Below are 131,830 nucleotides of genomic sequence, written 5' to 3'. Positions count from 1 at the left end.
AAACAGAGCATCTGCTTCTCTTTACAGCTCCTCACTCCACCAGGGCTGATTGGCACTTTCTGATAGTGCGCAAATGTGATGTATGTAATGCAGCAGACATACAGACAACTGGACGGTCCAAATGTTGGCCTACCTATCACTGGCTAAGGTTTTAGTAGAGTTGTGGCTGAACCACATAAAAATATATCATTAATTTTAATCTCCTCAATCAATGATAATGTTATGTTGGAATGTTGTTAAAGAGGGTCAAAAATGTTTCAACCCAGTTTGTTTTGCAGATTCTGTATAGCAGCTTTAATATAGGGAGGACACAACTTCCAGATTGTGTGAGTAAAATCAGTTTTTTTCTCTTTTTCAGTTTAACAGTTTCTGTTTTGCCTGTCACTGTTCCCTGTCTGTTTTCTTACCTGGTTCTTCCTGACCTTGCCCTTTCTCCTCACGTTCCCTCTTTCCTCTCTCCCTCTTTGGACTGACAATCATACACAAATAGATTGTATTCAATTAGATGAAAAATTAAATTAATTTAAAAAAATACTATTAAGATCACTAACAAAAAGTCCTCTCTCAGTGTACTTTCAACCAAAAGGCAAATAACCAAACCACATGAACATCTAATAAAAGATATAAACATTGAAACACTGATCCAACATTATTCTTGATTGACGGATCATTTGATTTTACACTTTTACCTGAATGTGTTTACCTGAATACCCCTCCTTGAATCGCTACCTTATCGTGGTGGAGGGGTTTGTGTGTCCCAGGGATCCCAGGGGCTATGTTGTCTGGGGGCTTTTGCCCCCTGGTAGGGTCTCCCATGGCAAACTGGCCCTGGGTGAGGGACCAGACAAAGAGCGATTCATAAGACCCTTATGAAAAGGACACCGAGGGAACAGTTTACCCTGCCCGGGATAGGGTTACCAGGGCCCCGCCCTGGAGCCAGGCCCGGGGAGGGTGCCCGAGTGCGAGCGTCTGGTGGCCGGGCCTTAGTCCATGGGGCCCGGCCGGGCACAGCCCGAAGAGGAGACATGGGCCCATCCTCCCGCAGGCCCACTACCCGCAGGAGGTGCCATAGGGGTCGGGAGCACTGTGTGCCGGGTGGCGGCCAGGAGCGGAGGCCCTGGCGGACTGACCCCCGGCTGCCAAGACATGGAATGTCACCTCTCTGGTGGGGAAGGAGCCTGAGTTAGTGCGTGAGGTTGAGAGGTACCGGCTAGATATAGTCGGGCTCACCTCTACGCATGGCTTGGGCTCTGGAACCAGTCTCCTGGAGAGGGGCTGGACTCTGTCTCAGTCTGGAGTTGCCCCTGGTGAGAGGCGGCGGGCTGGGGTGGGTATTCTAATATCCCCTCGGCTTGCTGCCGGTACGTTGGGGTTTTTCCCGGTGGACGAGAGGGTTTGTTCCCTGCGCCTTAGGGTCGGGGAACGGGTCCTGACTGTCATCTGCGCTTATGCGCCGAGTGGCAGTTCAGAGTACCCAGCCTTCTTAGAGTCCCTGGGGGGGGGGGGGGGGGGAGAGGGGGTGTGTGCTGGAGGGTGCTCCACCTGGAGACTCTGTTGTCCTGCTGGGAGACTTCAATGCTCACGTGGGTAACGACAGCGAGACCTGGAGGGGCGTGATTGGGAGGAACGGCCTCCCTGATCTGAACCCGAGCGGTGCTTTGCTATTGGACTTCTGTGCTAATCACAGTTTGGCCATAACGAACACCCTGTTCGAACATAAGAGTGTCCATAAGTGCACGTGGCACCAGGGCGCTCTAGGCCGTAGGTCGATGATCGATTTTGTAATCGTATCAGCAGACCTGCGACCATATGTTCTGGACACTCGGGTAAAGAGAGGGGCTGAGCTGTCAACTGATCACCACCTGGTGGTGAGTTGGATCAGGTGGCGGGGGAGGACGCTGGACAGACCTGGTGCACCTAAACGCGTAGTGAGGGTGTGCTGGGAACGTCTAGCAGAGGCCCCAGTCCGCGAGATCTTCAACGCACACCTCCAGCAGAGCTTCAACAGCATTCCGAGGGAGACTGGGGACATTGAGTCTGAATGGACCATGTTCAGCGTCTCCATTGCCGAAGCTGCTGCATTGAGCTGCAGCCGCAAGGTGGTTGGTGCCTGCCGTGGTGGTAATCCCCGAACCAAATGGTGGATACCAGAGGTGAAGGGAGCCACCAGGCTGAAGAAGGAGTCCTATCGGGCTTGGTTAGCCTGTGGGACTCCGGAGGCAGCCGACAGGTATCGACAGGCCAAGCGGAATGCGGCTCGGGCAGTGGCTGAAGCAAAAACTCGGGTGTGGGAGGAGTTCGGAGAGGCCATGGAAAAAGACTTTCGGACTGCCTCGAAGAGATTCTGGCAAACCATCAGACGTCTCAGGAGGGGAAAGCGGTGCTCTACCTGCACTGTGTATAGTGCTGGCGGAGCGCTGCTGACGTCGACTGGGAAAATTGTCAGGCGGTGGAAGGAATACTTCGAGGACCTCCTTAATCCCACTGACACGTCTTCCGAGGAGGAAGCAGAGTCTGGGGATGAGGGGAATGACCCGCCAATTTCCGGGGGCGAGGTCACTGAGGCAGTTAAACAACTCCTTGGTGGCAGAGCCCCTGGTGTTGATGAGGTCCGCCCCGAGTTCCTGAAGGCTCTGGACGTTGTAGGGCTGTCCTGGTTGACACGCCTCTGCAATGTTGCGTGGAGATCAGGGGCAGTACCTGTGGACTGGCAGACCGGGGTGGTGGTCCCCATCTTTAAGAAGGGGGACCGGAGGGTGTGTTCCAACTACAGGGGGATCACACTCCTCAGCCTCCCTGGGAAAGTCTATGCCAGGGTGCTGGAAAGGAGAGTTCGTCCGTTAGTCGAACCTCGGATACAGGAGGAACAATGCGGTTTTCGTCCTGGTCACGGAACACTGGACCAGCTCTTTATCCTCTCCAGGATACTTGAGGGTGCATGGGAGTTTGCCCAACCAGTCTACATGTGTTTTGTGGACTTGGAGAAGGCATTCAACCGTGTCCCTCGGGGTGTCCTGTGGGAGGTGTTGCGGGAATATGGGGTGTCTGGCCCATTGCTACGGGCCATTCGATCCCTATACAACCGTCGCAAGAGCTTGGTTCGCATTGCCGGCAATAAGTCGGACTCGTTCCCGGTGGGTGATGGGCTCCGCCAGGGCTGCCCTTTGTCTCCGGTTCTGTTCATAATTTTTATGGACAGAATTTCTAGGCACAGCCAAGTGGCGGAGGGCTTTCGCTTTGGTGGCCTCAAAATCTCATCTCTGATTTTTGCAGATGATGTGGTTCTGTTGGCTTCATCGGGTGAGGGCCTCCAGCTCGCACTGGAACGGTTCGCAGCCGAGTGTGAAGCAGCGGGAATGAGGATCAGCACCTTCAAATCTGAGGCCATGGTTCTCAGGTGGAAAAGGGTGGAGTGCCCACTCCGGGTCGGGGATGAGTTCCTGCCCCAAGTGGAGGAGTTCAAGTATCTCGGGGTCTTGTTCGCGAGTGATGGGAGAAGGGAGCCGGAGATCGACAGACGGATTGGGGCTGCAGCTGCAGTAATGAGGACGCTGCACCGGTCCGTCGTGGTGAAGAGGGAGCTGAGTGTAAAAGCGAAGCTCTCAATTTACCGGTCGATCTACGTCCCTACCCTCACCTATGGCCACGAGCTGTGGGTAGTGACCGAAAGAACGAGATCGCGGATACAAGCGGCAGAAATGAGCTTCCTCCGAAGGGTGGCTGGCCTCTCCCTTAGAGATAGGGTGAGAAGTTCGGCCATCCGGGAGGGGCTCAGAGTAGAGCAGCTGCTGCTCCACATCGAAAGGAGGTGGTTCGGGCATCTGACAAGGATGCCCCCTGGGCGCCTCCTGGGTGAGGTGTTCCAGGCATGTCCCACCGGGAGGAGGCCCCGGGGCAGACCCAGGACACGCTGGAGAGATTATATCTCTCGGCTGGCCTGGGAACGCCTTGGTATTCCCCCGGATAAGCTGGAGGAGGTGGCTGGGGAGAGAGAGGTCTGGGCCTCTTTGCTTAGGCTGCTGCCCCCGCGACCCGGCCTCGGATAAAGCGGATGAAGATGGATGGATGGATGGATGGATACCTGAATGTGGCTCCTTTTTCTGAAAACACTTCCTCATATCCATTATGAACCTGGCTGTCTTTCTGTACACACACACACACACACACACACACACACACACACACACACACACACACACACACACCAGGAGTTATAAGGTTAATGGGCATTCAGTCAGTTAGCTAGTTAGTTAGCTAGTATCCATTTCAAACAGGACAGTGGTAACAACAGCAGGCTACGGAGAATTTAAAGTTTTAGTTTTTAAATAGTCTGCATACATTTAAATGGGAGCAACAGGACGGTGAAATGTCGCTGAATTTACTACAGAGCAGGACGGATTGTAGGGTAGCAAACATCGTTGGAAAACACGTTTTCAACACTGCAGGTTACCTGGGGCCCGTTCTTCGTACGTCGCTTACTACATCCAAGATCAAATGACACATCCAAGATCAAATCATCGCGCTAACCGTGAGCTCGCTAATCCGGTTCCCCGAACACACCTGCTGTTGACGATTACTACAGCTGGACGCAGGAATGTGACATCACTGGGTGTCGTAAAAGGGGCTACGCATCGATAGTAGAAACATTGATCGGCAACCCGCTGATTGGTCGGCGAAAATGTCGAAGGGGCGTGCTCGGTATTTTCCGGCAGCAGAGCAAGAACTCTTGAGTGAGGGATTTCAGGAGTTTCAGAGTTTAATTAAAACGCAAGAGAACACTGCAAAGGCTGCAAAAGCAAGGAGAGAGGGCTGGCAGAAAGTTGCTGACAAATTAAACTCGTAGGTAATTTAATAATAATAATAATAATAATAATGGATTGGATTTATATAGCGCTTTTCAAGGCACCCAAAGCGCTTTACGATACCACTATTCATTCACTCCCACATTCACACACTGGTGGAGGCAGCTACGGTTGTAGCCAGGCTGCCATATCGCGCCATCGGCCCCTCTGGCCAACACCAGTAGGCGGTAGGGTAGATCTATCATATGACACTATATTGTCCAATATCATATGGCATTATATTATATTATATTATAATATGTTATATTATATCCCCTTTCACATTAGAGCCACAACAGGACCCACAAGAACATGGGAACAAGTAAAAGTGGAATACAGGAGTATTCTACAGAATGGTAATATTTATCTCTTAGATTGCTTTGCGTCTCTTGGCAAGGTAATACTGGCCTGTAATACTCTGTTAGTTTGTTCATAACAGCAACCAAGAAAAGGGCAGAGGAAAAAAAGACAGGTGGTGGTCCTGCACCCCCTCGTCAACAAGTTGGTTAATAAGTAAATAATACCCTCACGGGAATATCGATATCTCTCTATGAGCACACTGTCGCGCTGAGCTAAAGGATCCTGTCTGTCCCGCAATATACGCTGAATTCTGAGGACTCTCCTTATCAATCTTGCACCTTCCGCAATGGGTTGGTCGCGTATACGGACAGGACATGGCTGCGACAGGCTTCCCAAATCCACCTTCACTTTTATAGCCGTGGTCTCTCATCTTGATTACACGAAGTAATTTACAATTACTACTCTGAAATATGAATTACATCTGTAATAATCACATACATGTAATAGAATGTTAATAGTACATTTCCCTTTTTTAGGAAATGACCTGTATGTATCTGTGTGAAATCAATAAAAGGATCAAGTGCTGCATTATCTTTAGTTACATTGATAATATTTATTTATGGTGAAACAGTGGAAAAATATCGCTGTTGCTTTCGTATAAATGAAGCGGACATACCTGCGTGGCCGCGATCTAATCCTGTTTACATAAAGTAAACCTGCTCCCGAGCAGGTTTACGCTTACGGCTCTGTTGCTATGACAGCAAGTCCCGGATGAGCTTCGGGGAACCGAACGATCCAGGATCACGCGAAATCGTCAACAATCTAATCCGGCTAACCTACTTAGCGAGGTACGAAGAACGGGCCCCTGGTGTAATGTTTTTCAGCTAAAAAGAAACCTGGTCTGACTCCTACCAACTATATAAAGAGTAACTGAAGGTTAAATGCAGCTAATATGTCCTGTTTTAAGCCAGGCACTTCCACCTCAGCTCCGCTGCATCTTAGCCACCATCGCTAGAACCAGAGCAGGGGAGAGTTGGAACAAACCATTTTGGGAGGGGGGGTTATCTATACTTTTGTTGTTAAAATGTTACGTTTCAAACAAGTACAGTACTGTATGCTTTTTATATTTTTAGTAGTGTGTCACACAAACAGCAAATATTGCCAAAAAAGTAAGAAATCTGCTGAAGCACCCCCTAAAATCGCCCCTGCTTTTCTATCCAGATTGGCAGTGTCTTTGGGATCATTGTCACAATGAAAAATAAAGTTGTGCCAATCAGTTGCTTTCCAGATGGTATTGCATGATGGATCAATATCTGGTGGTACTTTGCTGTGTTCATAATTCCATCAATTTTGACAAAATCTCCAAAACCACTGGCTGAGCCTGAAGCATGGCAGAGCTTTCACTGTGTTTTACAGATGGCTGTAGACCACAGGTGTCGAACTCACGGCCTCGAGGGCCGGTAAACATGTCTTGCAGTTCTCCAGAGGCCTGGTAATGAACTAATCATTTGATTCAGGTGTATTGACCCAGGGTGATATCTAAAACCTGCAGGACACCAGCCCTCGAGGCCTGGAGTTCGACACCCCTGCTGTAGACACTCAGTGTTGTACTTCTCTCCTGACCTGCTCTGTACATACCTAAATTCATTTCAATTCTTAATTAAATTGTATTTGTATAGCACCAAATCACAAGAACGAGGTTTTAGGGACGGGCAGCCATCTGCTGCAACCGATTAGGGATGGGGGGAGGGGGGGGGGGTGAAGACAGGACAATGACATGCTGTGGATGATGATTTCAAGCAATGGTCAGATCCATCACTCAAGACTTGCCACATTTCTGATTTTCATACTTCAGCCTTTTCTCCCTGTTTCCCTTCCTTAAAAATGGCTTCTTGACAGCCACCCCTCTACTGAGACCCTTTATGATGAGGCTTCAGTTAACAGTAGATGAATCAGCTAAAGGTCCAGATGCATCCTGTGTCAGGTCTTTCCTTGATATGTTCCTTTGTCCTAAGGTCATGACTTTCAGATACTCTTCATCTGCTGTAGTTTTTAGGCTTACTATTTCTTCTTTTGTGTTTTTTTTAGCTCTGTCAAATTACAGATCTTTTTTTAACAACAGGCAGTATGGTTGCACTGTTGCCTCATACGAAGAAGGTCCTGAGCAGTGTTGGTCAAGTTACTTGAAAAAAGTAATCAGTAACTAATTACTGATTACTTCCCCAAAAAAGTAATCCCATTACTTTACTGATTACTTATTTTCAAAAGTAATTAATTACTTAGTTACTTAGTTACTTTTTAAAAACACGATTTAAAAACCTGAATAGGTGATAAATCGATAGATCTTTCAGCCCAATTCTACTTTTTCTGCATAATCAGAGCGTTCTCACTCCCGAAGCGTAACATGTCGACGTTTTGTCACGTCCCGCGGCTTTCCCGAGGAACGCGAAAGGAGACCTTCGGCGTTCTTATGGTACGCGGCGGGTTATGGCTGGAATCCAGTGCAATGACGCTCCCGCGGTAACAGACGTTCCAGCCCTGTATTCCAGCCCTAAACCTAACCTTATCCCTAGCCCTGACCAGAACCTTATTCCTGACCTTATCCAGGACTTTAATGATGTTAAATAGCGTGTTTCTAAGTGATTTGAAGAAAAAGAGCGAACATGTGTAGATTCAGTCCAGACGGTTCTCATATTCCTCTTTTTTCCGAGGTCGTCATTTAGGAACGTGGTGGGTAGCCGAAAACGTAATATGGTGACGATTTGTCACCTAGCGTAAAATGTTACGCTTTGGGAGTGAGAACGGTTGGCATAATCCATCATACAAAATGTAATCAAATGGAAAAGTCTCTTTTTTTTAAACTTGTTTTATTAGTTTTAATCTTTTAACTTCAGGCATCAAGCAAACATTTAATTATATACAACATTCACTGACTGGAAGAAATTTGTTTAATATTTAAACCTATTTTCTGCACATTCCAGCACATAAAATATATATTTTTTGTGTTTACACTCACTCTTTCAAATAGATTCAAGTAAAACACAGCAAAAAATAAATAAAATCAAAGACTAGCGGTCCTGTTGCTCTATTTTCACCTGTAAAGCAGGAGTAGGGTAGGCGGAGATTTACCCTGGTGCAGGTGTGCTGCAGCGGTCAGTGGAAGAATCCGCGAGTTTCTCTGTGAATTTCCCATTACGTCATAGCGCACTCGGTGCTTGTTTAGAGGGTTTTTTCGCTGTAAAAAGAAGTTTTGTTCCCACGCACAACAGACACTAATGTTTTTGTCACTTTTTATGGAATCAAACTCAAAATAAGGTCAGTACTTCCACGCTTTAAATGCTGCATGCTCATACTCTCTCCCACACTCGATATATTATCCATTGTTGATCTGCACACAGCTGTTGTCACTAACAGCGCACTCGCTTACGTCACTGTCATGAGACATTCTCGCAAAAAAAAATCACGGTTTTAGTAACGCAGTAACGCAGCGTTCCTACGGGAAAGTAACGGTAATCTAATTACCGTTTTTGCAATAGTAATCCCTTACTTTACTCGTCACTTGAAAAAAGTAATCGGATTACAGTAACGCATTACAAGTAACGCGTTACTGCCCATCTCTGGTCCTGAGTTTAATTCCTGTGGAGTTTTCTAAATTGCCCATAAGTGTGAAATGTTGTCTGTGTGTTAGCCCCATGGCAGGCTGGCGACCTGTCCAGGGTCATCAACGTGTCAGAGTATAATCATTCCAGCACGTGCTGTTTTTATCATATCCTGTTAGTGTTTAGATTTCAGACACACAGTTTGCAGTAAAAACATGTTGTAGCTTTGTGATGCTTTATACGATTTGAAACTGTTTTTAAAGTGTGGATTAAAACGAGTGGAGTCAGCCAACATTTGAGCTTACCACATCGTATCTTACATGTTTTTTTTAAACATCAAGGCAAAATGTTTGTGTAGGTGTGTGCCCCATTTTTTAAAGCTCCAGTCAGAACAGCTGAGTCACTGACCATATCCCACTGCAGGCTTAAAAGAAGGTGGCTTTTAAGAGGACACCCACATTATTTTTCTTCTTTCTGAATCAGACTGATAAACAAGTAATCAAAGAACTGAACAAAAAATTCTCATACAGACAGCCATGGACACACACACACCTCTGGGTAAATAAAGGTGAAAGAAAAGAGAGTTGGCTGTAGATTTATGGCAGAGTGTCAAGGAGAGGAGCCACTGACAGCTGGAGGACTCCCAGTCCTGATGCAATTCAGGTCACGCAGGCACACATTAAAGAAAGACACATCCACAGGTCAGTCCTTGGTCTGCTTTTTTTCTCCTTCAGTGAAAGGCAGACTTTGAATAGAAAACTAATTCATTTCGAAGCAGTTTATTTTAGCCCTGCATGCCATTTGAAGCTGAACAATGCCCATAATTCTATTACTGCTGTGACGTCCGCTGAGGGGAAAGAAGCTGCCTGTGACTCAACCGTCTGCAACCCTCCTGCCTCAGACTGCATCAGAAAGTAACCCTTATTTTTTAAAGCACTCAAAGCACCAGGTATCTATTTTTGGTGCATCCTTACCAAGGGTTGCCAACTTTTTAACTATCAAAGAAGGGATACTCTTGTGCTAGAAGCACAGTGCACAGCCAGCTGGGCATAGTGTAAATATGCACTGCATGTTCATATTCTTATAATAAAAACGCAGTAAAATGTTGGTATTCAGTTTAATCATTACCTCATCTAAAACAATAAAGAAAAATACAGTACATAATAATTTGGGCATTTCCTTTCAAAAATAAGCAAATAATAATAATGATGATAATAATAATAATAATGTAAAAACTAGCCAAGCCCCTATCGACTAGCATACTAATAGAAGCTAGCCAGTGTTAGCTCCTCACCTGCAGACTGTCTCAAGCAGGTGAGGAGGAAGCTTATGTTTTCTTTTATTTTCTACAACAGCATGCCGTTATCATTAAAAAAACAAACTGGCATGTACTGTAAATGTGCAGTTAGACTTCTTAACCAGGGGTATTAAACATAAGGCCCAGGAGCCAGAATTGGCCTAGCAATGTCACCAATCTGGTCCACTGGGCGGCTTTGGAAAATGTGAAAGATGGTATAAATTCTCAACTTTTAACTTTATTTTCGTACAGTTTTCCCACTGATAAAGACCTCCTGGATAGTCATCCATACTACATTTAGGTAGCAGATAAACAAGTAAATGATGACATCTACTAGGGAAATGTCTTTATAAGTCCACAGAAAAAAGGACATTTTGTATGAATTAACAAAAGCTTTGTGTTTTATAATTACGGGACAGTCTGGGCAATGAGCCACTGCACTTTTTTCTGTACTTTTACACATTTATTTCTTACAATTTAAGCCCAAAAAGTTGTGCAGTAATTTTTCATTGCTTTTCACTTATTTCAGTATAAAATCTAATTTGCACTGTAAATGTTAAACTTCATGCATATGGCCCACAGTATAAAAAAGTTATGACATCCCTCTTCTTTACACTGACAGGATAGATTCACTGACTGGTGGATTTGACATTGCTGACTTTGAAAGTCATTTTGTTCACATCTTCAAGCAGTTTTGGGGCAATGTTTAGTTTATTTGAGCCACTAACACCTTAAAAAAACACCTACATTTCCTTTCACCCCTCACACCCCCGCTCACTATTTCTCTTCTGATAGTCATAGACTCCCAAAGGCTCGTGAGCCATATGGCACCATCAGGGATCCGTGTGCACTTGCGTCCCAGTGTGTTAGTGTGCTGGAGAGGGAGAGCAGCCGTGGCTCAAGGTGTCAGCAGGCAGGGTGGTTTAAATTTAACAGCAACAGGGCTGATCTCTGCATGGCAGGTCCTGTCTCTCCCCTTCTGCTCTCTCTCCTCACACACAGACACACACAGTCTGTCTTCATAGTCACCAGCCACAGACATCATCACACACAGCAGCAGCAGCAGCTCCCTGTCAGGAGACGCACCTCTTCGTCCTCTTTGTCCTCTTCCTCTCTCTCACTCATCAGACCACCTGGATTGTACTAGAGGCCAGCTGAGGACGCGGCAGCAGCAGTGACGGCAGTGGAGGAGAGAGAAGGGACGCTCAGCGTTGCAAAGGGAAGGAGAGCGGAGCAAACATTCACACTGAGGATAACACTTCATCCGAGCTGGCAGGCTGAAGGCACAGCCAGTGGCACTGCAGAGGCACATCAGCACCGTGGGCTAAAGATTTGCTGCGAGAGGTAAGGCTGGAGCTTGGCTATGAGACAGTGTGTGTGTTTGTGTCATAAGATGTGTGTATATCATCTGTTTCCTTTGGAGGCAAATACACAAATGCAAAACGTTGTGAGCCTGTGTGATTGTGCATGGATGTCATGGAAAATTATCACTGAGTCATGTTTGTAATAAATTACAAGTATTTCATTTTCAGCCTAGTCAGCCTGGCATTTTCAAAATTGTATTTTATTTATTAAAAAAAATCTTGATTTAAAAAAAAAAAATCCTGAATTTATTATTGAAGTATAGTCTGTATTTCTGCAAAGCCTTTTGCGCAGATGCGCTGAACTTCAGTGGATTTTCAGAACAACCACTGAGCAGAACATAATCTGCATTATGGCAGCTTTTCTGCAAGGTTGCTGCTAATTGAATAGATACAAAGATTAGAGGCCAGAGGAGACCCGAGGCTCTGAGGAGGGGAGGGCACAGTGAACTCCTGCTGATCTTAATTCAATCTAATCAGGTTGAATTTGCTCTAATTAGGTTTATTTCTTTGGCTGGGACAGACAAGGCTCTCACACATTTGGGTTTCTTTTTGCGGTTGGCTCTGCGTGACACTTTTGTTTTGCTTTCTTGGAGGGAATCACCATTACAGCTGAATCTGCTGATGAGGGCAGAACATGATATGGCCCCGGCAGTGGCAGCATGCCTCGTGATCAATTTGCCCACCACATCAAAGCTGGCGGTGATAATTCATCCACTCCTGTGCGGTGACACTAGCTCGAGCGGACGCTGGTGTTACACGGCGGGGTTGTATTAGTTGCAGCCGGGGAATTTCCAAAGGGCAGCGTGTCCATGAGAACCCACAGCAGTGTCATACAGTATCTGAGACCAACCAGAAGGGGTGGGTGACGGGAAGAAGGGAGGGAGGGAGGGAGTCAAGTTACCAATCTTGGACTCAAGTCTCAGATTGAAAGACGTGGGCGAGACTGGTAGCAATGAAGCATTTCCACTGGTTTAATTATGAAACTCTCACTTTATTATTTTCTCCTTTGGCTTATAACATGCCAAATCTTTCACCATATTATGGGATTGGGGAGGTGCTGTGCTGGCATCCATAGTTTGATGACGTGCTGGTATGTGGTGGTCAGCACAGTGAGAGCGAGAGATGTTACTAATAAAAGGATTAGCATAGCCTTTAAAGATCATCACATAACATTTTGGTTTGTGGTTACTCACAGGATGTGAACGATGATGGCTTGAGGCTGGTATTTATAGGTGGAATTTGGGGCTCTTTTTTGGGCTCCTGGAACAGTTGGCCATTTCCACCTCTTTTCTTTTTTTCTGATGTTTAAAGGTCTGCAATAAAAGCATCGACAGGTGTTCGAAGCACTCCTTCCCGAATGGAAGAAACCTTCTTCCTGTGAGTAAATATTTGGGCAGAAGGATGCCTTGCCGTTCAGGTTTAAACGGCTTGCAGTTTAGCTTGTGACCGGAAGTGACCGGTTAATCGGGTTAACCATGTATGATAGCGGGGCCGAGAGCCACGGCCTTCTGGTGCTTGTAATCTGCTTTAAGACAACAAAAGGGGGCTGGCCAGCAGGATGATCAGCAGGTTTAGTGTGAATGGTGTTTATAGTATGTGTGTGAATGATTTATAGACAGTTCACCATAGGCCCTGATGGGAGTGTCGAAGCAATGACAGGCCCCTCACATGTCAGATTTTAGATTGACAGAAACTTTTCAAACTCCAATTTTTTTTTATACCTGTTTTGTATAAACTCCTTCAAATGACTTTAAAAATGACATCCTGCCCTGCTAGAAAGTGCTTTGCTTTCAGTCTGATTGACAGTTTGAGGGTAGTGGGGCAGAGATCGCTAAGCAAGACACGCATTAAGGCAAACCTCCTGGCACCCTGAGCTTCACCAGCTGTAGACTGGATTAGAAGGTCTAGCTCAAAAGGTCTTATTGAAGGTGTTTGATTCATCAGCAGGAAGCGACTGGTGGTTAAATTCAGGGTTTAAAAACATGGATCAAAGATGCTTGAAGTTTACTCCTTTTTCATCCCCTTGGAAACTGCAACGGTTAGGCGAGTACAAACTTATAACCTACTCCAACCTAATAACCCCTCCAACCTCCAAATGTGGGCTTTTATACTTTCTAAATAGAGAAACTTTATCTGTCAGTGTCTAACAATGCTCAGGCAAGTCTGTGACCTAAAACAGTATTTGATTTCCCTGGATGAGAAAACCAAAATAAGGCTCCTAACTGACTAGCCGCTTGCATTGTGTCAGTTATCTGAACCTAACTTTAACCATGACAGGAGTCTGTAATCGTTACACATAGTCTACCTGAACACTACAATCCTTATTTCTTGCTTTTTCAAGGCAGTTTAAATTAGTCTACTAAAAACGTGGCAGTAATCGTCAAACGGCCATTTGTGAAGGAAAATTAGGTGATTGCCGTTTAATTTGGAGCAGGGGCGGATCTACAAGGGTGGCATGGGGTGGCAAGTGTCACCCTAAAATTATCCCTTGCCACCCCAAGTGCCACCCCAGGTTTTCCATATGACAGTGTTGTTTATTAAAATAAGATAGCATTAACAGTTTGAGCATAGTTACAGTCAACGGTGAATATAAATGCTAAAACTGATTGCATAGTGTTTCCCCCCACCACCATTAACAAATGGTTCAGCCCATAGCAGGACTGGATTTTTTTCTTGTTTTCAGTAGCAAGCGATGTTTATGATTGTGCCAGAGCACATTTTGAACAACATCATGGGAATTTCACTTTTTACACAGATGTTACACTCTGGAAATGGAAGGAAGGTGAATGTTATTAACCCTCTGTGGTCCACGGACACGCTGCACCTCCAAATCACATGACTGATGTAAGCTGACATAGCAACAAGCTGCAGCCACGCAGCGAGACAGAGCGAGTGAGAGAGAGCGAGAGAGTTTTTAGATGTGGGAGATTTGTGACGTTTAGTGTGGAGTGTATACTTAGTGTGTTGTGTTGTCTTGTGTAGTTGTTCTGTTGTGTAGTCGTTTTGTTTTGTGTGTCAGTGAGGGCACTAATGAATGTCACAGAGGCACATTTGCAACGTAAACACTGTCAACCAGCGGAGTGATACACCTCCTGTTGTCAGGCCTGCAGGTTTATCCCTGTGCTGTTCTGTCTTTTGGTGGACAAACTTCTTTTTTACTGGCACACATCATTTGTGGGGCATCCTATTGCAACACCTGATTGTTCTCTCATTTTAGTTTTAGTAATATTTTTAAATGGTTGTAGAAAATGAAAAAAACAAAAAACGGCAGGTGTATTGGCTGCATTTTTAGATAAATAGTTGTATATGTTTACAAAACGTACAATTTCTATTTGCATTTCAAGTTATAAAAATTTACTCAACATGTCTGTGGTTTTTTTTACAGTAAAAAAAAATACTACTCGTATTTTTAAGTTCTTTGTGTGATTTCAGATCAGTAATACTAATGCAGTATGTCAGTGAAAAAAACAACTAAATTCAGTTGAGCTGAAAAGAATGATACCAAACAAGGCAAGGGGAAAAAACCAAAATGAAACAATTTGAGGGTGAAATACAAGCGTAAACTCAAAAGGAATCAAAAATGGGCAGTTGTATTTCAGACCTCAGTGGGTTAATCCAACAAATTAGGTTTAAATTTTGGTTCATGACAGTGCAGATTTCTGACATTTTGTGTAATTTAAGCATATAACAATGTGATTGTTTTCTAACAAAAAACAGTCTGAAGCTTAATTAGACTTGTGTTTGTAAATGAACCGCCTCATTTTGTGTAGTTTTCTGGATTTTATAGTTATTGGGCTACATATTTATTTATTATAAAGGCTATACAGTACATAAGATCAAAACTCACATGTTTTATGTAACTAAAGTGTGTCATTATGTGGGCTACAGACAATAATTAAGTTATAGACTATATTTATATGAAAAACGTGTATACTTACTGCATTTGAATTATTTTAACCATATGTAACCACCTGCATATGTGTTTTAAAAAAAGGCTTTGATTTTGCCACCCCATTTGATTTCTTTGCCACCCTCATGCCACCCTAAGAAAATTTCTCTAGATCCGCCCCTGATTTGGAGGACTTGTTGAATGAATGTATCAGTACTGAGCGATTAGCGGGGGATTCGGCTTCTCAGTTTGATGGTTGAAAGTGGCTCCTTAAAAAGCTTCAGGGCTGATACGCAAAAACTGCGGGTGTTGCAGATTGTTTAATTGAGCTGGGCGTAGTGGGGTCGACAAGTACAAGAAGTGCATGGGTAGTGGGCCACATGGTGCTTGGCTGCAGGAACAGTGACTCGTTTCATTGGTGGGGATCCTGTTTCTCTCACAGAATACCAACAGCTCACAGCTCTGGGAAAAGAGCACTATATATACGCGACACTGGGAGAAACCCCAGTGTTGTCCAACATTAGTCTCTCTCTCTCCATTTCTCACAGCTTGCCTTCTGCTGTCAAGCAAAGTCAAAATAAGCCAGCCGAGATCCATTTTTCAGGCAGGGGTGGGTGTGGGGGGGCACTGAAAGATCAGCTGGAGTGTGCTTTCGCAGAAGACATTCCCATGAGAGCAAGGCAAGACAAACAAACAGAGTGTCGTGGACAAGTGGCTATAAAAAAAGTGAGAAAGGTGCACTGGTGACCGTAGATGGTGTGTTTAGTGCAAAACACATGAAACACACTCGGGATGGGAGCTAAATTATCTTTACGCTGCTTCAGCAAAGCTTTTCTTCCTGCAGGTGCTTCACTACAGGAACAGCTCAACTCCAAGCGCATAAATAATTCACCAGGGTATCTCCAAGCCTGTTCTGCTCTGAGCGGTTACAGCATGATTTGCTGCGGCAGACACGGTCGTCGTGGTCGTCGCTCATCTCCGTGCAAGAGTAAAGCAAGTAACACTCGAGGTGCATTAGTACACCGTGGAGCATTAGTGACGGATGACTGCCTGTGCTGCATTAAAAACTATCAGCAGGAGGTGGGGGGGGGGGGGGGGGGGGGGGGGGGTTGGCTGGAGGCTTCAATTATATGTGTGAAAAAGGCAACATGGTGAAATCCCAGACCCAAAAAACTCTTTGAACTCACTTTGAAGTTCTGCATAATCTGCAAAGTTCAATAACTTGCCAGACAGCTCAGATCACTTTCTTTTTGTCAGCTATGAGTCATATGTATATACTTGTAACCATTCATTCTCATTTGAATCTTGTATTGTGTCTGCATATGTTGCAACAAATGAAGAACGCTTGAAAAGGAACATCAGAAGCAGAATAAACAAAAAAAAGATTTGCGTTGGCTCTCGAGAGACGTCCTAAACTACAAGGGAGTCGCTACTTTGAATCGAACTGGTGCTCTGAACAAAACACACATCGGAAGCTGAAGCTGTAATAACAGACAAATATGATCTTGCTCAGCCTGTGAAGATTAGCTATGTTAGAGGAACATAGCTTAATATTGTTAAGTAATATAAATAGACAACTAAAATCTATAAAACTCTCAAACAAGGGACAAACTCTACTAATGTGTAAATTATCAAAGAAAGCACAATATTTATTTGTCTACAGGTCGTAACCCATTAAATATGTAACAGGAAGACTTTTATCACTTTTACCTTGGTCATATTATTAACTGCTACTTCATACAGCACCTAATGAACTATAGGACTCTGATACACATGAAAACTCGACTATGTGTGCTTATTACAAAGAAACCAGAAAACATTTGTCACCTTTATCGGATTTGTAACCCTGGCTGTCTTTTCATTTCCTCGTGCTGTGAATGTTCGTCATTCGCATTGTTGGGATTTGTCAGCGCGTCATCACCTTTACTTTGTTTAGTCCCTCTACTCTAAGTTAAATATACAATAAGGGGCCACTGCAGAGCTGTTTCCATGATGCAGCAGAATGTGTCAGGATGCTAGCTGAGGCTGTGGAGTCTGAGATGTAGGTTTTGGCATCTTTCAGTTTTTCAGACGATTGCTTTATCTGACTTTGGGGTGAATTTGCTGGGACGTCCACTTCTGGGAAGGCTGACATGTGTCTTGAATGTTCTCCACTTCTAAATAAGCTTTCTCACTGTAGAATGATGGACTGCATACTGTTTGGAAATGACCTTATAACCCTTCCCATGTTGAAGCAACAATTGCTGTTCATTGCTCTTGTCTTTCTTGGCATTGTGCATTCAGCACACACCTGAATTCTGACAGCAATAGTTTTTCTTACTGGAAGAAAAAGTAAACACAATGATTGTCACACTATGGGATAAATCTATGGTTGACTAAAACATAGCGTGTCCATGGGTGTAGCTTAGCCTGCTTTGTGGAGAAACATTATATAAATGTGATCTCTATAGAGCTCTTTACAATCCAACCTCAGCATGAACCAGCTCACATCTTGCTGCTATATCTGCATTGTGTTCCCCTAGGGGCCTTGGCTTTGCTTGTGAAATTCTTGGCATATGCAACACGATGGGATAAAGTGACAGAGGTGGCAGCCTGATGCTAAAAATTCTCTGCGGGGGAAAAAAATAAAACACCCAAAGGGGTCCGTGAGTGTGTCTGTGCTCCTCTTTGGGCCTAAGCCTCCATTGTTGCTCCTGTCTGTGTTTGGTGTTGCCATAGAAATGGTCCTAGTTGAGATGCGGGCTTAGCATGGATCTGTAACTGTGAGTGGCTTTTGCATTCGTTAAATGACGGGGTCAGTTATCAGACTATTTTCTGATGATCCCCCCTCCCTAACATTTTCCCTGCTACCTCTTATTTAAGAGAAGTGAGGCATGTGGAGAGCAAACAGGGGCAGAAGTGGAAAGGACACAAGTGTCACAGTGAGAAATGTCACTGTTGCACCCTGGGACATATTTGCTTACTTTCGCCTGGATGAAGTGGGAAGTTGTCCTAACTGGGGGTCTTTTGCTCACAGAGAGACTGTATTTGGCACGAGTGCTGCAGTGTCCGTCTGGGACGAGGCCAAAGGCTGGACAGCAGACAGTGTTGGTGCGGATGAAGCGGAGAACGCTACACCCCTCTGCCAAGATGACTCATAAGCAGAGCGGGCGGGGGGTGGGGTGGGTGGGCAAAGCCACAATAGTGCTTCAGAGTTTGGTGTCCAAGTTGGACAGGATGAACTGCGGTTTTCCACAGCTCATCATGAAAGTGTTGCGGTTTTATTATAACCTCTCGTCCTCTCTAGCGCTGCGATCCCTGTGCCTGAATCAGGGATGTGTTTTTTGCACGACATGTTACGTTGTTTTTGTCAACTGCTGTGCAAAAAAGTACATGAATGCAGAGGCAGCTAACTTGAAGGATTTATAATTTTCCTCAGCTGATAAACCGCACTGATGACTCAAAGAATAATAAACAAAAAACAAAAGAGATCTGCAGCTCTGTTCTTTACAAATGAAATGCTCAGATCTTGTTCAAAAGAAGCCATGAGTCAGCTCCTGGAGAAATATTGCTTTGCTGCTTGGATGCAGCATAGCCACTAAATATTGAGTTGATACAACCTCGGGACAAACCTCATCTTGTTATGTATGATGATATATTTTTACCTATGATGATTAACCTATACGTACTTGTCAGTCACCTCTAATAGATTAAAATGAATGACCAGCACAGGTGAAACTGAACTCACCCCACTTTCACTTTAGGAAACAAAACCAAAAATCCTGATCACACATAATGAAATTCCAATGAGACGTTTCAGACAATCACATCTATAATACCTGTTTGTCGATCAGACACATCCACCCGGTTTATTACAGTTTTCAGTGGCATGTTGTGCTGTAATTACAGCTTAGACATTTGACTTGTAAATTGCCCTTGTTGTGATTCACTGGACAGCTTACTGAGGATGTTGCTGGGCAACTGGGTTAAGTTAAAAACTGAATAAAGATGCTTAGGGAACCATAACTATCTCCCTTCCCTACATAGTGGGTAATTATTTTTCTCAAAATTAGCTTTTGTAATAATTTTATACAATTTTTTACAATTTTCAACTGCATTTCTGTCTTAAAATGATCAAAATGTATTTTTAATATAGAATTATCATTTTAATTGTTATCGTCAATCCATTCCTGCTCTAGTGAGCAAATAATTATGTGTGACGAGGTCATCTTTTCATCTAGAGGTTAATCAATACCAGGATCACAGCAGAAATGTCAGCTTACCAGATAACCAAGGTGTTAAAGCAGCCTAGCCAAAGATAAAGCTATTTAACAAGAAAATAAATAAGTAGGATCACGAGATTTGAAAGTAATAAGGGGACTAATACAAAGGTAAATAAATAAAAATGATAATTAATTCATGCATTTGTAAAACTATTTGACGTGTAGATCTGGTGTCAGTATTTTATGGGATTTTGATTTATTTTTATGTAGTCACTTATTAATTTTATTTATTATTATTATTTGACAGCTTCAGTCCTCTATAGAGTGCAGTACATAGCAGCAGCTCAGAGATTTCTCCAGTTTTTTTTAATGTTTTGCTGCTATTATTCACTAAAGATGATGAATTTTACTTTGAGGAATATCCATAATTTGTAGATGCAGTTTTTTTGCAGATTGATGACCCTCTGCCTTTCTACAGTGCTACAGCAACATTCACTAATTAGCTGCAAAATGTTCCTCCAGCTGTTTCTCTGTAGTACCACTTACTTTTACTTTTTTGAGATGTGTTGCTGGCATTAAATTCAAAATGAGTTGATATTTTTCAGGAAATAGTGAAATGTCTGTGTCAACGTTCAATATGTTTTCTTTATTCTGTTGTGAACATAATACAGGTGAGTGAAATTTGCTAATCACTGCATTCTGTTCCTTTTCCCATTTGTACCAATTCATGTACTCTTATGTATGGCACACAGTACACGTGTGCACACCTGGATACATGTTACTTGTATTGCTGCAGCCAGTACTTTGGCTCTCAATATGCTGTAGCAGGTTCACTGCGTGTGCTTTTAGACTTTAAATGAAGCTAACAGACTGCTAACCTTTCTGTAATCACCGACTGACAATCTCACATCAATTAAAAAACACCCAAATGTGAACTAATTTAAAATGCACAAAGGAGCAGCGTTGTGCACCTTTAAAGCTTTCAGTCCTCACACATTTTTAGAAATCATACAAAACTTTCCACTTCTTCAAACCCAGCCTGGTTAGTGACTCAGGTTTTCTTTGTGTTCACTGTGCTGTTACAGTAGCAGCTTCAAATGTCCCATTTAAGTTTATTCAAACAGCTTATTTTGGAATATAGGACAAATCTGCAGCAACCACAGGTCTAGTGATCTAGGCCAATCAGAGAAAAGCACCTTCAAAGCTTTCTAAATGAAACCCTGGCTGGAGCTGACTAGAGTAGAGTTCTTATCTGACTTCTTGCCTTCTCCTCACCTCTACCGTGCAGGGGATTGGGTGACCTACTAATTTTAGCCCAGGCTGATTTGTTGGCTGCTGGACAGTTTGGATTACAGGCAAAAAGGAGCTGACACATCAGTCATAATTCAGAGGATAAAGAGGAATATCACCACATATGTGCTTCATTTATTATTTACTACTACTATAATTTTCCAATTTAAAAAATCTCACTTATTTAGACAAAACGACTCCCACAAGAGTAAATCATCACAATGACTTGAAGCAGAATAAAACGTGTCCAATAATAGTTTTACCTTCTATTTCATCTGTAATGTATGACCTCACAGCTACGCTAGCATTACTCAGAGGACTTATAAAGCACAGCAATGCTCCTCTCACACTGACAATGCTAATATGCTGCTGTTTACAATGTTCGCTGTCTTAATTTTAACTTTAACATTCCCTGACGAGCACCACACACTTGGAACAGCTGAGGCTGGTGGGAATGTCAACAATTCTGCTGGTGTTTTTACTCAGTTCTGCATTAGGACTAACATCATGGCTAATGAACATGAATACAATTGATTTAATGCCATTTGATGATCTATGTGTTGTCACGCCCACCTTCCGTTACTGTTGTAACATGTATTCAGAATTCTGTGTCTTAATACCAAAGCTCACATTCAGATTTTGGACTTTTCAGTTGATGTTGACTGAAGACTTTGAGCCAATCTGTGAGTCATTAATGAGTGACAGGGAAAAGCCCCCTGCTTTAACAGAGGTAATCTGTTAATCAGTGGCATTAGGTGTGAGGGCAAAGTGACACCATGTGGGCCAGCTGATCGATGCTGCGAACCTGTAATCCTCTACTTTCAATCTGCTGTCACTGCACAGACGGATGGACTGACTGGGATCACATGCATGAATGAACACTTGCATGCTGATGCCTTGTGAGGTTTGTTATGTAGCGAACGCTAAAACGTCCAAGAAAGACACACCCTCAGATGTAATTATTTATGTCATGAGTGATGCGGCAGATTTCCATGACGAGACAAATTAACAGCCTGCTTACCAGCTAATCTGCCCTCAGACCACAGTCTGGGATAGACTGTGAACTCACAATACATTAAAATGTTGGGGTAAACCCACAGACACTAAGACAATCCTTTAACAGCCCAACTTGTTCATTGATTGGTTAATCTGTGAGAGGGTCAGGTCCATGAAGGGATCTGACAATGAAAGCTGCCACCAATGCAATGATCCTTTTACAACAGAGTAAATTAGACAGCAGCAGTGGTAAACAGGAAGAGCAAAACACATTCATGCTACATAAAAACAGACACTGAATGCTAAAATGAATAAGAAAATATTGCTAAACTCCCTAACACTCCCTAACAACTATGTACAGTGAAGCCAGTGGTAGTCTATGTAGCCAAATGAATATCTGATAATGTCCAGAAGTTCCACAAGGCCACTCCCCAAAACACAAAAAAGTGCTGCCCTCTGCTGGCTGTTTGAAGCAGAGGTTCCTATGAAAACTACTTTAAAACAAGACTCCACTTTAACCTCAAATTAAGAAAGACTCCAGCTGTTAAAACAATTTAGAAACATTTATAATGCTATAAAACTGCTGTTAAAAAGAGTGAAACACCAAAACAAGAAAAACATTTTGTATCTTTTAAATGTTTAGCAGTGCAGCTCTGTAGCTCATTGCCTTTGAGTAAATAAAAAAAATGTAAATCATATAACACCTTCATAATACTTGTGGCAAACACCAGACCAAATTGGCACCTACATGATGATATGAAATTAAAAATTAGGGAAACTTTTGAAGTCACACAGAAGTAAGTGAAGTATGTAAATAAATAAGTATTCAAATAAGTAAGTAACATTTATTTATTAAGCACATTTCTCAGACAAGTGGTCACAAAGCACTGTACACAAAATAAAATCCATCCATCCATCCATCCATCCATCCATCCATCCATCTTCCTCCGCTTTATCCGGGACTGGGTCGCGGGGGCAGCAGCCTAAGCAAAGAGGCCCAGACCTCCCTCTCCCCAGCCACCTCCTCCAGCTTATCCGGGGGAACACCAAGGCGTTCCCAGGCCAGCCGAGAGATATAATTTCTCCAGCGTGTCCTGGGTCTGCCCCGGGGCCTCCTCCCGGTGGGACATGCCTGGAACACCTCACCCAGGAAATCAATAAGAAAATTAAATGCCACAGAAACAGTACAAAACAATAAATGAAATCAATGAAAGTATCAACAGAAATCCTGGGAAAATGAAAAGGTTTGTAACAGAATCATTTAGTTAACACACACTTTCTGATGTGAACAAAAACACAGTAAGCCCATCTCAAATCTCAAACCTAGCCTAAACCCTACCTACACCGATCTGCTGACTATCTTGTAGAAAAGCATGTCCATGTCTTAAAGTGCCTGACATGGGAAGCTTAAGAAAACGCATAAACAGCTGCAATATTTTTTGGTTGTATCTTTCTGTATCAGTCGATTTAAAGAAACTTTATTTGATAATTTGTTGGAAAAAATTGCTGCCCTTCACACTGGATTCATGTACAATTGTTGACTTTTGCAGGTGTTTATATGTGTTTATCTTTGGGATTAAACAGAGGAGGAATGAGGTGTTGGGATGTGGGAGTTTGTGGGTGATCCATCATCTTCCACGGTGGCCCTCGTGGTGACAGGCTGTTTCAGCTATTCACACCTCCTTACCACCATATCTGTCTGGAGCTGCTCCATCATGCTGGGCACACATGAGGGAGAGCAGGAACAGAGGATCAAGTTTAAACAGAACTGGATGTTTTTTCTTTTTTTTAAATTCTGCCTAATGTTGGGAAATTTGTGAAGATGTGCCTTGTTTTGAGTGCTATAGGTGAAACTGGTATAAATATAAGTGAAAAGAGAGCGCACAACCAGGCTCCAGTTGAATCTTTGAAGTCACTTATAAAACATTCTTTTGAAGACAATGTTTTCAATCCACAGGATCTTCCCCAGGCATGTTTCAAAGTGTGAAAAACAGGCTCTTCTTTTACAGGCAATAATCAGTTCAGATTACTGTCCCTAGCAGGTGACAGTGGATCAAAACATCGCTTTCAAAAGCAGGTTTCTAAAGAGAATTTAATTATTAAATTGTAGCCTAACAGTGTGCAGTCTGTTTCCCTTTTGTGGCAAAATATAAATGAAACTCCAAGTGAATACCAAATGAGGGGTGTGCAATAGAAATTCTATATCACTATGAACTAAATTAGCAGCTCTGTCAGCTTTAGTGCAACGAGGATGTGAACAGGATACAAATTTGTTTGGATACTGCAGAGCATCTTCTAAGCACTTTTTGAGGTCTAGTCTAGGTCTTTCCTATCACAGGTTTCGTTAAAACTATTGTACTTACAATAACACATACGACTTAGGAAGGCTCTTTTCATTTAGCACTATGACTTCCACAGGAACTACCTCATGCTGCACCTGGCTGCACCCCATTGAGTAAAACCAGCAGCTACTCGAACCCCCTCCCTGGCCTTGTTTCAGGGTCAGGCCCAGGAAAAGCTGTCCCTGAGTTGGGCAGCTTGCCTTGGGAGATCCTACTAGGAGCATATGTCCCTGACAACAAAGGTCCTGGGATCACAAAGGCACACAAACCCCACAATGATTCACAGAGGCTAGTCTGCATTGAAAGGAGGCAGTCGAGGTTGTTTGTGAGGTGTCCTAGTACTGTCCTACCATTAAGAGACCCCAGGACAGACCCAGGACATGCTGGACATATATATTTATTATTTATATATATCTTGGCTGGCTTGGGGATGACCCAGTGTGACCACCCAGGTGAGCTGAAGGAGGTGGCCAGTGAAAGGGGGATGTGCTTTTCTTTCCTTACAATCCTACCAATGCCCATAGCTTTTAGCGGTCAAAGTGGGCGTCCATTTAGTTGGACAAAAATACCTTCAGTGCTGGAAATGTGCCAAACCTTTCCTTCTGAAATACAAAAGAGGTGCTAAAGCTTCAGTACTAGCCATCAAAATGCAGCCAACATTGACTTACTTGACATCAAACCTGCACAAACATTTACTCTTTGAGTTAATTTTCCAGTTTAAAATAACTTTTAGCATAGCAAGTAAAATGCTATTAAATGTAGATGTTGCATAAATTTGATTAGAAATCAAGGTTACCAAAAGTAGCCTTCCCAACATTGAATATTGATTAGTGCAGCTGTACAGCCAAGCAACAATCAACACTGACGAAGTCATGCAAACGTCTGAAACACGCCGGTGAGCCTTCCACTGAACCGGACGACCCCTCACATTTGGTTTGTTCATTGTGCCATCCAGTGGAGTGACACCCCCGGCAGCTCCTGGACAACTCAAGCTCCATCACTCCTCTTTCTCATAATCACCTACTCCAGAAGCGACAAGGTTACAGTCTGATGACACTGAGCAAGACTCATCTGCCAAAAAAATGAAAGCTGATACAGGATATTAAATATATCGGGCATGTTTAGACCTCGTATTGAGGCTGCCATGGGAGCCAGCTTGGCTAAACATAGAGCCTGTTTGAGTGGGTTTAAAGAGCAACAGTCACAGCGTGAGGCTCACTTGGTGTGCGTCATCTTCTGCTGCGCTCATGTTTGAATCAAAACAGTGTGACCGGCGCCATTAAAAAGTCATTTTAGTCTTAGTTCTGGTTAAGAGGTCGAAGAAGTTCTGCTCCGCTGTCTGGCTTTGTTTTCATGAGCTTGACCTTGTTAAATGCGTAGACCTCAACATGAGGAAGAACAAGAGCAAATCTCTGACATACAGTGAAGACCTAGACAATTAATGATATTACTCACGCCTTCATGCAGACAAACACACACACACTGTAAAACGCAACATTTGAAGCCAGCCGTGAGGTCATGAGAAAGATATCCTTTTGGCACCACAGTTGCTCAAATACAGACTAATACCAGGCAGAATACAGTATGTGTGTGTCTGTGTGTGTGCATTTACACATTTAGAGCAGCAACTGAGACAAACTGCATGTATGCTCGACCGCATTTCATGTTTCCAACTCGGGCCTTCTCCCCTATTCCTTTTAATGTAAACTAATGCTCTTCGTCTGTTTTCCCAGAGGATTCATCTCCTTCCCTGTCTTGTTTTTTTTATACGTGTTACCTGAATGAGCTCATCATTTGGAGAACAGTGTTTTGGCCATAGACTGCTTATATGGGTGTGAATAGTGAAGCCAGTGGAGAAGCACTGAACCTGCTTTATTACTATTGACCAGCAGAGGGTGACTCCTTTGGATGCAAAAAAAGTCAGATTGCATGGAATATTTTGAGGACAGAAGCCTAATTCTCACTTCGTTTATTACCAAAGTTGACACAAGTGGCTTGCAGATAATGAGTGCAAAGGAGGTCAGGCTGTTTCAAAGTGAAACAGCAGTAACTGAAATAACCACAGTAACCAAGGACTGCAGAGTAGCATTTCTGAATGCACAACATGTCAAACCTTGAAGTAGATGGGCTCCAGCAGCAGAAGACCACATTGGGTCCACGTCAGTCAGTAAGAACAGGAAATGTTCAGAATTTGCATAAACACATAAAAGCATGGATCCACACTGCCTTGTATTAGCAGTTCAGGCTGGTGGTGTAATGGTCTAGGGGATATTTCCTTGGCGCACTTTGGGCCCGTCAGTGCGCCAAAGTGCGCCACTCAGGTAGGCAGCAACACAGCCTACCTGAGTGTTGTTGCTGACCATGTCCATCCCTTTATGACCACAGTGCACCCATTTTGATGGCTGCTTGCAGCAGGATAACACATCATGTCACAAAGTTCAGATAATCTCAAACTGGTTTCTTGAACATGACAAAGAGTTGTACTGTACTCAAGTGGCCTCCACAGCCACCAGGTTTCAATCCAATAGAGCACCTTTGGGATGTGGTGGAACGGGAGATTCACATCATGAATGTGCAGCAAACAAATCTGAAGCAGCTCTGTGATGCTTTCATGTGAACATGGATCAAAATGTTCCTGGCACTTTCTTGAGTCATCCATGTGTGTGAGTACCTTATTTCGTCAACACCAAATGTCTGTAAAACACTAAAATCTCTCCATCAACAATATTCTTCATCGTACAGATCCCTGAAAAAAAAAGAAAGAAACACTGATCCTGCAGATTTAAATGTTTTCTTTTGTGTGCCCCCTTTTTTACATTTACAATCAGAAAACCCAGGTTTGATTTTGAATATGCTGAATCACATTTGGAATATTCACCTGAATGTACCCAGAATGGCAGCATGGCGCCCCCTGTTGATGAACAGATACGTCCCTGCTGCCCACTGTGCAGCAGTGTGGCTGCACATTTTTACTAATCCAACAAGAACTGATGCCCAAAAAACAAAAACAAATAAGAGATATTCCCCATGACTGTGCATGCAGAGCTATTTTTCTCCAGTCGATACCAGTAAAAAGCATCATCAGTGCTCCACTTCTGAAATGCTAGATGATTACTGAATCTGATGCCTGCCTCTGCGGCATAATCCATGTATTGGAAACATGCTAAGATGACACTGTTACAGTTTCGGGCCAGTCCAAACATTTCATTGGATTGCATCATCCCGCTGAGAGGAGGCCTAGATATAAGACAAAAATGTGCAACGGTGCTCTTTTTCATTAGACGCACATTTCAGCAGCCATAAGGCCTGCAGCAGAAAGTCGCCATCATCCACCCTGCTGATTTACAAAAACCAGCATGCCTACATCTGAGCTGAAACATCTCTATTCGTCTCCAAGCGTAACTCCTCCGTCGCTCTGGAGGAGTTACAGCGTGTGCCTGAAGCTGTGGACGACTTCAGTGCAGAGGAATTCCCAAAACTGCTTCTCCTGCTGCTTTACACTAATACTCGCAGGAAACATCTTCAACGGTTTTACGGCACCTCTTCCAGCCTCGAGGCCCGAATCCTGGTCGCTACCTGTTGCTGCGGCAACCGCACTGTTTGTAAACATTTCACTGTTTCTCTTGGACCAACGAAGGAAACCCCTCCAGCTGAGCGTGTTACTCTCTGACAGCCTTTCTCTGGGTGCTGACCTATTTAGCAGTGTTTAATAACACTTTAAGTGAAGCAGTATGAGTAGAAACACTAGACATATATTTTTATTTTATAATGGAAACACTTTTCTTGAGAAGACCCACACCTTTTTTTCCACAGTTTAAAAGTGTCCCTGTCCTCTCTAGTGTGCATATTTGCCCCTTAATGGGTATTACTGTGGCCATTAACGCACAGTATGTGTGCCTGTATATGAGTAAAACACCTAGATGCTGTTTTGGTGTAAACTCGCTGACTTTTGTTACATTATTGGCCTCTAAACTCTTACACTCTTAAAAAGTTAAATACAAAACAGCAGACCTCTGCTAACAGCTGTGAAGCTCACTGTCTTGAGATCACAGGCAAGCTTGCATATTTCCTAAGAGGTGCTTTTTATTTATTTCATTGAGTCTTTCTGTATTTTTTGTCAAGTATTTTTTTTTATCTTTGATTTAAAAATGCTATAAGTAGTTTCTGTGGTGGCCCTGAGAGGTCACTCAAAGAAAGAGCAGCAAATAGGAAAACGTTGTACAACAAAACACAACTCAAGTTAAATAAAACAATGAAAATAGACATAAAAACAACAAACCCCCACAACAACACACTTTTATGGCATTTTCCCCCTATTTGCTGGTGTTTTCTTAAGTTGCAGTCTGTTTGACCTTTCAGGGCCATTGTAGCTTTTTCTCCTTTCTTGCCAAAAAGTGACTTCCAGTATTTAAAATGTTGTAAATGGCTTGATTGTGTATAATATATCTCTCATTATGAGCCAGAAAGGACATCCCTGTCACTAGGGAGAAGCTGAAATCAACTTGATGTAAAGTTTATATATCTGGGTAAAAAGTGTCACTGACATTAAAATGTCTTTTTCAAGAGAGATCTGACTGAGAGAGCAGCAGAAATGGCAACAAATGAAACATCACAGTTCTATCAAGATATTGTAGGGGACAATAACACAAGGTCAAGAAGATCATTTCAAAGCAGGTTATTTCTTTATGCACTGTGCAATCCATTGTAAATCCTGTTTACAGCAGTCTATTTACCAATATAAGCAAGTATATTGGGCATAAAATAAACACATATAAACATCAAAATCCCTTTTTTGGTGCAACTAAGTTTGAGCTTAAAGGAAAAGCGCTGTTTTGGGATCTCACGACATTGTGACCTTCTTTGGCTCCAAATGCCTTTGCAGTTTAATCATCGCTGACCCTCAAATTATATGTGTTCCTTTTTGCTATTAGAGCACATGGCCTTGCATACACAAAAACGCATAATTATGATTGTGAATAATGATGCACATGATCGAAAACGAAGATGCCGTGACATCATTCAGCAGAAATGCATGCAGAGTAAAAGATGAATAAATCAGTTTATAATAACTAATGCAATAAACAAGAAAGAACAGCATAGCTGGGACCAAACACTAAAACTGGACTTTGATTACACCAAACTTTGGTGGTGTTAAAAATAAGTGACATGTTACAGTTATGTGTGATAATGTACAGCGTTAAGTAAATTCTTCAATTATTTCATTATGAATTTGCCCTCCATGAAGAACAACTTTCTATTTCACACCATCACTTTTAATGGTTCAAAGAGTAAATTTTTTCCATCTTCTGGGAGTAGAATGAATAGAATTTCCTGTATACAGTAAACTGCTGGAACTGCTGTAAAATTGCAGGAACATTTGTACAATGTCCTGGTCTTTGTAAATACAATTTAATGTGGTAAATGTTAATGCTGTTGAGTGAAAAGACAGCAGCTGTAAAATTTTATTTTCAGTTAAGGAAAAAACTTAAACTTGAGCTCATCTAAGCAAAACAATGATATATCAAGTCCCAACACTGCCTGTGTTGGTTACTGCACTGGGTGTAATAATGTTGCCAAAAACATTCCAACGCTAGCGAAGTTTGAGGGGCTTATATTTTAAAATGAAATTCTCAGTTTCCTCTTCTTAGCTGATAGGATGGTGTGGTCTTTTGCTAATGTACCCCATCTGTTTCAGAGATTCTCTTCTGCATGCCTTGGTAGTAATGGGTTGATTTTTTGAGGTTTTTTTCCCCCCCTTTCCTATTATTTGAAACAGCCCAGTCATTCTCCTCTAACCTCTGGCATCAGCAAGGCATTTTCTCCCAGAGAACTGCTGCTCACTGAATGGTTTCTCTTTCTCTATAAACCCTAGAGATGGTTGTGTGGGAAAATCCCAGTAGTTCAACAGTTTCTGAAATAGTCCAACAACCATGCCAAAATCCACGGTTGTTGGAGTCCACTGTAAAATAGCAGCCTCGTGCTGGGAACGACTGTTTTTGTACAGCTTATAGTTATAGAAACCTCACATTTAACATCTGTTGTTTCTTTTTAATAAAAGCTTTTGAGGTAAGCTAACCTGTTGCTGCCTCAAAGCTGAAATGATTTTTCCCAGTGCTGGTTTAGAGGTGTATACTTTAGTCTCTAAGCTGGCTAACACAGACAATTCTGTTTGCGCTGAATGAAAAACATCTGTGTCAAAACTTTTTAGGAACCAAGATAAGCAAAAAAGCTGTTTTTGTTTTTTTTTAATAACACTGGGTATGTTCCATCCAAATCCAGTGCGATTTATTAAAGGTTACCTCTTAAAGTGATTCTAAGTGGTGATTTAGTCCACACTCTGTTCAGTAAGCAGCATGCTACCAGAAGATCTGCCCCTCCGTCTTTCCCACCCCTCTCTTCCCTTTCTCTGCTCTCTTTTGATCTGCATTTCTCTTCCCCTCAATCATCCCGACAGCAGCGTGATGTCAGGCTGCAGGAATTTTCTCTGTAATTTCTCGGTGTATGTGTCTTTGCAGTGGTGGGTGTGTGCACGCATGCATATGTTCTGTGCGTGTCTGCGAGATTTCTGCTCGCATGCCACCAGCTTGCTGTTTGCATTTCAATGTATGTGTGTGTGTTTGGCTGAAAAAGAGTGAGGTACCTTCTCTTTGTAGCACACCTGTTTGCTCACCTTTCACCCCAGCGACTTTAATGGCCCTTTTCCTCTGCTTCACATCCAACACATATAAAAAGTGAAGTCATCACTACAGTAAAAAAAAAAAAAGTCCTCTTTTATCTTTCAGGGATACCAAATGCTTATAGGAGAGAGTCCTGATGCCCTGATGAGTTGTTTTCTTAAAAGATTAAAAAACATCTGGGGAAAGGCTTTGTCTTCTCGTGCCTTAATGTGCCACAGAACGGGCCTGGTCGAAGATTGTGAGTCCCAGCAGTCCTAGAAAAGACCCAATATCATAAAGCTCCATAATAATAAGCCTAATCGCTTTGTGAGGAACTCACATGTGTGATAAAATAACTTAATGGCCATTATAACTGGCCTTATAAGGCTTTATGAGTTAGTGACTGCCTGGCTGGCTGGCTTGGTGAGTTCATTGCGTAAAAACTCTTTGAATGAATGAGCCTTTTGACCTGGTAGGAAGTCAAAGAAACCTTGGTGGTCTCTGCTAGACAAGACTAAACTGCCAACTGTTTCCAGTAACAGCTCTGCTTTTGGCTTCGGCCATCGTCCTCTTTGCCTAATGAGAGCACAAGGTAATGGAAGGGCCTCGGGAAAGGCAGGGGAGGGAACTCATGACTAAATAATTTAGCTCTTTTCATTAATAGCGCCACACCAGAATGGATGCCAGTGTTCGTCTGTCAGTTTGTAAGTACATCATTGGCTCCAGACAGATCAGCCCCAACATTAAAACCACTGACAGGTGAAGTAAACCTGGAGTCTTACTTTGAAACACACCACATGTCCAAACAAGCTCATAGATAGATAGATAGATTGACACTTCATTAATCCCCTCAGGGAAATTCAGGCATCCTGTAGACATAAAGTAAGCACAGGCAAAGCACAAAATGTCCACAATACATAAAAGCAGTAAAAGAAACAAATAAAAGGTGCATATCATCCCCATAAAACTAATGATCAGTGTTATAAAATATAATAGCAGCGGGGGTAAAGGGGTTCAATATAAGGAGATATCAACTCCATGCCTCATGGCAATGCAACTCCACAGTGGCAGCAGGCAAATACCAAATGCAGTCCCCTCACATCTCCATCAGATCAATCATTCATGCGATGGGTGAGAGTGAACCCAATCCACGCAGCCCTGAGGACCCGATGGATCCACTGCCAACGACTTGGTGGTAATATTAGACCATTAATTTTAATGTCGTGGCATTTTTCAACAGCTGTTGGATGGCTTACGATAAACTCTCTCTGTGTTTATACACCACTCTGTATTTAATCATTAGTTATTATTAATCTCTGGATCGCTTCCACAGTCTGTCTTTTTTCCTGTCTCTACTTTACCCGGCCTCCCCTCTCTGAGTCTGGTTCTGCTGGAGGGTTTTTCCTGTTAAAAGGGAGTTTTTCCTTTCCACTGTCGCCATGTGTTTTGTCACAGTGGGGCATTTGATTTTTGGGGTTTTCTTTCTAATACTGTGGAGTCTTTACCTTGCAAAAACTTGTTGAAGTGACTGTTGTTACAATTTGTTGCCATATAAATAAAACAGAACTGAATTGAATTAGACTGAAAACAGACTCTTGGGGTGCCCAGATGATGACTACCCAACAAAACTGCTTGTTGTTGTCTACAAAAACTGAAACAATGTCAACATTGTTTCCAAATAGAGTAGATTACAAATTGAGAGCAGATTACTGCAAAAGAGAAATCAAATGCATTTGTTTTTGATTGTGAACAGACATCTCACACAATGTTTTCACCACTTAAACTAACAGTGTTGGGAAGGTTACTTTTAAAATGTATTCCATTACAGAATACAGAATACATGCCCTAAAATGTATTCTGTAACGTATTCCATTACGTTACTCAATGACAGTAACGTATTCTGAATACTTTGGATTACTTAACATATTATCATGCATTTTACAACTACGTGAATGTACTATTGCTGTGTGATTTATTACTATTACTGAAGGTCCGCTGTAAACTGTCAGGGTTCCTGGGTCAGTGACCCAGTGTTTTCAGTTACGTTGTCGTTCCCACGTGTGTTCAGTTCAGCCAGCCATTCAGTCTTTCAGTCAGTCCTTTCATTCCTGCTCTGTTCATGACCCGTGGTAGGTACCTATTTAAGATAGGACAGAGCCGTAGGCACACAGTCAGTTAAAATCGGTTTAATTTGAATACAAAATAAAAGTAAACGTGTAACAGCGGCACCTAAAAACAATTGAAAGCTTTACTTTATTAAGTACGGTAAAAACGATAAAATTGTATGATTGCCTGGGAGACAGGATAAGCGCTGCGGGGATCCTGTTAAAAACAAATCAACATATCACACACGTTAAAAGGGACGGCAACTCACACTGAACCCCACTGGGCAAAACACTATAAAAAAAGGCAAATCTTCAGTGCCGTCTTCACTCAGGCCCACCGCGGTGCATGCAAAAAGCGGCATGACAAAAAAGGATTTGTCTTCCACACAGTGTCTTTACTGTCTACAACAATATATATATATATATATATATATATATATATATATATATATATATATATATATATATATATATATAAACAACACCCAGCACGCCCCTGCGGGCGGTTTATCCTTCAAGCTCGGGTCCTCTACCAGAGGCCTGGGAGCTTGAGGGTCCTGTGCAGTATCTTAGCTGTTCCCAGGACTGCGCTCTTCTGGACAGAGATCTCCGATGTTATTCCCGGGATCTGCTGGAGCCACTCGCCTAGCTTGGGAGTCACCGCACCTAGTGCTCCGATTACCACGGGGACCACCGTTACCTTCACCCTCCACATCCTCTCGAGCTCTTCTCTGAGCCCTTGGTATTTCTCCAGCTTCTCGTGTTCCTTCTTCCTGATATTGCTGTCATTCGGAACCGCTACATCGATCACTATGGCCGTCTTCTATATCTATCTATCTATCTATCTATCTATCTATCTATCTATCTATCTATCTATCTATCTATCTATCTATCTATCTATCTATCTATCTATCTATCTATCTATCTATCTATATATATATACACACACACACACACACACACACACACACACATATATATATATATATATATATATATATATATATATATATATATATATATATATATATATATATATACACACACATACAGGGGTCGGCAACCCTATAGCTGGCACGCAAAGAGTTAACTGATGGCACGACCATAGCTGGACTGGCCACCGGGCATACCGGGCATTTGCTCGGTGGGCCGATGATTTTTTATTTATTTTTTTTGTAACGGTATAAACAATCAAAGGTGGTGGATTGGCCAGATGCTGGCCGGTGTATAAAAATAACTCAGTTGTTTGGTGGTGGCTATCGCGGAGCTTCCACAGATTCAGTAACATTAGCAAGTGGTGGAGGCCAGCGGGTGGATGAGAGAAAGGGGAGGCAAGAGGAGAGACTCGAGGCAGCCGCCGGTCCGAGTGTCAGGTGAACTGAACTTCAGGTAAGAAGTTGTGACCTGCAGTCTATCTGGGTCAGATATAAACCAAGTTTACAGTCAGTTACAATAACTTGTACTGCGTACTAGCTAGCATGAACTTTATTTTATTCATAAGTTAGTAGAGTTGCCAACCGTCCCGTAAAAAGACGGAATCGTCCCACATTCAGAGAAAATATTATGCGTTTCGTATTGAGCTGAAAAGGAACACAGTTTGCCCCGTACTTGAGCTAGAATGGAAAAAGACACAAAGCTGGAGTTATTCTGTCGTTAAGCTGTCAGCTGCATCTTCTCCTCTCATTCTCTCCCCCTCCCTCTCCTGTTGCTACTTCAATCATGAAACTGATCAATGATCAGCTGATCGGCTTTTCTCTCTTGTTTGTTTATCACCCACTTTGCGCCAGAAAGAGGAAACCGCCGGATGTCGCGCTAAACAACAGCTTTAGCTTGATCAGCTGTTGTTAGAATTTATTTAATATTAATTTCTAGTATCAGCCGATGTTTGCTGGAGCCACAGCTGTAAAGCTGCTGGTCATGATGTCGGTTTGGATATCTGGTGAGAGGGAAACATGAAGATGAAACCAGGAGATGTCTTTACTTAATCATCAGAGCTGAACAGGTGATGGAGAAACAGGTTTACCTTTTAGGTGAGTTGAAGGGAAGTTATGAACTGTTTCTGAGATACAAATAACACCAGGATTCTTTTCTAAGTGGCTGACAGCTGGTAACTGTGCAGGGGCGACTGTAGCAAAGTTTTGCCAGGGGTCAGGTAGGGCATTAACAGTGAAAGGGGGACACAAAGAAATACTTTCTTATTCTGTAAATGGTCTGTATTTGTATAGCGCTTTACTTGGTCCTAAGGACCCCAAAGCGCTTTACACTATACACAATCATCCACACATTCACACACACATTCACACACTGGTGATGGCAAGCTATAGTGTAGCCACAGCTGCCCTGGGGCGCACTGACAGAGGCGAGGCTGCCGGACACTGGCGCCACCGGGCCCTCTGACCACCACCAGTATTCTCATTTAAAATGTCTGGCTGTTATTAAATAATTATCTGAATCTTACAACCAAAGTTTTTATCTGATGTAAAATGTATAGAAATCATACATATACCAACAAGACTGTACATCACTGTCACAACAGTGTTTGTTTTCATTCAAAGGCTTTATGGCTTTAATACCTGGTGGGCCGGTCTTTAGTCAAAATGCCTGGGCTGATTTTTTTGTCCCAGTCCAGCCCTGAGTACGACACGCAGTGAATTAATCTGAGAAGGTGCGTTAAAAAAAATAAATGGCCGCACCAGCGGTGCACATCGCAAATTAGCTGGCATAGACACATTAGTTGTGCTGCTTCTTAATGACGGTATCTTAGCTAACAACCCCAACTACCAGATTTAACTTGTAATTGGCTAAAAATAACTTCACCTACTGGTGAGGGGGACGTTGTTAGCTTTCCACATTCCGACACTTCAAAAGCTTCAGGAGCTTTCCGCTCAGCACAGCATGAGCACCATGGAAATATACGGATACATCCGTAGACTCGAGACAGAATTCACAATGCGTTTTTGGGACTTTCAGGTGTATGGACCAATGTTTTTTTTTCTGATCAAACCAGAAAGCTTTAATGAGCAGCTAGATTTGTTTTGCATTAACTGGCTGAGTTAATGCCAGTTAATGCAACATCGAAGCAGCTGGAATCCTGTGCATGTTCATGGAGCTTGCATTTTCACCTGTTGGACATCACTACCTGACAAGTTTAACTGTCTTCAGAGCATTGCAGAGGCCTTATTGACAGTATTTGGCTCTACATGTCTGTGTGAGCAAATTTTCTCTCACATGAAGAGTGTCCTCAGGTAGCCGTCTGAATGCTGGACACTCGGAGACCTGTGTCTCTGAGTGGGAGACCAGAGATCACTTTAACATGTGTATCCCTGTATTAACAAACATGCCATATTGGCCCAGTTTATTTTTCTTATCATTGTTGTGAGGAGACCATAAATAGCATATGTATTTTCCGTTGTACACTTCATTTGCTGTTATGGAGTTCTTTTTATGGATAAAAAGTGTCTTTTTTTGTCTCAAAATAGCTGATAGCTATTCGCTGATAGCTGCCAACATCTGCGAACAAATATAATTCTATAAAGTTCTTCTATATAGTGTGTAACTGTTAATATAGAGCGTTATTAAATTTATTCCTAATGCAATCATATGGCACAATGACTTCTGAGGAAATTTTAGATGGCACTCGTCATCAGAAAGGTTGCCTACCCCTGTATATAAAGGGTAAAACACTAAACCAGGAGCGGTTCCCAGACTCAGGTCTCACCTGTCACAAAAACATCATCACCCTGCACCGTGAGTCCTGCGTTTGGGTCATCTCTTCCTCGCCTCCACACACAACCACTGACATAAACAGGCACTCTGGCCTAATTCCACAGTCCAAAAACATACATGGAGTTAGGCTAATTGGTATTAATGGTTATAGGCCTAAATGTAAATTTGTCCACTAATTATTTATTTAATTGATGCCCAGATACCCACAAAATTAATAAAATTTCCATCAGCTATGCTCTTGTGTAAATAAATGCTAATATGAGAAGTGACATGAATGCAGAAGTATTTTAAAATGTCATTCTGTCAGATAGTTAGCAGGGGGAAATGACTCTGGCTGCTTAAAGGTTGATGAGAAAGTGACCCCCACTGCTCACTGGACTAATGACTAGGGATGGGTATAGTTTAGGTTTTATCCAATACTGGTACCAAACCGGTACTTTTGAAACGGTGCCGGTGCTTAAACGGTGCTCGAACCGGTGCTCGAACCGGTGCTTAAAGAATGGAGAACACACACTTTGTCCAAAAACCTCTTATGTTTTTATTTTTAGCGATCTCTTTTTTTCTGCTAACCAAGTTAGCCTTTTCTGTTGATACAACATACCTCCTTTGGTTGGAACCGGTGCTTAAACAATGGAAAACACAAACTTTGAAGACAAGAAGACAGCCGCATGTAACAACAATGGTGTTTGCTAGTTCACCTTACATGCATTAATTTAATAACATGGTTAGCCTACTCACACACGAACAACATTAAGCTACTTACCCAGAGAAGAACGGTGTTCCAGATCTACTGGCGTTTAGATCAACTGGCGTTGGTCGAACAGATGTGTGGCAGACTTGCGTTTCAGGAGCTGCTACCGACAAACCAGCAAAAAAACGCCAAATGTGTCACCTGTGACACTTGTGAGGTTGTCTCAAACACACTCCATCAGTCTTGATGCTGTTGAACAACAAAATGTTTAAACATGTGGCGAGTTTACCTGGTGATATCCTCATGCGCGACGCGATCGCGAAAACAGCAAACAAGTAATACCACGCCGTTGTTGTTCACAGGACAGCAAGAGTAAACGATCGGGAGACTCTTGTCGTCGTCATCGTTCCCCTCGCACGGTTTATTTCTCAGAATTCAGCGTTTTTGCTTCACAACTAAAGCGAGCAGTTTACTTTGTGCACTAACATGGAGTCGAGTCAACCAGCGCCACCTCTGGCCAAGTGCCACAGCCTACAGCCAGATCAACTGGTGACACACATCTGCAGCACGTTTGAATTCGTGTCATGCACATTTGTACCTTTCAATTGTGTCTGTTTGTGCGTCATGCAAATAAACCTTTGGAAAGAATGAAATTATATCATATATTCCTTATTGGCCTACATTTGTACAAAATTCCAAATTATATACACAAAGTCATAGAAATCACCACTCCAATTGGTCATCATGATTTTAATATTTTCTTTTTCCATAACAATGAAATACACCTTGGACAAATATGACACATCAATATTTCATTAGTGTTGTCACATCACATCCTGTAAGCATCGTCTGTCTGTGTCTTTTCCCTGAAAATGAATATTTCCAGCCAATATAGGCAATCCATTAACATGGCTGGAGAGTTGGTAGTTGGTATATACAGTCTGTATAAGTGTGGTTAATCCAATGAAGATTTGTAAGGAGACGGCAGTTACTGTGAATTCACAGCAGTTACACAGTGATTAGTAATAAACAGTCAGTGAGAGTGAGTGGATATGACTGTTCCCACCACTAACACATGACCCTACACTGCATCATTCCATGTTTGGCACTGATCACCACCTGCACTCATGTATATATCATGTATATATCTATCTATCTACTTAGCACTTTTAATTCTTATTCTCATTTTTAGTTTCATGTCTATTTAAGCTTAATTTATAACAGTATTTCTAACAGTATGTTTGCACTGAAGCACCGCAGCAATTTCCTAATGTTGTAAACCCGCTCAACATTTGGCAATAAAACCCATTCTGATTCTGATTCTGATTCTGATATAAGAAAGTCAGTGACTCAGGTGTGTCGCTTGGTTTGTCATCTGTTTGTGGGACTGTAGGAGACGTAGAAATCTTTTGTTTTAAATCTTAGTTAGGAAGGTTCCTGTTTGAAAACAAGCACTTTTTGTGAGAAATGCAAGAAGTACATCTGCAGAAAGCACACAGTTACATTCTGTCCATCATGTGGACAAAATCGAAAATGTTGGGCATTGAAAAACTGAGAACGTTGGGCAAGTTCAAAATACGTGTTTGTAAGAACGAAAAACCAAATTGTTCCTAAAATAGTTATGGAAAGTCTAACTGTTGTATGTCTGTGTTCTACATGTTTATCTGATGGGAAATAAAGTTGCTATTGTTTTATTGCAGTTTTTGGATAATTCTGAGTGGATTTACACAGTACGGATCTAAATGACTCGCAACAAAATCAATGTCAATTGTTTGTTCTTCAACTTAATACAAGGGTTATTTTCCAAAACTTGCTTATGATCTTCAATTTGTAGCAGATCCACTATCACACAGCAGCTGGAGCCGTTTCAAATGGAGCTCAGTCCACTACTACCATAGCCAGTGTTGGGAAGGTTACTTTTAAAATGTATTCCATTACAGAATACAGAATACATGCCCCAAAATGTATTCTGTAACGTATTCCGTTACGTTACTCAATGACAGTAACGTATTCTGAATACTTTGGATTACTTAATATATTATCATGCTTTTTACAACAACGTGAATGTACTATTGCTGTGTGATTTATTACTATTACTGAAGGTTCGCGACTCCGAACTGTAGTAAAGGGACCTCTGACTAATACGGCGGGGTCCCTGTCGGCTCGTAGCCGAAAAATAGCTTTACTTTGTTGTAGGGATGGGTATTGATAAGATTTTAACGATTCCGATTCCATTTTCGATTCTGTTTAACGATTCGATTCCTTATCGATTCTTTTTTTTTTAAAAAGGAGAACACTAAAGTCGATTAGCTTAGAACTGTGTTTTATATCTTCTCTTTGAACAAGATAGAAATTTAGGAGTAACATGGCCTTACAAACCCAACAGTGAGATCTTAAGAGATTCACAGCCTACGGCTCTTCAATGGGGTGTCACAGGGTCCCCAGGAAAAAAAATGTATATGTAAAATAATAAAATAAATATTCTCCTGTAGCAATAACAAAGTTTAACATAAATTATTCTGTAGCAATTACACAAGAATATCCAGTAATGTCCCTGCCTACAATTAAACACATTCACTTACCAAAGTGAAATCGGGGGCATCTGCTGTGGCAAATGGGTGCAAGCCTTTGACCACAAACTTAGACACTGCTCGGTGACATTCGTCTATCCTGGCCTGAAAGGAGACGCTACCGGTAGACTGCAGTGAGAACTGCCAGCATCTGAGCCAGCCAGACTCTGTCTCTCTCATCATGGTTATCTAAATGCAACGCACAGTAATAGCAGGTTTTGTAATAAGGTAAATCGCGCTAACATAATATGCAATGCTAATTGATTAGTTACCTGCAGTATTAACGGGAGAGGACGTGGAAACGCTACCGCTGCTGCTGGGTTGAGCTTCGCTAGTCCGGAGCGGATCAAAAACACGACATTCGTTGAACGCAATCGCGTGTTTTTTGAGCAAATGCTTTTGCATGTTCGTAGTGTTTCCTCCCTTTGATGAAATCTCTACTTTGCAAGTATTGCACGTTGCCCTGTTGTCATCCTTTCTCATAAAGTGTAACCAAACTTTTGAGCGTTTGTGCCGCTCAGGCGCCGTGTTTCCTACTGGGTAAAAGACGCTACTCAACGTGATGACGTCATTCGGGGCGACTGGAATCGATAAGGGAATCGTTTATAAAAGTGGCAAACGATTCCAAGGAATTGAAACAGTGGGAACCGGTTCTCAACAAGAACCGGTTTTCGATACCCATCCCTACTTTGTTGTGTGGGTCAACTTTTCTTGCGAGAGACAGAGAGAGGCGTTGAAAGGCTGCTCCAATGGAACTTATTGTTTCGGAGGAAAACACCAACACAGCGTACAGTCGAGTCTTAATAGCTTACGTACAACTGGGCTCGTCAGGCACTCTTCTTGGCTGCAGTGGTTATTATTATATTTACATGCTTCCAGCTCCCGTTTTTCCTCGATGACAACTCGTACCTTTCCACTCTCCTTCTTCTCCCTCCTCGCGCTCACAGACCCATAACGTGTATGGCAGTCCATTCTCCCTGCAGCACGGACTACACTGCCCATGATGCTACATTCTTTAGGGCTATGCTTGTAGCATTCTGCCTGTTAGCTTAGCACAACAACAACAACGAAAAGGCGCTCTCTCACCCAGGAAACACACAGTCGCAGAAAGAGAGAGCGTCGCCCTGTAACCATGGCAACCATAACGCTGCCGCCTGGAACAACAGAACGTAGCTGTCAAACAAAACCCAAACAGTCCTGACCCGCGACAAAATGAAACAGGAAAGTACCGCAGTGTAATCCATTTATTTCAACAAAGTAACTGTATTCTGAATACCACCTTTTTAAACGGTAACTGTAACGGAATACAGTTACTCATATTTTGTATTTTGAATACATAACGGCGGTACATGTATTCCGTTACTCCCCAACACTGATCATAGCCTACTACTAGATTAACTTGTGACACATCTGCACCTGCTGCTATGATCACATTGAGTAGAGGCTGAGTGGCTGCACTAACCAGGGCTGGACTGGGACAAAAAATCGGCCCGGGCATTTTGACTAGAGACCGGCCCACCAAAAATGTGACGTCATTCAGGGGTAAAACCGCAAAGGATTCTGGGAACTTGTGGCAAGAGGTACTAGCGCATGCAGGCTTTCAATTGAACTCAGTTACACAGCGATAAAAAGAAACACAAAAAATGGCAAGAAGCTGTTGTATTATTAACTGCAATAGCCGGTGTTGTGCCAAAAAGTGATTGTCTGCCAAAAAGTGATTTCCGGTATTTGCCAAAAATTGATTGCTCGTATTTCAAGTTCAAGTTCAAGGTTCTTTATTTGTCACATGCATAGTTATACAAGTATAACACGCAGTGAAATGTAGCCTGACACGCTCCTTGACATGTGAAAAAATGGGGGGGTAGAGGAAGAACATATATATATATATATATATATATATATAGCTCCCAGGCCTCTGGTAGAGGACCCGAGCTTGAAGGATAAACCGCCCGCAGGGGCGTGCTGGGTGTTTTTTTTTTTTTTATATATATATATATATATAGTATATACATTGGGTGAATGTGCAGTAGTAGCAGCAAGCAGGTGAATTCTGTACATTAATATGGATAGACATCTGACTATTTTACAGGATAGACAATGTAAACTTATTCAAAATTAAAGGAATTTGGAATGCCCATTGTGCCTTGGTTTAGAGTGTCTGGAAGAGAGTCCTGTCTCAGTCAATTATAGATGATGTGAGAGGGCGGGTGTGTGTGTTTAGGGTCCGGATGGCTTGGGGATAGAAGCTCCTCTTGAGTCTCTCTGTCCTTGCCCGGATGATGCGGAACCTTCTACCAGATTGCAGAAGTTGGAACAGTTTGTTGCCAGGATGGGACGGGTCCTTCAGTATCTGAGCTAATCCGGCATCTCCTGGTGTAGGTGTCCTGAAGCGGGGGGAGAGCAATCCTGCAGCAGCGTTCTGCTGTACGGATCACTCTCTGGAGAGCTTTTTGGTCCTTCACACAGCTGTTCCCAAACCACGATGTCATGTTCTGTGTGAGGATGCTCTCCACAGCGCCTGTATAGAAAATCCTGAGGATCTTTGGAGAGACCCTGAACTTCCTCAGTTGTCGTAGGTGATACAGGCGCTGCCTAGCCTTTTTGGTCTGGACCTGAATGTGGGCAGCCCATGTCAGGTCTGAGGAGATGTGGACACCAAGATACTTGAAGGACTGCACCCTCTCCACTGGAGCTCCATTGATGATAATGGGCTTGTAGTCTCTGTGCTGACCCCTTCCGAAATCCACCACCAGCTCCTTGGTCTTGCCGACGTTCAGCTGGAGGTGGTTGTCCTGGCACCATGATGCCAGATTCTTCACTTCATCCATGTAGGCCGCCTCATCGTTGTTGGAGATGGCACCCAACACCACTGTGTCGTCAGCAAACTTCACAATGGTGTTGGAGCCATGGGTGGCCACACAGTCTGAAGTGTAGAGGGAGTAGAGCAGTGGTGCTCCTGTGTTGATGGTGATGCTGTTAGAGACGCATCTACCCACCCTCACCACCCTCACCACCTGAGTTCTGCCAGTGAGGAAGTCCAACACCCATGCACACAGACGGCTGTTAAGTCCCAGATCCCTGAGCTTTGTGAACAGTCTGCAGGGCACTATTGTGTTAAACGCTGAACTGTAATCAACAAACAGCATTCGCACATAGTTACCCTGTTTGTTGTCCACGTGGCTGAGAGTGGTGTGTAGGACGTGGGCGATGGCATCCTCTGTGGATCTGTCGGATCTGTAGGCGAACTGCAGCAGATCTGTAGTGTCTGGGATGGAGGAGGAGATGATGTTCTTCAGCAGCCTCTCAAACACCTTCATTACTACCGAGGTCAGTGCAACTGGCCGGTAATCGTTCAGGGATGAGGGTTTGCTGTTCTTGGGCACAGGGATGATGGTGGATCTTTTGAAGCATGTGGGGACCACAGACTTCGCCAGGGACTCGTTGAAGATGTAAGTGAACACACCTGCTAGCTGGTCAGCACAGCAGCGCAGCAGACGGCCAGTGATGCCGTCTGGCCCCGCCGCTTTCCTTGTGTTCACTCTCCTCAATGCCGCTTGGACATCATGCTCCGCGATGTTGGTCACCGGTCTCTCGCTGATGACGTCACTGTCCTCGGTAGTCAGGCGGTAGATAGCATTAGCTGCCTGGCTAACCTCGAAATGGGCGTAGAACTGATTCAGCTCGTTGGTGAATGCAGAGTCGGCGTTGATCGGCGCAGTGTCCCTGGCTTTGTAGTCCGTAAAGGTGCATAGTCCGTGCCAAATACTCCGTGTGTTGCCCTGGTGGAAGCGGGACTCCACACGTTCCCGGTACTGGCGTTTGGCATCTCTCACCGCGCGCCGCACGCCGTATGAGGCCGCTTTGTAGGCGCTCATATCGCCAGTGGCGAGACCCGCGTTGTAGGAGGCGGTCCTGGCATTTACTGCAGTGCAGATTGTTCTGTCCATCCACAGTTTCTGGTTTGGGAATGTGGTGACTCTCGCAGTGGGGATAATCTCCTCCGCTAGCATATTGACGAAGCATACTGCTACTTCCGTAAACTCGTTGATGTCGACTGCGCATGCTCTGAACATGTCCCAGTCGACGTTGTTGAGTGCGTCCTGTAGCGTAGCTTCTGATTGGGCAGTCCACCGTTTTACCTCCCTCGTGGTCACGTCTTCCCTCCGTATGTTTTGTTTATACTGGGGAATGAGAAAGATGGCGTTGTGGTCAGACTTCCCAAAAAATTTAAATTGCTATAAGTAACTTGTTGGGCTATAATATGTGAAACATATGTCAAATGCATCCCTCATGGATGACATAAAGCCATCTCTCCATCTCCATCTCTCTCTCCTGCTCTTTTATTTCTCTCTCTTGCTCCATCTCTCTCTGCTGCTCTTCTGTCTCCTCTGTCACAGACTTCTCCACTTTAGATGATAAATCAGCCTGGTGCAACATGTAAGGATTGGCACAATTTGTTAAGATTTTGAGGAGTTTGAGAAACTAACCTTAAGCATAAAATAAAATTTACTATCAGTAACTTCATAGCACCCGCCCAGCAGTATATAAACTCCGTCATGCTAGCTAGTACGCAGTACCAGTTATTCTAAGCGACTGTAAAAAGTCAGCACAACTTAAACAAACTACAACTAAACTTGGTTTATATCTGACACAGATAGACAGCAGGTCATAACTTCTTACCTGAAGTTCAGTTCCTCTGCCACTATGACCGGCGGCCGCCTCGGGTCTCTCCTCCTCTTGCCTCCCCTTTCCCTTATCCACCTGCTGGCCTCCACCACTTGCTGATGTTGCTAAATCTGTGGAAGCTATGCCATAGCTACCGCCAAACAATTCAGTTATTTTTACACATTTGGCAGCGTCTGCCTGAAGGGCTTGTTTCTTTTTGGCCCTAATTTTTTCTGCACCTCCTTTCCTTTTTTTGTTCTCCATTTTCTTTAGTTCGCCTATAAGATTGCTAAACAAGGGGGAGGGTGCATCCGACCTCCTCGGTTGTAATTGGTCCAGCCCAGAGTCGATCATGACCAATTGGCCAATCCAACACCTTTCATTATTTATACCCTTCCAAAAAAAAAAAAAATTGATCGGCCCATAAAAACAAAAAATCGCCAGCGGCCCACCGGGCAAATGCCCGGTATGCCCGATGGCCAGTCCAGCTATGGCACTAACCCCTGGTACATCCAAATCTACCCACAAACATGTTGAAAGATGCAATGCCAGCAATGTGGATTGTCAACACTGAAAACAATCAGTAAGCAAAGACAACAGGGATCAATTTTTTCTGTTTATTTAGCACCCACAACATTTGTAGTCGCCTTCTGCACAGGGGAAGTCCACACACACCGTGTGGTACCACTTTCCACAGAAGGTGCATTCAATCTGCAAGATTGAATGAGATTGTCAGAGTCATTGTCTGACTGTTTATTACTAATCACCTGCTGTACATTCACAGTAACTGCCGTCTCCTTACAAATGTTTATTAGATTGACCACACTTATGCAGACTGTATATCACAACCAACTCTAACATGTTCGTTTGCAGAGGGAAGACACAGGCAGACAATGCTAACGACATGTGATGTTACAACACTGGTGAAATATTAGTGTGTCATATATTTGTTCACGACATTTTTCTTATGGGCAAAAGTATTGATATCAGGATGGCGATTTCTTATGACTATGTGTATGTCATTTGGCATTTTGTACAAATGTAGGCTGATAATAAATACATGATATCATTTCATTCATTTCAATGGTTTATTTGGTCGCGCATGAGGATATCACCAGGTAAACTCGCCACATTTTTAAACATTTTGTTGTTCAACAGCATCAAGACTGACGGAGTGTGTTTGAGACAACCTCACAAGTGTCACAGGTGACACATTTGGCGTTTTTTTGCTGGTTTGTCGGTAGGAGCTACTGAAACGCAAGACTGCCACACATCTGTTCGACCAACGCCAGTTGATCTAAACGCCAGTAGATCTGGAACACTGCCATCATCATCATTTCTGCTACACTAGCAGGGCTAGGGGCCAGGACTTTCCTCTTTGGGTTCTTGGGGGATGTTGCTAACTCCGGGTCCGATAACAGGCACCACACCCGCAGTAGATATGCTCGGTGTGAGGTCTCGCAGCAAGCTATCAAATACGGTGCATTTCTTGGCTTTTAAAAAAACGCTATGGGTTGCCAGGTATTTCCTCAGATTCGAGGTGTTACCTCCTTTGCACAGTATCACCTTAAAGCACTTGTTGCAGGCTGCTGAGTTTGCATCTTTTGCTGTGAAATACAGCCAGACTTTTGACCACTTCGCCTTGGGCATTTTTAATCTGTAGCTCTGCTCTAAAAGAACGTACGTACCTGAGCCCGCATACTATCCTTGGAAAGGTAAAATGATTGGCTAGAATCCAAAGTGTGTGACATCCCAGGAAAAAAAAAAGCTCCAAAATAAAGCACCGAAATGTGCGCTGCCTTTTGGTCTGGTTACTACCATTTATGTCAGAACGACATCGGTACCCATCCCTACTAATGACCTCAGTAAAGACTTCCTTAGTGGTATATAGTTGGATGCACCCACTTCACCTCTACATTAACTCTGTGCCATGTTCATTTAGTGAAGTCTGCTCCCAAAGATGACAAAGCAGCTCGTGATTTAGGGCGGGGCTGTGTGGTGATTGAGCCTGCAGCTCCCCTGAGCTTCACGGTTAGTCGTCGATCGTCACATTTAACTTCAAAATACCAAGACGGCACCTTCACCAACCAACAGGTGGTGTCATAAACCCTGCCTCCTCCATGTTAGCGGATGGGACTGGGGTCTGACTAAAATAAATTAATTCTCCTTAGATAATTTTTTTCCAAAGATTCTTTCTTTTGTTTTCAATAGTTCTCATCACGCTGATTGATGTTCAAGGGGTCTCCTTTCCCATAAGTTTGATTCCAATTCCTACCGCGGTGATGTTAAATTGGGGTGAAACGTCATTATAACAGCTTTGACTGACAGCTGCAGTCACGGAGAAACTTGCGTATCTCTGTTCGGGAACAGCAGATAGAGCGTAGGCTCTGAGAGGACGCCCAGCGTTTACGCTATGGAAACTCGACCGAGTGTTTTAACCTGACAGCCTGAGGTGTTCTTCAGTAAACTGGACTACCCGACAGAAGGACCCGAGGCCCCGCTGCACTTTTTCGGTAAGTTAAACGTGTTTGTAAGCTAATCCGTAACTACCGTCCTTAGCTAGCTCCTGAGACCTAGCTAGCTAAAATGAGCACTCGGCTGTCAGGGTTCGTTTAGCTGTGCAGGGGAATGAATTTACTAAAGAAATCAAGAGAAACGCTCCGGGCTGCTCAGTCACTAATTACTGTTACTGTACTTTTATTACAAGTATTATACTGTAAAAGCAACAGGCTGCACCCTGCTTCAGCTCCTGTGCAGAGCTGATTATTAAATATGTGCAAACAACAGCATGTTTTCAGTCTCTTGCCACATCTGTAAAGGCAGTAACAATTTTTTTGAAAGCTTGTACTTCAGTAACTCCTCATTAATCAGGAACTATGGATTAAAGTACTGTAGTGTACTGTAATACTGAAAAAAATGTAAGAGAAGAACTTCAGATCCTGAGTGTGTGAGGACAGAAGAATCAGCTTTATTTCAATATTGAGGGATAAAATGTATATCTGAGTTTGATGGTTCTGTTGTCTTTGTGATTACAGGAGCTGCCCTCAGATTCAGACCTCAGCTCCATTGAGTGACAGCAGACAGATCATCCAACATGTTCACATGTTAACTGTAAAATGAACTGATGAAAACAGTACAAAGGTTAAAGTACCACACGTGCTGTAGTGAAAGCTGCAGCTGTTTTATTGATAAAGTTAAAGACAAAAAAACAAAAGGATTAATCACTCATGTAACTGTGTCACTATATATCAGCATTAACAGGACCTCAGTTTGTATCTCAGACCTGCACAGCTTCTGTTTTAAACACTTGATGTACTCAGCTGCATGAAGAGCATATGAGATTTTCTCTAACACAATTAAATAAAACCTGATGAGGGTCAAAGGTCGTCACTTGTATGGTGAACTACAAACTTGTTATCTGGAATTTTTTCACAGTTTTTTTACACATAACGTGTTATTTACCATAAAGTGATGCAGAGTTATTCATACCAGAGTAACCAGAGAGGATCACATATTTTTAAATATATAACTTTCTACAGGACTGAATATAATATCTTTATGTAAAAGTCCGGAGCCTCTGGGGAGTATCCAAGTATTTATAACATTACACAAACCAAAGGTCTCATCACAGTGTTCATGAAATGCTGGGTTTATCCATCTCCTGGGGCGGGCCTACAGAGGAGCTCTGAAGATTTCCCTGTGAGGGAGCTGCTGGTGAAGATCATGAGTCCTGCTTGATCAATGTCATGAGCTTCAGTCTTCCTGGTGTTTGCCTCTTACAGCGGGTCAACAGAACTTATGGCACAGGACAGCTGTGATGAAAGAAAGGGAAGAAGTTTCTCCAAACCTCTGGACCCAGGAAACCCAGCTTGGTCCTGATGGTCTCCCTCACTAGTTTCTCTCCAGGGTAAATGTATCTGTTGATATAATATGGACTCTATTATTAAATGAAAAGAACAAATTAGACTACACTACTGAAACGTTCTGCTGATGTTTTTAAAGTCTCCATGTTACCAGGGGCTCTGAAGATTTAAACAGGTTTAGATCCATTACACTCAGTCTTATGTTAAAATCTCAAAGGACAGCATTATATTTTTGATATTAACAGTAACTCTGGGCCTCTGTAGAGTGTGCAGCTGATCTCATCGCTGTCTAAAAATGGATAAAAAAAACACAAGTGTTGAAGACTATTAAGTGTAACAGGTGTGTGGCATCGCTAACTAGCTAGCAACAAGCCTCCAACACAGTGCGTATGCTAGCGGCTAATCTAACTAACGAATTAACAACAGAGTGATTTTAGAACTATAAGATGATAAACTGTGTGTCTTTTTTATAACAGTGACATGGTTGTATTTACCTTAATTAAACGAGTCGTCAGTCGCGGTAAACCGGCAAAAAAACTCGAGCAGCCGGGCTACGTAAAAAGTGTAGGGGGGCGTGTTTGCGGTCACGTCCAGCGGGTGTGTGGGCGGGAGCGTTACACAGTCGCTCCACCTCAAGTCACTACTGCGCAGACTTTGGCTCCAAATTTGCAAGATGGCAGCCTCCACAAGCGGGGTATTTTGGCTTCATTTTTGCACAATGGTAGGAGGCGGTGTCGCGTCGTCCATATTTTCTACAGTCAATGGTTCACACCCATCTTTTATATACAGTCTATGTCTACAAGCTGGAAAACTAAGATTGTTGTTGTTTTAGCTTACTCACTGTTTAGCTCAAAACACCACTTAGCCGAATTATATCAGGAAGCTGTGCCAGCATGGGCTCTGTGTGTGGGTACACACCCACATGTAAGTGTATACACACCTAAAAATGAGAAGCTGTTGAGATGTTTAAACCAAACACACACAAACACACACACACACCTATTAATTTTCCCTCTGTGTCCAATTGTGTTTGTGCTTGAGTGATTCTCTTTTAGTGTGTTTGCCAAAAAGCATGCTGAGCGGCCAACTCTGTTGCATAAGATCTGAGCACCTGTTAATCATAACATCAACTCCTGGCACTGATCTTTGCTTGCAAAATGAAAAATGAGCAGAGTTTATTCAAAGCGCGCTGACAAGCACGCCTTACTCTGGTTGGATGGGATTAGTGAGAGGACAAAGCGCGGTTAAGTCATCCCTGGGCAGTTTCACACATGTCGCACGCCCATTCATTCATGCTGCTTGTGTCAATAAGCACTTCGGCAGATGGAAATGGTGATCTGTTGTTATTATATGAGAATCACAGGTAGAAACACGATAGCTTCAGCAGGTTGACAGTTGGATAATACGATGACTTCATCTGAAATATTGACAGGTCTGAACTGGTTTTCTGCTTCGAACACAGTCAACGTTTTCCCCAGTTAGACTTTGGCCATACACAGAGGATAACAGAAACTCCCATCCATCCATTCATCCTCTTCCACTTATCCAATCAAGGGTCACAGGGGTGCTGGAGATTATCCCAGCTACCATAGGGTAAGAAGCAGGGAACACCCTGGACGGGTCACCAGTCCATCACAGGGGTAACAAAGGCAGACTCCACAGAGAATGGGTGGATTCAAACCCAGGTTAACCCTCCTACGCCTCCCATATAGAAACTCAATCACTAAAATGGTCCTGACAGTGTTATCCGAGGTTTCTGTCCACACATGGTGGCCAGTTACCGGAACTTGGTCTTCACACCTTCTCTGCTGACAACAACAGTGTCATGGAGAAAATATGGCCTCACACCAGCTTTTAAGAGCTATTGTTTTTCCGACTCCTCGGGTGATGGAAGGCCTGAAAGAAATTTCCAAACAGCATCTTTTTTTTTGTTGTTAGTTTTATCTTGCTTTGTTTGTAAGCTTTGCTTTCTCTTGGCACTGCTGCCTTCCAATGTCTATTTACATCCTGTGTTTATTTAGATTTGGATGGTGCTGCTGATGCTGCAGAGCAGATGATGGGATTTTAACAGTTAACGGCGATTAACTCCAGTGTTATCGCATCGATCAGCCGAAGTCTGCTCCATCAAATCGTTTTGTTTGTTTTTTTTACCCCCTTACATTTAGAAAGAAAAAAGAAAGGTGTTTTGTGCTTTGTAACTACAGTCAAACAAATTAGTTTCCCATCTGTTTAAAAATACATCAGCACAGCTGGCCGGCTTGCTTTCGCACACCCATTTGAATGTTTCCAAAGATTTCTTTGCTTTCATCTTGGCTTCCTGTAACCAATAATACAGATCAGAAAAATCAGGGACATCACTCACCCGAGATACAATGCTGATCTCAAAACTAATTTATTTGACTCCCACCAGGACTGCAGGGGACTGATTTGGAGAAACATCAGATCCGATCTGATCCTGTGCTATTTTCCTGTTCCCTCAGTGAACATTTTCATTTTTTTTATGAACTATGTGATGTATTTCTGATCCATCTTGGAAATTTTGCAGATACGTGATACTTGCACATGTAAGAATCCCAGCAGGGCTTTACATGTCTGTGACCCTTGGATTTGTTGCGCAATCCCCGATCAAATCTGCGCTCTCCAGCCCCAAATATGTATCTTGCATTTGTGAACTTGAACAGGCTGCAGTTGTGCTGTAGTGACTAATAGCTGTGTTTCATTAGGACACTTACTGTTCTGATGACACAGACTGAACCGCATGTTTGCTTTACATATTGCAAGCACATTACTTAATTCTTCACAGACACACTTGCTCACACATTTCGAAGAGCTCTGTCTATCGCCTGTAGCCCAGATCTCTGAGTAAGCCGATGTGGAGTCTGTCTTAGACTGCAGGGAATTACCTCAGCTCTGAATCATGTGGCGCCTTGCCTAGAGTGTGCACAATGCAATCAGCCAGCCATCTTTCTTACTCATAAACTGTCAGAGGGCCTCACACAGAGGCTGGACACGAACTGCAGGAGTCGAGTCAAACACACTGTTTCTTTCCTTGTTCCAATTGGGCTGTATTAGGATTAAAAATATGACTTGAACTTTGTGTTAAATAGTAAGCAGATACAGTTCAAACAGAGTGCACATGGGGACAGATCACAAGCCTAGGTGTAGCTGGGGTATCACCAAATATGCTGTGCAGGTGTAGCTGAGCCACACTCAAACATATGGCTGTTGGGCCAGACATCCTGTTGTGATGATGGAGGAGTACAACGCTGGAATGACATAGGCTAAAATAATAACTTTTGTAACTTTCATGGTATGTGTTGTTGTTGTTGTTGTTTTTTTAAAAGCTAATGTGATCTGTAATTTTTAATACGAATGCACAGCCCTAAAGTTGGTCTTCTGTTTTCTGAGTAGATGTTCACTGTATGTAAAATGCTTCCAGTAGAATTGTATTTAACACAAATGGAAGAGGAAACTGGAGTTTTATTATAGGTGAAGTGAATGAAGTGGCTTTCCTGGTCAGGCAACTTGAGATAAAATTTAACGTAAATGATTGACTGTTGTACTGTAATTAAAAGTTCTGATCCACCCCTCATTTCTTCATACTTTGCTTCTGAGCTGTCAGACTTTCTTGTAACTTCTAAAGTGGTCTTGAGCAACAGTTCTCCAGGCTACTCATTTTTAGTCCAGTCCTTGTACCTGACTGTATTAAAAGGCTTTTTTATCTTTATTTTGAAGCCACTTAAAAATGTGGGAATCCTCTTAAAAACCCTATTTTCTTAAGCCTGCAGTGGGATATGGTCAGTGACTCAGCTGTTCTGACTGGAGCTTTAAAAAATGGGGCACACACCTACACAAACATTTTGCCTTGATGTTTAAAAAAAACATTTAAGATACGATTGTGGTAAACTCAGATGTTGGCTGACTCCACTCATTTTAATCTGCAGTTTAAAGACAGTTTTAAATCGTATAAAGAAGCAAAAACCTACAACATGTTTTTACTGCAAACTGTGTGTCTGAAATCTAAACACTATATATATAATATATATATATACACATATATATATGTATATATATATACACATATATATATATATAGAATAGAATAGAATTCAACTTTATTGTCATTGCACATGCACAGGTACAGGGCAACGAAATGCAGTTTGCTTCCATCCAGAAGTGCTTTAGTGATATAGATATATTACAATATATATTAGCAATAATATAGATATGTGAGTATATTACAGAAATGGGTCTATTATGGTATGTTATAATGTACACGGTATGAAGTATGTTGTGAATATTCTATAACTATAAGTATGTACAGGCTGTAGTGAGTACAAGCTATGTACAGGATATGAACAGGATATAAATATGAAAAACTATACAGAATATGAAATGAAATAAATAACTTTACAGAATCTGGGATATACAGCTATACAGAAATGGGAACTATGCAAGTTGTAAACAGTTGTAGGATTAAAGATTATCGAATGTACAGAATGATTATTTACACAGAGCTATACAGTAGTGCAGTTAAGATAAGTGAGGGTGTAGATAGTTTCTACAGGGGCTATATAAAGTGCTAGTGGTTGTGAGTGGTGGTTCAGTCCATGTTATTATTGTGTTTGAGGGTACAGTTGTCCATTGTGGGTGTGTGTATGTTCAGTCCATGAGTCTAACGTGGGTCAGATGTCAGGAGGCAGAGTTCAGGAGTCTGACAACTGTGGGGAAGAAGCTGTTCCGGTACCTGGTGGTCTTAGTCCGGAGGCTCCTGTGGCGCCTCCCAGAGGGCAGGAGGGTGAAGAGTCCATGTGATGGGTATATATATATATATATATATATATATATATATATATATATATATATATATATATATATATATATATATAAAACACCCAGCACGCCCCTGCGGGCGGTTTATCCTTCAAGCTCGGGTTCTCTACCAGAGGCCTGGGAGCTTGAGGGTCCTGCGCAGTATCTTAGCTGTTCCCAGGACTGCGCTCTTCTGGACAGAGATCTCCGATGTTGTTCCCGGGATCTGCTGGAGCCACTCGCCTAGCTTGGGAGTCACCGCACCTAGTGCTCCGATTACCACGGGGACCACCGTTACCTTCACCCTCCACATCCTCTCGAGCTCTTCTCTGAGCCCTTGGTATTTCTCCAGCTTCTCGTGTTCCTTCTTCCTGATATTGCTGTCATTCGGAACCGCTACATCGATCACTACGGCCGTCTTCTTCTCTTTGTCTACCACCACTATGTCCGGTTGGTTAGCCACCACCATTTTGTCCGTCTGTATCTGGAAGTCCCACAGGATCTTAGCTCGGTCATTCTCCACCACCCTTGGGGGCATCTCCCATTTTGACCTCGGGACTTCCAGGTTATACTCGGCACAGATGTTCCTGTACACTATGCCGGCCACTTGGTTATGGCGTTCCATGTATGCCTTGCCTGCTAGCATCTTGCACCCTGCTGTTATGTGCTGGATTGTCTCTGGGGCATCTTTACACAGCCTGCACCTGGGGTCTTGCCTGGTGTGATAGACCCCAGCCTCTATGGATCTTGTGCTCAGAGCTTGTTCTTGTGCTGCCATGATTAGTGCCTCTGTGCTGTCTTTCAGTCCAGCTTTGTCCAGCCACTGGTAGGATTTCTGGATATCAGCCACATCCTCTATCTGCCGGTGGTACATACCGTGCAGGGGCCTGTCCTTCCATGATGGTTCCTCGTCTCCCTCCTCTTTCTTGGGTTTCTGCTGCCTGAGGTATTCACTGAGCACTCGGTCAGTTGGGGCCATCTTCCTAATGTATTCTTGGATGTTCGTTGTCTCATCCTGGACTGTGGTGCTGACACTCACCAGTCCCCGGCCCCCTTCCTTCCGCTTAGCGTACAGCCTCAGGGTGCTGGATTTGGGGTGAAACCCTCCATGCATGGTAAGGAGCTTTCTTGTCTTTATGTCAGTGGTTTCTATCTCCTCCTTTGGCCAGCCTATTACCCCAGCAGGGTACCTGATCACGGGCAGGGCGTACGTGTTGATGGCCCGGATCTTGTTCTTACCATTCAGCTGACTCCTCAGGACTTGCCTGACCCTCTGCAGGTACTTGGTGGTTGCAGCTTTTCTAGCGGCCTCTTCATGGATCCCATTCGCCTGTGGGATCCCCAAGTACTTGTAACTGTCCTCTATGTCTGCAATGTTGCCTTCTGGTAGTTCAATCCCCTCAGTTCTGACTACCTTCCCTCTCTTTGTTACCATCCGACTACACTTCTCCAGTCCGAACGACATTCCAATGTCATTGCTGTATAGCCTGGTAGTGTGGATCAGTGAATCGATGTCTCGTTCACTCTTGGCATACAGCTTGATGTCATCCATGTACAGGAGGTGGCTGACAACTGCTCCGTTCCGTAGTCGGTATCCGTAGCCAGTCTTGTTAATGATCTCACTGAGGGGGTTCAGGCCTATGCAGAACAGCAGTGGGGACAGAGCATCTCCTTGGTAGATCCCGCACTTGATGGTGACTTGTGCTATGGGCTTGGAGTTGGCCTCTAGTGTTGTACGCCACATCCCCATTGAGTTCCTGATGAAGGCTCTTAGGGTCCCATTGATCTTGTACAATTCTAGGCATTCCAGTATCCAGCTGTGGGGCATTGAGTCATAGGCCTTCTTGTAATCAATCCAGGCAGTGCACAGGTTGGTCAGTCTGGTCTTGCAGTCTCGGCTGATTGTTCTGTCTACCAGTAGCTGGTGTTTTGCACCTCTGGTATTCTTGCCAATTCCTTTCTGTGTCCCGCTCATGTATTGACCCATGTGCCTGTTCATCTTAGCCGATATGATGCCTGACAGGAGCTTCCATGTAGTACTGAGGCAGGTTATTGGTCGGTAGTTGGAGGGGACCGGTCCCTTCTTGGGGTCCTTGGGGATCAGGACCGTCCGGCCTTCAGTTAGCCATTCCGGGTGTCTCTCGTTAACTAGCAGCTGGTTCATTTGTGCTGCCAGACGCTCGTGGAGTGCAGTCAGCTTCTTCAGCCAGTAGGCGTGAACCATGTCGGGCCCTGGTGCTGTCCAACTCTTCATACTGGAGACCCTTTCTTGGATATCTGCCACTGTGATGGTTACTGGACCCTGTTCAGGGAGGTCGCTGTGGTCAGCCCTCAGATCCTCTAGCCACTGAGCATTGCCGTTATGGGTTGCATCCTTCTCCCATATGCTCTTCCAGTATTGCTCCGTCTCCAGCCTTGGTGGTGCTGTTCTCTTATTGTTCCCTTGCCACTGAGAGTACACCTTTGCTGGTTCTGTGGAGAACAGCTGGTTTATTCTCCTGCCTTCTATCTCTCTGGTGTACCTCCTCAAGCGGCTGGCCAAGGCTGTGAGTCTTTGCTTGGCAGTTTCCAAGGCCTCAGGTATGGACAGCTTGCTGTATTTCTTAGGCACCTTATTTGTCGCACCTTTCTGCAACTCCGTTAGTTGGCTAACCTCCCTCCGTGCTACTTTGATCTTGCCCTCTAGCCTCCTTCTCCATGGAGGGTACTGCCCCTTGTCGCTGTTCAACCTCACTGATCACTGTTGCCGTATTGTAGATCAGCTTGTTAGTGTCGGTAATCGTGGTTGTAGGTATTGCCCGTAGTGCTGCATTAACATCATCTAGCAGACCTTCTGAGGGAACTTCACGTAATCTTGGTAACCGGCTACGCGGGATCCAGGTTTCAAGCTTGGCCATGATCCTATTTTTCAGGTCAGTTCCTCTCGCACTCAACGATCCTTCTCCTATCGCACTTGGGGCTATGTACCCAATCTCGGGTGGGGGTGATGATATCTCCCCCCTGACCTGGCGTCCTGACTCCTCCTTGCCGTAGCATTTGTGTTGTACCTCGTCAATCTCTAGCTGTGAGAGCAGTCCCTTCTTTCGAATGTTGGAACACTGAGCTACTAGTTGTTTCGCCGTCATTGTGGATGTTGGGTATCGAAGAATCCATAGGTCCCTCATCCTATTCATGTAGCCCCTTCCGCCAGGGTTACTTGCATAGTAGCATTCCAACAACGCCCTGTTTTCGTCTCTTGCCCACCGATGCCTTCTTGTTCCAGTAGCCCACTTTTCGTCAGGGTGCCCTATATATATATATATATATATATATATATGTATATATATATATATATATATATATATATATATATATATATATATATATATATATATATATATGTATTTGTATATGTATAACTTGTTCTATATATATATGACTTGTTCTGTTATTAACTGTTTATTAGTAGCATCTTACCTCCCTTTTCCTTGTCCTTGCTGTCATTTCGAGCTGCTTTAGTTGGTTCCCTTTCAAAGAAAATCAACATACTCTAATCCCAGTATTTCTGTCACTGTCCCTTTCATATCTATTTACCAGGAGTACAGTATTGCATTATGTTATGTTGCTCAGTTACAAATGACAAAATAAATGTAACCAAGTATACTGTTGTGAAATATGTCTGTTAGCCAGAACTGCCACTTTGAGCTCAGTTAGTTGGACTCATTTTGATGTGAGTGGAGCCAGATGAATTATGATCTAATGCCTTTGGGCAGCTTATTCTCTCTGACATCAAACACAAATGAGTCTCAGCATGTTTCAGTTCTGGTTTGTCTTTTGAATATATTTACTTTAGCCGAGCATAATGCTGAAAAAGTAATAAATTACTTTGCAAAAGAGCTTTCAAAGGGGTTTCTTTGCCCACAAGCTTGTAGCTTGCATTCATCTATTTATCATACTGTAGTTTGATTTGTCATAGTCAATGAGCCCCTGAATAGCCCATTCCTAAACCAGATGCCACAAAGGCACACTGTATATGCCAAACAGACCTTGGTAGGTAGCCACGATGCTTTTTATTCATAGCACACAACATCATCTACCCTAATGTTAACCCTTTTTCTAACCACACTCTGGGCCCACCTATCATCATATATAAAACTAACAGAGTAGGTACACATTAAAACTACAGAACTCAGGGGTCTGACTGATTTTGGCTGCTTTTTCTATGTTAAAAATAAATAAATAAAGCCCTTTCTGGGAAAATTCACCGGCTGCTAATGACTGTCAGCAGTTCTGGGTAATTCGCTGCGACAGGACTAAAGGTCCAGAGTCCAAAAACGGTTCTGGTGCTGTCAGAAAATTGGTGGACTAATCGGGCTTTGTGGTCGGTGGTACGACGTGGTGATGATGAATCAATTCCGCTGAGTGACTAGTAATAACACAGCAGGGAATGACGACATGCCGCCGCGCTGTACGCATTGCAAATATGGAACTGGATGCAGGTCTAGTTTATGACCTACTTCTGGACGATGACAGGTTACATCTGCTGTTTTTGATGGTGTGTGATGAGATCCCCATGTGGAGTCCAGCATGTTGATAAAAACATGCTTCAGGATAAAGACAAGACACTGATGAGAAAGGTCCCCTCTTAAATACTTTTCCTGTCATTGAAAGAGTATATCTGGTGGACTATTTTCATTGTTCCTCAGCCCTCTTTAAATATGCTTGCAGAACCAGTCCTGCAAGTGCACCTGTCAAGCATTTGAAGAGGGCTCTTAAATGGCACCTTTACCCACTAAGGCCTAAATCAGAGATGTTAAACTCACTGTACAGCCCACTTTGATCTTAAGTGGGCCGGACCAGTGAGACTCCCCTTTCTATTCGTATAAAGAAGTTTAACTACACCCTTAATCCCTGAGATGTGTTTGTATTAGAGAAAGAAGTGCAAGTCCTAATGTACATCTCAGATTTCCTGCAACAAAGCTACTGTAGTAAATGAAAGAAAGCTGTCGCCATGACACGCAAAAAATTATACGTAATAAATGTGTAAAATTACAGAAGAAGTTCTGGTAGCTTGTTGCCATGACATGCCATTAAACTTTTTGTGGTAATTCACAGAAGATGTTGTAGTGTTCTGTTGCAGAGTGTAGCAACTCTGATTAAACACCTAGCTAACCTTTGTCAATGAATACAGTCCGAGTAGTGTTGACCTTTTACTCTCAGAATCTTCATTTGACAAGCGGTGAAAACTGTAGTTGAAAAGAGATACAGAATAGTGTAAATGCCTTTGAGGTCTTTGAGGCATCACAGATGTTCTCTTTTAAAATAATAATAATAATAATAATAATAATAATAATAATAATAATAATAATAATAATAATAATGATGATGTGGATTGTTGTAGTAAAAAAAACAGAAAGGTTTTTGTTGTTTAATTGCTTATCTATTACTGTCTGTTGTAATATGAATGAATGGCCATGGGGGAAAAGCTGTAAAACTAATGAAAATACAGTTAAAGGTCAAAACTATGTAATTCTTCACTTGTTTCAAAACTGCCCATCTGAGTTTTTTGGAGTTGGAGTCTTTGCCGATTTTGTCCCCTGAGCCTTATGTTTGACACTCTTGGCCTAAAATATTTGCCCATAAAATCAATGTAAATGATGACATTGTGACATTGTCCTTTAATTGAAGGTTATGAATGAAATCAGTTTTCAGACACTTTATATGTTCAGTTTCTTTTCCGTTCCTCTTGACTTTATGCAAAAACGAATGACAGAAAAGACAAATATATAAATGTACATTTATTTGCATACAGACAGTAACAAGCGTGTTCCTCACTGAACAGGTAGACGAACATGCGATCCCGCAGCAACAGTCTGGAGGACGTAACCAAGGCCAAGCTGACGCAGCAGGCAGACACTCGCAAGAGATCTACAGAGCGAGATGAGCCCTCTGGAAGGGCAGAGCGTCGCGGTCGACACCGCGAGCCACCAGACGACACCGGCACCATTCAGAGGAACAACAAGACTCCCAAGAAGAGCACTAGCGCAGGAGGAAGTGGGTGCAGCAGCAGTGCCAGCGGCGCTGCCAAGGGTGGTCGAAGGGAGAAGGGCAGGGACCTTTCCCGTGATGACCTTGTCTTTCTTCTGAGTTTGCTTGAAGGAGAGCTACAGGTAACCCAAACAGTAGAGATGACTAGGGGAATGTGGATTTAGCCCAGACAACATATAACCATTAAAGCAGCAGGTAGGCCTGCAGACATAGCACCAGCCCCTGGCTTAGTGCGCTCTCAAGTTGGTCTGTGTTAACAGACAGCTGACAGCTGAGGCTACTTCCTGTTTCCTACACTAGAGCCGAGAATCGCCTGGCAGTAGGAATGGAAACTGATAAGAATTTCTATTGATTCCATTATCACTATCAGTTATTCATTTCATTCCTTATCGATTCCCTTATCGATTCTCATTGGCTCCATTTTGAGAGTCACCACCATTGCTAAGCAACAATAAAGAAATGACACTCATGACAGTGAATTGCATGCTGTGGGTCAAATGTTTTCCAGTCTGTTGAGGTATTTCTCCTCTTTGTTGTGATCAGTGTTGGAGTCATTACTCAAAAAAGTATTTTTTACAAATATAACACTGAACACTTTTCTTGAAAGTAATACAGTACCTAACTTAATTACTCCTGGTAAAAAGTAATAAATCTGAGGCTACAACCCTACACACCAACACAAATCCCTAATGCAGACACACACGCGTCTCTAAGATCTTTCTCTTAGTAGAATACAAAGCTGGCTGCACAAAGCAAAGATGAAAACCAGCACAAAAAAGCAATCTCCACAGTGATTCGGCTTTAGAAATGTGAACAAGTAGAAAGGGCAGCTGCAGCCTGACTGCTCACCTGCTTGTTACCTGTTGAAGTTAAGAGTCTGGCTGTTTGGGCTCGACAGTCACTCAGCTTTCACTCTGGGTCCCTCACTGGCCTTCTATAGCTTGCATAGCTTCTGAAACTTACTCAGTGTTTTTCACCGCAGAGAAAAACCTTTTGTGGGTTTCTGGCATGTGAATCTATACAGGAAACAGTAATCCTGTAAATGGTGGTGTTTAGCCTTGGTCCGTTTCATTTCTTGTTAGATTTAATCAGTTTGGCTCATGTTAATGAGTGAAAAATGCTCAATATTTCTGTGATTTATCTGCCAATTTAGAGGAGGTGGGCAGGGATAGGGAGGTCTGGGCTTTTCTCTTTAGACTACTGTCCCTGTGATGTAGACACAAATAAATGACAGAAGGTGGATCTATGCACAAAAATAAAAAAATCCTAATATATTTGTCAATTTACTTCAACAGTGCTCCACAATGTTTCCATACAATCCATGGTAACTGCAGAACGTAGACTCTTGCTATCTTGCTGCTGCACATTAGCAGGAAAACAGTTTATTCCACTGCATATTAATCCTGCAATACAAAGTTCAAACCAGCCACATTCCTTTTCTTCCCTCACTGCAGGCCAGAGATGAGGTGATCACAGTGCTGAAGGCAGAGAAGATTGACTTGGCCCTGCTGGAGGCCAAATATGGTTTTGTCACACCACAGAAGGTCCTGCAAGCTCTGCAGAGAGACGCCATCCAGGGCAAGTGTGACATCTTCCAGGAAGACATCTATGAAAAACCCATGGCAGAGGTAACAAACAGTCACTCAAAATCTCTAATCTACTAATCCACTGTCCAAGCAATGCAGTACAGTCCAGACATGACAGATGTTTTTTATTTGCTCCCATCACAGCTGGATAAGCTAGTGGAGAAGCAGAGGGAGACGCACCGGCGGATGCTAGAGCAGCTGCTGATGGTGGAACAATCACACAAGCAGACCTTGTACAAGCTGGAAGATGAGAAGAGGAACCACGGGGAGTTCATAAAGAAGAGTGACGAGTTCACCAACCTGCTGGAGCAGGAGCGAGAGAGGTCAGTGCACGAACTACCAGGAGAAGTTGGGCAGTCAGTCAGAAAACTGGCAGTTCCACCAAAAATGGCAATCACAATTTGCTTCAGTATGGAAGTGTCTGACTGTGTTTATGCTGGTTTCCTTGGAGAAATCTGGTGACCTATAATCTGATAGCGAATACAGGAAATCTCACTCTGGGTTAAGGGAAAGGGCGTCACTGTCACTCTATAATTTATAATGTCTGATTTAAAAGATTCTGGATGCCCTTCAACTGCATTACAGCAGATTTTTATTGCGCTATTCTCTTGTTGTGTTTAAAATGGAGTCCATGAGGAAACTTAAAGTCTTCAGCACAACTGATCTCATCTCAAGTGGCATCACTTTAGAACGCTTATCAGATTTTAGAAACCCAGAAGGCTTCCTGGAGCTTCATTTACATGGACAAAAGTAGTCAAGCTCTGGAGTTCTTCTTGAAGTAGATGTTTATATGTGAAGTGATGTAAATCAAACTGTTGCAGGACAGCCATTCTAACCTGCACTTCATGTTTCATTGACCTCCAACAGGCAGCGACTCCAAACATGTGCATTGTATCAAGCTGAAGCTAGAATTACAGCTGATGCTGATTTCTTTCTTAAACAATAGCTGCCATCTCCAATTGCTTCACTGTCGCGATGATATGAGTGTCTTTCTGAGTCAGTGTTGACTTTGGAGTGAGAGGTCCTCTTAACCTCCTAGGACCTGTACTCCACATATGTGGACATCATATTTTGGGTTGTCTAGACCAAAATACAAAATTCTTCTCTACAGGGGCCTGATATCCACTTACGAGGACATTATACTGCCACTATTGAAATTTAAAACAAACGTCCTCATATGTGGATCTCATTTTTCTCAGAAACAAAAATCAGGTAAAAGAAAAAAAAAAAATCAGGTAATTCTTTGTTTTTACATTCGTCAGGTTCCAATCAGCCCAAATAGCAAAGAGAAATTAAAAATGAATGCCATGAAAGAGTTCGGGTCTTAGGAGGTTAAACCATTTTAGCCAGCAGAGGGCAAGTACACGAGGAGTGATCAAATGGTAAATGGCCTGCATTTGTATAGCGCTTTTCTAGTCCATAGGACCCCAAAGCGCTTTACACTACATTCAGTCATTCACACATTCACACACACGCGACAGCAAGCTACATTGTAGCCACAGCTGCCCTGGGGCGCACTGACAGAGGCGAGGCTGCCGGGCACAGGCGCTCTGACCACCACCAGTAGGCAAACATGGGGTTAGTATCTTGCCCAAGGATATTTAGCATGCAGCCAGGAGGCAGCCTGGGATCGAACCACCGACCTTCTGATTAGTGGCTGATTAGTGACCTGCTCTGCCACCTGAGCTACAGCCACCTGAGCTACAGCCACACCTTGAATCTTTTCCCTTGAACTGATAATATGAGATATCGACGGACAGCCAGCCTCCTTCCAACTCAAGCCACTCAGTGTCACCAAATAAATGTAATAATAATAATTAATGTATTCATTAATAGTGTTAGCAATAAATCAGTGTTCTTTAGGAACAGGAGGAAGATCCCCTATAAAAAACAAAACATCCAATACTTTTGTTCCCATGACCTAGCCCAGGTCTTTTACTTTTACTATCACTTTTTATTGAACAACTTTGCAAAAACCTGGAACAAACCAAGAGTTGTTTCTGGAGTTAATCCAGTGACCAGGAATGGAAGGCAGGACAGATAATTTACATGTGCGCTTAAAAAGACAAATAAGCTTTACATTTACAGTTCTGCTTTATGGTAGCACTGTGGATATTTATGAAATGGGGGGGAAACCACATCCCTGGAAAACTGTCATAAGGGCTAAGTCTGCATTTCGTTGCCAGTGAAGCTTTGAGGCAGCAGCTCAGCACGAGGGACACTGACTGTTGGTGCTGCCATTTCATGATGTGCTATGATGTAATTCTTTAAACTCTCCAAGATCAGCAGCAGTATATTACAACTGCTCAAATCTGAAGGTTTATACACACCTTTCTTAATACAGTGTCCTGTGCACTACAGCTTAGCACAAACCACAATCAGTTTTCCTCAGTGCATTGTTGATGCATCAGTCCACCAATTTAATTTGCTTTCAGAGTAACATATTCTAACATTACCTAGTTGGACCCAGTGTAGTGCAGGGATTTATAAAATCTAACAATGAATGCTATAACCACCACAAAGTTTACATTTTTGGTGTAGCTCTTCTAATGGCTTCAATAAAGCTGAAAAATCCCTATGCAGTAGATCATATCGCCACAATGCCAAGCTCAAGGCCTAAAAGGTGTAGCCTGTGTAGCCTAAGGTTACTTTGAGTGCAAAAATAATTCCTGACCGAGGTTGAGTGCGAATATGGGAAATTTTATTACACTAAAAGACTGCAGTAAGATGCTGGAAGCTTGTCATCTCGGACTGAGAGAAGCTGCTCGGCCACTGAAATTCATGCCACAAAACACCTGGTGCACATTTTTGATGCTTATGTTAATACCAGAGGAGGTTTAAAGTGCTGCAGCTGTTGAGTCAGCAGAGCATTGCTGTGGTTCCTTAAAACTTCTACTTTGCAATAATACCACTTGCAACTGATTGTAAAATATCTAGGAAGGAATAATGTTTAGAAATAAACTCAGAAATAAACTGTGGCATCCTATTACCAAACTCTGGAAGCTCTTTACAACCATGCATTCTTTCATTAATGTTTGTAAAGGCAGACTGCATGGCTAAGTGCGGATTTTATAACCCAGTGGCAATGGACTTGAAAACATCTGAATTTAAAATTAAAATGTGTGGCCCAATACTTTTGTCCATATGGTATTTGGTACTTTAAGCTAATTGTTATTTGTTATTGTATCTTTATTTCAGACATATACAGGAAAAAAACAATATATACACAAGTACACATACTTGCATTTACAAATACGAATATATATGTAAATACACACACGTATGTGCTCAGACAAAACAAAAATAAAATAAATGAAATGAAATAAAACAGAGTCTAAATGACATGAAATGACAATTATTAAGTCTGAAATGGTAATTGCTATCATCATCATGCTGTCTTGGTCATGACAATGTTAGCATTTAGCCCAACATCCCTGAATGTATATTTTTGAATATTGCAGAAGTCCTAACACTTCCAGTGGAGAAAAATATTGTAATATGAGATGAAGCTACGATGAATTATTTAGCAGTCATGTTCAGCACTGCAAGCCAAGACAGAGGCAGCTGGAGGTCTGAGGTGGAAACATGTCTGATTTCTTCTGTAAATGTCACATAGAGAGCAGTTACTGGGCCGCACTCTTTTTACTGCTTCCTCAGCAATATCACATATCATACACAAGCACAGTGTGTGCACTAACCTGGAAACTCACCTGCAACACACACACACAGGCAAAAAACACACACACACACTATCTCGGCAATTAATCTCACAAGGGAAACACAGCTGGACAGTGGCCCGTGACCTATTTGGGACAATCACATCATTGCACTTCAGCCATAGCAGAATGTTTGAGTTGGATCGAGAGGGCAGTGTGACGATGGTCTGGGCTTTGTCAAAGAGCATGTCAGGAAGGACAGGCTGCCATGAAAAACAGACCCCTGTCCAGGGTCGAGCTAATTACCTTGTGAGAAAAGGCAAAAGATTTATATGACTGAGAGAACAAAAAAAAAAGAAAAGAAAAGAAGAAAACTTACCCAAAAGCTCTGAAAAGTATCAGTCATAGTGCATGTTCAACAACATGCCAGAATACCATGGAAATAGTGGACAAGGGTCTATTTTTTTGATAATGAGCTTGCCAGTAGACTTTAGCATGAGCTCAAGTCTGTGTGTAAAGGCATTGAACATTTGCCACTGTCTTCTGGCCTCTGGATTGTGTATTAGCTGAGTATGTGTGTATCCAACATTATTAGGCAAACGTGTGTGTTCAGAGGTGTCCTCTTACCTCCCCTCCCCTCCCTGTTTGTCCAGACAATCCTCACATGAGACATTATAGTTCTCAGTGTCGCCACTTGGATAATTATAAGTTATACTATATGGTAATGATGTAAGTGTGCTCTCTTGAGTGACTGTGGGTAGCTTTTCTGGTTCATAAATAAAAGGGCATATAGTTATCACAGCCAGCAGGAAAACCCAGTTGTACACTATGCTATGTATTTATTAACAGCTTCATTTGTACTTATTGAGTCTTGGCCAGCATTTCTATTGGTTATGATGATGCACTTGTCTCAAACAAACAAGACCTGCTGAGCTGCTAACATCCCTGTTTGAAAGGGAAGATAAAGGTTTCAGATGGGATTATGAGTGGCAAATAATGGAAAATGACTATGAAGATTCTGTATGGAAAGGGGTCATATTTCTTACCTTCTGGTTTTCATTTGGGTTAGTCCAAGTTCTACTGAACATGTCACATTTGAGCAGGTTTAGCAGCTAGACAGAGTGAACAATGGCACATGGAACAAGAAGTCTGGAATGTCACTTTCTTTATCTGCTATCTAATATCCCGACTACACCAGAAGCCCCGTAAAACTGGCTCTCATTCACAGAGGCCAAGTAAGCAGACTAGCTGGTGGGTTTTCAGAGTTAGTGCACAACGAATTCCTGGAATTCACTCTGCTAGTGTTGATCACTTTCCAACTATTAGATTTTTGGTTAAATGCTACAAAATCAGATTTAAAATAGTCAGCATTTTTGTACAATTTGATGTGATGAATCAATTTGTGAGCTCAGGCTTATGTGCTACACATCTAACATGGAGTTAACCAACGATCAAAGAATACAGCCAAAGTTGTCATTTGTGGAAGCTGTTACCTGCTGAGGGTTCAGTTACATGACCCCAAATCATATGTCAGTAACTTCTCCACCTTTTCGTATGTGTGCCTCTGTAAAGTCAAATGTCATTGCCTCAGTCAAACAAGCCTAGATAATGGTCTACAACCATATGGCAACCAGCAGTTGCAAGTGAAAAATTAGTATTCCTCTACCAGTTGGCAAACTGTCACTATCACTATCAAATTGATTGCTAAAGGCCCAGTCATGCAGGCCTTAAGACCAGTCAGTGACCCCTTGGCAACCACTGGTTTCTAGAATGTTCATTCCAATAGCAATCATGCAAACTGTGGGCAATCAACAGAATCTGCAATAGACCAAATCAGATTTCCCCAATTGCCCACAGTTTGAATGAACCATACGACTTGTCTGCAAACACTCGTTAATTACTCTCTGAGTGGTAGTGAAAAGGTGGAAAAGAGTGCAATGAGGACCTGAAGCAACATTGCAGCGTTAACCTTCAAAGTAAAATTTGTGCCTTTTAAAACATGTTACTTGTAGCACTGAGGCACAACTTTTACTTTGAAAGCAACCGTTTACCGTTTTCGGTTTGCATCCTGCCTTTTCAAGTTTGAGTTTGCAGAGAAGTCTGTCTTCTATGCAATGTGAGAGCATACATACAAATTTTCCCTCGTGACCAGTGGTTGTATCACAAAGAATATAGTTGACAACGTATGAGTACGGCACACGAGTAAACCTCTACTGGCTGTGTAAAGAAGCAACAACAACAACAAAAAAGCTATGAGGAAAAGTGAAAGTAAGAAGGAAATCAAAGTGAAACTTAAGAAGGTTGTGAAATATCTCCTGATTTATATTTTTTCCCTATTTTTACCCTATGTCAATCTTAGCACAGACTTTCACAATCGTATGCGTCATATCTGCTATGCTTGCATGGATCATATCATTCATTAGGAACCAATGGTGACGTAATCATTGTTGAAGGACTCGATCGGTTTCTGGCAGCAGCTTCATAATAAATCTTTCATGTAAGTCTAGTGAATAAGGATCTCAGTGCTGATCACAAGGCAGACTTAACGAGATCTAGTGAGCATATTTTTCTGTTATATAACCATTCAGTCACCCTTTAAAGAGGCAGACATGTCATCACAACTGCCTCATGCAAGAAGAAAGGGAGAATCCCCCACGGAGCTTAAGCAAACACCATTTTAGTCCTTCTCCCATGCAAAACACAAAGTTTGCTCAGTGGTTTCTGCTAAACTCTGCGCTCCTTCCAAAATATTATTATAGAGGGCTTGAAATAATAAAAGAAACCCCAAAACTTTGACTTCTGAAAGGAAAAAGCCACTTATCGCTTGTTTAAGGAGAGCTGAAACAGCCGTCTATGTTTTAAGAGCGCCTGCTATGGCTTCAGCATGTACAGTATGAAAGACACCACATCACACCGGGCTTTAATTCCACTCTCGTTAATCCACTGTTATATGATGCATTTTAGCTGCATGTAATCATTTCCTTTAACTGGGTCCTGGAAAACTGCAAGTTGTGATTGCATCCTGGGGTAATGTGGAGCAGCGTTTGAAAGTGGACAAACCTTATTCCCCCCCATCTTTCACTAAATTCACTCAAAGTTCAGCCTGTATGTTTAGAAACTCCTCATCGCCCACGGCCATTTTTTAATTCTTTCACTCTTCATAGCAGGAGGCCTGCGATTGACCTCCTCCCTGCAACCTCTAAAGAGGATGTAAATCCGGGCAGGGGGTCGGGATGAACCCGGTTCCCCACCGATTAATTGTCAATTGAGCAGCCATACATGAATGATGACCTCATCGCGCGCTGAGCACTGCAGGAGCAGCAGGGGTGTGAGAGCAAGAGCGGCATCTTAACCTTTAACAGATGTTACTTTAAACATGACTTCAGCTCGCTGATACACACAAACACACACACACATCTATGCCTCAACAGGCCATTTGCTCACCTTTGTTCTTTTGCAGAAAACTACAGAGCAGGGAGGGAATTTTATTACCACGAGTATCTTCTAACTGATGTTAGTGTGACAGGTTCCAGCTTATGCTGTCATGCAAGAGTCAAACATCCAAATCAACCTGCTGTCTCTATCATTTAAAGTTTGCACAACTGTCGGTGACAGCAAATAAAGCAATGAGACGAACTCAGAGAAACTCTGTGACGTAATGTCAGTGAAACACATAACAAGTATGGTTGTTTGAGATTATTTTATAGTCAAAAAAAGAATTAAAATAGCTTTTAGGTAGCAACTGTATAGTTTGTATTTTGTCTCGTTTTTTTGGATCATGTGAGTTTAATTGAAGAGGAAATAAAAGAAGCCAGAGAATCACAGATGACACAGTGAAAAAACAAAAATTAATAATGGATTGGATTTATATAGCGCTTTTCAAGGCACCCAAAGCACTTTACAATGCCACTATTCATTCACTCTCACATTCACACACTGGTGGAGGCAAGCTACGGTTGTAGCCACAGCTGCCCTGGGGCAGACTGACAGAATCATATCGGGCCATCGGCCCCTCTGGCCAACACCAGTAGGTGGTAGGGTAAAGTGTCTTGCCCAAGGACACAACGACCAGGACAGAGAGCCCGGGGATCGACAGATGTGCTTCCTAACCCCCTGAGCCACGGTCACCCCATTAAGAAACACAATAAAGTATATCTCTGACTAAAAACTCACAAAAGCAGACATTGTGACAAATTCTAGATACTTTTACTAGTTTATGCATTGAATTACACAGACTAGGATCACAGTCTATTACAGCAAGTAATTTTCCCAAAGAGCCTCATGAGAAACTAGGGCTGTTGTGGAGGGCTCAACCAAAAAGTTGAACTCAAACTGCTCAATGTGAATTTTATCTCTTCACTGGCTCCCTATTAAATCCAGAATTTAATTTAAAATCCTTCTCTTCACATACAAGGTCTTGAATAATCAGTCCCCATTTATTTTAAACACCTCATACTACTGCATCATCTAGAGCACTTCGCTCTCAGACTCCGGGCTTACATGTGGTTCCTGGGATATTTAAAAGTAGAATGGGAGGCAGAGCCTTCAGCTTTCTGGCCCCTCTTCTCCCAGTTTGGATTCGGGAGACAGACACTATCTCTACTTTTAAGGTTAGGCTTTGATAAAGCTTGTAGTTAGGACAGGATCAAGTGATCACGTTGCTGGGGGGTTTCCCATGATGCACTGAGCATTTCTTTAATCACTGTGTTTATACACCACTCTGCCTTTAATTATTAGTTATTATTCATCTCTGGCTGTCTTCCACAGTGTCTTTTGTCCTGTCTTCCTCCTCTCATTCCCAACCAGTGGCAGCCTTCCTGAGCCTGGTTCTGCTGGAGATCTTCCTGTTAAAAGGGAGTTTTTCTTCCCACTGTCGCCAAGTGCTTGATCACTGGGGGTCGTTTGGTTTCTTGCTATTACTGTAGGGTCTTTATAAAACTGAATTGAAGTTACAATTGGGTCCTACCTGTGGCCCTTTAGAAAAATTAATTGCCCACCCCTGTCATATCAGAAAGGCTCACTTTAAGGGGCATTTTCAGAGGATTAATGATATCTTACATCAAATAGAAAGCATTGTTTTAAAATTCATTTTTTGCTTTTATTCTTGTTCTTTCTTAATACCTTTATAATTTTATGCCTTTAAATCTTTTAAGAAAAGCAAACTTTTTGGTCAAACTTAAAATCGCCTCTTCGAGGCCATTTCAAGTGGCCATAAATACAGCTCATGTTGGCTGAAAGTAGAGCACACAAATGCCAAATATTTATTTGTGGTATTTTAGAGACAGAAATCGTGCTAACTGAATAGATGTTTGCAGCTGCTGTCATTCTATTACAGCACAAGTTGATGATTAACACTAATAAAACGGGTGCACTTTCCAATAAAAGTCCTTCAGTTGTAACTGCGTTTTACAAGTTCTCGAAAAATGCCTCAAGACCTTTATAGGAACGAACAAGGTGGTGTGACAGGAAATAGCCTGCAGATAATTTGAAACAACACCTTGTTGATGTCATTCACTGGCACAGTGGGTTATTATCAGCGTTATAGTATATATATAAAGTACAGTAGCTCCAAACATAACACCACATAACCTTCATCCACCTCTTAACAGTTTGCAGGGCTTACGATACATGTTCATGCCATTTGGTTGACTTAACAGTAGCGGTGGTGACATCACTCCCGTGGATCAAATTGAGAACATTCTTCAGCAATTTCTTCATCATTGCTGAGATGTTATTATCCAGTCCTGCCCTGTTTTTTGAAACCGAACAGACGAGTTTTGGATTTTTTACGATCTGGGATCTTTGGTTATTAATGATGGTCCTGCCTCTGCAAGTTCACCTTAGAGGCAGGCTGTGAACTCTGCAGTTTTATGCAAATAAAAGAGCGTTTTTGCATGAATGACGGGGTGTTTTAGAAAGTTGTCGAGCAGCTGCCGCGCCGTATGAACGCATATTCCCGTGGGTGCGAAGGATCCGTCTTCACCTATGCATCGTTAAGATATTATCAGTGCTCCTGAAACTGTTGGCCTCATTCATCAACTGTACCTGACACGTGATGCCTAAACTTTTTGCAAAGGCTGTTATTTCTGTTATTTCCTCCCAAAAATGCTTCAGCCTTGCGCATTTCATACATTCCCGTACCAAGCAAAGTTCAAGCTTTTGGTATGAAGGTTGAGAAATTGAGAAATGTGATCTGAAAGGTTTAGAAACTGTCTGGTTAGTTTTAAACTGTGCAATATTTAACTTTAATCAAATGTTAGCTTGGGAAAATACACATCTCAGTAATGAACAGCTGAAGCCAAACAGTTCCCTCTATGAGAAGGAAAGCTCTTCTTCATGCTGACTAGTGCATGTACAACACATTCAGTGCCACCTTCTACATGAAGCCGGTTATATTACAGATTTTTGTAAAACACTTGCTTGATTTGCACATTCAGCATCACAAAGACTTTATGAAATTTGTTTTGGTTTAGTTAGACATCAGGAATTAAATCCAGACAGAGGAGAAGACAGACAAGCCAACAATGTGATAGCAGTTCATATCTTTGTGGCTCAGTCACTAAAATGTACGGTGATGTCGTCTTTTCTCAAAAACTTGTAGTCTGTTCAGTTTAAAAGCCATTAAAAGATGTTTTCAGCGGCAGACAGTAAAAGACAAGTAGGCTTATACATTTTCTTAAGTAATGTATTTAAATGTATATTCAGAGATGTTACATGTGTTAGCTCTGCTTCATGGATGGAAGTTTGTTTATGGATAAAAAAAACATTATCGTAGAGACCGAAAGGTTGCTGCCTGTTGCCAGGTAAAATTGGTGGGTACTACCCCAAAACCTCCTTGTGATTGCAATAGTTGCTAGAAGATTGCCACAGGCATAATGTGCCTTCCAACATGTGTGAAACACTGCACCTTTTACTTATGTAGCCAAAGGCACAGTTTTACTACCATTTGGCAAGCAGTTGGCAAGTGCTTGCAGACAAGTCGGCATCTTCCTGGAAAGTGCTGCAACTGCAGCACTCTGCAGCTGACCACAGCAATTGCAAGCAGGTTTTCTGTGCAGAACCTCTTACTTCTGTGTGAACGATTTCACACAGCAACTGCCAGCAGCCACCTAACAACACCTATTTTTTGCCCAGGGGGGCCACCAACTGGTCTCTAGGCCCGTGTGACCGAGGTCTTAGGCCTGTTTGATACACTTCGCAATCTAACACACAAGTCATAAAAAATCACGAACACACTCAAGGACATACTGTTGAAGACAGTCAGCACAGTAGGAAAATAAAACATTCGATTAGACACGATGGATGATTGAGAAATAGAAATATGATGAGATTAGATGAGTCCCTTCTGCGTTTGCTGTCTTGCTCTTTGTTTGTGTGTCTTGATGCTCGTCACTGTATTGTTCCCACATTGTAGGAAAAACTGAGTGGCTACTGACCTAATTCGTGCTGGTCAGCCAACACTCCCTTCCCTGCTTTAGCCAGATAACAACCAAATGGCTTCACAGTCTTCTTGACCTCAGCCTCATTTATCTGAATGTACTGTAACAAGGTTGATGGGATTAAGACAAGCCCATTCATTCATTAACCTTTAAAGCTTTTGGATTTCATCAACTTTATCTATCAAAGGCTGTCAGAAGTATCAGAAGTACTTTCTAAGGAGTGTTTCCTTATGGATAATTATGTTTTGTTTTAAAGGAGTGATGACTTAATCTAATTAAGTCCAGTGACTGACCCGGCATTTCACTAACGGATTTGTGTTTGTTTTTTCTAATTTATTTTCTGTGAAAAAATGTGAATATATGAAATCTGCATGATTAGATTTCTGGTTTTTGAGAAAAAATATTTAAAACTCATGTTCAGAAATGAGAATTAATACATTATAGGTCATGAGTATATCACAACTGGAAGGTGTGCCTTGGAGCATAATACTTTCTTGTGTCACAGCTCCATGAGCAAATTTTGAGCAACAAATCACCCTTTGTTTTTGTTTTATTAGGGAGTCATCAAAGACAAAAATATGGAGGTAATCTTTAAAAAAAAACAGAGACAAGACACTAACAGATGCATGGTTTAATCCACATGCTTGCCATCTCTGTACTGCAGATGTGCAGGTACGAGTGCTTCACAAGGTGCTGGGAGACAGAAGCCAAAGACACAGCTCACATGAAGCGTACTTTCATGTGCCATGAAATGCGTGTGTCAAAATATTGCTCCGTTACATCTGTGCGCTGGGTAGTAATTAGGGCCAAGTGATTCGTCACTGCATGGCGTAATGTGATTACATCTCTCTGACAGAATGTAGCTATTAGACCTCACCAACCACAAGGACTCGGGGCCTTGCAGCTTGTACTTTTCCAGCCTTTTTTAGACTTGTTATAAAAGAGGAATCCAGCTTAAAATAGCGCTTACGCGTTGTGTTCTATTTCTGTAGCAGTGCAGGTAATGGATTTGAGTGTTTCAATGTGGCAATTCTCCTAAAACATTACATTTCTGCTATAAAAACTCAGCGCTAATGTTTTGCAGTAAAAGAGACACATTTTCTTAATTTGTCTTTTTAATTCTGTAGCAGATGTGGGATGTTTTTAGCGCGGCAAAAGGTATTGTCCCCATATTATTCCACACTAACAATGAGGAGAAAAGTGCCTTTGTAACCAGTGTTTATACGAGATTGTGTAATTTTAGGGTTCATTTTCCTTTAAACCTAACAGTGAACACCTCAGGGCTTTTGCATGAGCCTTGACTACATTAACAGACTCAACTGGATTGCAATCAAAGAGTGCAATCAAAAACAAAGCCGTGCATGATATAGCTCTTTGCGATGATTGGTGAGCTTGACTAACTATAATAAAGAGTTTTCCAGTAAAATGAACAGAGCCAAAATGTTATTTGAGCATTTCAACGGCATATTTGTAACTTAGAACATCTGTCAGGGTTATAAAAGAGCAGGAACAACTCAATGGTGAACTGAATAGAGCTTGACAAATGATTACGCTGACTGGGAATCCGCAGGAGTGATGTATGAGCTAATCTTCTGTTTGTGAAAGGAAATAGCACCGAGGGTGGAGAGAAGGAGGTCAAGGAGGAAAAAAAAATGCGGCTAATGTAGACTTAGCATGACATTTCTACGCTTGCTGTGAACCGTGCGTGGCCCCTGCCAGCACTGGAGACAGCGAGTGATGGCCAGACTGAAAATGCAGCAGGCAACAGAGAAAATCCGACATGCAGGCTAAACACTGTGGAGGACACTTTTACCCGCCAGCGAGGGCTAATCTCTCTGATTTACTTTGTTTCTCACATTTGTTACAGCAGACACTGTGTTGAGTTATGGCTTGGCAAAACACCGCAAAGGGAAGCCATTTTTCCCCTCCTGTCCTGTCAGGCTGGAAGGAAGTGACAGCGAGAAAGTTGCGCTTTTTACGTCCTTGTTGCTGGCAGCTGCTGTGTCTGAACAATGAGTGAACGCCTGTGCTCCCAGTCGAGTCAGTGTTGAGATAGTGAGTGAAATATGGAGGGAGGAAAGAGCCTGCCTGTATCTGCCAACTCCAATGTCTCACAGTGGTGAATGGGCTATCTGGACAGGGCCACAATGAACTGAGCAAACAGGCAGAGAGTGGTGACATTTTCTTTTTAACAAAGAAAGAGTCACTCCTGTGCTGTTGTTATTAAGCAGATGGGATATTTCTTACTCTATCTAAATAGTGACTGTTTATATGCTAAAACATTTTAAAAACAACCTTTGTCTTTTTAAGCTTCCAATCACATCATAGCTACACGAAAACACATAAAAATGACCTTTTCTCTGTGTACAAGCACATGATACTGTGTTAAAAATATTTATTACTCAATGTTAGAGTGGAACTTTTAAGCTGGCATGTGAAGTTGAATAATTCACTGAACTCTATGCAATCTTGTTTAAAGTAGGTACCCCCATGCTGGTGGCACAGGAATTATCAGCCATGAGCTCCTAATCAACTCCACTTTGTTCAGTGTGATCAACTGCATAAAAACTGGAGCAGGTGTGTTTAAAGACAGCACCACAACCTTCCCAGGTGTGTGTTACCCAAAAAAACTAAGAGAAAATGCAAAAAATCCAAGCGCTACTTCTCAGACTTTACAGGCCTCGGCTAGCATGTAAAATGTTAAATTTCACGACAGAACAAATAGTAAAAGATGAGATGAGACCAAAGTGGAGCCATTTCCCCATGATGCACTGCAGCATGTTTGTCAGCATGGTGGTGGAGGGGTGAGGATTTGTGCTTGTTTTGCAGACACAGGTCCTTAGCACCCTGCTGTCATTGAGTCTGCCATGAAGTCTTCTGTATACCAAAGTATTCTAGAGTCAAACATGAGACAGTCTGTCTGACAGCTTGGTTAAAACTGGATCAATGGGACAATGATCCCAAACACAGAAGCAGATCTACAACAGCCTGAAAAAGAAAAGAGTCAAAGTGTTGCAATCATTCAGTCAAAGTGCAGACCTTACTGACTGCAATGCTGGGGTGGAACATTAAGAGAGCTGTGAGTAAATGAATACAAACCTCAATTTCCTCCACAGTGATGTGAGACTGATAAAATCATACAGACAACGATGACTTGTTGCTAAAGATGCATCTACAAGCTACTGAATCATGGGGTGGACTTAGTTTTTCATGACTGCATTTACACTTAAAATATCCTGTTATTATCAAACCTCATGCTTCAGAATGTTCCCCCCTCCTCATGACTCTGTATTATGTCATATTGTTATCTTTAATAAGGCTCTCAGGCCTTCTAGTTGTACAGCCAATCAAAAAAAAAAAAAACTAGCTTAAGTAAAGGTTGCCCTTAATGGAAGAGGAGCTAAATAGCTTGAGTTTACTATAAGAACACCAAAGATGGTGATGTAGTTGGAAGTGTGAACTGTAGAATGACTGTAAAATAATGTACATAAAAAACTAAACACGTTGATAAATTTGATTTAGACAGAGCACATGTTCAAATAGATTTCTATACTGACAAGTCTATGATGGAAATACATGTCAGCACGTTTCACATCCTGTTTCAGGCTGAGGGACAAAGTTTCAGTTAAGCCAGGCCCTACAGGAAACAGAAATCCACCAGAGGGACCATATTTGACACAAATACAGTTTGCTTTGGTAAAAGGTTTTTTTCTTTTTTCCCCTTCATTACAGTATGGAAACTTTTGCCACATCTCACCACATGCGCCTCGTCTTGATGAAAGACACTTTTCCATGTAAACAACGCAGTGAGTCGAAGCACCCTGCGTGTCAGTGACTTCCACCAATAATGTTGCTCTTAACATCATCCCAAATGCAGCTAATCACACTCCAGTCTAGAAAACACTGCCACGAAAAAGAAAGACATAAAACACCAAAAACGAATTCCTTTTTAATTGTGAATAATTATATTTTTAATTCATGTAAAAATCCTTCTACTTTCTCTTTTCTCTCACCCATTAAACTAATGCCGGTGCTTGAAACAATGTGTGCTGTTTGGATTTGTGTAAAATTTGAAACACTTACAGGGTGCTAGGAGGTGTTTGATTCGGAGGCAGTAATAGTGCTAATTAGGGATGTTTACACCGACTGAGGTTCAATTTACTTTTCCCTGACGAGGTTTGTCTCCTTATTTTGTGGCTCAGGGAGATGGATTTGCACAATATTTACCATTTGTCATCTTAAAGGAATTTAAAGATGTCAGGTACCCGACACCATAAATCCCCCGTGCAGCCTGAAGAAAGAAAGCCAGAAGTTGGCTCGTGGTTGTGTGAAGGTAAGAAAAATCTCAAAGACCTGCCTTGAGAGGGAGTGAGGTAGTCGGGGAGTCAAAGCTGTGATACTGAAACCAAAATTTAACGCTTAGGGGACTGACTCTTTGGAGAGGGAACAATAGAGAGCTGTCAGAGGGACCACCCTATCCCAGTTCATCCCAGCTTTTGACAAGAAAACCCAGAAAGCAGGAAATAAGAGCTACGCTTTAGGGTTTTAAATTCCCTCCACCCAGATCTGCTGCAAGGTGCTGGGGATGATTGATGAGAACGTTTTCCTGTAAGGTTATGAGGCTGGAGAATAGCTGGCACCGCTGTTCTTGGGGTTTGAGATACAAGGGTAAACACTGTCTTTTCAGACCCACATTTCCCCGCTTGATAATTCACACATATCTCAGGGGAAATTAGTAAAAACTTCATAAACATCTGCTAGAATAAAAGAATGTGGAAGAAACGTTCATCGGTTTAATCTTTTACAAGCTCGACAAGACTCTGCAGAAACAGTGCAGACGTGTAATTTAACTTTCAATAAGATGCATGACTACACAAAAAAACAGATTGCTTCTTTTTTTTCTTTTTTTTAATGGCAGGAGGTGAGATCATCGCCAAGCTAATTAACCAGCACAAACAGCGGTACAACAAGGACAATGGCATTGTCATAACAGCAAAACAAACACAATCCACCTTCCTCTGCCCAAAAAACTCTGAACCGCACTCTTCCTCGAAGTCCTTTCCAGAGCGGCCCTTTCTGATGCAAACCTCAAACCTCAATTACACTGTATTTTTCCAAGATGCAATTATGCAGCCCATTTAGTTTTACTCAAAAATCTCCCATCCCGATGTCGTGTTGACCTGGGGAGGAACTGCAGCCTGAGCGAACTATAAATGGCTGGCATTTATAGCGTGTAACAGTGATGGATGGAGATGTCCGGTGGATGATGTTTTGAATGGGTAGCAGCGGGATTTAAGACGGCTTGTGCACTTTGCCATAAAAGATTAGAGTGATGAAACCAGACTGTTGTCAGAGTCCACAGGCTGATATCTCAGGACAAATGTTTTTTGGGCCTGAAACTGAGATAATCCCCCTGGCAGTGGCAGAGGTGCGGGAGAGTAGGCGGGTTTGGAGTATGACTAAAAGGGTGGAAAAATGGTTTAAAGGGTCTATCCAGTTTCAGAAGCCTCTTATGGCTTAGCGAAGGGGAATAAAGAGGAAGTATCCATATCAGCAAGGAGACAAGTAGGGTTGGACAGCAGTCCTGCAAAGAGGTGCGAGAAAATGTATTTTTTTGCTTTATCCACTTCAATAAATCCCCAATTCCTTATCTCACTCCCCTCTGAAAGACACTCATATTTAGTTTTATCAGTCTGCGTGTATTACAATGTCTCAGTGCCAAAGTAAAGAACGTCAGTGAGCCTTCTTCCCTCGTATCACCTATAATCTGGTTAAATGGATCTAACAATTTAAGAAGGCTTGTTGAGCATGGCGAGGAGGAGGTACGCGATCTGCGGTTTGGACACAGAGCAAACACAAGACAGAATAAATGCTATGCCTGGATCTCTCTAATTTAATGTAAGTATAGCGTGAGCTCATTCCTCAGGCGCACTCTTTTGCTTTTTTTTTTTTTTCAAACAAAGAAAATTATGAGCTCGCATTTCGAGCAGCCGTATATTACAGCCAGTATTGTGCTCAACCCGATATAACATAAAAATCGGATCGAGCAGCTATTCTTTTTCTTTGATCCGTTAGCCCCTTGGCTTAGATTCAGAGGGACAGTGCTGCATCCAAACTTTAATATTACATTTCAGATGGAGGCCTTTCTGTTCTAGCTTGAAGGGATAAAATTAAATTGATTTTAGTATCAAATTAAAACCTCATTTAGTCTGTTTGTTTTTGAGGCCAGACACAAATATATACTCAAATACAGATGTTAGTCCTCTTTTTTTTGTTGTTAAATTATGGTTCCCCAGCTTGAGCGCTTGGGGAGACCGAAGTGTGATGGAAGGGTCCAAAAAATGCTTCCTTGGGTTCTCTAGGGAACTTCTGGAGCGGCTGCTGGGTGGTTGTAGAGAATAGTAAAAGACTGGTGTTGCATAAAGAATTCCCAAAGTGTGCGTGTACATATAGAGTGTGTATAATTCTGCAAAGTAGAGCGTTCAAGTACATGATTTGCTATTCAAGAGCATGACAACAGGAAGACCTTGACCACTATGGCATGTAAAGTTTTTAACTACATCCTCGCAAAACTGTAAAATAATTGAACTAGCATTTAGCCGTGGTGCGGTCGGAAACCAGTGACTCCAGTGGCTCGAGGTGCACAAAAATGATTTTTATGTTTGTACAGCACACAGCTTAGCACGAGCCAAGTGTGACTGATCCATGCTGTGATAATGCCGCAAGGCCAGTACAAATGAGACATCCACTCTGCAGCTGGCATGTGTGGCAAAATGAAGGAAAAGTTAAGACAGCATGTCTGAATTCCCTGACTTTGTATCCCTGATACAAAGTATCGAGACACTGGGAAGAAAAGCCTTCCTTGGAACCAACAAGGCCTGAACAAACTTTTTTGTGATTTCTTTAAGTCATCTTCAAGTATAGTTCTTCAGGCTTATTGAAGGACATTCAAAGCTCTTCTTTGGATGTTTCTGCCTTTTGTTCTGTTCTCTGTCAACATGATCCCACACTGCTTCAATAATGTTGAGGTCTGGGCTCTGGGGAGGCCAATCCATGACTGATAGTGTTCCACTGTGTGTTTTTCTATACAGGTATGATTTTACTGGACTGGCAGTGTGTTTGGGTTCAATGATATGCTGAAAAATAAAGCTGCTGTCAATCAGATGCTTTCCAAATGGTATTGCATGGTGGATTAAAGTCTTATGGTACTTTCGGTGTTCATAATTGAAATATCTCAATTTTTCAGCTAATAGCTCTTTGGGAATCACCTCGTTATATCTATCTATCTATCTATCTATCTATCTATCTATCTATCTATCTATCTATCTATCTATCTATCTATCTATCTATCTATATATATATATATATATATATATATATATGTATATATATATATATATATATATATATATATATATTATTTTTTTTTATTTTTTTCCTTCTTTTTTTTATTTTTGGACAGGCTGCTAATAACAAAGTGCCAAAAGATTTAAAATCGTCTTTTTCCTAAGTTGCAATGAATGATGTTGGTTTTGAGTTGAGTCCTCTTAGTCCTTTTTCAACTGCTTGAATGATCCATAAGTCAGTGTTAAGTGGCTCACATTACTCTGACAATGGTCAGGTACAAGGACTAGATTGGATGGTTTTTCACTATTTTTTTTATTATTAGAATTATTTATTTTGCTGCCTTATCTACTGCTCCTTCAAACAGAACAATGATTCCTGTGAGCGCAGCAAACGCTTTGTCCTGTCAAAAGTGCCTTTAGTGTATTTTAATGTTTTATATAAGCATGTAGGAGTATGTAGAAAGATAGCTCTATACCTCTACAAATTATGCAGTAAAAAAAGTTTTCTTAATGTTGTAAATGAGAAAAAAAAACCAGAAGCATGTGTAAAGATCCATGCAACATTGTTAGACGATGTTTTTTCTTTTTTTTTTTTACATTTTTTAAATATCTTGTAAAACCTCTCAAGACTCGGCACCCTGCCAGAGCTAATTGCACCAAAAGAAAAGAAAATCACCATCAATCTTCATCATCACTGGATGTTAGTGGACAAAGCTAAACCTCACAGTCCTCAGTGCTAAAATGCTTCTCTGGAATCCCTCCAGATGTGAGCCATCTGTTGTGTTCAGTCACTGAGGTGAGACTGGTCGTGTCTATCCAGACGGTGACATCACCCCGAATAGAGACAGCTAAAATCCAGCACTGTTCATTAATAACACCGCTGATCCAAGCCTTTCAGGCAAGCTCTCAGCATGAATTGAGGTGTCCCACTGGTGCACTTCATCAACAGTATAAGTGCTTTCTGCCACAGGGAGCCTAATGTGGCCAGGAGACCTGAACACCAAGGCCACGCTGTACAACAGTTCCATAACACGTCGCTCTGAAGGTTTTGAATTTTATGGAGTGACATAAAGTCATGGTTAAAAGTACTTAAAAAACTGGACCCGTTTTAAAACAGGTTGCAGGATAAAAGGTGACACAAGGAACATTAAGAAAAGATATCAGTTAACTGGCTTCAATGCACACACAGTCAGAGAGGTTTTTTTCTGCACCCGCCATGCAGTACCAACTTGCTGATTTCTAACTGCAGATTTTTTGCGATATTTTGAAATAAGACTAAAAAAAAGGGAAATATTAAAGAATGATAAAAACAACATCTCACCCAATATAAAGGCTTTTGATCAGGATCCACCTTCACATTTTTATTACACTGGGTATACTTTAGTGTCCTTTTTCAGTAAGTATTTCAACCCAAACTGTGATCATTTCCTTAAAAACTGTTGTTCTTAAGACTAACCAAGCATCAAATAAAAATTGAGCAATAGACAAAAGACGAAAGAACCATGAGAAGGTCCTTCTTGGACTCCATTACTGCTAGGACCAGGGACAGTATAAAACATGGAAATATCTTCTGGGCCGAAAAATGAAGCCAAGGTGGAAGTGCCTTAAACCTCCAGTCTATTTGAAGGCCACCAGATGGTGATAGCTATGGTGACTCTCGGACTTATAGACCTGCCCTGATCTTTGAAAACACTTTCCTGTTGGGTTTATGGTCTTTTTTCAAAAAATCTTGTATGTATAATGTTTCAAAAAGGATTATTTGTGCTGTGAAACCACCATGGGGTTAGCTAGTGAGCCCCTCCTAGTTACATCCTTTTTTCTTCCACTGAAGATGACGACAGTGGAAGCTTCAAAATGGGAATTCAGAAACCAGTGGGTGACATCATGGTAGCTACGGCCACCTTTTATACCGCCAATGGATCAACGCCAAAGGACGTCAGCTCTGCTAGTTGCTATGACAAAAGAGTACTATGTGATGCCCTGAGAATGAGACTATGATGATTTTTTTCCCCACATTTCTATTCATTAGAGCATAAAACAGTTTTTTTGTTGTTTTTTTAGATCCACTGGTCATAACAATGTAAACAACGCAGTGCAAGTGTCTGACTCAGACAGACTTCATCAAACGTGTACAATGGAAAGCTTTGACGACAAAAAAATGTGTGTCATTATAAAAAAAGAAGGCATCACACACTGGTTTGTAGAGCCCCCATTTTAGAGTATTACAGTTCACCATTTTGCCCCCTCAATAGCTGATCCTTCAGAGGGTGAAGCCACCCTGCATGAATCATTTAACAGCTAAATGAAAAAAAAATCCCTTGTGATATAACTTTTTTTGCTCTCAAATAACACCGTGCCAACAGAAACAGATGTGGGGATGACATACGGCAATCTGTGAGAACGTCGAGCGATGACGTGGCACCCTCGGTCTGCTTGTCTTCACATTAATTCAGAGTCCGAGACATTTTGAGGCGGGCTGCCAAGCAATTGGGATAATGAAAGCCGAACAGGAAGTGAGCAGACAATAGACAGAACTCATGTCCAGGATCCCAAAAAACGCCGCCCATCCAGGCTGTCATAGCCCTCTGATCGCTCTGGGAGGGGAGTGATGTCACCTTAGCATAGATGATAACACAGACACACACTCACAGCCCATCTAAGCAGCGTCTCGCTAAAGTAAATTCCAGCGTCACACCCCACATCCCAAATGACTATCATTTACATTCCTCCCAAAAACAAAGAGGTGAGCAGCGAGTGGGAGGATCCGGGCTAAGCGAGCTATTTGGCTGGCCGGGATGGAAACGCTGAGAGGACAGAGCAGAAGGGTGAGAACAAGAGAAGAAAAGGAGAGCGAGGGCAGGAGGAGAAAGGGGAGAACGGGAGGAACAATGCTGACAATAAATCATGTAAAGGAAGTTGTCATAATAGGTGGTGGTTGCTCAAGTGTCAAAATTCAGGAAGGGACACATTTACAATCAGTAGCACTTGTGCAGCTAATGCTGAGCTCACTATTAGCGAACTCTTACTCAGCACACGGCGGTTTAAAGGAACAAAATAGAAGTTTTTGACAGGCCTGCATGTGACTTGGTTCTCTCAGTATTTACTTAACTTGAGCTTGTTTTATTTCTGACTAAGCAGGCAGACCATTCTCTTTCTCTTGACACTTTCTTTAAAGATGTAACACTTTTTGTGGTCAACTTCATGAAAAGGCTGATGTGAAATGAAAAAGTGAGGTCTGAGGTCAGTGATATTTGGTTGGAAACTATAATGTTATATTTGGAATATCCATGTATCAGTATCTCATTTCCTAAATGCTGCTAATATAATACAAAGGCAACAGTATTTTTAACACAGTTTATGAAGGTTTGATCTTATTTGACCTTGATGAAGAGGTCAAGGTTCAAACTAATGTGATATATAGAATCCCCATATATCATTTCATATATGCCTATATGTTGCCAGTACTAACAATTGCAGTAATAGGCAGCCCTATGTAGCATTATTATCGCGTTGACCATCGGTCTATTGACCTTAAAAGAGAGGTCAGAGGTCAACTGTGACATGATACTTAAACCTTTATATCAGTACGTTCACACTTAGATTCTAGGTTTTAACGCTTTTTTGTCAGTTTTAGACGGATAAATAATTAGGTTGACCTTGAAGATCTCGGTGGATGTAAGCCAAATTTTAATGGATTAAGCTGAGTTTTATCAGAATTAATTCAAAACTTTTTGAGCTATTGTGTTTGCAGGTATGTGACTTAATCACAATTTGGACCTATTAGAAATACAACAGGAATTTATTTGAAGTAAGGTACTTCATAGGCTAAGTTTCATGAAGACTGAACTAGGAGGAGTTCAGGATCAGACATACAGACAAATGCTACAATCCAATGTTTTGGTTTGTTATAATTCTACAGACTCATTGATGTATTAGTAATGCTACACGTAGTCATCCATATTTTACTGTCTGACTCATAAACTGTATATAAAAGATGAGCATAGCCAGCATGATGTTACCCACTCGTGTGTGGGCATTTTGGCTAACTCCATGTTACTTTCTCAAGTCTCACATGACCAGTGAAGGATGGATCTGTCTGGGATATTGAAGACGTTGTCCCAGTGATAGCATAACCCACTTTATAATTTATTTGACTCTAAATAGGGCGACATTTTTAAAATTAACATTGTCCTGTGTTAAATAAGGCTTAATATTGGCCAGTCATCCATCCATTCGCTTATCAGGGTCACGGGTGGGGGTGGGGGGTGCTGGAGACTATCCCAGCTGTCATAGGGTGAGAGGCGGGGTACACCCTTAACTTAAATATATCTACAATCTTATGGTGAACAGGGAGAGATACCAGCCAGAAACAGTAGGGCAGGAATAATGTGTATCAGGCTTTGGCTACAGGGACAATACTTGTGAGTCAAGTTGGTTTTGGGCTTCTCGCAGGATTTGGAACATCACCAGACTTATTATTTAATCACAGGGCTTGTGAATAAGTCATGAGTGGTTTTGGAAGGCACTGACTAAAACCTTTTGTGCTGGACATTTCGTTCTGCCAAATCAGCAACAGCATTTTTTTTCTACTCCTCATTTTGGTTTGACAAGTTGAATCTTCTTCCTACGTAGAATGTGAACCAATGAAACTATGCCTTTATTTGTTGTAATCTGATAACATTTCTCCCCCTTGGGCCCAACAGATGATCCGTCATTTATTTCTAATCACACTAATCCCCTCACATGTGAGCCATTATTTCTGAAAAATGAAGTGTGTCATCTGAGGTCTTGCTCCTGCTTGGGAAGTGAACAGAGCCAAGGCCTTATGAGAGGGTTCAGATAAATGACAAATGAGGACATCTGGAGAATTTTGTCAGGGGTGTGTCATTGACAAAGATACTGTAGAGACACAGAAAGAGAGGAGGACGGATGGGCCGACCGAGATGGCCAAAGGATGATAGAGGTATCAGATGGAGGTAAGAATAGGAAATATGACAAAGAGATCTAAGAAAAAAGAGATCTAATATGAGACTCATCTACAAAACAGCATATGAGAACATACTTGACTGATATAACATTATCAATAACTTAGATCTGAGCAGGCTGTTGGTCCACATAAATCTAATGTAGCTTAACTGTAGCTAGGATTACACTGTAAATGTTATAAGTTATAATCAGCAGGGTAAAGATATAAATGCAGCTACACACTAGATTCCTTTCTGATTATACTACCAAGTGCTTAAATACAGTGCTGGATAACATGAGGAACTGCCATTGGCATGACTTCTTAGATAAACTTGTAAATGTTAGGGTTTTGATGTAATCTAACCAAACGCTTGTATATCCAAGGTGGAAGTTTTCCAGAGGCATTAGGGGTTTTTTTTTTTAATGAGGTAACAAACCATTTTTCTCTGAACTGGGCATGGAAAGTAGGCGGCGATCTGTGCAGCTGGAAAATTTCGCCAACTTAGGAGGTGCAAAAAAACTACATTTCCTATAATGGCCACATGAGGCAGGCCAGCTTCAAACACCCTGTGTTAAAATTCCCAACTCAGGAGAAGAGAAAAAATGTTTACCTCCTGACAGAAAACCACAAAATCTCCCCATTTTTTGCCTTTTCCGTTGGTGAAATGCCCTTTTTTAATTGTATTTTGCAATTTAAACCTACCACTTTATTTATGAGTATGGCTGCCTTTAATGGCAAGAGGGAGGTGTCGCCGCTTTGATTGACGGGTGTCTCAAATGGAGCTGTAGATGCCAGACCTGAGGGGTTTTCTATGAAGGAAGTTCAGTATAGTCAGGCTTTCTTTGTGTTAGCTGGCTTGATGAAACTCCAAAACTTGGACATAATGGCTATCACGTCGTTGCTTATCAGCTTTTTCTGCTATCTATAAAGAATATGCAAAATATAATGGCTCCAGATTAGAGCTTGAAACTTGAAAGTGAATACATTTAAAGATTAAAGGTTCCTGAGGCATAAAGAAGACATGGAAATCGGTTTAGTTTGGCACCAGATCAAAGTGAAATTAAATTTACTGATCAACTCTGTATCAATGGTCTGATCAATTTTCTGATGTGTGTTCTGTTACCTGTAGTTCCAGCAGTGTAAAAGAGACTTCCTGACAGATTAGAATAAAGTAGAAAAACATTTATACAATTTCTGGTTTTGAATTTATGCAGACACTAGTGACAGTGTGATGCATAGTGTACACTGTTGTAACTACAGCAGCCCTTCATTTGTGACTGTGGCAGCAGAGAATCTACATTAACATTAAAACAGGATGCAAATAAAAGAATCAGTGAAAATGTGGGACTTCCAGTGGATTTTAAAATTAAACGTCAAACATAAACTGTTCTCAAACACATGCGACCCACTTACACCCCTCAGATCTCTTAACTTTGTGGTGAATAACTGTAGCTACAGCTTGTCTGTACTGTGCTTTACTTTTTCCTCAGTGAATTAGATCATATTATTTGAATGTCACCTAGGCTTAATTATCAAAAGCATGCGTCCAAGCAAAGCACCAACCCTGCTTTGCTAACCAAGCCTGCTAGCCTTAACTGCAAACCTAGAACTCCATATTCTTGTCCAAATATATGAACTTCTAGCTCTAAAAACAACAAGAACAATAAATATTCTCTTTAAAGCCAGCAGATGACATCTTATCACGTCATTTAATGCTATAAACGGCGCTCTCTTCAGTATGATTGATTGGATAAAGTTGAAGGTCCAATGCTAGAAAAACATGTATCGTTTAAAACAAATTCAAAAGGAAAAGACAAAAAAAGTCACACAAAACCACATAAATCCACTGCTGTTGAAAACAACAACTTTATATTATAAAGGGCACTTTATATAGCCTCTCTAGAAATTTTCCACATATCTCACTTATCTTAACTGCACTACTGTATAATTCTGTGTAAATAATCATTCTGTACAATACGATAATTTTTAAATCTACAACTGTTTATAACCTGCATAGTTCACATTTCTGCATAGCTGTATATCTCATATTCTGTATAGTTTTTCATATTTATATCCTGTTCATAGCCTGTACATAGCTTGTACTCACTACAGCCTGTACATACTTATAGTTATAGCATATTCATAACATACTTCATACTGTGTACATTATAACACACCATAATAGACCCATTTCTGTAATATACTATCTATATTATTGCTAATATATATTGTAATATATCTATATCATGGCTAAAGCACTTCTGTATGGATGCAAACTGCATTTCGTTGCCTTGTACCTGTGCATGTGCAATGACAATAAAGTTGAATTCTATTCTATTCTATTCTAACAAGTAAAAGGACTCAGTGCTGTGGCCACAGAAACAACTCCGCTAGGCCAGCTTGACATCGCACAAAGAAGGGACACATCGATTCAGCCACGATGAGGCCTACTTCCCAAATGGCAAATGTGTGTTCTCATTAATGTTACGTAAAACAGTTGTTTTTTTTTGGTCAACTTTGCTGTTCATCTCATCTCTGACAGCCTTTGGATGCGTCACTTTATTTAGGCCAGTGTTGAAATAACAATGTGATGACACCCGTTATCATGGGACCATATTTCGCAGTGGACTGGGCTTGTTTTCCATTAATGCAGTTGTGAAAGGGTGACCAGATTAGGAAACCCATTTCCTGTGTTTAAAAATCCTGGACAGTGCACGTCAGAGAAAGAGTGAATGAGTATCTGAGTAGGAGTTTGGCCACACCGCACTAATGGCAGATTTGAGAATTTCCTCTGCTGTAGGTCCCCTATTCAGCAGAAGTCTATTTTCCCTGAACTGTTATGAAAAGAGTAGGTGGTTAAAATGAAAATTATGCTTGTATTAACTCAGAGAAATGAGCTAGCGTTTACTCCAAGCACCTTGAATTCAGCTGGAATGACCTCCAAGTAAACTGCTGCTTTCATTTCTTTTAAACTGGTCCCCTGGATGGTGGTCACACTGTAATTTTTCCTCAGGTTAAACCAGCATTTAGATGCAGCATATATGCTCCCTCTTAAACACAACCTCCGCACTGAAGGCTCAAGTGCGGCTATCTTTAACTGCGTAAACACAACCTTTGTTTTGGTGAAGGCTCGGGGGCTGCTTATCACAGAGGTAAGGCTGGGGATGTTAATGCTGCCCCTGGGAAGGCAAACATTAAGAGATTACCCAGGTAGTGGTTTCACTGTTAGTCAAATGGCAGCTTCCTTCTGCTTATTAATTATCTTGAATAAACAGTCTCCCAACAAGTTCGAAAATTTATGAGACAGGCCTGCAAACACACCTTTTATAGCTCAAAAGAATAAGATTACCTGGTAGGTCTATGGGTGGGAAAAAGACAGGCTTTAGTGCCAGAGACCAGAAAGCAGCTCTTGTATGCTTCCACGGACTGTTTGATATGAATGCTAATCCACCAGGAAACCATCAAAGAGCGTCTGGAGGCACCCCACTCACCTGACAGCTGGGCAGATTGTGCATATGTGTGCCACTTCCTTTCTTCCTGTGAACTGGCCACCACCTTACGAAATCTGTGGTCAGTTGTTTCTCTAATGTATTTCTAGAGTTGTCAGTGAATCTGAATGGACTCATCATCATAAATGTGTGTAAGTTTAATAACAGGAACCTCACTCAGAGGCTCAAATGTCTGTTAATAGTGATTCCTCAACCAAGAATATATATAACACCCCCCCCCCCCCCCCCCCCACCTCAACCAAAGGGGACCTCTTTGCTAACCTGCAAAGAAATGAACAGTCTGTGATTTTTATTGTAGTTTAATTTTAATGGACAGAGACAAAATATCAAGCAAGTAGAAGTACACAGTACATAAAAGTTATAAATTTGAGCCAAATGTCATTGAGTGAAGTATGTTTTTGATCCTTTTACAACCTAGTCACAATTCTGGCTGCCACGGATTGGATGTGTGCACACAGATTACAATCAATCAAAGATCAAAGAGCTGCCAAAGGATGTCAGGGACAAAACTTTAGACCTGCACAAAACTGGAGTGGGCTACAAACTTTTGTGACAACTTTTGGTGTGATTCTTTGGAAATGGAAGAAATATAAAATCACAATGAGTCTAGAGATCCATGCATGGGGTGAGGTTGATTATGAAAAAGGTGGTGGATCAGCCCATAACTACATGGGAGGAGCTTGTAAATCATCTGAAGGCAGCTGGGACAAAGTCTTAGAGTCTTGGAGCACTTGCAAAGTCCTGCTGCTCAAGAAGGCCCGTTTTAAGTTTGCCATTGATATCTAAATGATTTCGAGAAAGCTTGGGAGAAAGTGCTGCACTCAGATGAAACCAAAACTTTTTGAAGGAAGAGAAATATTGAGTATAACCCAAACGGCATCCCCACATTCAAGCATAGAGATGGAAAGATTATGCTTTGTGGCTGCTTTGAAAAAAATGGCGCCGGTGAGGTCGGCTGCCGTGCTGGATGCTCTGCCCTAACTTCTCCACTAACTTCTTTTTGCAGTTTTTCGTCACTTTTTGCTATATCTGCGATAATCTTGCATGGGCATCATGCAAAACACACAAATCCGCTACAGTAGAGACACTTTGGTTTCTATTGGTCTGCAATACACGAACATTTCACCATGTTTAACTCCGGACCCAACCTGGCCAAAGGAGATCCTGAGAGAGAACAAAGGACGCGACCCTAAGCGACGGCCTCGAGGTAAAAGAGCCGGCATCAGGAACAGGCTACGGGCTCGCGCACACCACGCACCCATGCCCAGTATCCTGCTAGCCAATGTTCAATCCATCGAGAACAAGCTTGATGACCTCAGAGCCAGAATCAAGTTCCAGAGAGACATTCGGGACTGCAACCTCCTCTGCTTCACCGAGACTTGGCTGAACCCAGCGATACCAGACCACACCGTGCAGCCGACGGGGTTCTTTTCGGTTTACCACATGGACAGAACAATGGAGTCGGGGAAGAAAAGAGGTGGTGGAGTGTGTTTGATGGTGAACAACAGATGGTGCGACAGCACAAACATCTCCCCACTCACACGCTCTTGCTCGCCCAATCTGGAGCTTTTGATCGTTAAGTGTCACCCTTTCTACCTCCCTCGGGAATTCACTGCGGTCATTGCCTGCACTGTTTACATTCCGCCTCACGCGGACTCGGACACTGCCTTATGTGAGCTACATGAGGCTCTCACACATCAACAAACATTTCACCAAGATGCCGCACTCATTGTTATGGGAGATTTTAACAGAGTGAATCTCAAACGGACATTTCACAACCTTCACCAGCACATCAACTGCCCCACCCGGGGCACGAGGACATTAGACCACTGCTACACCCCGTTCAAGAACTGTTACAAGGCTCAGCCCCTGCCGGCATTTGGAAAATCGGACCATTCCGCCATCTTCCTCATGCCTGCTTACAAACAAAGGCTAAAGCAGCAACCACCAATCAGGAGGGAGGTCGCTCGCTGGACGGACCAATCGGTGGCCGCGCTGCAGGACGCACTGGATGACGCAGACTGGGACATGTTTCGGTGCAGCTCTGATGACATCAACATGTTTACGGAAGCGGTTGTGGGATTTATCGGGAAACTAGCGGACAACACAGCAGAAAGAACTATCATCCGAACGTTTCCCAACCAGAAGCCGTGGGTGGATAAAAACATCCGCGACGCTCTGAGATCACGCACCGCTGCCTACAATGAAGGGCTTGTCTCCGGTAATATGGACCTATACAAGGCTGCGTCCTACAACGTGCGCAGCGTGGTTCGAAAGGCAAAGCGGAGCTACGGGGAAAAACTAGAGTCACAGCTACGACAGTGCGACTCTAGGAGCCTGTGGAAAGGACTGCGGACTATAACGGACTATAAACGACCAGCTTCTTCAATGATGAATGCAGATGCTTCACTGGCTGATGAGCTGAACACGTTTTATGCTCGCTTTGACGCCGCAGCAATTAAAACAACAAACGGCTGCGCGCGCTCGGAGTGCACCAGTGAAGAAAATGCATTCGTCATCACAGAGCATGCCGTGAGGAACACCTTCAGGAGGGTGAACACCAGGAAGGCAGCAGGACCAGATGCAATCCCTGGCCGGGTCCTTAGAGCCTGCGCTGATCAACTAGCACCGGTGTTCACGGAGATCTTCAACCTCTCCCTGGCCCAAGCTGTGGTTCCCACGTGCTTCAAACAGTCCATTATTGTCCCTGTTCCAAAGAAACAACAGCCCGCTTGCCACAATGACTACCGTCCAGTAGCACTGACTTCAATTGTGATGAAGTGTTTTGAAAGACTGATGAGAGATCACATCACTTCTTCACTTCCTGCCACCATCGACTCACTTCAGTTTGCTTACCGGACTAATCGTTCCACAGACGATGCCATATCTCACCTGCTCCACACATCCCTGAGTCACCTGAACACTGGCAGAGGGAATTATGTTAGGATGCTGTTCGTGGACTACAGTTCAGCATTCAACACAATAATTCCCTCTAAGCTTTTCACCAAGTTGACGGATCTAGGACTCAGCTCATCACTGTGTCAGTGGATCCTCAACTTCCTCACAGACAGACCCCAATCAGTGAGGGTGGGAAAACAAGTCTCCCCCTCCATCTCACTCAGCACTGGAGTGCCTCAGGGCTGTGTTTTAAGCCCCCTGCTGTACTCACTGTACACTTATGACTGTGTAGCCACATCCGACACCACCTCCATTGTCAAGTTTGCTGACGACACTGTTGTTGTGGGCCTGATCTCCGACAACATTGAGACGGCCTACCTGGAGGAGATTAGGAACCTGGAGACCTGGTGCCAGGAGAATAACCTCCTCCTAAACATCAGCAAGACTAAGGAGCTGATCGTGGACTTCACTACAAAGCAGGCGAGGAATTACAAACCCCTCATCATCAGTGGCACGCCAGTGGAGAGAGTGGACAGTTTCCGATGCCTGGGTGTCCACATCACTCAGGACCTGTCATGGTCCTGTCACATCAACACCCTGGTTAAGAAAGCCCGTCAGCGTCTCTTCTTCCTCAGAAGACTTAGAGACTTCCATCTGCCACTGAAGGTGCTCAAGAACTTCTACTCCTGCACCATCGAGAGCGTCCTGACGGCAAACATCTGCACCTGGTTTGGGAACAGCACCAAGCAGGACAGACGAGATCTGCAAAGGGTGGTGCGCTCGGCAGAACGCATCATTCAGTCAGAGCTCCCTGACCTGCTGTCCATCTACACCAAGCGGTGCAAGTCCAAAGCTAGGAAGATTATGATGGACCTCTCCCATCCCAACAATGGACTCTTCTCACTGTTGAGGTCTGGGAAGCGCTTCCGCTCCCTTAAGGCAGAAACAGAGAGAATGAGGAGGAGCTTCTTCCCCCAGGCTATTCGGGGCCTGAACCAGGTGTAGGACTGGACTCTCCCAAACACATCACTATAAGACTGGACTCTCACACACGTCACCACACATTTCCTATAATCCTATAATTCCTATAATTTATAATCCTTATCTTTATAATCTCTTCTGCTATTTGCACATTCTTTACTGTAAATTCCTAAGTTAATTTGTAAATTTTTGTAGTAAATTGTAAATATTGTAAAACTTTTCTTCTGTCATTTAATGGTCGGGCATTGTACAGCTACAAGCATTTCACCCCCATGTCATACTGTGTATGGTTGTGTGTGTGTGACAAATAAAATTTGAATTTGAATTTGAATTTGCTTTTCTGAAAAGGGAACAGGATGACTGCATTCAGGGCCCAATAGACGGGACTATGTACTGTAAAATCTCGAACCAAGAACCTTCTTCTCTCACCCAGAACATTGAAAGTGGTAGTGAATGGGTCTTCCAGTTTGGCAATAATCCAAAAACTATTGAGGCAACAAAGAGTTGCTTAAGAAGAAGCACATTATGGTCATGGCGTGACCTTGCCGGTCTCCAGACCTCAATCTTGTGGAGAGATGAAGCTTGATTGGCCAAGCAATGGCCAAGAAACTTAAAGGTAATGTTTTGTTTGGAGATTAAACATGTATTTGAGTCACTGACATGCTAATCAGTTTTTAACTTTTATGTAATATGTTTTTTCTGGATTTTTGGTTGATATTATGTCTGTCTCCATTTAAATGAAACTAACATTAAAATTACAGAGCTTTCATTTCTTTTTTTCTTTTTTTCCAAATTCACCCAGGGATCAAATAATTATTTCCCCCACTGTATTATCAGTAAGCTGTAATCTTCCACCTTACACTGGCACACCTAACATCAATCTGAGTAACAGCCCCTGTGTTCACAGGCTGCGCTCCTTTATGTAAAACCAGCTGGTATCGAGTTCTTGCCATTCTGTACATGTAATGGCTGGTAGTAAATGTGTGACCCCGGGGCTTTGAAATCCACCACATCTGAGCAAATAGATCGCCAACATCCCCCTTAAATGTTTGCGATTTAACCCATAGTCCAATGATTTTGAGGGGTAATGATTATCAGCTGTACCAATTGAGGGTATCAGACACACGCCTTCCCTGCTGACTGAGATCACACATACACACACAAACACTTGTACACATCTCGTTTGATTTCTCACTACAAGTGTAATCCTTTTTTAGGCAATAGCTGTTGTTAGCTTGTAAATTACAGCCTCTCTGTCTGGCAGAGCTTCACTCTGAAGCAGCCATGATTGATTCCTACCCATAATCTTATATCCCTCCATCGTGGGATGACGTGTGTTACCTGCTATGCACTGGCAATTAAATTGTTTCGTAACTAAAGGACAGTGCACAAAAACCACAAAGCCTTTTTTTGGGTCGTAAAAATGCCTTAGGTGCTACAAAATCTCCCCAAGGGAAAGAAGAGGTAAAATGTCAAGGTTATCGCCAACCATCAGTTTCCAGTCAACAAGCTGATGGATTAGACATAAACTGAGGACCAAATAGTCTTCACTGTATGGCAGCAGCATGCACAGTAATTAAAAAGCATACTAAAGGCAAAAAAAAAAAAAGAAAAAATGCAGGCTATAGAGGGGGAACCCAACCACAGGAGGATCAGGCTCACTTTTAACATGCAGTTACAGATATCTGGATTCTACAGTATGTCATCACAACAATAAGTGAAAGGCCTTCAGCCAGAGGAACAGCCATAAAACCCAAGTTTGACCATAAAAGGCCAGCAAACATCCACATGGGATTTTTTAGGCTGGCAATCCAAATCATGTTCCATTTTAACAGAGCTCATGCTGAGGCCTGCGCTAAGATTAGAAACAAGAGACAGATGGAGGAGGTGGGCAAAAATAGGGAAAAACTGGTGAAGCAGAGGAGGAAAAAGAGGAGAGTGACAAATACGACGAAGGTTAAGGAGCCACGGGTTAGATGCAAAAATGAGACAACCCTGTGCAAGATAGACCTTAAAAGGAGGAGGTGGAAGAGGAGGGAAGCTGACATATGGATTTGATTACAAGGCGATGATGTCATGTATGTATGTCAGGTAATCAGCCCCTGGGCTGTGTGTATTGTACACGCACGTGTGTGTTAGACAGCCCTCAAGTGTGCTGGGCAAGACCGGGCCTTGTCCGTGATGGCAGCAGAAACCACACTCAGTGGAGAGAGTGACTGTGTGTCTTTGTCTGACTTTGTCTGCTTCTGCTTCATGCAGCCAGTGGATCAGATCCTTAAACATATTGCTAGGGGGCAAAAAATGTGCACATGTGTTATTTGAAAAAAACACACACTCTGCTTTATCTCTGGTTTCCATCTGGTTTGGACATTAATGGTTTTATCAGATTCATACCTTGTATATATATATATATATGCACAAATATGCACTCAGAAGCACTTCCCTGCTCCCCTGTTATCTGTGCAACGATTTACCAGCACTGGGAAACCTTACATTTAAAAGTAAATTGTCACAATATACCTACAGAGCAATTACCGCAAGCCTGTTAATTTCCCTTGTAGTGACAGCTTTAGATGAACTAAAAGTTAGCAGCTGCTGTTCAGGACGGGCCTCGACAGTCCAAGTTCGCCCAATAAAGTCACTGGATCCCCTCAACTGAATTCTGCTTACATACTTAAACTATAAGTTACACTTATTCATGCAATTTGGAAAAACCTAAACACCCACACCACCAATATCACCTATATTGGCCCTGTATTTAATTGTTATTGGATCAATACCAAAATTTGCAGTATTGTGCACGGTATAGTGCAGTACAGCACTACTCTTTGAATCTAAAAAGAGGTCTGTGCAGTTGATTTTAAGCATGATACTGTGCACACAGTGAGCTGTACGAGTGCGTGGTGAGTTCATGGATCCACTTCTGCACCTAGAGAAAACGCTTCCCCTGTGTGTCTCCAGCTTTCAATGTAATTCAGTTAAATTTGATCTATATAGGGCCAAATCAGCCTCAAGGTGCATCATGTTGTAAGCTATTATGTGTATTATTATGTTTTAATGTGAGTGTCAATGGTTTTATCTTGTGTTTTCCCCTTTTGTTTCTGTACAGCACTTTGGGCAAACCTTCTGTTTTTAAATGTGCTGTATAAATAAATTGGATTTGGATTTAAATACAGTAATACAGAGAAAAGCTTTGCATTTGAAATCTAAGACAGATATTTTTGCATTTTTTTAGAACTGTGGCTACATTTCTCTGACTGTACCATCTTATATATGGTTGTAATTATGCACAGAGGGTGTGTGAGTGCAGGTGCATGGGTTTTTTTTTTTAATGGAATAGCAAAATGACTTGAGTCGATTCCCTCCCTGTCAAAGTTGCCCATCCAGTTCATGTGGTCTGCTGCTGACCGTGGTTCAGGAGCTCTGTCACTTGCACAATTCTGTAGAGCTGTTCTTAGTCTTCAAATGCTTTGTGTAAATGTCATGTGTCTGACACACACTTATTATCACCCTGACATGATTTGTACTTCACTGTGATGTTATTCTCATTCTTTTCCCCCACAAATTTGAAGTAATTTTGCAGCATGTGCTTCGGAGTTGATAAAAGACTGATTTTGGTTATGCAGATCCATGTCCAAAGATAAACCACAATTCAGGAAGTCTACTAAGTTTCACCGTAAAATCATTTCAAGCTGCACCTAAATTTACAGAAGAAAAGAAAATGATCTTATGAAACAGGAACAAAAAAGGAACACACAATATCGTTAAATACTCTTTAAATAAAACATTGTTTTGCATAAATATATTTTTAAAAATCATCTGGTCCTTAGCAACATCTAAAATGATTTAAATCTAACCTGAGGTGTGAAACAGCATGTGGTAGATTTCACCATTTCATTGTATATTTAAACAAAATGAAGCTGAAATACAGAAGCAGTGTGAAAAGGTAAATACATCCCATCCTTCAGTAGCTTGTAGAGCCTACAAGCTCTTTGTCACTTTATCAGTCTGTTACATCATTGTAGGGGAATTTAGGCCCTCTCTTCTTTATAACATCACTTCATTTTCCACCACAGCATTTCAGTTAGGTTGAGTTCTGAACTTTGACTGGTCAGCTATTCGGTTGTAGATCCAGGACAGATGTCCTAGAATACTAGTCTAGAATACTTTGACATGCAGAAGAGTTCATGGTTGACTCAATGACTGCAAGGTGTCCAGGTCCCGTGGCTGCAAAACAAGCCCAAATCACCACACCTCCACTACCGTGCTTCAGACTATATAACACACTATATGAGACGCAGCTCTTGGGGTTTTTTGCAGTTACTCTGAGCATTGCACAGTCTGACTTTGGAGTGAATTTGCTGAGACATCCACTCCTGGAAAGGCTGACAGTTATCTTAAATGTTTTCTGCTACTTAATAATCTTTCTCATTATAGGATGATTTCAAATCGTTTGGAAATGGCCTCATAACCCTGCCCACATTTATGGGCAGCAATAACTGCTTTTCTAAGCTCACTGCTGATGTCTGTCCTTGGCATTGTGTTAACACACGCCTGAATGCTCCAGAGCAGCAAACTGCCCAAACTTGTTTTGTAGTTTATCTGAGGTCATATTAACTCATTTCAAGACCTGGTGATTAATGTTAGAACTCAAACTCGGTGTGCTTCCCTTTAACCACGTAAATAACAGAATCAGCCGATTTCATGTGACTTATGTGTCATGCATCTTTCCATCATTCCTTAACCAATACTTTTACACCTCAGCCAACTTCAAACTCTGAAAATAAGGCTTTACTTTTCCTCCACAGTACAATTCAACTGTTCTTGTTGTGATGACAAAGATGTATAATCCCCAGTCAGAATCACACCGGAAACCATGATAGTGTCAGTCTGAACAAAGCACTAGAAAGCAGGCCATCAGTCTTTCAGACCCACTAATGCTTCATGTACGAGATAAGCACATCATGTCTCATTCGTACACATCTGGAATTCTCACTAATACCAGGTCCAAAAGAACATGTTGAAATGGCGGAAGACCGTGCCTTGAGACTGGATGAGTTCAAAAAGCACACGTTGCTCATCCAAACCAAATCCCAAACCTTCATTCTTCTGTGTATAGTCAGCGCCATAGTCATTCCACTGAGGTTGCATAACACCTCTTCATCCCCACACTATTTGTCATTTGGCAGAGGCTTGTCACAGCAAACATGTTTGTGTGGCCCGCTCTTGTGTTTGATCCTTGACATCTGTTTCAAGTGTACAGTACTCAGGGCTCTGAATATGTCCTGATTTAGAAACAGGGTCTTATTTTGGATGACCGAATTGTTTGTTCCAAGAACAAACACTTTATTGCAGGGAAATGGGGAAAAACACATCGCTATAACAGATCGTGCTGATGGTAATCCGTCACACTAAGTATTGCACTGTGCAGATTTTCAAAAGGTTGAAAAAAACAGCTCGTCTATGAAATGAGTGAAGACTTCAGTCTCAGAAAAGTAGGCAACGATGTCTTTCTGCTTGTGCTTTAGCTTCCCATCTCTTTGGTCTTTAGCTGTTGAGTAACATGTGACAATTCCCATACAGAAAGCTCTACCCAGTCCCTCTCTTTTTAGTTGGTGATATATAACCTGTTCAAGACACCAAACAAAATCACATTTTGTGTGTTTGCACAGGAACTTCCTGACCTGAAAGACATGCTATCTTTGGCTTCTACCAACACTCTTTGCACAGACTTGCTTTTCACACAGCCTCATTCATTGTCCTCCAACAACAGTCTCCTCCAATTGGTTAAAAAACACTGTGATTAATTGGATTTTTTTTTTTAAACATAACTTGTTGGGCCACATGTTTTGAGTTTACTTCCTTTTAGGAATTCGTGAGTCGTGTCTGGCACCCGCTGCGACTCACGAACGTTGCTCCGTGCACTATTAATGAACAGACATAGACTTAGATTGTGTATGCTGGCATCCGCTGTATCGGCTAAATTGAATTTTGCTTGGAATACGCCACTGGACAAAGTTTGGGTTTTACATTTCCGGCCTTAAAGTTGTCCAGACTCTGATGAAAACGCTTCCTAGATGCTTGTGGCCTTGAACACTAACTCAATTTCAATGTAAAAGCATCATTTCCAGTATTATTGTATGGTCAATGCACAATTACATCTTGTGATGCCAGAAATAAATGATAATACCGACTTTTCCTCATACTGCATAGCGTTCAGCTGACAGGAAGGGTCATAAAGTCAGATGGGCATGTAGATTGAACACTTGCGAGCCTTTAATCTGTATCCTGGTCATCAAGTAAGTTTAACATGGTCATATCTTTAACATATTAATCCTGCCCTACTGTCGCTTTAAATTTACCCAGAAAATCCAGTTCCTTCAGCTCAGTTGGCAGAGCTCGTAACATTTAGCAACAGTGACCTCAGCCATTGTGAAGCCATGACATATTGTATTTAGTGGGCAGGAGACAGGAAGACTCTTGCCCTCGTTATTCCCTTACACTGCTGGAATCACTTACAGTGGGGCAAAAAAGTATTTAGTCAGCCACCGATTGTGCAAGTTCCCCCACTTAAAATGATGACAGAGGTCAGTAATTTGCACCAGAGGTACACTTCAACTGTGAGAGACAGAATGTGAAAAAAAAATCCATGAATTCACATGGTAGGATTTGTAAAGAATTTATTCGTAAATTAGGGTGGAAAATAAGTATTTGGTCACCTCAAACATGGAAAATCTCTGGCTCTCACAGACCTGTAACGTCTTCTGTAAGACGCTTTTCTGTCCCCCACTCGTTACCTGTATGAATGGCACCTGTTTGAACTCATCATCTGTATAAAAGACACCTGTCCACAGCCTCAAACAGTCAGACTCCAAACTCCGCCATGGCCAAGACCAAAGAGCTCTCGAAGGACACCAGGAAAAGTATTGTAGACCTGCACCAGACTGGGAAGAGTGAATCTACAATAGGCAAGCAGCTTGGTGTGAAAAAATCAACTGTGGGAGCAATCATCAGAAAATGGAAGACATACAAGACCACTGATAATCTCCCTCGATCTGGGGCTCCACGCAAGATCTCATCCCGTGGGGTCAAAATGATCATGAGAACGGTGAGCAAAGATCCCAGAACCACACGGGGGGACCTGGTGAATGACCTGCAGAGAGCTGGGACCAAAGTAACAAAGGTCACCATCAGTAACACACTACAACGGCAGGGAATCAAATCCCGCAGTGCCAGACGTGTTCCGCTGCTGAAGCCAGTGCATGTCCAGGCCCGTCTGAAGTTTGCCAGAGAGCACATGGATGATACAGCAGAGGATTGGGAGAATGTCATGTGGTCAGATGAAACCAAAGTAGAACTTTTTGGTATAAACTCAACTCGTCGTGTTTGGAGGAAGAAGAATACTGAGTTGCATCCCAAGAACACCATACCTACTGTGAAGCATGGGGGTGGAAACATCATGCTATGGGGCTGTTTTTCTGCCAAGGGGACAGGACGACTGATCCGTGTTAAGGACAGAATGAATGGGGCCATGTATCGTGAGATTTTGAGCCAAAACCTCCTTCCATCAGTGAGAACTTTGAAGATGAAACGAGGCTGGGCCTTCCAACATGACAATGATCCAAAACACACCGCCCGGGCAACAAAGGAGTGGCTCCGTAAGAAGCATTTGAAAGTCCTGGAGTGGCCTAGCCAGTCTCCAGACCTCAACCCCATAGAAAATCTGTGGCGGGAGTTGAGAGTCCGTGTTGCTCGGCGACAGCCCCAAAACATCACTGCTCTCGAGAAGATCTGCATGGAGGAATGGGCCAAAATACCAGCTACTGTGTGCAAACCTGGTAAAGACCTATAGTAAACGTTTGACCTCTGTTATTGCCAACAAAGGTTATGTTACAAAGTATTGAGTTGTATTTTTGTTATTGACCAAATACTTATTTTCCACCCTGATTTACGAATAAATTCTTTACAAATCCTACCATGTGAATTCATGGGGTTTTTTTTCACATTCTGTCTCTCACAGTTGAAGTGTACCTCTGGTGCAAATTACTGACCTCTGTCATCATTTTAAGTGGGGGAACTTGCACAATCGGTGGCTGACTAAATACTTTTTTGCCCCACTGTATAACTGCGACTGCCTGAAGCACGTACTCGTAGAACATGCTTTGTGTTTTTACAAACTGTTATGTAACTCATTTGCTGTCTGCCATGCATTGTCACCTTACACCGAGCATGAAACCTTGCCGTTCTCGCACCATGTTTGTCAGGAGCTAGTTATGTCACTCGCTGAAATGCTCCTGAAGTGTCACCACTCCTATTGTCTGGAATATACTGGGCACATTTATTCCCACGAAAAACTGGGAAACCTCACTTAAAGATTAAATTTGCGCCCCTCATGTGACAATAGGTGACACACTGTGGCTTCTGTCTTCAGTTAAAGGCTGAGAATTTTCAGAGTAAGGTGAGAACACCCCCGATGAAGAAAAAAATTAAGACTTTGGCGTTTTGAGCCAAACAATGCGCCACAGATAAAGACTGATGTGCGCTGACTTAAGCTGTGATTACATCACAGTGTGGAAAGCCATTGTTTTGTTTGTGGAGCCATTAGCTTAAAGCCACTTTTCACCACACAGGTAAGATGTTTAACCACCCAACCGTTGCTTCAGACTTTCTCATAACCTGGCTCAGTCCAAAGGCAGAGCTCCAATGTGTAATCTTTATACTTTGGATTTTGAAAAGATAAATAAGCAAATAAGTTGTGAAAAATATGCTGGGAAGCAGATGTTGTTTGCTCCTGGGCCATGATGGCTGCTTTAGATTCTATGTTTCAGCCTCCAGATTCATATTTAATAAAAACACATGACCATAGTCACACAAGTTTATTTTACCAGAGAAAGTTGTTCTGATGTGTATGAGAGACATTTCTCCCCATACTCAGATCACTTGAAATACACCAGCCCACTAAGTGGGGGAAATTGTAATACTAACCCCCCCCCCCCCCTCTCCCCCATCATCAAAAGCAGGCCTAAAAACAGACAGATATCTAATTACATATCTAATCATCTTACATAAGCCTTCTTTCTATTTCTGCAGGAGACTAAACAGCAAATGATTGGATTATTAATTATTAATTGGCTATGACTCAAGTATATCTGCATCTCAATCTCAATATACTCTTGGTGCACAGAACAAAACTTCTACTAGCTCGCTCTAAATTTGTAAAATGTAAGCTTCTTACTTGTAAAGTAATCATTCTTATTTTGTTGTGCCATCAAACCACTATATCCACTGCAGACAAACCTACAGTGAGGGAAACTTTGTTTTTTAACCATTAAATAGTCCCACTTTTTGTCTGTATTTAATACAGTTTGCACACACAACACACACTGTTTTTATTAATGAGCTGCTTTTTTATTTTTACATATAAACTGAGCGAAATATGTTAATTTTAGAAAAGAAAAGTACATCAATACACTACTAACTTACTTATACTAGGCTATATGCAGTCATGATAAAATCTTGTATGCTAGCTAGCAGCAACCGTATTAGCATAGCTATTTTAGATGAATAACCTGAAGATTCAAATGAAACTAGGAATGTGGCCAGAACAAATGTTCATGATACCCTACACTATGTTGGCTACCCTACCCTAGGTAACATAGGCAGCATATAAATCGAGCGCTCTAGTCTATCCTTATGCGCTGAAGGAGGAGGGTGCCAACAAGCACAGGACAACTATATGTGGAAGATGGTGACCAGTGCAGCTGCTGCAATTGAGGTTTTGCAGACATGTGACCACAAACCACACGATGTTAGCTTGTGTACCATTTTTGAAGTGTGAGAATCATGGTGACAATATAGGATCGAGTGAATAAGACCCCAGTCATGCAGGCCTACAGACCAGTCAGTGACCGCCTGGCACGTGTATTCCCCAACCAGTTGGTAAAAATCCTCCCAGTGATTGTTTTGGGTGCTGGGATATTGCTGCGGTTGTAGTTTGAGTGGAACTGACTGACTTCCCCAGCCACTCTCCAAGCTGTAGTGAAACTGTCCTAAGTCGGATGCAAGGCGAATCCAGTTTGTGTCACACTTTTTCAAGTTTATTACCGCTGAGCTTATAGTTATTATTCATAGAGAAATAACTACAGGAAATCTTAGCAATCCTCTAACAACAAAACCAATTACAGGAGGTTTTTGGTACTGCTTCTTTACCCAATGACAGCCAGCAATGCCCCAGAACTTCTGTAATCAGTTGGTGAATACACATTTTCCCCTAGCAACCGGTGATTGTATCATGTCCAACTATGCATCAGTTGCCCACATGATGTCACATGAGATACTTCAATAGCTCCACCCTTACTCATTGATAAGAAAAGCAGTAAGAGTTGGGTATGGAAGTACTTTGTGTTGTGGGTGGATGAATAAGGGGTGATAATTGATTTACAAAAAAGGCAATATGCAAATGATTCTTTTGTGGTTTTCAGACAAAGGAAAGAGATATTTCCAGCTTAGCGAAGCACCTAAAAAATGGCATCCAGATGTGTTCAATTCAGCATACAACAATATCCAAAATATTATCATTCTTATGCTGAAATACACAGGTTTATTTAAGATAGCTGGAACTGCTGTTGCGAAATCAACTTTGTTCCGTCAGCTCAGATGTTTGCAATGAATAACATTATATAAATGCTTATACTGACACAATGTACCAAACAAAAAACAAGACTTGTTTTGGCATCGTATTAGGTAAATCAAGCAAATCTACTCATATTGGTACAAAAAAAAAAAATCTGGTTTCATAACATCCATAATTAATTAGTTTTAAACCTGCAGTCACCCCCCCCCCCCCCCCCCCCCTTCAAAATTAGGTTCAAACGATCCTTTTCCTTTTCAACAGAATTCACAGAATCAGACTGAGCATGTGCGGAGAAATCATCGTTACTCCAGCCATTTCCTAACTGTACTAAATGAGGTAGTAAAAATTAGCTCTCTACTACTTTTACATCTGACATTTATGGAAAAAAGTAAATAGTGCTTAAAAGTTAAAAAAAAAGAGGACCTGGCTGACATAATGGGCCATGTTTGGTGAAAGAACAGGTCAGTACTTGGTAACTAAATCTGCCATTATGTGGACAAAAACACTGCCTAGGGAGAAGAAACTACATTTTATGTTTTTTCATCACTCTAATATGCTTGAAACTAAATAGGTTTTAACTCGAATTTCCATAATACAGCATACTAACTGTGCTCACCGCTCCATGACACTAAACAGGTTCTGCTACTAGGTGGCTATAAGGGAAACACTCCCTGAGCTTAATCAGCATCACTAACAAACCTTTTGAGAGACTAAATGCCAGGGGATCTCTTAGGAGTGGGCTGTGTATACATTTCACAAAGATACAGTATGCGTTACAAGTCTTGTCATGTTCTCCAGCACTGGTCTCAGTTACAAATCCGCATCCAAGAATCTCTTATTAACTTTGCAAGCTGATAATTTTTTCCCCTCTTCTCCCTTGGCTGAAAAAATTAGTTAAGCTGACAAGGCCCATAAGGACATACTGTAACTCGAACTCTTCATCTGTCCTCGCTTACTGTTCGGCCTCTAGAGCACTGACAGACCGTGCAGATATTTCACACATTACATACGACAAGGCATACCTTTTCCCTTCTTATTTTTTTTGTGCCACAACCTTTAGTTAAACAGTTACTCCAGCAGGCTTGCTCAAGTGCAGTTACACATGCGAGCAAGCACACCCCCTTCTTGTGAGCCTCTGCAATGCAAAGCTCCATATAAGGACATGTTGATGATGTAATGGTCCATAGGCAGGGAGCACATCCCTTATTGTTTGGTCTGACTGCAGGAATGCCCACATTACTGCTACTAAGAGTCTGAGAATCAGAGAGAGAGCGGGAGAGCCGAGAGCCCGGGTGTTGTACGGCAAGTTGATCATGAGCTTGTGGCAGTAAAGCTGGGAGAGAGAGCCGCTGGCACAGGTAGGCACACAAAACATTGCCTTTGAGGAGAAGAACTTTCAAAACTTTAAAAGAGCTGCTCCCTTGATGAGCCTGAACGCACACAGATTTTCAGACTTGCATCTTGTCATTCTGGTTGTTCTTTAAATTATATTTTGTATAGTTACTGTAAGTTACATCTGAAATGTGTCTTCTTTAAAACAGCTGCATAGGAAAATTAAGACATTAGATTCTACTTAATTAGACACCATTGTGGGGGTTTTAATTCCCAAGTATCTTTTTGCATATTTGCTGAGAAATTCTTATAAAAGTTGAATGAATTTAATAGAAATGATCGGAAAGGAGCACTTAATATGACAACTAAAATATGTAGACTGTAAAATTAGGGAAATCTAAGGTAAGGTCCTAAATGTTCCTCGTTGCGTGCTATGTAAGTCAAATAATAAGCAGAAATTAGTACACAATGTACGCCTAATTGAATTACACACAAATATTTGGGTCCCATGTGTAACGACAAGAAAAATGACTGTGTGCGACTGAGTGCGTGTGCAATAGCAGATGGCATAGTTCTGTGATGATAGTAATAAGTATATTATATTAATTCAAGTCACACCAATTAAGAGTAATGCCATTAACTGCATTGTATAAAACAGCAGCTGTGTTTAAAGTAAGTAAAACAGTTTTGGTGCTTAAGACCCGAATGTTTCAGGAGAGTCACATCCAGGTCTCTGTTTGGTTCACAGCATGTTATTAATCATAATACCACTAGCAGGAAGTTAATAAATACCCGAACAACATATATCACGCGTTTTGATTGCACTCTGGGGGCATATCACTTGGCCTGTGCGGATTTTAAATACAGTCCGTGGACCTCATCAATCAGTGTCCTCCCTTTGAACTGTTGTCACACCAGCATCTGTTAAAGAAGGAGGAGATGTTCATGTATGTGCACAGGATATATTAGTCTATACATACATGACCTAATCGCTTGCGGTGAGGAAATGGCACAGCAACCCGCAGAGGAGGCGCAGCGGCACTTTACACACAGCGGGTGAGCCACAGTTTCCAGCATAAAAACAGAGGGAAGCCCTCGGCAAAGCTGTAATGTGTGCTAGTGTGTCTCCCATATCGACTTGGCTGAGAGTTCCCGACTGGATGTTTCCTTTTCTTTGAGTGCATTCATGTTATCGTACATTTGAGAGAAAAGGAAAATATAATATAACATTAAGATATCCACTCAAGGACCCTAACACACTAAATCACTCAGCACGACTTGTTTTTCCATGACATTTAACGACTGACAGTGGTGACTATGCATCTGTCTTCCTGGGGAAACCGCTCTGAATGAGATTAGTACCTGATGCAAAGTTTGCACATGCTGCTCCATGAGTGGTAATAATGATAGCTGTTAAACTGTTCTTTTTTCAAGAATCATAGATCTCTGCGTAAAGGAGCTACACTCTTGCAATGCTGAAAATGTAACGTGATGGGGTTCAAAATGTGGCCCTGAAAATGCAACACACATAGTAAATTAGATGGTGACAGCAGGTAGGTTGAGCTACTAACCATCATTTAAAAGTTTGATTGTACTTCCTTTAGGTGCCACCTGAGGTTGGCTCCAGAAAGGAGTCAATCGTGGAAGGCTCCCATTTTAAAATGGAAGACCAAAGCATTGAAAACATGTTTTCAACTTTGACCAAAAAAAGAGGAAAAAGAAAAAAGGTTTTGGCCTCTATGGATAGTTTCCCCCTCTCATAACAACTCTAAGTGGGATAATTTTTTTAATAACTTATCCAGCTGGACAATTGAGCTTCCCTGACACAGGTAGTTGAAGCTGATCGGAGTCTGCTAAGCCTCATCCACTACTTTGAGTCATTAAACTGGACCCCTTCACTGTATGTATGTTGCATTTTAATAAATTATCTGACTAATATTAGATTATTATGGTATAGGCCATCCAAAAAGTTTGTCCTTCAGATGTGCTGAGGGAAATTCTACTACTCTATTATTTCTAACTACACTAATTACACTAATTAGCTGATATGGGTCTGTTGTGTTGCACTTTGTGAATGCAGCTTGCTAACCAAGCTAGCTAGTATTAGCTGCTAACTTAGCCATCCACCCTTTTATCAATAAAAGCTAACGTCTGGCTTGAAAAACAGCTTTGGCTAATATGGTAACGTTGACAGCTCAAGGTGTGGAACAATGGGTGACATCACGATAGATAAGTCCATCGTATTTTTTTTCACCAAGTGTCACTATGTCTGTTTTTGCCGCATCCATGCAACATGCAGTGTGCTCTAAATTATATCTAACAACCCAAAATGGTCTCAGATGTTGCTCTGTTGGCCAATTACATTCATCTCTCTGTGTGTCCCTGATGAGAAGAAGTCCGGGAACAAATTATCTGATTTAAAGATTTTTTTCTGTACCACAGAGTACATCAGGCACAGAGTAATATAGTCCTACAAAGGAGGTAGAATTTGTCTTTAGTGATGCAAAGTTCTCTTGCATGCAGTAATTTGGATTAATATCCATTTCAGGACTTTTTTTTAACATGTTTTTTTTTTTTTAAGCCAGAGTGACAGAGTTTCCAGTAATACTAGGGAACAAAGTATGTTGATCTTTCTATTTTCGCCGATGACATCACTAGGAAAACAGTGGGGACAGAGATAAGAGATTAAATAAATAGTGATTACAAACTGGTTTGAAAAGGACATGTCTGCCTGCTGTAGAGGAGTTTTGCTTTGCAGCTTTTCACACGCATAATCTAATCAAAGAAAAAGCAACCTTTCAGCACATGCATGGCTCCTGATGAGGCGATAAGTATTTTGATGACACCACTGGCAAGCACTTTGTAGTCCTGGGCATGATTTGCAATCAACATGTGTAGGAGACAGGATTAAAAACAAGAGCAAGCTATGTTGATAAAACCCAGACAGAAAAGTGCAAGTCCTTGGGGCTATCAGATTCCTTGAAATGAAAAAGCATGATTGGAGATTTGTTTAATACACTGTTGAACACCATGTCACCTAATAACCCCAGCATAGCAGCCATATCAATCCTCTATATGCAAAAATCAAAGTAGTTTATTCAAGACATAAATCATTTTTTTAAAACTGACATACGTGTAAGTGTGTATTAATATATACCTCTATATAACTTCAACTTTTTCATGTAATTTCACCAGAATAGATCAAAATGTGTAGATTGTCTCTGTTTTAAGTTAAACTGGAATATAAGTAGTAAAAGTGAATAGAGCTTTTGTAGTTGTTTAAATGTAATTGACTGAAGTTTAAAGTAATATACCGGGGAACCTTTCCAAAAAAATGGTACTAAAGTATAATAGCTGAGTAAATATACTTTGAGTTTACCATGAAAAGCTAAACTATAAAGGATGATGCAATCTTGTGTTGTGTGATACTATAAATTTTGGTATCGCTCGGATACCAAATACAGGGTGAGTATCGCTGATACCAATACCGATACCGATAGAGCAGGGTGTCATGATTTATGAGATGAATCGTCATCAGTTTCCAAATGATTAACATATGTTAATGATCAATAAATCACTGTGACTTTTACTTTCTACAATAATTAGTTTGCACAAGAAAACACACTTTTAAGCTTTTCATGCATTTGAAACTGGGTGTTTTTGGCACCTTGAAATGTAAATGTGCCTGTCTCTGAAGCGCTTTGGGTCACCTTCTGTTGTTTAAATGTGCTATAAGCAAATAAAACATGAGAAACAGAAAGGTTCAGACAATTTTCACAGTGCATGTTAGAGTTATATTTATATAAAGTATCAACCCTGGCGCTTCAGTATCGATACGATACCGATACCAGCGTTGCTATCTATATTTGGATTGATCTAACCACCTCTAGTTCAATGCTCTACTCTGACTATACCCAATATTAGAATGGTACATCTTTATTAGAAAATTTCAACATAATTTACTATAAATAAGTTTATTTTTACTTGTCCATAAAAAGATTTCCTCCCATAATGCATTACAACCATACTAATAATTAGGTCTTATTCTTAATCATGCAAATTTATATGTACTTTATTGGGTGTTTTTCTGTGTAATAGCAGCACATGGATCTAGTTACATGTGTCCCCCTAAATCCAACTGCCCTTTAGCAGCTACTGAAGAAAGAAATGACATACTGCTGTAGAAGTGACCCACCCTACTGTACCACACTTACATCATGGCCCACAACCCAAGTGTACATGTGGAATTTGTGTGTGTGTGTGTATGTGTGTGTGTGTGTGTGTGTGGGGGGGGGGGGGGGGGGTCTTCTGAATAAACTCTGCGGAGCTGTAATTGCTTTTGGAAGCAGGGGGAATTCCTTTAAAAGTATAAGAAAAAAAAAAGCAGGGTGGGTAGGTGGTGGTGGGTTTAGTGAGGGGGAGGAGGGTTGGTAGTAGAGGAACCCCTTAATTAAAGGATTGTTCCATGCCAGTGGGCCATCTGTGTGGAAACGCCTGGCAGACGCACACACAGCAGTCATAACATATTTTCTCCAGGGGCTGTAGGCACTTTGGTGATGCATGCATGTGCCAGACGCCTTGACCCGGGCTGCACACTGTACTTAAGGGACTACAGCTGCATCACATGGCAAACATATTCTATAGTATAAAAATATGGGATTTCATTAGTTGTGGAAATATAAATATTACATATGCTACCCTGTCGGGTCTTGTTATTTTTCTTAAACAGACTGCTTCTGATTTTATTTTATTTTTGTCAGTTTGTCAGCTGTGACAGACATTAAAAAAGTTTACATTCTAAAGTGTTTCTCATTTTTGCTTGAATCCTGATTTCCTGATTTGCTCTTGTGCAATGATGCAGTTATTTCCTTCTATGAGCTAACAATCAGGCCTCAGATTTAGATTTTAAGTGGGTCACAGACATATTTTATTGTGCTTGCAATATGTCATGTTGTCCAGTCAGATGATCACTTTCAGAGGTCAGCATTTGGCTGTGTGTCTCTTTTCTGACAGGGGACGTAGGTCTTATGCTACCACCTCACCCACTGTGGAAACCTTCGGAAATTCACTGATTGTTAAACTTAAGACCCACTATTTAGAGCAGGAACTCAGGTTTCCAAAGCATATGAGAATTAGCTGGCACTGAGGGAACAAAAATGAACCAAAGGTATTTCAGAACATAAAGTGATGCTTTTTTTATTATGTGTTAAACTTTCCATGACATAAGAACTTTATTCCTCCTTTGAAATGCTGGGAAAATAACAGTGTTTATGATGTGTCAGAGCTTGGAGAGCTGGACTGTATGGATAACAACAGTGAGGGTGTAGAGTTCCTTTAGGGGTTTTCTTATATAATATTAGTGGATAAACAGGATTAGCATTTTAGATATTTAGGTTTAGGATGCTCTATTTTTACCCTCTATGGAAGACTTAAGCTGCCAAAAAATAAATAAATAATAATTGAGAAATTATCAAAAGATAACAAAATACAAAGGTAAATATTAAAAGGAAATATCAACCTATATACGGTTTGAAAAATTAATTAACGCCTATTTTTACATTTTCTATATTTTGTGCTTTTTAATTAAATAACGTACTTTTGTCAGGAAAAAAGCTAACTAATCAAATTCCTAAAAATCATGTTCCTTTTTTTCTTTCCTTTTATTACAGGTTAAAGCTGTTAATTGATCAGGAAAAGGCCTACCAAGAACGCAAAGACGAAGAAAACAACAAAAAGGTGGCAAGCCTCAAGGAGGAGCTGACAAAACTCAAATCGTTTGCATTGATGGTTGTGGATGAACAGCAGCGTCTTACCGAGCAGCTGAATCAACAGACAGCTAAAGTTCAAGAACTGAGTGCCAGTTCTTCACAAGCCCAGGAAGAGCTGAGCTCAGCTAATGCTCGTCTGCAGGAAGAGGAGCAAAAGGTCTGTCGCTTGGAGGCTGAGCTGCGTGACCAAGCCAGTCGATACCATCAGGAACAGGAAGCCATGACTGCCAAATTAACCAGCGAGGATGCCCAAAACAGGCAGCTGCGTCAGAAGCTTTCAGCTCTGAGCAGGCAGCTTGATGAGCTGGAGGAGACCAATAAAACCCTGCGCAGGGCTGAAGAGGAACTGCAAGAGCTGAGAGACAAAATTAGCCGCGGTGAGTGTGGAAACTCTGGCCTCATGTCAGAGCTTGAAGAGTTACGAAAACGGGTACTTGAAATGGAGGGAAAGGATGAAGAGCTGATCAGAATGGAGGACCAATGCAGGGACCTCAACAAAAAACTGGAGAAAGAGGCCAGCCAAAACCGGTGCCTGAAAGCTGAAGTGGACAAACTGAATCAGAGAATCATGGACTTGGAGAAACTAGAGGATGCATTCAGTAAGAGCAAACAAGAATGCAGCTCACTGAAAAGCAACTTGGAGAAAGAGAGGTCGGTGTCAAAGGTTCTGACCAGTGAGTTGGAAGTCCTCAAAGTCAGAGTCAAAGAACTGGAGGCTGCTGAAAGCCAGCTGGGAAAGACAGAGCTGACTCTGAAGGAAGATCTCACCAAGCTAAAGACTCTCACAGTGATGCTGGTGGATGAGAGAAAGGCAATGGCAGAGAAGCTGAAGCAAATGGAGAACAAAGTCCAGAACAGCACAGGCAAACTGCAGGCTGAACAGGACAGAGTTACATCAGTTACAGAGAAGCTTATTGACGAAAGCAAGAAAGCACTGAGATCAAAGGCTGAGCTTGAGGAGAAAATCTGCAGTGTTACAAAGGAAAAGGATGACTTGAAGGCCAGGTTAAGAGCTGAGGAGGAGAAGAGTAACGATTTGGAGTCTAAAATAAGCTTGATGAAGAAAAGATTGCAATCACTTGAGACAATAGAGAGAGAATACCTGAGAAACAAGGCTAAAGAGGAGAATATCAAAACGCCAATTGCTAACCGCTTCCAGCAAGAAGACAACAAAGTAAAAGATTTGACCCAGGAAGTCGAACGCCTCCGACGCAAGTTAAAAGACATGAAAGTGGTGGAAGGCGAATCATTAAAAACAGAGGCGTTTGAATCGCTGGAGAAAAGATTTAACAACGAGCAAGAAAAAGCTAAAGCCTTGATGGAAGAGCTGGAAGTATCTAGAAAAGAGCTTTCAAAGTACCAGCTGGTTGAAAAGAAAGAGTGCAACCAAGAGCACGTCCTTTACAAACGCCTTAAGGAAGAGGAGGCCAAGTCCAGCCATTTGACCAGAGAGGTGGCAGCTCTGAAAGAGAAGATTCATGAATACATGGGAACAGAAGAGTCCATTTGCCGCATGAAAACTGACCACTCGACACTGCAGAGAAAACTGACCCAGCAGGAAGTCAGAAACAAAGAACTGGCCAGAGAAATGGAGACGCTCACTCGAGAGCTGGAAAGATACCGACGGTTCAGCAAAAGCCTTCGCCCAGGAATGAACGGCAGGCGCTTTTCAGACCTGCATGTTTCCACTAAGGAGGTTCAGACAGACCCACTTGATTTCATGTCTCCCAACTGCAAGGGTATGCCACCGCTGGAACGTGCAGTGGTGAACGGCAAGCTGTACGACGAGAACGAACCAGAAGAAAATGCTAATTACAGCAATGAGCTGCAGCTCACCAAATGTAGCCCCTCGATTATCAATAATGTAAATAATCTTAACAACAACCTGAAAAGAGCACGAGGCCCACTCCTTAAGAACAAAGACGCTCCTCATCAGGTCAATGGAAAAATGCACCCGCGGCAGAATGGCAGCCATGTTCAGCCTGGAGACGTCGTGCTGACCCACAGTCCTGGGCAACCTCTGCATATTAAAGTGACACCTGACCACGGACACAACACTGCAACGCTAGAGATCACCAGTCCAACCACAGAAAACACCCAGTCATTCACCAGCACTGCTGTCATACCCACAAGCGGGGGTCCACCCAAACAAAGAATTACCATCATCCAGAATGCATCTATATCCCCTAATGCAAAATCCATTTCCCCAACAGCAAAATCTAAGAGCTCCTCTGTGTCTGATGAGCCATGTTCACCAGATAGGGCCCTGTCACCTTTTACTATGGCTACATACTCCAGAGCGATGACCCCAGACTCCTGTGGCTCTGTAACCCCAGACAGAGCCATGTCACCAATACAAATAGTATCAGTGATGACAGGCACCCCCGACCGCTCCTTATCCACGGAGCCAGTCGAGGTTGTTGGAGGACACGCCGTCTTCCGCGTGACCCCCGAAAGGCAGAACAGCTGGCAGGTCCAGAGGTCCCCCAGCTTGGGGCCCAACGTCATCACCACAGAGGACAACAAAATCCACATTCACTTAGGGAGCCCATTCATTCAGGGCATCAGCACTTCGTCCCAAACGCAGAGTCCATGCCACACGCCTGGACTTCCGGAACAAAGGACTCAGGTGCTTGCAAACTGCAGTTCTCCTACTGTCAAAGCCAACAGCAAAATCACAAGTAGCATCATGATTAAGCCCACCTCCACCCCAATCCAAAGGCCATCACAAATTACAGTAAGTAATGCCTACGACTGACCTGATAACCCCCAAAACCTTCCATCCCATCCTGCCCATAAGATACCTCTTATACCCCAACTCTATACCGTAAAAAACGTCTGATTTGCTTCATTTTTGAGCTTAAACAGTTGAATGTTTTACTTTTCATTTTTGTTGGTTTGCTTGGTTCTGTGTGATAAAGTTCAAACAACTGTGTGCCTGCATGAAAAAATAAAGCACTAGAACTTGAATTAATCTGACATAACACAAGGTTTTAACTTAAGTGCACTTACTGTATTGTACTCAGTGGCACATTTGCCATGTAGTCAGACTATTCACACTGATGTATCATACCAATTTTTATACTTCATACTCCACATACTGCATTATTATTAAGTTGTTTGCTTTCCTGAGAATTAAAGTGTGCAAAAAGAAGTATGTTTTAGTTTGTCATCCATGCTTGCCGATTTCATTTATTCACTAAATCCAGCATGTTTTGAATTTTTTCTTTTTAAAAATACATATAATGTGGGAATATGCCAATAGGTTAAAATCAGCTCTTTGATTTGATTTGTGCTGCATGCACTGTAACGTTTTAACACTTAAAGACTTGAATCCAGTGAGTCAAAGTCAAAATGTCTGCAGATCACTTTCCGTTAGACTCAAGTGGAAGATTTTTCAGAATAAAAAACACAGTGCTTATGTTTGACCAGATGACACAAACGCAAAGTCAAAAACCCCTCAGGGATTCTCACATGGTTGAGTTAAAATCATAAGCTGATGTCATAGTTTCTTCTTCGGGACACAGAAACCCAGTAACTGAGAAAGAAAACCACAGTTGTGTGAACTTGGGAGTTCTCTTAAATGACATAATGGAAACTCTGCTTAAAACCTTTAAACCTTAGTGCAGCACACCGTAAAGCTGCTGTGGAAGGTGAGTCTTGTACTTTTAAAAATGCAACAGCCGCAGTTGTTCTTCAGCAGTGGTTTTTCAAACATAACTGAAACAATCTTACATATTCACTGGACCATGAAAACTTTTAGCATCAATCGTGTATGCAGCACTGCAAAGGGTACCTGCTGGATTACATCAGTGATTTCAAACCAGGGTCAACAGCACAAGAAAGCCTGCAGGTGTATGTGCAGAGACAATGGATTACGTGGGAAGACTGAATGCACCTGAATAGGTATGAATAGAAGCATTAAAACTCATATGACCGTAAAGGATAAACAGTACAAACAGAAACCCAAAAGCAATAAATACATCATATACAGATGAGGATTAGGTCCACTGAGAAAAAAATGTAGGGAGTCATGACTTTTCTTTTTCTCTGAAAAAACACAACACAAAACTTTATATATAGTTTTAATTATAGATGAATATAAAAGGGACATAAATGTGAACAAATACTTCACATATAAAGATCAATACTCTGCATCTAATTGGAGCTGTAGCCTAAAGTAATGGCTTATTGTTACTAATAAGCTAACTATAACTCCTAAATGGTCAGATGAAAGCAGTGGCTAACGGTAAACATAGCTGACACTCAGATGAAACTGGCCTAAACAATGATAGTTCAACTGGCTGAAAACTTATTTTAACAACATACATTTTTATATAATTAAATGTGAAAACAAGATACGTTTAAACTCGATTTAAATGAATAGATCTCAATAGATGATGATGTGATGCTGGCTTGAAAAAGGTTGGGAACATTTCAATCTCACATGAGGGTCAGAGTAAAGAGAAGATGATGGAAAAGGGCAGAATGAGAAGGAGACGGAAGACCCTTGTGGCAGTCCTTACAGGGAGCAGTTGAAAGAAGATGTAAAGTACAATTCTGAAAAAAATCTAAAAAAAGAAATCTGGAAAATTATCTACTGCAAATTTAGGGTAAACTATGACGAGCAATGTTTTTTTTTTTTTAAAGATTACAACAATACAAAAACTTTACATAATAACAGTCTAAGTTGTCCGACATAGTGCAAAAGATATAGTAATATAATCATAACTTATACATATTAAAACTATTTTAATATTCTCTTAAGTAGTAAAGAAAAACAAACAAAAAAATAAATAAAAAAAAAGACCACAGTATGTCTAGGTTATCTGAGGTAGTCCTGTGCTTAGAAGTTGGTATGGCTGCCCATACCAGGAGGTAAACTTTTCTCAGACTTAATCTGGGACTGTAAGAGAAACAACAGTTTTTAGACACAAACAATAGCATTATCTTACTAAGTTAACATCTGCCTATATATGTTACAAATGGGCAGGACTGAAAATATAGCTCTAACTGCTAGCCGCTACTCTCTGATCCTCACAGCTAATGTGGCTATTAGGCAACTGCTAATAGTTAAACAGGTAATGCTAACATGCCATTGACCAGGTTAACGTTTAGGATAATTGTTAAATACTTCAACATCGTTGAACAAAATTACTTATAAAGAGCCAGATTAACTAAACGGGGTAACTAGATTGTTAGTGCAAAGTGTCTTTAGTTTTAGTTTTATAAAAGTTGTGCTGTGTTCAAAATACAGGCGCAAGTATTTAATTTCAATATGAAGCACAAAAAAATTGAATAAAAAATAAAAGACATCCTTTTTGTTAGTATTCAATATCGGCACAATTAGCGGTAAATTACGGATCACAGTCCAATTTAAATATTCTCCTCCTTATACTTTGTCTGTCACAAAAATCTGTGAGTTTACACCTCATACCTTCTCATGGTGCTCTTGTTGGAAATACCAACACATCACTTGTTTTTTTTTTTTTTACCTAAAACCCAGTTTGCACTGGTTCAGTGTTTTCATGAATCTGGCCCAAAAATGTTCAGTGAACAAAAACTACTGTAGCTGCTCCTGAGTGGAGGCCCTTTGTTGTGCCTACCTGTATGCAGCGGTGTTGTATGAAGTTGGGTGTGAACTGTAGGAGGTGAAGACAGCACTGCTGCTCACTACTTTGAGAGGAAGACGCACCCACCTCTAAGCACTGGGACCAGAGGGCACTGCACTAAAAGTGGACTATGTTCATCCAAACATGCGGCGTGACAAAGAAAATCCTAAAACTTTTAAAGTGGTGGAAATAGAGGGAAAAAAAATGCCTTTATTTCCCAATGTTATGAGCATAGCAACTGAATAATGCACTCCAGGAAACATACTGTAAACATCACAAAACCCCTTCAGAAAACCTGATACTGTGTTTGGGTCACAGGAACACAAACGTATTCGTTGAAAGTTCTTTTTACCGAGCGTGCCTTTGACTGGGTAGAAAACCAAAACGTTTATTTTCTTTTCTCCCATGAATCACGTCCTTTGAGATGAGTCATCTGTATAGCCTGCAAATGTTTTCTATGTATATGCATTCTTCCACATGGACTGAAAATGTTACCTCGTACGTGCGTTTCACTTCACGTTAAATCTGTACCAAAGGTCAGAACTGGATGGTCGGGGAGGGGAGGTTGATTGAAAGGCAAGAATGAAAGGATGCAAGAGGAAAAGGTAATTCATTTCATGTCTTAAGGAAAAGATAATGAACGCCTCAGATGGGCTTTCCTCATCGCAGTGGCATTTTATGTACGCATGAACCTAAAACTAGAATTACATCATACGATTGGCTTGTTTAAAATCAAACACACACAAAGAATCGTAATTATTTTACTCTGTATTTCCAGCTGGATCAAAGCCACCAGATCCATACTTTAATTGTTAGGTGATTCACACCTTTGTTAACAAGTAGGGCAACAAATTAAGTGTTGTAAGAGGTAGAAAGACAAATTTGAGAAAGTTCATTGCTCTTCTTTCCATCCCTGAGCCTTCCTCTTTACCCAAAGTCTTACATTTTACCAATAACCATTAAAAACTAATACACTTTAATGAATTACAAACTCATACTTTGATTTTTCATGGAGCGAGGCAAGTGCTGCAGGAAAACTGTTGAACCTGACCCAAAGGCAGACGAGCTGGTGTGGCAACGAGGCGATGATTAAATCAAGCATTAAATCCAATGAGTGAGAAGGAGCGCAGCTGTGGAAACCAGATCCAAAGCTCGCCTGGGTGTGATGAAACGATGCAGGGGCTAAACAAGATGCTATTCATTAGACCTCTCCTTGAGAAAAGCATCCAGCAGCTGGGATTACTGTCTGCGACCTTAATTACCCCCTGACTCACTTTAAACTTATTCGATTCATAAAACTCATCTGGTTCAGCCAAGGAAGACAGATCTGTGCACGGTATCCCAGCCAGACTGGGAGAATGAGTATCATGTGACACACTGGAAGGCTATTTCATTTAAAAGCCTGCAGCAATGCTCCCTTCTGCTGGGCGAGCGCGAAGCTGTAATCACACTAAGCTCACAATGATACTGCTGATTAAGAGCAGAGTTGTTCAGGGGTGAAAGAAAACATCAAAAATGCCAGACATCCTGATGTGACTTTTGAACAATCAGCTACTGATATCAATCAGCCAGGGACAGGAAAATTGAACGATTACCACGGCGCGAACAAAGAGAGCAGATCTCCGTGCTTTAGCCCACCTTGACCCTTAATAAACAGCAGTACTGGGGTTTTGTCTAAACAAAAGGCTTCGTGAGTGTGAGAGTGCAGACATTGTGAAAGCAAGCCTCTCTCCCACCGCAACGCAAGCACCAAAACAAACCTCGTGTTTGGTTGCCACAGAAACAGCTGTGCCGGTGCAGAGTGTGGGGCAGAGGAGGAAGTACTCAGCTGAACTCCTGCTGTACCGCTGATATATGAGAGGACAAAGCCGCACATTAAGGTCTCTCTCCATGTAAAATCAACAGCACTCCCATGACGTGGGTCAGATTTTCTGGACCATTAGCTCCGCCGAAGCATGAGGCCCTACTTATTCTGAAATTTATACCCCCGTATGAATATTTAAGGCTGTAGTTCACTGAATATTTCTTAATTCTCTAAACCTCACGAGCGCTTCTCCCAACAGCAAGAGGTTTGGAGCTCGGCAGGGAATAATATCAGTGAAGTGATGAAACTCGTGGAAATACTGAAAACTTTCACTGGGCTGGAGAAAAGGATACCAGATCGATGACACTTTCATACAAAGAGATGGTTTCGGTTTTTATTTCTGACTCCAGTGAACTCCAGATAAAAAAAGTTAAGAGGCCTGGACTGAAAAGGGCTTTTGAAACTTTTTTTTTGCTAGAGATATCTTAAAATGCTTTCCTAATATCAATTCTGTTTTAGGGATGTTTGATGTAAAGTACAAAGACATTTTTTTGCAGTACCAATCAGCTTTTGAAAAATGAGGAAAATGAAGAATAAAGCTGTGAAAAGATTAAACTCAGCCGTGTGTAAAAGTCCTGAAGCATCTCTCATTTCTTTATATTTTACTAAGAAAATGGGAAATACGTGCAGTGGTTTATTTAAATGAGCCAGTACACATGGAAATACAGTATATGAGGCAAAAATTAGCTTTTTACAATTCTAACAAGCCTGAAAGTCAATATTTGTCGTTATTTAACCCCCTTTATTCTTCAGCCCAGTCTGAACTCTCTTAGGCAGCTTTCTTGTCATTTGTTTAAGTAGTCTTCAGGAATAGTTCTCCAGGCTTCTTGAAGGACATCCAAAGCTCTTTATTGGATGTTTGTTCTGTTCTCTGTCAACACGATGCCACACTGCTTCGATAATGTTGATGTCCGGGCCCTGGGGAGGCTAATACACCAGCTTTTTTGCCGTGTTTCCCTTCCTTAAGAATGGCGTCTTAATAGACACTTTCACTGATACTATTTCCTGGCTAATAGCTCTTTGGGAATCCACTCGTTGGTGCGAAGATAGTATTTTATGTCTGTCAAACATGATCATAGATCAACATTTAAGTGGCTTAACAAAAAAAAAAAAAAAGCATTTGTCTGAAAATGGGTGCAAGAACTGTATGGCGTTATTTTTGTGCCACTATTCTGAGCGCACGTAAAAAAAAGTTTGCAGGTGCAAGTGTTGTATTTTGAGGAGAAATTTATTTTTGAGCAAAGAAAAGCTGAATTTGAGTGAACAAAACATTGCTGCGTGGAAAAAATGTATTTCCGCGTTTGCTATTATCCACCCACACATACAATAGCAGCCCCTCTCGCTCAGTTTTCGCATTTGCGCTCACTCACAATGTGTTGCTCGCGCTTTCAACATTTCTGCCCGTGCGTGCTCAACTCGTTCTGTACACCGTTATATTTGTGCCACAAAACCAGCCAATCACAGACTTGGATGCAAAAAATCTGATTGGCTGTTCTGGTCTCCAATCAGCTCGAAATGACGAAATGCAATATCCCAGAATCCATTTCATCCAAAACTCAAACGAGGCAGTGGCAGAGGAACGCAGAGTGGCAAGGTTTGAAATATTACTCTTTCTGGGTCACAAAATAAACTTTTAAGATATTTTCATGCGAGAATGTTGCTGTGTAAACTTCTAATACCTGCTCGATTCATCAAGACATCACATATTTGCATAAGTGCTCTGACGTTTTCGGAGATGCCTTGTTACCCACCAGCTGACCGCTTGGGAACTCGGGTTAAACATAATATATAAAGCTGGACTGACAAAAAAATCACAGACTACACCACCAGGTATTATAGGAAAAACCATAAAGCTGTTGTCACAGTGATGTACACTGTCTTGTTGGTACAGTATATATGTATGATTTGTATCACCTTCATGTTTCCAAACCGATATCATGACCAGCAGCTTTTACAGCTGTGGCTCCAGCAAACATCAGCTGATACTAGAAATTAATATTAAATAAATTCTAACAACAGCTGATCCAGCTTAAACATGCTGCTGTTGTTTAGCGCGACATCCGCTGGTTTCCTGTTTCTGGCACAAAGGAGGAGATAAACAAACAAGAGAGACGATCAGCTGATCATTGATCAGTTTCATGACTGAAGTAGCAACAGGAGAGGGAGGGAGAGAGAATGAGGGGAGAAGAGGCAGCTGTGCAACGTAAAGACAGAATAACTCCAGCTTTGTGTCTTTTTTTCATTCTAGCTGAAGTCCGGGACTAATCACGTTCCTTTTACCCTCAATACGGATGTATTGTAATTGGTCCAGCCCAGAGTTGATCATGACCAATTGGCTAATCCACCACCTTTCATTGTTTAAATCGTTACAAAAACAAATAAACATAAAAATGAAAAATCACCATCAGCCCCCCTGGCAAATGTCCCGTATGCCCAATGGCCAGTCCAGCTATGCGGTCAGCTGGTGGGTAACAGGCATCTCCAAAAACGTCAGAGCACTTATGCAAATATGTGATGTCTTGATGAATCGAGCAGGTATTAGAAGTTTACACAGCAACATTCTCGCATGAAAATATCTTAAAAGTTTATTTTGTGACCCAGAAAGAGTAATATTTCAAACCTTGCCACTCTGTGTTCCTCTGCCACTGCCTCGTTTGAGTTTTGGATGAAATGGATTCTGGGATATTGCATTTCATCATTTTGAGCTGATTGGAGACCAGAACAGCCAATCAGATTTTTTTGCATCCAAGTCTGTGATTGGCTGGTTTTGTGGCACAAATATAACGGTGTACAGAAAGAGTTGAGCACGCACGGGCAGAAATGTTGAAAGCGCAAGCAACACATTGCGAACGAGCGCAAATGCGAAAACTGAGCGAGAGGGGCTGCTATTGTGTGTGTGTGGATAATAGCAAACACTGAAATACATTTTTTGCACGCAGGAATGAATTTTGTTCACTCAAATTCAGCTCAAAATAAATTTCTCCTCAAAATACAACACTTGCACCTGCAAACTTTTTTTTTACTTGCGCTCAAATTTTTTTTACGTGCGCTCAGAATAGTGGCACAAAAATAACGCCATAGAACTGGACTTAAAATGAATACAAACAAAGCAGAAAGAAAAACTTTGAAAGACTTTGAAACCCATTCAGAAAGCCTGGAGAGCCATACAACCAAGTCTGGCTTCTTGGAGGCAAAATACAAAGAAATGAGGGCTGGCTCGAGACTTGCACAGCACTGTGTGTGCCATTTTTGTTTGTTGATTACTCTAAAGAAGATAACCACTTGCTGACTATCACCACATAGGGATTCAGTCACTGTTTAATGGATAAGAGGATCGCACCATGATTGGTGAGATCTTCTTATGTTGTCCTGAGCTGAGTGTTTACAAAAAGAACATCATGCAGCATCAAATAAGACTTGAAACTAGCAATTCAGGTGGAAAATGCATACTAAAGTGACCCAAGTGAGGCGTTGGGTCTCCTTGTCTCTACAGTCAGACCTTCTGCCACCAGAGGACTCTGCCCCTGCTGGACATTAGAAGCAATGCAGATTTAAAGCACTGGCTTAATCCATCTTTCTTATCCAGTCTACTGAGCATAAAAACTACACATTTAAACAAGTGCATTAGATGACAGCAGTGTTTATCTAAATCAGTGTATCCGTTTCTTGAAATGCCAAATGCTAAATAAACATGCTACAAATACATTTACAGAGTATGCCATCTGTGGCTGAGGTTCCTCATAACTGTGGAAACACCTTATCACTGTACTGTAAACAGGACATAGTTTCTACTGTGCAAGGACCGATCCAAAAGTGATGCACCCCAGTGTGCTGCCCTGCTGCTCTGCATGTAAACATGCTCATTAAAAGTGATTGCACAGTAAGTGGAGCAGTAAGTTGTTTAAGAAAACGCGAAATGCGATGTGTCTCATGAGATGCCCTCGTATGAGGACTGTGATATAAAAGCACTGGTTTCTAAGCACAAGTTACACTGTTGGTATCATTACCAGGATGAAGTGGAACTATATCGGGGCCATTAGCAGTTTGCAGCAAAGTTTTTTTTTTCATTTAATCATCAAATCATTCTCAAAATACAGTGGGGCAAAAAAGTATTTAGTCAGCCACCGATTGTGCAAGTTCCCCCACTTAAAATGATGACAGAGGTCAGTAATTTGCACCAGAGGTACACTTCAACTGTGAGAGACAGAATGTGAAAAAAAAATCCATGAATTCACATGGTAGGATTTGTAAAGAATTTATTTGTAAATTAGGGTGGAAAATAAGTATTTGGTCACCTCAAACAAGGAAAATCTCTGGCTCTCACAGACCTGTAACGTCTTCTGTAAGAAGCTTTTCTGTCCCCCACTCGTTACCTGTATGAATGGCACCTGTTTGAACTCATCATCTGTATAAAAGACACCTGTCCACAGCCTCAAACAGTCAGACTCCAAACGCCGCCATGGCCAAGACCAAAGAGCTTTTGAAGGACACCAGGAAAAGTATTGTAGACCTGCACCAGACTGGGAAGAGTGAATCTACAATAGGCAAGCAGCTTGGTGTGAAAAAATCAACTGTGGGAGCAATCATCAGAAAATGGAAGACATACAAGACCACTGATAATCTCCCTCGATCTGGGGCTCCACGCAAGATCTCATCCCGTGGGGTCAAAATGATCATGAGAACGGTGAGCAAAGATCCCAGAACCACACGGGGGGACCTGGTGAATGACCTGCAGAGAGCTGGGACCAAAGTAACAAAGGTCACCATCAGTAACACACTACAACGGCAGGGAATCAAATCCCGCAGTGCCAGACGTGTTCCGCTGCTGAAGCCAGTGCATGTCCAGGCCCGTCTGAAGTTTGCCAGAGAGCACATGGATGATACAGCAGAGGATTGGGAGAATGTCATGTGGTCAGATGAAACCAAAGTAGGACTTTTTGGTAAAAACTCAACTCGTCGTGTTTGGAGGAAGAAGAATACTGAGTTGCATCCCAAGAACACCATACCTACTGTGAAGCATGGGGGTGGAAACATCATGCTATGGGGCTGTTTTTCTGCCAAGGGGACAGGACGACTGATCCGTGTTAAGGACAGAATGAATGGGGCCATGTATCGTGAGATTTTGAGCCAAAACCTCCTTCCATCAGTGAGAACTTTGAAGATGAAACGAGGCTGGGTCTTCCAACATGACAATGATCCAAAACACACCGCCCGGGCAACAAAGGAGTGGCTCCGTAAGAAGCATTTGAAAGTCCTGGAGTGGCCTAGCCAGTCTCCAGACCTCAACCCCATAGAAAATCTGTGGCGGGAGTTGAAAGTCCGTGTTGCTCGGCGACAGCCCCAAAACATCACTGCTCTCGAGAAGATCTGCATGGAGGAATGGGCCAAAATACCAGCTACTGTGTGTGCAAACCTGGTAAAGACCTATAGTAAACGTTTGACCTCTGTTATTGCCAACAAAGGTTATGTTACAAAGTATTGAGTTGTATTTTTGTTATTGACCAAATACTTATTTTCCACCCTGATTTACAAATAAATTCTTTACAAATCCTACCATGTGGATTCATGGATTTTTTTTTTTTCACATTCTGTCTCTCACAGTTGAAGTGTACCTCTGGTGCAAATTACTGACCTCTGTCATCATTTTAGGTGGGGGAACTTGCACAATCGGTGGCTGACTAAATACTTTTTTGCCCCACTGTACCTGTTACCATTTATTTGATTAACTGCTGGACTTAACAGCTTTCACCATACTTGTAGTTTTCTTCAGAAGAAGCACTGATGTGTATTAAAGTTTGCACAAAACTGTCTAAATGTATCATTAAACATATTGTGATATTGCTGAAAGGATGTTTAATGCATTTTAAAAATAGTAGAAACCTTTTCCTTTACTGAAAATTGCTCTATTTCATGGCAAGTTACTATATTTTTAAGCTACAAGCACAAAATACTGCAGTCATGCAGCAAAAGTTTGGCAGTGTGTCCATAAAATGTGATGTGATATCCTCTAGTGGTCATTATGAGTATTACAGTCAGTGTTTGCTGAGCTCATGGGCACAGTTCAGCCAGAAAAGAAGTAAAGCCTTCAAACACACCTCTTTTTCATGCAGTCATCTACTGTATTCACTTCTTTCCTCATTGTCGTTGCTATAAGTCATAATGGAGAAATCTGTCATTGTTCCCTCAGCAGATACCTCTAGAAGCATTCCGACGTCCAGGACCGACAAGAATCCCCAAACCGAAGGGCTTCTGCTCCCAGAAAGGGACAAACAGCACAGCAGGAAACCTGGGACTGCAGTGCAAGAGTCAGCCGCCACAGACTCACGTACCTGGTGGGAAAGAGCAGGCCTCACACACAGCTGCATCGCACAACAACAACCCAAATCTAGCAAACCGGAGACTGTGAAATCAATCATTTCTCTTCAGGAGGAAAGCTTTCAGTATGTCGACGCCAAAAACATACCCGTAGTTAGCTGATATATTAAACAGGATAACAATCATTTTAAACTGATGAAGACTTTAAGAGAAGATCCATCATGACCCATGATTCATCTGTGGTGCTTTCAAGACTGCAAAACTGCAACTGTTCAGCGTGTGCACTGCAAAAACTAACAAGTCACAGGAAGTACATTAAATGTGGATTCATTTAATTATTCACTGATTACAAACCAGTAAATAACTTTTTCTGTCAGATTTATGTGGGGAAGCCACTGTGAGAATTAAAAAAAAAAAAAAAAAAAAAAAAGCGTAACATTAGATCAGCAAGCGTGTTATATGTTGTTTAATGAAATATTTATTTTTATTGTGACTATTTTGGTTCCTCTTTGCTTACTTTTTATCTGTTGTCGGATACAGATGATGAAACAGCCTTTTATTCATTTCGCAGGATAGAACATGTTTGTATTTTTTAAGTGACAATAATGTACATACTGTAGGTATATAACTGTTGTAATGCAGCTCATTCATAGTGATTATGTGTAAATTGTGACATTTGTGGGGGTTTTTTGGTTATCAATAAAAATCTTTTTATACCTTGAACTCGAGAAATGTTTCCTATGTGACTAAAAAGAAAATCTTATCGACTGAGAGCATAAAGGAGAAACTGACAAAGCCAGTAAACATTATAGTGCGATAAGCCCAGATCATATGGATACTTAATAAAAGCTAGCGTTTGTGACCCGTGGTAGGTACCTATTTAAAATAGGACAGAGCCGTAGGCGCACAGTCAGTTTAAAAGAGTTTAATTTTTAATACAAAATAAAAGAAACAGTGTAACAGCAGCACCTAAAAACAATTAAAACGTTACCTTATTAAAAACGATAAAACTGTACGATTGCCCGTGAGACAGGACAAGCGCTGCGGGGAACAGTTTAAAAACAAATCGACATAGCACACAGGTTAAAAATGGACGGCAACTCACACATGACCCCAAATGGGTAAAACACTATAGAAAAAAAGGCAAATCTTCAGCGCCGTCTTCACTCGGGCCCCCCGCTGTGCATGCAAAAGCGGGGAGGCAAAAAAAGGATTTGTTTTCCCTGCAGCGCCTTCACCGCCTGCGAATCAATATCTGTGGTGCCTACTGATACAGAAAAAAGTAAAACAAAAAAACAAAACCATCGACAGCCGCAGCAGTCAGTCCGTCGACTTACACCAGTTTAAAACAAATTAAAACACACTGATGTGTCGGGTCCTTTGCCCGCAGCCAGAAATCCACCTGGCAAAGCAGCAGCTCGGTACTCTGTGAATAAAAGGCAGGAGATCACTAGCTGGACAATAAAACACAGGAATATTCCTCCACTGAATTGGTTTTGTTACCTGTCCACAAGTTCGTGTCACACCCTAATAAATGTGGGTCAGTGGCGATGAAGTCCACTATACCGTTCTCACGGGAGCAATGTTTCCCACCTACAAGGGTGCAAATAACTGTAAACCTCTGCCAACAGCCAGAGCTCAAGTGGTACATTTTTGTGTAACCTACCGTTCTAAAAGAACTTTAGGGGAGGACGCGTATCAGACTTTCATAGTTAAGAAACACCAACTTGCCCAACTCGGACCAAGCACTCGCAGCTTCAGGTTTGCAAAGGAATACCCAATTGCCCACACCTGCGCTTATGAAAGGAGCGAAGACCAGCTCCGCCCACCAGGGGCGGTCCCAAGTCTCCAGGTCTCACCTGTCACACTTAGAAAAAGAAATTGAATGTTGCCTTACTGTGGTCATTTTAACTCACGCAAAACTGCAAAAGCAGCTTTGCGTGATACCTTCAGTATATCCATTGTGCAGCAGGAGCAACAGTTTTTCCATGCATACACCATATAGATATTTCACTACAAGACAAGAGTGGATCAGAGAAGATTGTAACACACATACATACGTCAAAATTTTAAAATCTAGAGAAATGATGTGGAAGATTTTCGGGAAATAGCAATTTTGTATTATTAATTGGTCGACGTTCAGCAGCTCGCACAATTTGGGGCTTACGTTTAATTAATTGTGACGCAGTACAGAAAAGTTGGCAAAAGATGCAGACTGTGAACACTGGCTGCATACAAAAACAGCCAAGCAAGGACACAAGAAAGAACAGCCAGACTTTGCAGTATTGTCAATGAGAGCACGACTGATATAGAATTTTTACGACCAATACTGGTACCGATATTAGGTGATATTACAAATCTGATACATTGATCGACATTTTTTTTCCATTCAAACACACAAATCATAAACAGATTTGTCTAACATTTCCTATGAGTAATTATTTGAGTAGTTACTAAGATAATATAATAACACTGCTTAAATATCGACTCCCTTACTGTCTGCTCGGATTGGCTGGTTGTTGTTTGAAGCATTTAAAACACGTGTTGCAAACAGGAAAGTTGCAGAATGCTCTATGAACATGTGTTTGAATAAGTAAATAAGTGCTCAAACAGAGTAGAAAAGCACTCCACAAGTAGTGGTCCATTTTCCATAAATGAAGACAATATAATGGCAGGTCGCTAATATCGGCCTCTGTTTCTGTTGTTTGTTATCTTACCTGTTGTCTTCTACAAACAATGTCCAGAAAAGCTTATTCAAGAGTTTCTGAAACAAAAATTGCAAATAAACCTTTATGTCTTTAGCCTATTGCGTTAAGGCTGTTTGGATGATTTCTTATAGTTTTTATTGGAAGTTTAATCATTTACAAATGTGCTAGAAAGGACTGTTTATCAGTTTCCCCCATTAATAAAAGTATCTTTGATACAGAATTTAATACAAAATAAAGAAATACTGATTAACAAAATCAGTTTTTTGCATGTTACTCTGCATGTTTTGAAATTTTAGGAACATAAGAAAGGGGAAAAAAATGAAACTTTTGGACTGTGGTTTTTTTCATGCTGTATTACATTTATTACACCAAAAAACAAGACTTAGAGCACCACAGTTCTTTATCAGACCTTTCTCATATCACAAAAAACTACCAGAAATACATCAGTTGAGGCAACAGCCTACTTTACATTTTCCAGACAGTTACCTGTGTTTTTCTCACACCAGTCAGAGATTACACAGACTTTGAACCTGGGAGCTGGCAGGATGAAGTCTGCTTAACATCTGATCTGACTCAACATACAGCTCTGCTTGGTATTGCTAAGAAAAGGTCAAGACAGCATGTGAAACTGTGTGAAAATGTCTAATGTCTAATGAATAACTGTATCGCTAAATGGAGTATAAGGATGTTGTAAACTCAATTCAATTTTATTTATATAGCGCCAAATCACAACAAATGTCGCCTCAACAACCCAACAATCATATGACCCCTACATATTCACACTTAACTACGACATTAAAATAGAATTTCCTTCATAAATTTTAGTTTCCAAAAACCTTTTGACATAAAAACAGTCAAACAGTCTTTTTCCAAACCTCGCTGTCACTGATGTCCTGCCAAAGCACACTCTATAGCTGAACGCAGCACAGATAGGAAGTGCCGTCTCTCTTCTCCTCTCTGTGTGGCACAGACCCAGGAGTGGCAGGGACCCTCAAGGACAAAGGCATGGCTCACATCTACAGAGAAATACATGAATAAAGTTGTAAGCTTTAGAATTAAAGGTGCTTATTTTACCCACTAGAGGTCAGCAAACACTGAAAAACTCACAGCGTGTGTGCCTGATCTCTCTCACAGACAGGCTGGTGAGAGCCACAGAGGCCAGAAATGTGTGCGTGCTCTGGTGAGCCAGCATGAAAGGTGTGTGCCGCACATTTTGCCGAGTCAACACCAAAGCATTGTTGAGCAGGAAGAGGCCCACATCACAGACGTGCTCATAGGTCCTACGGCAAAGGATTAGTTCAAAAACATTTGGTAGCACTTTATAATACGGCCTGCGACTAAGGGTGTAATTCCCCTGTAATAAAATGGAATTTCAAAGTATTTTATCTCAAATTAAAATGTAATTATACTGTGTACTGTAAGTAAATGTAAGTACTGTGCAAGTAATTTCAGGTAGTGTGCAATGTCATGGCAATTTTGCAAAAAAACAAACACTATTTCCCAACTTGCAACTTTCAGTTCAGTGGACGTACTATGGAGTGTATTAAACCTGTCTTTTGTTTTTACATCTTTATTTTTTTCTTTATTTAATAGCAAAGGATTAATAGCAAAGTTATTCTGTTCCCATTCAAACCGTGCAATATAACCCAACAGTATTTCATCGAATGTTTGTTTCATCTCCCCATAATATCCTGCTACTCTCTTTTCAATTGCACAATACTATGTCACTTTTAGAATCACCTGCACTGATAGCTAAGATATTTATTTTTCAGGATATAGTTATATTGTTACTTCGTTAGAGTTAATTGATATTATATTTTGCACTATCCTACTGTATACTACTATTCTTATTGTATATGTTATTCCTCTGTTCTCTGTCTCTCTTGCTGCATTGAGCATGTGTATGACAAAAGAATTTCCCTCTTATCTTATCTTATCTTATCTTATCTTATCTTATCTTATCTTATCTTATCTTATCTTATCTTATAATGGAGCCAAGTATAACCTTTTTTTTCTCTTTCACAATCACTGTTCAAACACAACTTTTAAAGGAAGTGTCTTGTTTCATGTAAAATACCAGGAAGTTAGGCAAGATTAAGCTACCACATAATATAGTCCGCACCCAGAAAAGTGCAGCGTAGTTAGCTTGAAAGACAGGGAGATGTTGGGTTTTTTCACAAAATTAACAAAACATTAAACAGTACTTAAAATTACTTACAATGCAATTCTTCTTTCTTTCCCGTAAATACATGAAGTTATGTAATATTTAAAATACTTAATTAAAATTACTTACAGTCTGCTTAAATTTGAAATTCCATTTAATTACAAAAGAATTACACCCTCAGTTGTGGGCCGTATTAAAAAGTGTTACTAAGCATTTGAATGAAACAGACAAAGTACATACGCATGCAAAGTTACATAAAGAAGAACATTATTATACTGCAAATATACACATGGTTACAAAATAGTCTGAATCTGAGCACGTAGCATCGTGAACATTGAAGAATGTAAAAATAAAAGAAAATTGGTGTTTTTACTTGAGAGAATCTGGTATCTGCTCATCAGGGCTCCTGTGCAGAGCAGCATCCTGAGTCATTATTAGTTGCCTGTTTTCTTCACTGAGGTTCTACACGCACACACACACACACACAAATATATGGTTTTGAGCATATATGATAAATTATTAAAGAGTTAGAGGCATGAAGAGAGAGGAAGAGCTATATGTGTTTTTTGTATTTTTTACCGGACAGCCTTGAATCTGTCGCTGCGTTTCCTCTATCAGTCTGTCTGCCTCTGAGGTGCGCTTTAACTGAACACAACAAAGTACATATGCATAAGAGGAGAGCCAGCACAGCCACAACAGAGGCATTTACATGGCTTATAGCTCTCAGTTCATGCGTCACCTTGTGTATGAACTCTCTGAACTGGAGCAGCGTGTTGAGGGCAGAGCGGAGATGTGCGTGGTCAGGATGACCGGGGTGTGTGTGCAAGGACAGAGCTTGAAGCAGAGTCACATACTCCTGCATCCTCCACACTGGGCACAGCAGCAGCTCTTGTAGGCTTCATAAACACAAACGTACTTTGAAACACTGTGGTTTGATACATGCAGGCAGGTATGCATAATAGCAAATAAAAGCGTTGTGTCTGCTCTTACCTCAGCATGTGAGTTGCAAGTGTTCTGTCTGATCTCTTCAAGAAAGCTCGAAATGATGGTTTGCTCTCCCTGCACTGACGCAAATACATGTACAGATACACCACAATTAAATTCAGATATATTTTTGTGTTTAACTATTAGAGCCGAACAATAGTGTGTACTGCATCTTCCGTAAACCAGAACAAACTCGTTTTAATCGTATACTTTATTCGTACCTGCATGAGCCACTTTGCATGGCTTTCGTAAAGGGAAGATTACTCAATAAAAAAAAATTCAACCTCAATCAAAATAAATAGAGAAAATCAATTTTCTTTTAGAGTAAAAACTACAATGTCACACACTCTCAACGCTCAGCTAGCCAAATCTGAAACCCAAAGAACACATTATGTACCATTAAAATTATTATAAACTGCAGTAATGTTTGACCTGTTTGTGCTGCTGGCCATGAAATGAAAACGCTTATATAATGCTTTTATAAGAGGTTAAAGGTGCTAGAAATACTAGAAATTGGTTATTTTAGCCCTTTGGTAGGTGGTTGCTATGCAACATGATGATGGCATTGATTGTTAATTGTCAATTGTCATGTAAACCATTTCTGCTAAATTTCAAGTTATGTACGATTAAACAAATGTTCTTTGTTTAAAAAGACACTGGCTTTACCTTATCAATGGTGTGGATGGCAGTGGTGTAGTTGTTGAGGTAGTTTGTGTAGACTTTAAGTTTTGAGCAGAACTTCACGAAAACATCTCCAATACACTTCTCTGCACCCCACTGCTGTAGCCGCACCTGTAAATCAGCCTGAAACACCCTGTGAAGTACACACAAACATGTCTCCCGTGTCATATCCACACAGACAGACAACTTAAAGGGTGGTTTAGTTGACTGTGTTACGCCTGTGTGGCCTGAGAAGGTCATCATTTCCCTCGCTCCCTTCGAGGAATAACACATCCAGGTTGTGTTTTTTTCACACTAGTGCCAATACCAGCACACATACATTTCACTGATTTGAGCATTCATTATCCTAACATCTCCTCATATCACATGTTTATTTATTTATTTGATTTAGTGAATAAAATAATGATTGGCAACACACCCTGCTTGGTCTCACATCCTTGTCATTGGCCGGCAATTAGGGGCTCATCCAGGATCTAACTGATGTTTGGAGACAGTTTGCTTTGTCCTTTGACTCTTGCTCCGGGTCAGGTGGATACCGTTTCCACCTCTGACCTGGAGCAAGTGTTTTGTGGAGATTTGGCTTGTTTTGAAGTCACCTTACATATTCAATTAAATTCTATTTTATTTATATGGCACCAAATCACAACAACAGTCACCTCAAGGCACAATTACATGACCCCCTATGAGCAAGCACTTAGGCAACAGGGGAGTCACCGCACCTAATGCTCCGTTTACCACTGGGACCACTGTTACCTTCACCCTCCACATCTTCTCGAGCTCTTCTCTGAGCCCTTGGTATTTCTCGAGCTTCTCGTGTTCCTTCTTCCTGATGTTCCTCTCATTCGGAACAGCTACATGTATATATATATAAATATATACGTGTGTGTGTGTGTGTGTGTGTGTGTGTGTGTGTGTGTGTGTGTGTGTGTGTGTGTGTGTGTGTGTGTGTGTGTGTGTGTGTATTTGTTTGTACCTGTTGAGCTCCAGTATTTGTGCAACAGGACTGAGGACAACATGGATGTCAGCATAGCTCAGAATGGCTCTGTTGGAGTTCAGAGCTGCTGTGAGAGGCTCCTTGTACACCTTCAGCGCAGACGACACATATCAAATGAATATTTCTAAATACTGAAAGCTTTCTTCTCTCTGATGTCAACATAAACACTGTGAGTGTCAAAAATGGACAAAAATGGACTTGCAGGGTTGTGGTTGCCCTTAAAATTCAACTTGTGTGGTTTGCATATATTAAATAATCGATACCTGTATTCTGGACTTGCTTAGACAGATGTATATATATGTTTTAGTTCTGAAGGAATATTGTTTTACCACTGATTGTTAAGTTCTGGCACTTGCAGATAAAAAACAAACAAAACTAAAGTATACCTTCAGCACAGCGCTCAGCTTTCCCAGATAAAGACACTCGCTGTGGTGCAGCTCTCTCGCAGCTGCACCTCTCCAATCCAGAACCATCTAAAACCAAAAGAAAGAAAAGATGAATTAATTGTTCTCCTTGAGTTTCCACTACAAGGGGCAGTTTAAAGCAGACACACCTGTGGTAGATCAGGTATCACGTTGAAGCATGTCTGTGAACCACCATCAGCTCCACTGCTGTCCTGTCCATTACCCTCTTGTCCCTTCTTCTCTTCATTCCAGTTTTTCAGAAAGATGGAAAGAAACTCCACAGGTCGGGTCTGAAGGTGTAAGAGAAGGTTAAAAAACACACACAAACACTCTTATGTGAGTTATGTCCAATTACTTTTTTCTTTTTCTGTTGAACTGGTGCATTACACAAACTGCTCTACAGTAATTCCCACCTCCTCCTCTCTGGTCAGAGCAGTGAGTCCTTCGATCAGAGCCTCGCTGAGATCTCTGGACACACAAATCTCATCAAGGCGGATTCTCTCCCACAGAAAATAGCCTAGAAAAATAGAATTTAACCAGACTGCTACTTATATAGTACTTTTCTATTTATATTTAGCACTCAAAGACGTTTCTTATTCATACAACACCTTATTCATAAAAATGCTTTTCTCTACAGTTAAATCCTTTTAACCAGGGGTTCAGCATCTTGGCCAAAGATCCACTGCACTTCTAATTAGTAGACGATCTGCTCTACCTCTACACCACGACACAAACCAACACGTACATGAAACTCA

The 131,830-nt window shown here is 41.8% G+C and overlaps 2 protein-coding genes across 2 annotated transcripts in view; one reads left to right on the top strand and one right to left on the bottom strand.

Annotated features, from left to right (window-relative positions):
• The first annotated feature begins 10,854 nt into the window (after positions 1-10,854).
• On the top strand, positions 10,855-112,503 carry filip1l (filamin A interacting protein 1-like). The gene is made up of 5 exons (XM_026157607.2): positions 10,855-11,381; positions 59,030-59,357; positions 60,690-60,863; positions 60,966-61,144; positions 109,251-112,503. The coding sequence occupies exons 2-5, from the start codon at positions 59,040-59,042 to the stop codon at positions 112,105-112,107; spliced, it is 3,528 nt and encodes a 1,175-aa protein (XP_026013392.2). The 5' UTR covers positions 10,855-11,381; positions 59,030-59,039; the 3' UTR covers positions 112,108-112,503.
• Positions 112,504-124,049: 11,546 nt separating this feature from the next.
• ect2l (epithelial cell transforming 2 like) overlaps positions 124,050-131,830 on the bottom strand; it is a 14,026-nt gene continuing 6,245 nt past the window's right edge. Inside the window, exons 11-21 of the mRNA XM_080297983.1 lie at positions 131,489-131,592; positions 131,225-131,365; positions 131,058-131,144; positions 130,651-130,760; positions 129,663-129,810; positions 129,003-129,076; positions 128,752-128,908; positions 128,592-128,657; positions 128,386-128,474; positions 126,956-127,128; positions 124,050-126,864 (exon numbers count right to left, since the gene is read on the bottom strand). Coding sequence (XP_080154109.1) covers positions 126,731-126,864; positions 126,956-127,128; positions 128,386-128,474; positions 128,592-128,657; positions 128,752-128,908; positions 129,003-129,076; positions 129,663-129,810; positions 130,651-130,760; positions 131,058-131,144; positions 131,225-131,365; positions 131,489-131,592 — 1,283 coding nt within the window. The 3' untranslated portion in view covers positions 124,050-126,730. The remainder of the gene's footprint in view (positions 126,865-126,955; positions 127,129-128,385; positions 128,475-128,591; positions 128,658-128,751; positions 128,909-129,002; positions 129,077-129,662; positions 129,811-130,650; positions 130,761-131,057; positions 131,145-131,224; positions 131,366-131,488; positions 131,593-131,830) is intronic.

The sequence above is a fragment of the Astatotilapia calliptera genome, chromosome 23 (assembly GCF_964374335.1).
Source record: "Astatotilapia calliptera chromosome 23, fAstCal68.1, whole genome shotgun sequence".
In the NCBI taxonomy this organism is placed as follows: domain Eukaryota; kingdom Metazoa; phylum Chordata; class Actinopteri; order Cichliformes; family Cichlidae; genus Astatotilapia; species Astatotilapia calliptera.
This window is presented reverse-complemented; position numbering and strand designations above follow the sequence as displayed.

What these genes read in the sequence shown, in the direction of transcription:
- filip1l (XM_026157607.2), top strand. Translation starts at nt 59,040, where the DNA reads ATGCGATCCCGCAGCAACAGTCTGGAGGACGTAACCAAGGCCAAGCTG. An exon ending in ATGAAAAACCCATGGCAGAG is followed by an intron (nt 60,864 to 60,965) that starts GTAACAAACAGT and finishes CTCCCATCACAG; the next exon opens with CTGGATAAGCTAGTGGAGAA. An exon ending in CTGGAGCAGGAGCGAGAGAG is followed by an intron (nt 61,145 to 109,250) that starts GTCAGTGCACGA and finishes CTTTTATTACAG; the next exon opens with GTTAAAGCTGTTAATTGATC.